Below are 144,179 nucleotides of genomic sequence, written 5' to 3' on the forward strand. Positions count from 1 at the left end.
GAGGCCACTCAGTGAGAAGCAAACCTGCAGTCCTAAATTGAAAGTAGTACAAATGAATTGTTGATTCATTTAAAAGAAAGTTTTTGGGGCCTTTATTGCTGAGAAGTGGGGAGATAATGGGTCAGTTGTTGTATCTCCTGTACTTGCATGAGTAGGCATCATGGGAAGGGAAAGAGGCCTTGGGGTGAATGAGCAGTGGACCAAGTGTCATAAAGGGAACAGTTCCTTCTGAACAGAGATGAGAGGAAGATGTGTTTCTGGTGGGATCATGCTGGAGGTGAAGGAAATAGCACGTGATAATATATTTAATGGGAAGGCTGCTGGGGTGGGGTGGAGGGTAAGAATGAGAAGAACCCCATCATGGTTCTTCAGTGGGAAGTGGATGGCAATGAAAAACTCAAGCTAGGATTTTTTAGCCCTGTCACAGTGATATCCACCACAGGAAATTCAGCAGCCGAGGCAAAATTCCACTGACTTTTGGTGGGACCGGATGATTCAGGTGGTGATTGGGATCAGAAATTCCCACCCTCTATTTCTCTTTCCACAGATGCTACCAGACCTGCTGAGTATTCCAATCATTTTCTGTTTTTTTTATCTCTTCCTTTGTCTATTTTTAGTTGTTACTTTAACAGGTTCAGTTTGTATAAATGGGAATAGCATTTTTTCAAGTTACATATATATTGGAACTTTTTTTCTGTTTTCAAAAAACAATTACGTTTGTTCCTGCTCTCCATCCATGTTGGAGTTGAAGTTTGTGGCTGAAAAGTGAAGTATATTTTCAGACAGTCAGTACCAGAAGTGTAACAATTCACACTTTCTGTAAAGTACTGGAGGCAAAGTTGTTCAAGCTATCTCACAAGCACCTCTGAGAACCCATTCGCACCCCAGAAAAGGTATTTGGCACTGATACACAAGGTTTAATATTGTTGCTTTATTTATATGATTTGTTGCTTTTAGGTTTTTTATTCTTTCCACTTAATTTACTGCAAGTTTGCTACGGCATTCCAGATGCTGCATAACAAAACCAGCTGTTTGTACAGCAAAAACGTTTCCATAAAATAATCTGGATAAAAATGAAATTTGAATTCCTAGTGGCCATCTTTTAAGCACAGTTTTAAATAATTCTTAAATTTGATCCCCGATGTTTAAAAAGCTGCTACACTATATTGTAACTACATCATTTTCGGTTACTTGATCTAAGAATTAATATTTCTTAATGATCTCAATTATTTTTGCCTCCAATTTTATATTAAAAGAGTTTAATTTCTATTTCGTCTTTAGATGGAGTTACTAGAAATTGTTAGTAGAAATTATTAGTAGAAATGCAGCAATAGCTTTGTGGTCCAGACTTTGCTGTTGCAAGACATAGCAGTGCTATTAGCTAGACTTACCCCTGCACATCTTCAGTTCAAAGTGATTTTTGCTGACAAAATTGCTTATACAAGCTGATATTAGAGCAGTGAGGGAAAAAGGGGAATCTTGGAATTCAAGTGAACAAGAAAAATAACAAGATGTCTCCTTACCCAGTGAGATTTAAGGATTAGAAAATAAACAGCAGAAGGATTGAAAAGAAGCTTGAATATCAAATCAGATACAGAAGGAGATAGGGGGGAAAATAAGATTGAATTGAGATGGAGAAAAGAGACCAGGGAAAAGTTAGGTGGGAAATTGCAATTTTATTTAAATATTTTAAAATTCAAAACCTGAAAAGATGAGACTCTGTACTTGGAATCACAGAATCCCTACAGTGCAGAAATAGGCCTTTCGGTCCATCGCACCAGCATCAACAACCATCCCACCCAGGCGCTATTCCCATAACCCCACGTATGTACCTTGCTAACCCCCCTGACATTAAGGAGCAATTGAGCATAGCCAATCAACCTAACCTACACACCTTTTGAACTGTTGGAAGAATCAGGAGCATCCGGAGGAAACCCACGCAGACAATGTGCAAACTCCACACAGTCAACCGAGGCTAGAATTGAACCCGGGCTGCTAAGGGCACTGTGAAGCAGCAATGCTAAACTGTGCCACCATGCCGCACTTGTAATAAATAATTTTCAGTACCAGAGAGGTTGATTTGCAAACAGGCTGTAAATATCTGAAGCAAGTCTAGTTCATATCCACCACGCACATACAGCAACCTTGTGACGTGTAATGCATGTCAAAATTGAGGCAGTGCAATTCCATTTACACAAAGCTAATGGTGGAGCACAACTCATTTAACTGCAGCTACTACTCATTTGAAATTGCTCTATCGTTTACTCAAAATAATATGTACGCTATTAGCCTCCTCTCTTGGATTTTGAAAGTAAATTCTATCAACATGACACATGCATAATTTTAGTGTTTCTCCACTAGGTTTACTCTTTTAACCCCAGATCTGAATTTGATGGGGGAAAAAAAACATCAGGAGATGCAGTGATCAGAAAATAATGGGATATTTCCCCATTTCAACCTCATCACAAAGTTTTCAAATCTATAATGGGCTAGGGGGCAGGGGGATTTGGGTGGTAGTGGGTGGGGACCATCAGCATTTAAAGCTGTGGTATTTATATATTCAATTCATAGTCATTCCCTGCAGGTTGTTTGTGATTATACTGTAACTTCTCCTGTTTACACATTCTGCAATATAGTATTAGTATTTGTGCTGCATTTCTCCTTTTCAAATTTGAGTTCGATTTTGAACATAACCTGCATGTAATCAAGTCATTAATTGCTTTCGGACTGTGCAAAGTGATATGATCAAACTGCATGGACCATGTTCATGCGCTGATGACCATTTTGCATTGAGACACAGTGGTGAATTCTAGTCCAGTATAAACTAAACTTTGGAAGCGTAGCACAAAACTAATTTTAAAAAGAGTAAAGAAAAAAAGAAAGCTACTGGAACCTGATTGCTCTATATATAGGAACAGGAGTAGGCTGTTGAGCCTGCTCCGCCATTTAATCAAATCTAACGCACACTTTCCTGCTGTATCTCTGTAACCCATTAATTCCCCGACTGAATTAAAACCTATCGATCTCAGCCTTAAATGTTCAGGGACTGAGCTTCTTTGGGGTAAAGAATTCCAAAGATTCACCATTCATTGAGAGAAAAAATTCTTCCTCAAATCTGTCTTAACTGAGCACCCCCTTATTATACGATCATACCCTCTAGTTCTACATTCTCCCACAAGTGAAAACATCCTCCCAACATTTACCCTGTCTGACTCCCATATATTTCAGTCATATTTCCCCTCATTCTTCTGAACTCCCAAGGTGAACAGACCCAACCTATTTAATCTTTCCTCGTATGGCAGTTCCTCCATACCCGAGATCATCCATGTAAACCTCCTCTGTACTGCCTCTAATGATGTATCTTTCCTTAAGGGGTTCAAAACTATACACAGTAAATATGGCCTCACTAATACCTTATACAGTCGGAACAATACCTCTACTTTTGTACTCTAGTCCTTTAAAATAAAAGCCAGCATTCTATTTGCCTTCCATGTAACCTCCTGCACTTATGTTTGCTTTCTGGGTTCCATGAACAAGGACCCCCAAGTCCATTTGTGTTACAGTTTTCTGCAGTCTCTCTCCAGTTAAATAATAATCTGCTTTCTCATTCTTTTTTCCAAAATAAACAATCTGATATTTCCCACATGGAATTCCATTTGCCATTTCTCTATCCACTCATTTAACCTGTCAATATATTTCTGTAAACTATTTACATAATCCTTACAACTTGCCTTCCCTCCTTCCTTTGTATCATCTGCAAACTTGGCCACAGTACACACTGTTCCATCCTCCAAATCATTGGTATATATTGGTCCCTGTGGCACTCCACTGGTTATTGACCTCCAACCTAAGAAAAACCTTTTCAGTACTCGTTGCTCCCTATTAGTTAGCCAAACCTTTATCCATGCCAGAATATTACCTCCAACACCATAAGTTCCTATCTTGTGTAGTAACCTTTTGTGTGGCTTATCAAGTGTCTTTTGATAATCCAAATATATAACATTAACTGGTTCTCCTCTATGTATTCTAGCTGATACTTCAAAGAACTCTAATAAATTTGTCAGACATAATTTCCCTTTCATGAAATCGTGCTGACTCTGATTTATCAGATTATGACTTTCCAAATGCACTGCTATTCTCTCAATAATCAATTGTATGTCTTTTCAATAACTGGCTGGTAGTTTCCTGCATTTTGCCCCCCCCCCCCCCTTTTTGAACATTAGCAGTTTTCCAATCCTTTGGCACAGTTTCAGAATCCAAAGATTTTTGGAAAATGACTACCAATGCATCCACAGTCTCTGTAGCACCTCCTTTAAGACCATAAGATATAGGAGCAGAATTAGGCCATACGGCTCATCGAGTCTGCTCCTCCATGCAATCATGGTTGATATTTTTCTCATCCCCATTCTCCTGCCTTTTCCCCATAGCCCCTGATCCCCTTTCAAGAACTTATCTATCTCTGTCTTAAAGACACTCAATGAACTGGCCTCCACAGCTTTCTGTGGCAAAGAATTCCACGGATTCCCCACTCGCTGGCTGAAGAAATTCCTCTTCATCACTGTTTTAAAGGATCGTCCCTTTAGCCTGAGGTTGTGCCCTCTGGTTCTAGCTTTTCCTACTACTGGAAACATCCTCTTCGCGTCCACTCTATCCAGGCCTCGCAATATCCTGTAAGTTTCAATAAGGTCCTCCCTCATCCATCTAAACTCCAATGAGTACAGACCCAGAGTCCTCAACTGTTCCTCATACGACAAGCTCTTCATTCCAGGGATCATTCTTGTGAACCTCTTTTGGACCCTTTCCAAGGCCAGCACATCCTTCCTTAGATATGGGGCCCAAAGCTGCTCGCAATACTCCAAATGGGACCTGACCAGAGCCTTATGCAGCCTAAGAAGTACTTCCCTGCTCTTGTATTCTAGCCCTCTCGACATGAATGCTAACATTGCGTTTGCCCCCCCCTAACTGCCAACTGAACCTACACGTTAACCTTAAGAGAATCTTGAACAACTCCCAAGTCCCTTGTGCTTCTGATTTCCTAAGCATTTCCCCATTTAAAAATAGTCTTTGCCTCCATTCCTCCTTCCAAAGTGCATAACCTCACACTTCTCCACATTGTATTCCATCTGCCACTTCTTTGGCCACTCTCCTAACCTATCCAAGTTCTTCTGCAGCCCCCCTGCTTCCTCAATACTACCTGTCCCTTTAAGATCCTAGGGTGCAAACCATCAGGTTCAGGGTACTTGTCAGCCCTTTACCCCTTAGTTTATCTGAAACTAATTCTCTGGTGTTGGGACTGTATTTAATTCTTCCCCTGTATTTTTTTTCTTACTATTTCTGGAATGCTTGCAATATCCTCTACAGTAAAGACTAATACAAAATATCTGTTTAACTCCTCTGCAATTTTCTTGTTCCCCATAATTACTTCCCTAGTTTCATTCTCTGAAGGGCCAATGCTTTCTTTAACTTCTCTCTTTTAACGTACTTGAAAACAGAGAACAAGAGCATTTTATGTTTCGTGCTAGCTTGCCCTCATAGATTATTTTCTTCTTCCTGATTTTTTTTTTTGTCCACCTTTGCTGCATTCTGAATCTATTCCACTTTTTTCTGGCCTACCACTACCGTTGTCATTTATATGCTTCTGCTTTCAACTCGATATTGTCCTTAACTTCTTTAACTATTCATGGTAGGTTCTTCTTCCCCTTGGAGTCTTTCATCGTCATTGGGGCATATTTTTGCTGGGAGCCATGAATTAGCTCCCTAAATGTCTGTCATTGCTAATTTATCATTTTACTTACTGATCTATATGACCAGTCCACTATTGCCAATTCCATCCTCTCACTTTCGTAATTCCCCTTCTTTAAGTTTAACACTGATAGTTCAGTCCCAATTTTTTCTCACTCGAGCTAAATGCTAAATTCTATCGTATTGTGATCACTACCTCCTAGGGGATCCTTAACCTTGATATCCGTGCTGAACAACTGTATCAATAACATTATCCGTTGTATTGTTGCATAATGAGGCTAATGCCAATAAATGTGCTTTCTACAGCAACAGCATTTGATCGAGTTGATTCGCCAGCGTGAGACAGAAGCAGCCTTGGAGTTTGCCCAGACTCAGCTTGCTGAGCAGGGTGAGGAAAGCCGAGAGTGTCTGACTGAGATGGAACGTACGCTGGCCCTACTAGCTTTTGATAATCCAGAAGAATCGCCGTTTGGGGATCTGCTGAATATGATGCAGAGGCAAAAGGTAACTTTTTAAATTCAGTATCAGCTCATTAATTATTGTTAATAGAAAGATATGTTGGCTATTTTGGGAACAATGCATCACAGGAAATGTTTGTTAAATATGCCAAGATGTTTAACTTCCTTCCTCCTCTACAATTAAAATGTGTAGTAAAACTTCTCATGAAATTATCACATTGCATGTTGGACATCTGCTGCTCTTGTCCTTCTTGGTGATAGATGTCACTCGTTTGCAAGATGCTTTTGAATGAGCTTTTGATAAGTTTCTGCAGTGCATCTTGTATTTAGTACACACTGCTATCACTGGGCATTGGTGGTGGACAGAGTGCATGTTGAAGGTGATGGATGGGGTGCCAATCTCAAGAGCTGTTATGTCTTGGATCATAATCACATAATTATGTGATTTTGCGTATTTTTTGTTGAAAAATGTATTTGGGTCAAAGTCTATTAATAAAATCCCAAACAGGCCTGAAGGCTGAATTTATCAAAAGAAATGAGTGTCATCTCGGGCAGGAAACCCAGTGTGATTCCCGCTGGCTTGGACGGTGCGATCCTGATTGTAATCTTCCTACACTTTGTCATTTTATTTTGCAGTGGGGTATGTTTTGCACCATCATTGAGAGGAGAGGGGTCTTAGGGCATCGGCAAGATGGCCTAAAGGTCTGGCTGGCATCATCGCTGCCTCACCTTAGTGATCCCACTGTGGGGTCGCCTATTGGTCGCAACTGCTGGTGGTGCCAGGGGCAGTGTCCCTGACCACTTAGGGGCTGCATGGTCTCCAGCATGGTCATCATGTCTGGTCTCAGTTTTAGAGAACAGTAGTGACTCCTGCTGGGGTTACATCATGCTGGTGGGTGGGAACATTTGATGTTTCCAGAAGATAGGGCATTAAACCAATTTTGAATATGTAAGTATATGTTAATCTGGCTCACACCCAGTGAAGGTGTGAACCAGATTATGTTGCTGGCCATGGACAGGAGAGATCTCAAACTGAGATCTCCCCGATGCAAATCCTGTTATGACCCTCTCACGCGAGTTTCCCATGTGTTGGACTGTGCCAGAAAATCACCCCCAAAATGTTTTAATTAATTTCGCACAGTGGTTGTAAGCATACAAATGGTGAATCACTTTTATTAAAAAGTGCAGTCATGTATATTAATTATAGAGTGTTTTTTGAATATTTTGACTGACTTCCAGGGCTAGATATTCACCAGTGAGGCAGAAAGCTCAAGTTGGGAAATATTTTGAATTGGCAGACCCATCTCTTTTAAAAGGATCCATGCCCACCATACTTCAGTTGTGGGGGCTGGGTTGCAGTTGTGCCCGCCGTCTCCCTAGATAGTTTGACACAGCCACAGAAGTAAGTGACTGCTGAGGCAGGCTGATTATTCTGTCTACTTTGGTTCTCTGGGACTTTACCCATGTTGTTTTAAAGGCTGTTGGGCCCTCTATCCCTTGCCACCTCCATGGCACTCCCTCGAATTCTGAATGCCCACTTATGCAGTATGTACTATAAAATCAATGAGCTATTTAATAACAATGACAAGTCTTGAAATACACTTTAAAGAGCACATTTCAGAAATCTGCTTTGGAAAAAAAAACTGCTGCTCTTAAAAGCCTATAAAAGCTAATTCATTAATATGTCATGGAGATTAGCCAAGCACTCATTGAGGCCGTTAGTGAACTGTATCAACAGAAACAGATGACTAGATGTCTTGTTCTACAGATGGCCTTATTATGAATGCTTGGCTGTGCTTATTTTTTCATGGGCTATGGGTGTCAATGCCAAGGCCAGCATTTGGCCCTAATTGCCCTTGAGAAGGTGATGGTGAGCCATCTTCTTGAACTGCAGCAGTCCATCTGGTTCAGCTATACCCATTGCTGCTGGGAAGCTAATTTCAGGATTTTGATCATGTGAAAGTGAAGGAATACTGATATAATTCTAAGCCAGTATGGTGTGTGGCTTGGAGCAACATTAGCAAATGTTGATCATGCATTTCCCTTGTCTTTCTAGGTGATAAATGTCACCAGTTTGCAAGATGCTGTTGAATGAGCCTTTGATAGTTCCTGCAGTGCATCTTGTATTTAGTACACACTGCTATCTCTGTGCATTGGTGGTGGATGGGCTGCCAATGACAAGAATTGCTATGTCTTGGTTGGTGTTGAGTCTCTTGGATATTTTTGAAGATGCACTCATCCAGGCAAGTGGAGGGTATTCCATCACATTCCTAACCTGTGCCACGGAGATGATGGACAGAATTCCCAGCCTCTGATCCGCTCTTGTAGCCACAGTATTTGTGTCACTGGTTCAGCTGAATTTCTGGTGGATGGTAAACCCCAGGATGTTGATTGTGGGGAATTCGGCAATGCTAATGCTGTTGAATGTCACTGAATGTTAAGGGAGACTCTTGTCAGAGATGGTCATTGCCTGACATGCAAGTGGCAAAATCCATTAGGACCACACATTAGCCCAGGTCTGAATGTTGTCCAGGTCTTGCTGCATAATGACATGAACTGTTTCATTATCTATGGAGTTGTGAATGGTGCTAAACATTCTGCAATCATCAGCGAGCATCCCCACTTGCAACCTTATGATGGGAGGAAGATCATTGATGGAGAAGCTGAAGATGTTTGGGCCTCGGACATTACCCCGATGAACTCTTGAAGCAAAGTCCTGGGACTGAGCTGATTGGCCTCCAATAACCAGAACCACCTTTCTTTGTGCTAAGTATAATTCCAACCAGTGGAGAGCTTTCCCAATGATTTAGTTTTGCCAAGGTACCTTGATGTCATTCAAAGACAAATGCTGCCTTGATGTTAAGTGCAATCACTCTCCCTTCCCCTCACTAGTTCAGCTCTTTTGTCCATATTTGAACCATGACGGGAGTGAGGTCAGGAGCTAACTGACCCTGACGGAACTCCGAGAGTGTCAGTGAGCAGGCTTTTGTTGTGCAAGTGCAGCTTGGTACCACTGTTAACCACTTTGCGCTTGCATCACTTTGCTCATGATCAAGGGTAGACTGGTGGCCCAGTAATTGACGGGGTTGGATTAGTCTTGCTTTTTATGGACAGGACATGCCTAGGCAATTTTCCGTGGTGTCAGTTGGATGTCAATATTATACCTATACTGGAACTGCTTGTTTTGGGTGTGGATAGTTCTGGAGCACAAATCATCAATACTACAGTCAGAATCTTGTCAGGCCCCATCGCCCATTTCTTGATACCAAATGGGGGAATATTGGCATCTGTGATAGAATTGAACAGTTTGGAATGAGGCCATTTGGCCTACTGAGTCTGAACCAACTCTCTGAAAGAACATCCCATCCAGACCCTCCCCTCTGCCCTATACCCGTAACACTGCACATTTACCTTGTCTATTCCACATAACCTACGCATCTTTGGACATTAAGAGGCAAGATGGCATGGCCCAATCCACTTAAGCTGCACATCTTCGGACTGTGGGAGGAAGCCAGAGCATCCGGATGAAACCCATGCAGACATGGGGAGAATGTGAAAATTCCACAAAGTCACCCAAGGCTGGAATCGAACTCAGGTCATTGGTGCTAGGTGCCACCCATGATGTTGCTGATGTCAGGAGGAAACCAAACTGGATCATCCACTCAGCACTTGTGGCTGAAGATGGTTTGCAAATGCTTCAATCTTGTCTTTTTACTGATGTACTGGGCTCCCTCATCATTGAAAATGGGGACATTTGTAGAGCTTCCTCCTTCTGTTAATTGCTTTATTATCTGAATGAGCTAAGCATTTTATGGGGATTTCCATTCCTGCCTTTAAAACATGCTAGTGAGAGTAGGAATGGGAAGATTAGGCAGATGAATGCGTGGCTTGAGAGCTGGGGCAGGGATTTAGATTTATGGATCATTGGGATCTCTTCTGGGGAAGGGGTGACCTGTTCAAACCTGGATTGGAGGGGGACTGACATCCTGGCGGGGAGATTTGCTGGAGACACTCGGGAGGGTTTAAACTAGTTTGGCAGGTGGGTGGGACCCAAAGCAGTAGGGACACAGAAGAGAAGGTTGAGGATAGCACAGAAGTTAAAGAAAGTACATTAAATAGTAACGGTAGTGTCATTAATCCTAGTACTAGATAGATTAGGCAAAAGCAAGACAGAGAGCAAGGGAAGTCCAGATTAAACTGCATTTATTTCAATGCAAGAGGCCTGACGGGCAAGTCAGATGAACTCAGGGCATGGATGGGTACATGGGACTGGGATATTATAGCTATTACTGGAACATGGCTAAGGGAGGGACAGGACTGACAGCTCAATGTTCCAGGGTACAGATGCTATAGGAAAGATAGAACAGGAGGTAAGAGAGGAGGGGGAAGTTGCACTTTTGATTAGGGAAAACATCACGGCAGTACTGAGAGGGGATATATCTGAGGGTTCGCCCACTGAGTCTATGGATAGAAGTGAGAAATAAGAAGGGGGAAATCACTTTGATAGGGTTGTACTATAGGCCCCCAATTGTCAGCGGGAAATTGAGCAGCAAATATGTGAGGAGATTACAGATAGCGCCAAGAAAAATAGGGTGATAATAGTAGGGGATTTTAACTTTCCCAACATTGACTGGGACAGCCAGGATATTAGAGGCTTGGATGGAGAGAAATTTGTTGAGTGTATTCAGGAGGAATTCCTCATTCAGTATGTGGATGGCTCGACTAGAGAGGATGCAAAACTTGACCTCCTTTTGGGGAAATAAGAAAGGGCAGGTGACAGAAGTGTTAGAGAGGGATCACTTTGGGGCCAGTGACCATAATTCCATTAGTTTTAAGATAGCTATGGAGAATGATAGGTCTGGCCTAAAAGTTAAAATTCTAAACTGGGGCAAGGCCAATGTTGATGGTATCAGGCAGGAACTTTCAACAGTTAATTGGGGGAGTCTGTGGCAAGGCAAAGGGATGTCTGGTAAGTGGGAGGCTTTCAAAAGTGTGTTAACCAGGGTTCAGGGAAAGCACGTTCCTCTTAAAGTGAAGGGCAAGGTTGGTGGAAGTAGGGAACTCTGGATGACTCGGGATATTGAGGCCCTGGTCAAGAAGAAGAAGGAGGCACATGACATGCATAGGCAGCTGGGATCGAGTGAATCCCTCGAAGAGTATAGAGGGTGTAGAAGTAGAGTTAAGAGAGAAATCAGGAGGGCAAAAAGGGGACACGAGATTTCTTTGGCAAAGAAGAATCCAAAGAGCTTCTATATATACATGAAGGGCAAAAGAGTAACTAGGGAGAGAGTAGGACCTCTTAAGGATCAACAAGAGATGGGTGAGATCTCTAATGAATATTTCTTATCAGTATTTACTGTTGAGAAAAGCATGAATATTAGGGAACTTGGGGAAATAATTAGTGATGTCTTGAGGAGTGTACATATAACAGAGAAGGAGGTGTGGCAGTCTTAAAACGCATCAAGGTAGATAAACCCCCGAGACCTGAGAAGCGTATCCCAGGACGTTGTGGGAGGCTAGGGAGGAAATTGCCGGTCCTCTAGCAGAGATACTTGAATCATCGGCCACAGGTGAGGTGCCTGAATATTGGAGGGTGGCAAATGTTGTGCCTTTGATTAAGAAGGACTGTGGGGAAAAGCCTGGGAACTATAGGCCAATGAGCCTCACATCTGTGGTGGCTAAGTCGTTAAAAGGTATTCTGAGAGACAGGATCTACAGGCATTTAGAGACGCAAGGACTGACTAGGGACAGTCAGCATGGCTTTGTGAGTGGAAAATCAAGTCTCTGAAATTTGAGTTTTTTGAAGGGGTGACCAGGAAGGTAGATGAGGGTAATGCAGTTGATTTTGTCTACGTGGACTTTAGCAAGGCTTTTGACAAGGTACCGCATGGTAGGTTGTTGTATAAAGTTAGATCTCATGGGACCCAGAGTGAGGTAGCCAAATGGGTACAAAATTGGCTTGATGACAGAAGACAGAGGCTGGTTGTAGAGGTTTGATTTTTAAACTGGAGGCCTATGATCAGTGGTGTGCCTCAGGAATCGGTGCTGGGTCCACTATTATTTGTCATTTATATTAATGGTTTGGTTGAGAATATAGGAGGCATGGTTAGTAAGTTTGCAGATCACACCGAGAATGGTGGCATAGTGGACAGTGAAGAAGGTTATCTCGGATTGCAACGGGATCTTGATCAATTGGGCCAGTGGGCTGACGAATGGCAGATGAAGTTTAATTTAGATAAATGAGGTAATGCATTTTGGTAGATCGAACTAGAGCAGGACTTACTCAGTTAATGGTAGGGCATTGGGGGAGAGTTATAGGACAAAGAGATCTAGGGGTACAGGTTCATGGCTCCTTGAAAGTGGAGTCACAAGTAGACAGAGTAGTGAAGAAGGCATTCAGCATGCTTGGTTTCATTGGTCAGAACATTGAATATAGAAGTTGTGATGTCGTGTTAAAGTTGTACAAGACATTGGTAAGGCCACACTTGGAACACTGTGTACAGTTCTGGTCACCCTATTATAGAAAGGATATTATTAAACTAGAAAGAGTGCAGAAAAGATGTACTAGGATGCTACCAGGACTTGATGGTTTGAGTTCTAAGGAGAGGCTGGATAGACTGTGACATTTTTTTCTCTGGAGTGTAGGAGGTTTAGGGGTGATCTTATAGAGGTCGCTAAAATAATGAGGAGCAAAGATCAGCTAGATAATCAATATCTTTTCCCAAAGGTAGGGGAATCTAAAACTAGAGGGCATAGGTTTAAGGGGAGAGATACAAAAGCATCCAGAGAGGCAACTTTTTCACACAGGGTGGTGAGTGTCTGGAACAAGCTGCCAGAGGTAGTAGTAGAGGGAGGTACAATTTTGTCTTTTAAAAAGTGTTTCGACAGTTACATGGGTAAGATGGCTATAGAGAGATATGGGCAATTGGGACTAGCCTAGTGGTTTAAAAAAAGGGAGCAGCATGGACAAGTTGGGCTGAAGGGCTTGTTTCCATGCTGTAAACCTCTATGACCTCAAAACATCTCTGTTTGACCATCTTTGCTAACTACTACCACTTGGTTTCAGTTTTTTCTCCATTAAGCATCATCAGATGTTTCTACTTTACCAATGCTGTGTAAATGCAAGTTGTTTTCATGGTTTCTGGTATTATTATTCAGTATAGATTGCAAATTTGCCTTATTACATCACTTACAATACTAATCATTGGAGGTCTTGTGGCACAACGGATAGCATCCCTGCCTCTAAGCCAGAAGCTTTGGGTTTGAATCCCACCCCAGCATTTAATGGCCAAGGAAGGTACATTCATAATGGAATCAAATGGGTGGAATGTCACCCTGCAAATCCTTCCAACACATGGCAATGGCAGGTAATAATAGTGGGAGAGATTCCTGGTCAACCATGTGATGGAAAGAAAGATGGAACCTCAACCATCATTATCCATAGTTCCAGGCTACAACATGCTTATAAAAGTGCATGTTGCCGCTGCAACCTGGATTCGGTGAACTGTAAAACACTGCCACCAAAATATTAATCGCCCAGTAATGAGTTCCAAAAGGGTATAAGATGCAAGCAGTCCTGGTGGAATGAAATTCAACTTTTATCAAAGAACATTTAATGCATCACCTACAAAATTGTATCCCTAGAAATGGCACGATGCAGGTTTTCACATTCTCACTTTCATTTTTGAGGGGAAAAAAGTCTTGTCCATTTTCTAAAATCCCCTTTTGTTCTCAACTACCAATCTGAAGCAAGTGGATTTAGTGTGCCAAAGAATGGAAAGGATATTATCTGCTTGGCGACTGAGTGCACATGGGCTCCACGGTGTAATAACTGATTACTTATATAATCCAGGGTCTCAATTTAGATATTTGGTGTGAAAGCTGATGCTTTTTCATTTTGCCAGTAAAAATGTGATCCCGAATAGAAGATTTCTGGAATCAACTGAGGTTTCTGTTCTTCATAGACATTGAATTTGAATGTCAAATTTAATTGACTACAATCTTATTTATTTTTTTCTTTCTGTCCAGGTTTGGAGTGAAGTGAATCAGGCAATTTTGGATTATGAGAATCGTGAATCAACACCTAAGCTAGCCAAACTGCTAAAACTTCTATTATGGGCGCAAAATGAGCTGGACCACAAGAAAGTTAAATATCCCAAGATGACAGACCTCAGTAAGGGAGCAATTGAGGAACCCAAGTAAAGGCTTTATGATGGGACTGAACAGGATTATGAAGCATCTTGCTGTACATTTGCTGGTTACAGAATATCAGGACTATAATAAGTTCACTAATAAATGACAGAACATGTGAATATGACTTTATGGTTCAGAATAATCACATTTAAGGCTGGGATGAAGTTCAAAGCATCACCAACACATTACATCGGAACGCCATCAAATGGCTGCTGAAGGGTCAAGGGATTGCAAGATTCACCCCAGTCCTAAATTCATTTTTATGGTAACTTATAACTTTACCAACTTTGCACGTTGGATTGAAAATACTGGGTATTTGGTATTTACGTTTGGCTGCTGTACAGAGTTTCTATTCATAGTTTCTTTGCTTCACATGCCAACGGTTCTTAAGTGTATGTTTATATATTTTCAAAACAACTTTATTAAATGCCTGCCTGTTCTCTACTAATATCCATCTTACATCTGGAACTAACCTCATACTTTATTTCTGATAGAATATCCTCAGCAACTTTATTGCTAATATGGTATCTTAATACAATTAAATTTATTTGGAGTCAGTTGTGATGTAATATGGATACTGAGAATGTAATTAGTGGAAGCCAACTATTCATTTTACATTTTTTTCAGTCGCATTTGAATTTTCCACTGTGCAGGAAGAACTTCACATGTTTGTTAATTCTCATTAAATAGCCTTGTAACCAAACTAAAATCCACAGGCTTGTAAGTCATAGTATTTAATCTCAAGGTTTTGTATATTTTGTGGCAATGACTCACTTAGATATGAGTTGTTTGTATATAATGCGATTCCTTGCAGAAAAAAGTAGTATAATGATTTCTCAATACAAAAGTGCTTTACACTTTGAAATTCATCTAATGTGCTTTTAAACACTTTTGTGTGTGCATAATGTGTGTTGAACTTATTGATATGTTTTGTTGAAAGAAATACTACGATGTTAATTTATCATTGCGTATATCAGCGAATACTTTGGGAGTATACAATGGAAAGCCATTGACAACAATTTTAATTAGTTTTATAGCTTAGGAACGCAGATTTTGTGTCAGGTACTTTTCAAACAAAATAGTTGACAGTCCTTATTTAATTTTCCAGAACTTTTTACTGTTAGTTTAGTAAAAGGAAAATTCCAGATGTGATCATCTGACTTGTAAATATTCCCTAGATTGACTTTAAAAATGTAACAGGTATAGATGGAATGAATGCTGGTCCTGAATGATGAGAACATTTGTACAGGAATAAATGTGAACTTTGATTTCTTTCCCCCCGCCCTCCCACCCCTCCCACCCCTCCCACCCCTCCCACCCCTCCCACCCCTCCCCGTTTTCAAGGTTCATCACAACAGATTTGATACTTGAGGTTTATACTAGGAGCAGCTTAGCTCAATGGTGAGAAAGCTCTTTTTCCTGGCGTTTACACATTGGTACACCCTGTTGTAAAAATTTTAGGATCCTATAAGGAAGTTGTTGAAATTGCTTTTGTGGAAAATCTTCCCCTGCTGAGCAATTTTAACACCTTCCTCTGCAAGCACACATTGTCTCCTTCAATCTAAAATTTGACCATTTACCTATCTCGGTCTTTGAAATGAATATTAAATGGATTAAAATTACCCTACTGCAGTAAGTACTTTGTTTACTACACTACCAAATGGTAAATACTGCTTACACAGCCCCACAAATGAATAGAAAAGCCCTTCAGCTCCATCATCCTTCTCCATCTTGTAAATGGTGCAACCATGTGCAAATTTCTTCTTTCTCTGTAGTCATGCTGTCTTGTATAAAAGACATAAAAGCCCTTTTAGTGAATTCAGCAAAAGTTATGCAATTTTTGTTTCTAGCTTTCTAAGGCAATTGAACAAGCTCCAGGAGACTACAGTTTTAGCCTTAAACTAATAAACAATCCACAGCTGGTGATGTCCTCTAATTGTAGATTAAAGCAACTAATTTACAGCTAAATATGCACCGCACCAAAAAATCGGTAAATGCTAAAATGCAATAAAGCTAAGCATGTGAAAGCCTATAAATAGGAAAATACCCTTTTATAAAGACTTATTCGGATGGAATAATAAAAAAATTCAAAACTTGGGTCCTAAACAACTCTTGTTTGAAGTGGTATTGTACAATGTAGTGTCTCGGCATTGTGTAGAATAGAAACTTGTGTGTCTAACTACAAATCAAAAATCTGGAGAATGCACTAGGCCAGAAGGACAATTACGATCTATCTTCTCAAACAGAAAAGGGTTTATCATTTATATCACTCAGTTCTTTGCCCAAAAAAAAATCAGCTTCTTCTTGAATTTGCTAAAACTTGTCTGCTGTCTTCCTGGGCAGCTTTTTCAAAAATTAATCAACTATGTCACGAGAAACATTACAACATGATTCAGAAATGCGATTTTAAATATTCTTTTCTTCCAACGTTTTAGTTCAGATCTTTATTCTTCTACTCGATCACTATGTTACTGTTTTCAAAATCCCTGCTTTCTCCATTCAACTATTTCATTTTATTTTTTTTAGCCCTGTTCCCAATTTTCATGGAGAAACAGGCTCTTCAGCCTTGAGTGAGGACTTTGTACTTTGCACAAGATATGAAAATAGAGATATGTTAAGTCCAGAACACTACTTCAAGACAATAGCTCATGGGGGCATATGCAAACACTGGTGAATGGACAATTTGTGATTGAAGTCAGAAGGAATTTCTTCATAAAGTGAATTATTTCCACTTTGATTCCTCTTCTAGCTAGAGAATGGAGGCAAAAATCTTTAGTCATTGGAAAGGAGGAGATGGTGAGGGCAGAAACGTGTATGTTCTTTTTAAATCTGGATTAAAGCTTTGTTCTCTGCCCCAAGTTGATTGGTAAATGGGGAGAAAGATACTGTTATGAAACCTTGTGCGTTGTGAACTATTTTTAACGTACAACTTGAACAATTGGAAACATGTCTTTAGCATTAACTGAAAAATATACTGTTTCTCCAAAAACAGGCATTTTGACTTTATTTTGGTGGTAAAAGTTTCCATTAATAAAGTTAATTATTAATAAATATATATTATAAAGTACACAATTTTCTTTCAGATTTCATAATTTGCCATTAAGATATAACAATTTACAAATAAAAATTTTGTTTATGTTTGACTGACCAGTTATCTTAAATAATACTTAAGTTCTTACATGTTCTAATGCATAGTTTTTCTGGCTTTTAGTAGAACCTAGATCCCTTGATTCCTATGGTTTATATCAGTGGTTTACACTTGCATATACAGAGTACGATTAAGACGTTTGCAGACAATACAAAAATTAGCTTTGTGGTTGTGAAGGAAAAGGCTGTAGACTGCAGGAAGATATCACTTGTCTGTTAAGGTGGGCTGAAAAGTGGTATATGGAATTCAGTCCAGAGATGTGAGGCCAAATAAGGCATAGAAATACAATAAATAGAAATTACTGAGAAGTGTAGAGGAACAGAAGGACCTTGGAGTACAGATCCTTGAAAGAAAGCCAGGTAGTTAAGAAGGCACATAGGATATGTTCCTTCAGCTGAATTTAAGAGCAGGAATGTTATACTAGAACCACGTAAGATGCCAGCTTGACCCCAGTTTTCTGAACGTTTATTTATTAGTGTCACAAGTAGGCTTACGTTAACACTGCAATGAAGTTACTGTGAAAATCCCCTAGTCGCCACACTCCAGCACCTGTTCCGGAGGGAGAATTTAGAATGGCCAATGCACCTAACCAGCACGTCATTTGGACTGTGGGAGGAAACGGAGCACCTGGAAGAAACCTATGGAGAACATGCAAACTCTGCGCACACCGTGACCCAAGCCAAGAATTGAACCCGGGTTCCTGACGCTGTGAGGCAGCAGTGCTACCTACTGTGACAACGTGCTGCTTGGTACTAGATTTGGTGTACTGTGTACAGTTGTGGTCACCACATTACAGGAAGGAAATCATTAAATTAGAGAGTGCATGGTGTAGCCAGGACTGCTGAGGAAAGATTTGATAGGTGAAGGTTGGTTTCTTGGGAATTGAGGGGTAATTTAATTGAGGTGTACAAAGTAATGAGGGACCGAGAGTGAATAGGAAGAACCTATTGCCCTTAGCAGAGATAATCTGTTGAAGAACGAGAGGGAAACTGAGAGAATTTTTCTCTAAGATTGTAGTGTAGGCTTAGAACTCACTGAAAAAGTGGTGGAAGAAGAAACCCTCAATGCATTTAAAAAGTACTTGGATATTCACTGAACTTTCCGCAACATATAATGCTATAGACCAAGAGCTGTATGAAGCTGAATAGCTTTCTTTTACCTGACACGAGCATAATGGGCTAAATGACTCCTGTCTGTGCTGTAATGATTAAAATAAGGCAAAGTGCAATGTTGTGATGTCCCTTCTGAAACAAACCCAATGGGAGCCATTATAAACCTTGCATTTAAAGAGTTTTCATACAAATTAATATTTGTTAATGGTCGTGTGGACCACTGAAGAATTGTGAGCAGCGGAGGGATTTTTAAATTCGTCATAGATTGTGGGCGTCACTGACTAGACCAGCATATATTGCCCATCTTTAGTTGTCTTTGAGAAGGTAGTGCTGGTGACCTGCCTTCCTGAACCGCTGCAGTCTCAGGTGTAGGTACACCCACGGTACTGTAAGGGAGGAAATTCAAGGATTTTGACCCAGCGACTGAAGGAGCTTGGTTTCCAAGTCAGGATGGTGAGTGACTTGGAGGGGAACTTCCAGGTATTTGCTGCTCTTGACCTAGATGGTAGTGATTGTGGAGTTAGAAGGTGCTGTCTAAGGAACCTTGGTGAATTCCTGCAGTGCACCTTGTAGATGGTGTACATATGGCTGCCACTGTTCATCAGTGGTGGAGGGAGTGAATGATTGTGGGAAGAGTGGCAATCAAGCAGGCTGCTTTGTTCTGGATGGTGTTGAGCTTCTTGAGTGTTGGAGCTGCACTCATCCAGGCAAGTGGAGAGTATTTCAATACACTCCCGAGTTGTGCCTTGTAGGTGGCTTGATGCTCACTCTCTGCTCATTGCTAGCTAATTTTAAATGGAAGTCCTTCAACAGACAATAGGCCCTTAATTTATATAATAGGCTGTATTTCACGATCAGTGCTGAAGCAATGAAATATGCAGCTGACCTCTCAGGCAGCTGCTCAGAAAGACCTAATAATCATTAAAGCAGATTTCCTCTTTTCTGATGTCAATTTGAATCTGATGCCAAGTCAAAGGGATTTCCAGCCATCCAGTAGCAGCGATGTCATCAAGCAGGGTAAGCATCCAGTTAAATTTAAGTATTAATACAGGAAGCAAAAACCACTGAACCTGTTCACTTAGATTTTACAGATAGCAAAATAAATGATTGGGAAATGCACATGATATTAAGATAGAAGTTAAAATATAAACTTAAAATATGTAGAGTTATTATTATGGAAAATTGCTCCTCCAGGGTCTGGGAGGCTGGTTAGCAAGCAGTAGTCATAAACTACAAAGCCATTCAAAAACCCAACTGGGGTCATCTCATTCAACAAGGCATAACTTTTTCAAGTGGGTGGCACAGTGGCAATGCTGCCTCACGGTGCTAGGGACCCGGGTTCGATCCGGCCTCGGGTGACTGTGGAGTTTGCACGTTCTCTCTGTGCCTGTGTGGGTTTCCTTCAGGTGCTCTGGTTTCATAAAATCATAGAATTCCTACAGTGCACAAGGAGGCCATTTGGCCCATCGAGTCTGCACCGATCACAATCCCACCCAGGCTCTATTCCCACATATTTACCCTGCTAACCCCTGACACGGGTCAGTTTAGCATAGCCAATCAATCTAACCCACACACTTTTGGACTGTGGGAGGAAACCCATGCAAGCATGGGGAGAATGTGCAAACTCCACACAGACAGTGATTCGAGGCTGGAATTGAACCCAGGTTCCTGGCGCTGTGATGCAGCAGTACTAGCCACTGTACAGTCCCATGTACAGGTTAAGTAGATTGGCCATGCCAAACTGCCCCTTAGATGTGTAGGTTAGATGGATTAGCCATGGCAAATGTGTGGGTTTATGGGGATAGGATCAGGGAGACGGCATGGATAAGATGCTCTGTCAGAGAGTTTGTGCAGGCTCAAAGGGCCGAATGACCTCCTTCACCTTACGGATTCCATGTGTTTTAACAGTGAGGTACAATAGTGGATGTGCTTATCAATCCAATGATTTCTAATTTTTCTAAATTTTATTTATTACTCACAAGTAGCTTATTGTGAAAATCCTCTCGTCACCACACTCCAGCGCCTGTTCGGGTACACTAAGGGAGAATTTAGCATGGTCAATTCACCTAACCTGCACATTGTTGGACTGTGGGAGGAAACTGGAGCACCCGGAGGAAACCCATGCAGACACGGGGAGAACGTGCAAACTCTACACAGTCACCCAAGGCTGGAATTGAACCCGGGTCCCTGGAGCTGTAGGGCAGTAATTGTTCGCATTCTTTGGTGACCTCAACAGCGCAACCTGCGGAGAAGTGTAGAAACATTGACACCAATTTCTGGATTTCTACATTTAACTGCACCAGAGAGTGCTGTCAATGTCAAAGAAGTAATGGCCATGAGTCTAAGCAGTTTCGCCATCGTTATCACTGCAAAACCTAGATCAATGTTTTTATGTCTCGTTTAAACATCTGCCTAACTCATTTAAACATGTGAGCCGCAAGAATTTTGCAATGGGACCATTGTTTTTGCAGATAAGACTCCGAGACAGTCCCACTGTTAATCCTCATGCTTTATGTCCATTTTACAGATGAAAATGGGTACAACATAAACTAATTTCTGTTCACAAATGTCACATTTTTATTTGCAACTGAAGAAACTAAAAGGGAGAATTCCCAGCCTTGTCTGGGAGACTGGAAAGTGTAAAGATTTTCCAATCTATTAAGTTCCTGTTCTAAAATGGAAACTCGTTGGAGGCTGTTTGCTTAACAATTAGATCTATTGGCCTTAACTCCATGTTAGCAGTAGAACAATAGCGAAATACTTTGTGAATTGCTTGATAGTCACTTGTATCAATAAAATAAAATGTGAATGGAGCAGACATGACAGATTTGATGCTATATACGTGAGCTTTGGAAGGAATCTCATTTCGTATGCTACAAATCCAAAATCTCTGTTACACTTTAAATAAAAGATTTTGTCCACTTGATTGTGTTGAGGAGCTATGGATTAACAAATAGTTCACAGGTGACTGCAAATATGTGTTTACTGTAGGTGGATTTACAAATTAATTCCTTTTATAAACCATAGTGACATAAGCAAGTAAACTTGTCATGGGACAAACCAGCTCCTTTCCTGGGATATAAGTTGAGAGCTTGCCTTTTCCATTGTATTATAGTGAAGAAAAAACAAAACAAAAATAAACCACTTTGCATTTTTTCCATTAAATATTTCTGCAGCAGTTCTCCCATGTTACAAAAGATTCATCTTAAACAAAATTTAAATTCAACTTATTCAAACTCCTGACAAACTTGAATAGTGATATTTCCAAACTTTCTACCTACATTAATTTTCTATTGCTAATCTCGTTGACTTATCTGTCAAACTTGTAATGAATTGAAATGCGACTATTATTTAAAAGGTTAAAAAAATCAAATGGCAACATTTCTAAGTACAAAGTTTCCATTGTAAAATTAAAAAGGATTCTTAACAAAATTTCCACAGAGAAAATTGAGTCCGTGGTTCACTTAATTTTGTTACCTTGACAAATAAAGCCTGGTTCCTTCCATTACTCCTGAATTTGCTTTTATTGGGGATCTTAACCATTGATTTTCCAGCAACGCACCAAAGCAGAGGCAATAAGCAGCAAGTCCCTGTACACATTAGTCAGTTTGGCCGGAAGAGTTGAGCACAGAATCATATTTGGGATCTAAGTTTTAGCTCTGAGCTGATTAATAGCCTAACCGAGAGAGAGGTTCTCAGCCTTTCGCCCAAGATCAAGCACAGGATCAGGTGCAATGCCTTGTCAGCTTGGATCTTGTATGTCTCTCTTGTCGGGACCATGAATTGAACACAATTTGAATTTTTTTTTGGAGCAAGCAAAGAGATGTCTTGCCTGCTCCACTCTGCACATTGGCTTTCTAACTTTAAGAATGGAGTAAATTTTAAAAGAAATCTTTAAAGGAAAATATTGTTTGATGTTAGACAGCAGGTTTAGCTGTATCACCAGATGGCGCTATAAAGCATCCCTATTTCTTATACACGACCAAGTAGAGCGATGCCACAAAGTGGAGAAGGGGAGCCTCCCCATCCTTGAGCACATAAATACCTTAATCTCTCTGCCTTGGTCAGGTAAGCAATGTTTTAAATATATATTTTTAATGTCTGGTAAAATTATCCTTCACCCTTTCTCTTCTTTTCTTATGGTCTTGGTCTTCTCCCAGCTGTGGTTGCAGTCCTGATGCTTTCAACCTATTTACAGCTACTAAAAACTGCAGTCCTCGTTCCTCAAGTGGCCCACAGCTTTATTTTGTCTGCAGTGTCAGTCTGCTGTCTTGTTCCATTCTTGACTTTAGTGAATCGTTTTCCTTGCAATCCAGTTTATGACTGTTGTTGATACAAACTGATTTTTGCTGCTGTAGTTCATTTATCTCCAAACCGATCCCAGCCTTGGGCTCCAAACTCTTGGATCCACCATTTCTGGTTTTCACTGGCAATGATTCATTGATGTTACTCATTGTCTACAGCACAGAAACAGGTTATTCAAATCAAATGGCGTGCAGTGTTTGTGCTCACCGCAAGCCTCCTCCCACCTTATTTCATACAGCCTTATCATAGGAACATTAGTAGGCCATTCAGCCCATCGAGCCTATCCCACCATTCAATAAAATCATGAATGATCAGACACTTCAATGCTTTTTACCCAAACTATCCCCATAACCTCTTACATTATTGATAATCCGAAATCTATCTCTACCTTAAATAAGCTCAATGACAACTTACACAGCCCTCTGAGATAGAGAATTCCAAAGATCCACAAACATGTATAAAGAAATTTCTCTTTGTCCTATGTGGCATCCTCTTATTTTGAAATTGTGCCCACTTTTACCAATTCCGCATCTAAAGGAAACATCTTACCTGCATCTAGTGAGCAAAAGCATAACATCCAGCCCAGGGTGGCACGGTGGCACAGTGGTTAGCACTGTTGCCTCACAGTGCCAGGGACCTGGGTTCGATTCCCAGCTTGGGTCAATATCTGTGTGGAATCTGCATGTTCTCCCCGTGTCTGCGTGGGTTTTCTCCGGGTGCTCCGGTTTCCTCCCACAGTCCAAAGATGTGTGGGTTCGGTTCTAAATTGCTCCTTAGTATCATGGGGACTAGCTAGGATAAATAGATAACATTATGGGGATAGGGTCTGGGTGGGATTGTGGTTGGTGCAGATTTGATGGGCCGAATGGACTCCTCCTGCACTGTCAGACTTTAAAGTATTTTGAAGGTTTTGATGAGATCACAATCTCATTCTTCAAAACTCTAGAGAATACAGGCACAGTTTGCTCAATCTCCCTCCATAAGACAGTCTCGCTATCCCTGGAACAAGTCTGGCAAACTTTCATTGCACTCTCTCCATGGCAATAATATCCTTTCTGAGGAGGGAATCAAAACTGCACACACTACTCCAGGTGCAGTCTAACCAAACTTCTGTACAGGAAGCAGAACCTCACTACGCCTGTACTCAAATCCTCTTGCGATAAAGGTTAACATTCCACTGGCCTTACTAATAGCTTGCTGCACATACATGCTAGCCTTATGTACAAAGGAACCTGGATGTCCTTACCCACCTACATTTGCTAATTTATATCATTTAGGAAATACTCTGCACATCTGTTCCTTCTACCAAAGTGGATTGCCTCACATTTTTCCACATATTCTATCTGTCATGTTCTTGCCCACTCACTAAGTCTGTCCAAATCTTCCTGCAGCCCACTTATATCTTGCTCACAACACACATTCCTGCCTGTATCATCCGCAAACCCTGGAAATATTACATTTGGTCTTCTCATCCAAATCATTGATATATATTGTGATCATAGAATCATACAGTGCAGAAGGAGACCATTTGGCCCATTGAGTCTGCACCGACCACAATCCTACCCAGACCCTATCCCAATGTATTTACCCTAGCTAGACCCCTGACACTAAGGGGAAATTTAGCATAGCCAATTGCCTCTTAAATACCGATCTTTATAGTACCCTACTAGCCACAGCCTGCCAGTGCGAGAATAACCTGTTTATTCTTACTGTCTGTTTTCTGCCTGTTAGCCAGTCCTTGATCCATGTCAATATATTGCCTCCTATCCCATGTGCTTTTATTTTGCCAATCAATCTCCTGTGGGGGACTTTATAAAAAGCCTTCTGAAAAATCCAAGTATACTATGTCCATTGACTCCCTCCCAAGTCTGTTACTAACAACCTCAAAAAACTTCAACCAATTGTCAAAACATGATTTCCCATTCGTAAATCCATGCTGGCTATGCCCAATCAGATCATGATTGTCCAAATGTCCATTTATCACATCTTTTGTAATAGACCAGTGACGGCCAACCTACTGCCCCAGGGCCAATACACGGTCTATCTGGGTTCTGAGCACGGCCTACAAGACATCTTGCTGACTGTTACCCATATGCAGGGTTACCACCTTCTCTGGTTTCTGTCTGTGTGATTTTTGTTTCTACCAGTATGACTGAAGTGATCCGCGCATCGGGCAAGGTCAAATACAATGAGGTGCGTGCTGATTGCGCACAACATTGACTGTGAGCCATGCGTTCCCTTTGCATGCAATAAAAGCTAAATTCTTTTTTGCCATTTTAAGTAGATGAGCATTCTATTAATATGAGTTATTAAGCATTTTCTATAACTCATTGTGAAATATTCGACATGTATTCAATCTCATTCATGAGACCGTAGTTAGTGAACGTACCAAATTTAAATCTTGTGGCCTTCTGCGGTAAAGAAGGATCACTCATGCGATCCACTCAACAGTTGAGATTTTCTATCACTGTAATCGGTTCCAGCATTTTCCCTACTACTGATGTAAGCCCAACAGGTCTGTAGTTCCCTGTTTTCTCTCTCCCTCCTTTCTTAAATTGTCGGGTGATGTTTGCAACCTTCCAATCTTCAGAAATGATTCCGGAATCTACAGAATTTTGGAAGATGATCACTAGTGCATCCACTATTTCTACAGCACTCTCTTTCAACACTCTGAGATGCATCATATCAGGTCCCAGGGACTTATAAACTTTCAGTCCCATTAATTTCTCCTATACAGCATTTCTTATTACCCCTTACATTCATGGTGTCCTAATTCTGATTTTGATTGTGGCCCACTCGTCTGGAGGGGTTTTCAGTCTTGCCCAGTTATTGCCCTTCACCTCCTGTCCCTCTAAGGTTCACCCACCTCTAGTCTCAAGCTCTGTTCTGATCTCATAGTTGATTGATGATCTTAAACATACCACAGTAATTTCATTGAATCATAGAATACTTACAGTGCAGAAGGAGGCTCATCAAATCTGCATCAACTCTCTGACAGAGCATTCTACCCAGGCTCACCTCCTGCCCTATCCCCTTAACCCCACATATTTATCTGACTAATGCACCTAACCTACACATCTTTCGACTGTGGGAGGAAACTAGAAACCCGGAGGAAATCCACGTAGACACGGGGAGAATGTACAAACTCCACATAGTCACCCAAGGCTGGAATCGAACCTGGGTCCCTGGCACTGTGAGGCAGCAATACTAACCACTGTGCCACTGCACTGTCCATTTAATAAAATTAATTTTAATAAACAAGGAAACAAAAATGGAAATCTTGAAGACATGGTAAGAAGGGAGTGGTAATGTCATTGGACTAGTAATCCAGAGGCCCAAGATAATGCTCAGAAAACACAGGTTCAAATCCTACCACATTAGCTGGTGGAATTTAAATTCAACTAATAAAATCTGAAATTAAAAGTGAGTCTCAGTAATACCACAAAACTATCATTGATTGTCATAAAAAACACATCTGGTTCGCTAATATCCTTTAGGGAAGAAAATCTGGCCTGTGTGTGACGCCAGAACCAGAGTAATGTGGTTGACTCTTAAGGGTCCTTCGAAATGGCTGAGCAGGGACAAATAGGGATGGGCATTTACAAATGTCCATGAAAGAATTTTTAAAAAGTAGAAGGGAGAAACCTAAGAAACATAAAATAGGTCAAGAGGAAATGACTTATCTCTTGAATCCACCATTTAAAAATCATTAACAAGTCTGTTAACCATTAATTTTGTACTCTTCCATGAAGTGAAATATCACAAAAAATGTGAATGAATGGGAGAGCAATGCAAGTAAATAAGGATCACAACATATAACAGCTCAGAAAAGGCTTTACTGAGAAATTATAAAGCTACTTTACGTTGTAGCTGTATGTCACCTCCATTGTTCTCCCATTTGACTGAGTAGCAATAAGAAGTCCATTCATTTCCAGGATGAGTACACTTGGTGAACTGGGCATCTTCCCACCCTACTTCACTTCACCCTTTCAAAATACTCTATTCCTCACTCTCTCATGTGCTTGTCTAGTTTCATCTTAAATGCACCTAGCAATTCACCTCAACCATTCCTTATAGTGGCAAGTTTACATTCTTACCATTCTTACTAAAACATTTCTCCCAAATTTCCTATTGGATTTGTTGGTGATTATTTTCTTTTAATGGCTCTTAATTTTTATCTTTCTAATAAGTGGATACATCTCTATATCTAGCTTATTCAACCTTTTTCAGATTTGTAATGGCCACAAGTCCATCTTCTCAATTCTAGATAAAGATTATCTGTCTCTTCAGCCTTTCCTGATAAGTACATGCTGATCTTTATGAATATTTTTGCACCTTCTTCACCGCCTCTATGTCTTTTAATAATATGAAACTCAGAAATGTGCATAGTACAACTAATTTGGTCTAGCCCAGCTTCCATGCAAGTTTAACATAATGGAGTCATAGAGATATACAGCACAGAAAAATGCCCTCTGGCCCACCGCATCTGTGCCAGTCAAAGACAAACCACCCAACTATTCTAATTCCATTTTCAAACACTTGGTTCATAGCCTTGTATGTCTTGACATTACAAGCACATATCTAAATACTTCTTAAGTGTTATGAGGGTCTCTGCCTCCACTACCTTTTCAGGCAGCGAGTTCCAGACTCCCACGACCCTTTGGATGAAAAAGCTTTCCTCACTTCCCCTCTTAACCGCCTGCCCTTACCTTAAATCTATGCCCCCTAGTCATTGATCCCTCCACCAAGGCGAAAAGTTTCTTCCTGTCTACTCTATCTATGCTCCTCATAATTTTATATATTTCAATCATGTGCTCCTTCGGTCTTCTCTGCTTCAAGGAAAACAATCCTAGTCTATCGAAGCTCTCTTCATAACTAACTCTCTTTATAACTAAATTCTCCAGCCCAGGCAACATCCTAGTAAATCTCCTCCACACCCTTTCCAGTACTATCACATTCCCCCTATAATGTGGATTCCAGAACTGCACACAATACTCTAGCTGTGGCCGAAGCAACATTTTATATAGTTCCAGCATAACTTCCCTGCCCTTAAACTCTATGGGTGGAATTTTACAACCTCATCGCGCTCATTTTATGGCAGGAAATGTCGTAAAATCAGGCGCGATGCAGCTAGCGGGAATGGCACCCGTTTTCGCGCTCATTCCAATTTTACAAAATAAAATTGGCACGATTGGTTCCCCGCCCAAAACAGGCAAAATCTCAATTTGCATTTTTTTTGCATTCATCACAATGTCATTAGCGAGCTTCACTCCCAATTGTCTCAGCTCACCTGCCTTAACTACCTTGTTCGCTGCAGCCAGAACAGTCAGGAAAACACTGCCTCTATAAAAGTCAGATTCAGGCACTGGATCAGTGAGGGTGAGTGAGGAGGTAGGTTCAAACTGCTCCGTGTTGCTCAGAGGGGGTTGTTTCATGGCAACCATGTTATGTTTTGGGTTGGGGGGGGGGCCTGCAAGTGTGTGGCTGGGGGTGGTGGGGGCTGTTGTTGCTCATGGGGTCCAACCTCGGACTCTCAGCACGGACCCAGCTCAGAGTGCTGGCCTCAGGTCTTAGTGCTGACGCTGGGTCCGAGTGCAGGTGGAGGATGGGCTGCAAACTCTCTGAAGTAGCAGTGCTGCAGCCTCAGGACTTGTCAAGCAACAGTGTCTGGGGCCACTGCTGCATGCGTTCTGGGTGTGTGTGAGTGGGTGGGGAGGGGGGGAATGGGGGGACAGTGTTGCCACTCTAGGATCTGTGGGGGGGTATGGGGAGTGTGTGTTGCTGGAGGTCTGTGGTGGGGGGGTATGGGGAGCGTGTGTTGCTGGGGGTCTGTGGTGGGGGGGGGTATGGGGCGTGTGTGTCGCTGGGGGTCTATGTAGGGGGGGATAAAGGAAATGTGTGTTGCTGGGGGTGTGTGGGGGGATAGGGAGTGTGTGTTATTGGGGGGGTCTATGGGGGAGTACGGGGAGTGTGTTTTGTGGGGGGTATGGGGAGTGTATGTTGCTGGGGATCTGTGTGGGGGGTATGGGGAGTGTGTGTGTCGCTGGGGATCTGTTTGAGGTGTATGGGGTGTGTGTGTTGCTGGGGGTCTGTGGGGGGGGGGATAAAGGGAGTGTGTGTTGCTGGGGGTCTGTGAGGGGTATGGGGAGTGTGTTGTTGGGGGGTCTGTGGGAGGGTATGGGGAGTGTGTGTTGTTGGGGGGTCTGTGGGGGGGGTATGGGGAGTGTGTGTTGTTGGGGGGTCTGTGGGGGGGTATGGGGAGTGTGTTGTTGGGGGGTCTGTGGGGAGGGTATGGGGAGTGTGTGTTGTTGGGTGGTCTGTGGGGTGGGTATGGGGAGTGTGTGTTGCTGGGGGTCTGTGGGGGGGGGGTATGGGGAGTCTGTGTTGCTGGGGGGATATGGTGAGCGTGTGTTTTTGGGGGGTCTGTGGGCGGGTATGGGGAGTGTGTGTTGCTGGGGGTCTGTGGGGCGGGTATGGGGAGTGTGTGTTGCTGGGGGTCTGTGGGGGGGATATGGTGAGCGTGTGTTGTTGGGGGGTCTGTGGGGGGGATATGGTGAGCGTGTGTTGTTGGGGGGTCTGTGGGCGGGTATGGGGAGTGTGTGTTGCTGGGGGTCTGTGGGGGGGATATGGTGAGCGTGTGTTGTTGGGGGGTCTGTGGGCGGGTATGGGGAGTGTGTGTTGCTGGGGGTCTGTGGGGGGGGGGGTATGGGGAGTGTGTGATGCTGCCCTGGGGGTGAGCAGAGTTCTTTAATCTCTCCATCTGTCTCTCCCCTTCCCCAAACTCCCCCCTCCCCGCCCTTCAGATTGACGAGATGGCTTTTGCAATGCAACCCATGGATGTTGCTGTTCGTTTGGTTGCTGCTGGAGCTGAGGAGGAGAAGCAGGAGGATGAATTACAGGCAGAGGAGGCCCAGGCCTTACCACTCGCAGGAGTAGAGGCTGCCAGAGACCCTCATAACAGGACCCGTTGATATTTTCTAAGTGTCCTGTTATCACATCCTTTCTAATAGATTCTAACACTTTCCCTACTCCTGATGTTAGGCTAACTGGTCAGTTAATCCCTGTTTTCTCGCTCTCTCCTTTTTTTTTTAAAGAGTGGAGTTACGTTTGCCACCCTCCAAATCTGCCGGGACTGTTCCAGAATCTAGAGAATTTCGGAAGATGACAACCAACGCATCTGTTTGCACATTCTTCCCGTGTCTGCGTGGGTTTCCTCCGGCTGCTCCAGTTTCCTCCCACACTCCAAAGATGTGCAGGTTAGGTGGATTGGCCATGCTAAATTGTCCCTTAGTGTCCCAAAATGTGTGGTTAGATGGATTAGCCATGTTAAATATGTGTGATTATGGGAATAGGGTTGGGGAAAGGGCCTGAGTAAGAAATTCTGCCAGAGAGTCGGTGTAGACTCGATGGGCAGAATGGCCTCCTTCTGCACTGTAGGGATTCTATGAAATTATTGATACAAACTTGCTATGCTGCAACTGCTAACTGCTCCTAGCTTCCTCAACTCGCGTATTCCAATGAACTCTGCTTTCCCCCAGTTTCTATAAGTTTTGGCATGTAACTAGAAATAATCAGATAAAAATAAAGACAGCGCAGTGAAGATTGGATTAGAATTATAAATGTGCAGCACATTTGCTCGTTCTTGGATGATTGACAGGGATGTATCTGTATAAATTGCTGCAACAATGATAGCAGTGTTTTCTTTTCGATAATTGTAATAGTTTTTTTTAAAGTTATGACATCGCTGCTAAGATTGTATCAATATTTGCAAGATTCCCGAGGGTGTGTCAATATTTGCGTGGGACATGAACCACCTCTTCCTGCAGGCGAGTTGGCGAAACACTAATTAGCAAAAAGCGTAGATTATATTCAAATATAACATCCGATGAACCGCATGTAAAGTTTCACTGTGCTGGCAGCAGCCTCTGTCAGCGAGCGGTGTTTTGGTTACTCGGTGACAAGGGGATTTGTCATCTCGGCGTTTGAATCACTCAGTTGGTAGCGAAGATAAAAGGAAGAGGTAATGCTGTAATACAATGAAGTTAGACCACCGTTGGAAGGGGGAACAAAAAGGAACATTCATTCAGTTTCGCAGTTCCGATGAAGAGTCCACATTGGACTGGAAATTAACTCGTGTTCTTCTCTCTCTCCCCCCCCGCCACAGACGCTATCAGACGGCCATCCCACCCCCACACAGCCAGCACTTTCTGTTTGTATTCATTTCTGGGGGTGGGGGAGAGTTGTTTAGTGTTAGAATGATGGAGCTGCAGGAGGTAACTGTGTAGCACTCTTCAGTGAGTTGGCTGCGATTTCTTGGGTACGCGGAAGTCCTGAAATTAACTTAGATGCACCCGGAAGTGCTGAAATGGATTTCGATGTGAAATGACACGTATACTAGCAGATCCGGATCGGAGGATGAGCGAGGGTGCTTTCAGATAGGTGGAGGAATGCTTTTAAATTGACTCATTTGTATTTTTTCTCTCGCCCAGGCAGAAGTGACGCTGATTGCTGGCTTGCTGCCTTGGGGAAACACTGTGATGCTTGTGTTGCTTCCGACTTTCAATAGATGGCTTTCGCTGTGCACGATGATGGCGTTAAGTACACCACCATGAGCTTCAAGCATTCAGACGCACTGCAACCGGCCTCAGCGACCACCACGGCTCACCCCACTGGGAAATTCTGGTCAAAGTAAGTAAGCAAGGCATTTATTACCAAGAGACTTTCTTAAGACTTCCGCAACTGAAAACTCGTCCATTATCCTGTCGGTAAATAACAACCTGTCCTGATGACCGGGTAGGTAGAGTCAAAATCACAGGATGTCTCTCCACTCTTCAAGGTAGGGGTAGGAGAGACAGACGAGTAAATTATAAGGTGATTTAGACGAACATCTGTTGTGGGGGAAGTTACTAAAAGTGTTATTGGGGCAGCACCTGGACAAATATGAACTGTTTGGAGAGAGCCTGCATGGACTGATAAAGGATAAGCCAAGTCCAACCAGCCTTGTTGAGTTTTCTTTTGTGAGTCACTCATGTGGTTGAAAAGGGAGTACCTGTATATTTAGGTCTCGAAGGCTTTTGATAAGGTTGCACAAAAAAGACTGATCAAAAACATTAATGAAGTTGCAGATTGAGGAACAACACCTCATCTTCCACTGAGGCGCTTTACAGCCCTCTGCACTCAACATTGAGTCCAACTTCAGAACATAACTCTGTCCTCCATTTTGATCTCTTTTGGCCAGGTGCCAGTCTGTATCTTGTTTCCATGATTTTGTTTTCAACTGTTCATCATCCTGCCATTAACACTCACTCTGGACAAATGCTTTGTCTCTTTACTGCGATCATTACCACTACCGTTGCTTTTTCATAGAATCATTGAATCCCTACAGTGCAGAAGGAGGCCATTCGGCCCATTGTGTCTCACTGACTCTCCGATTGAGCATCTTACCCAGACCCTATTCCCGTAACCCCACATATTTAACCCGCTAATCCCCCTAACGTACACATTTTAGGAAACTAGGGGACAATTTAACATGACCAATCCACCTAGCCTGCACATCTTTGGACTGTGGGAGGAAACCGAAGCACCCATGCAACACGTAGAAAATGTGCAAACTCTACACAGACAGTCACCCAACGCCAGAATTGAACCCGGGTCCCTCATCTTTCCTGCCCTCTAACCTATCCCAGATCCTCCCTTTGTTCTAACACCCCCTCCCCTTTTTCAATGGCACAAAACCCATCATATTTCTACCTCCCTTCAATTCTGAAGAAGAACCATTTGGACTCGAAATGTTGGCTAGAATTTTACCGACATGCCCGCCCTGATCGGGCAGGATTTTATGAGCCTCGTCCGAGCGAGGTCATAAAATCCTGGCTGTTAACTCTGTTTCCCTCTTCACACGTTACCAGAACTGCTGAGTTTTTATTCCAGAATTTTCTGTTTTCTTTGCCAAGCACACGCCCATTCTGCAAATGAATTTCAATAGAGTGAACTGATCTATTTTTATAGGAAGTATAAAGAAGCCACAAAAGCAGTAAATGTTGTGAAAACCCAGCAGGTTTGGCAGCAACTGTGGGGAGAGGAAATGAAATTAACGTTTGGTATCTGTATGACTTCTTCAGAGCTAAGGAGATAGATTATATACTGTATAAGAGAGGCTGGAACAGCTGGAATAGAATAGAAGGTCAGTGATTGATGGGAGCTTGAGAGATTGCAACAAAGATGTGCAGGTCATGAGAGAGGAAGTGTTAATAGTGTTAGGGCATGAGATCAGAAACCCTAAGGTATATTATGAAGTTAGACTGAACCCCAACTATTTACTATTTTGGCATTAATGTTAGGATATGATGTTTCACTCCAGGCATGTTTCTACTGACAAACAGGAAAGCTTTTATCAAAACAAACTTTATTCAACAACACAGTTAACTATAACAAATGAATCAGCTCAACATTTAACATTTGAACAATACTTAAACATGACAAGATACAATTCTTAACTGCTAATCTATCTATTAGTTCCAATTAAAGCAATATTCCTCTTATAGACTTAAACTCCCTCTTCAAAATCAGTTAGCAAAGAACACAAGCTTATGTGCTTGTAATTGTTAACAGCCCTAGAGCTTTCCCAACGGATCTGAAGAGAGCCAGTTAGCTCAGTTGGCTGGATGGCTGGTTTGTGATGCGGTGATCCCAACAGCGCAGTTTCAATTCCCATACCGGCTGAGGTTATTCACGAAGGCTCTGCCTTCTTAACCTTGCCCCTTGGCTGAGGTCCGGTTAAATCACCATCAGTTAGTGCTCTCTCTCTCTCTCAAAAGGACAGCCAATTGTCTGCCGACTTTCATTTTTTTAATGCACTATATAATCCAACACATTTTTCCCTCTCTTTAGCTCTGAAAAGTCAAACAGAATCTAAACATTAACTCTATTCTCTCTCCACAGACGCTGCCAGACCTGCTGAGTTTTGCCAGCATTTTCTGTTTTTGTTTCAGATCTCAGCATCTGTAGTGTTTTGCTTTTGTGAAAGATGTCACATACTCCTTGGCCCTGATTTTAATAACTGTAAACCCAGCCATTGCACAATGTTCCAATGAATCCAAAGAGAGTGGAGAAACAAAGGGATATATAAGTACAGATACATAAATCAGTGAAGGTAGTGAGGCCAGTCATTAAAAAAGAAAACTAAGCACTTGCATTCATTCCTCGAGCAGAAGGATTGCTAAGCAGGGAAGTTACATTAAGTAAAAAGAGAAAATGCTGGAAATACTCAGCAGAGCAGGCAGCATCTGTGGAGAGAAACAGACTTTAATCAACCTGAAACGTTGATCCTAATTCTCTTCACAGATTTTGCCTCACTGACTGCGTATTTCCAGCATTTTCTGTTCTTAGTTCAGATTTACAGCATCCGCAGTATTTTGCTTTTGTATTACAAGTTATGTTAAACTTGTATGGAAACGTGGTTAGATTACACTTGGAGTGCTGTGCATAGTGCTGGGCTCCATTTTTGATAAAAGAACACAGAGGCACTGAAGAAAGTGCAAAAAAGATCACAGGGAAGATAACAGAATTGAAATGATATACTTGACATCAAAGGCTGAACAGGCTGAGGCTCTTTCTCCAGAAAAGAGATGGCTAAGGAATAATCTGATAGCGATCTTTAAGATGATGAGGGTTACAATCGAGTAAATGTAGATAAACTTATTAAATTCCAACAGGATTAGACAGGGTAGTTTCAGAAAAAATGTTCCCGATGAGTGGGGCAATCCAGAACCAGCGGTCATAATCTTTTAGGACTGAGGTGAGGAGAAATTTCCTCACCCAGACGGTGGTGACTCGGTGGAATTCACTCCCACAGAATGTAGTTCAGGCCAAAATGTTGCATGATTTCAAGAAGAAATTAGATATAGCTCTTGAGTTAAAGAGATCAAGGAATATGTGGAGAAGGCGAGATCAGGATATTAAATTTGATGATCAAGATGATTGGTGGAGCAGGCTCGAAGGGCCAAATGGCCTACTCTTGCTTCTACTTCCTACGTTTCTATGTAAAATGTCCCTCTGTTTGGGGGAGTCCAAAACTATCATACTTAAGGTCAAGATAATCAATACAATAGGAATTTCAGGAGAAGCTACTTTACCCAAATAGTGATAAGAATGTGGAACTTGTTGCCATAAGGGTTGGTTGATATTATTGCATTTAAGCCAATGAAGAAGCTAGGAATAGAAGGGTATGTTGATGGGATCAGAGGAAGCTTGTGTGGAGCATAAACGAGGGCGTAGACCAGCTAAGATTAATGGTTTGTTTCTATATTGTGGACTCTAAGTAACTCGAGTAACATAAGTAGACTGTAGTACATGGATTTGATTGTGCAAATATAATACATTTTATTTTTCTGCGTGGCCTGTCTATTTACCTTTACATTAGCACTGCCTTTGTTCCAGACAGGAAGTGCACTCGCTGCACCAGTCACATCACTGCATTGTGAATAATGGGCAGAACCTCATTAACAAACAATTGACTGAAATCTACCCTTTCGATTGAGGAACTTAATTGTGTGTTATAAGTTACCATTCAAGTCCAAAGATGTGCAGATTAGGTTGATTGGCCATGTTAAAAATTGCCCCTTAGAGTCCTGAGATGCGTAGGTTAGAGGGATTAGTGGGTAAATATGTAGGGATATGGGGGTAGGGCCTGGGTGGGATTGTGATCGGTGCAGACTCGATGGGCCGAATGGCCTCTTTCTGTACTGTAGGGTTTCTTTGATTCTTTGAATAGTATATGTGGCAGTGCTGGGTTTATGGGAAAAGATGGTTATAAGCAGGATCAATAATACAACATGTTTGTTTCCCTTTAGCTGGGGATACTTCTGAGAAACAGGGGGGCCAGGAGCCACACCAAAGTAATTGGTGTCGACAAGCTATATTTTTTTCTCTTTCCAATTTTTCTTTTCATATAAGTCATACAGTCAGGTTTGTTAAAAGAAAAAGGGTAATATTAATCATCATAGAATCCCTACAGTGCAGAAGGAGGCCATTCGGCCCATCAAGCCTGCACCGGCCACAATCCTACCCAGGCCCTATTCCTACAACCCCACGTATTTACTCTGCTAATCCTCCTGACACTAAGGGGCAAATTTGCATGGCCAGTCAACCTAACCCGCACATTTTTGAACAGTGGGAGGAAGCTGGTGCACCCAGAGGAAACCCACGCAGACACGGAGAATGTGGAGAATTGAACCCAGGTCCCTGGCACTGTGAAGCAGCAGTGTTAACCACTGTGCCACCATGCCGCCCCAGTGTTTGGGAGTTCCATACTCCATTCCAGGACAATTCAGAATTGTCAATATACTAGCTTGTGGCAAAGGACAAGGAGCAGCTGGTCTATATACCACATTTGGTATTAAGACAGGGCTGCCTGCGTGAAGTTACTTGTGAGAAGGGGCGGGGGTGGGTTGACGGGAAGAAGCCTGGAGCAGCACTGCCTTTGACTTGTAGGGTTTGGAGGGAGCAGCTCACTAAGGAAAGTTTTAACTTGCCTTTAATTCATTGGATCCCTTTATCGCAAGTGAATTGGAGTACAGAAATAAAGAAGTCTTGTTACAATTGTGCAGGGCTTTGGCACGACCATACCATGTGTTCAATTTTAACAACACCAGGTTAAAGTCCAGCAGGTTTATTTGGTATCACAAGCTTTTGGGGCGTCGCTGCTTCATCAGGTGAGTGGAGGTTATCCCCCTCTCCACTCACATTGTCTGTACCTGTAAAGACTCGCATTCCAACCATTATCTTGCAATTGAGTCTGTGTCTATGTATGCTCTATTTGTGAACCCAACTCTCTGCTCACCTGATGAAGGAGCAGCACTCTGAAAGCTCATGATACCAAATAAACCTGTTGGACTTTAACCTGGTTTTGTGAGACTTCTTACTGTGCCCACCCCAGTCAATGCCGGCATCTCCACATGAAGGAAGGATATAATTTCATTGGAGGCAGTACAGCGAAGGTTCACTAGATTGGCCTCTGGGATGACAGGGTTGTCCTAGGATGAATGGCTAAATAAATTGGGTCCATATTTTCTGGTGTTTTATCTTTATTAGTCCATCTCGACTCTGCATAATTTTAAATACTTCTACCAAATCTCCACTCGGCCTTCTCTGTTCTAAGGAAGGCAATCTCAATTTCTCCAACATTTCCATGTAACTCTAATCCCTCAATCCCGGAAACATTCTAGTAAATTCCTCTTTGTCCTCTCAAGCTTTCACACTTTTCCTAAAGTGTGGTGCCCTGAACAATATTCACACTGGAACTGAACTGTTTTATACAGTTTTGCACAACTCCCTGGCTTTTGTAATTCATATAAAGCCAAAAGGGTCCCATGTGCTTTATTAACTGCTTTGTTAACCTGTCCTGCCACTTTACAGATTTGTGCATAAACACTCCCAAGTTTGTCTGATCTTGCAACCCCCTTAAAATCATTCCATTGAGTTGCTCTCCTTGTTCTAGCATCATCAATTACCTCACATTTTCCTACATTAAATTTCATTCACATTGAGTCCACCAGCCTTTGTACTCTTGAAGTCTAATACTATCTTCATCACTGTTTACTACATTGGAAACCTAAGAACATGCACTTCCAACTTTTGTGTCATTTGCTGATTTAGAGATTATGCCCGTGATCCCAATTCAATAATGTATATCTAAAATGGCAGTGGTCCTCACACTGAACTCACTGTATACCTGGGGTGGCATGGTGACATAATGGTTAGCACTGCTGCCTCACAATGCCAGGGACCTGGTTCCATTCCAGCCTTGTCTGTGTGGAGTTTGCACATTCTCTCCGTGCCTGCATGGGTTTCCTCTGGGTGCTCCGGTTTCCTCCTACAATCCAAAGGTGTGCTGGTTAGGTTGATTGGCCATGCTAAATTATCCTTTAGTGTCGGGTGGACTAGCAGGATAAATATGTGAGATTACGGGAATAGGATCTGGGTAGGATTGTTGTTGGTACAGGCTCGATGGTCGGAATGGCCGCCTTCTGCACTGTAGGGATTCTATACCTCCCTCCAGTGTGAAATATTCACCATGACTGTGTCTTGTACCCCCTTAACCAGTTCGTTGTAAAGAATTACCACATTTACTTATTCTAATTTGTTGACTTTTTTTGCTCAGAGGAATCTTCCCTCTACTTTTCCGATACAATGAGTAGTCACTCCCCACAGTGGCAGAAGTTTCTAAAAATGCCTGAAGATTGGGAAATTCGGGGCGATTCAGCATTTCACTAATAAAAACATCAATCGCTGGAAATAATCAGCAGGGTTAGCAGCATCTGCTTGCTCTGTTTTTCTGTCCACAGATGCTGCCAGACCTGCTAAGTATTTCCAGTTTTTAAAAATTTCAACTTTACAGCATCTGTCGCCCATGGGATTGGGAGTAGTGTATTGATATGGATAGAAAACTGGTTGATAGACAGTAAATAAAGAGTAGGAATAAACAGATCTTTTTCCAGAAGGCAAGCAGTGACTAGTGAGGTACTGCAAGGAGCGGTGCGAGGACCCCAGCTATTCACAATATATATTAATGATTTAGATGAGGGAACTAAATGCAATATCTCCAAATTTGCAAATTACACAAAGCTGGGTGGGAGGGTGAGCTGTGAGGAGGATGCAAAGATGCTTCAGTGTGATTTGGACAAGCTGAGTGAGTGGGCAGATGCATGGTAGATGTAGCGTATAGTCCATATCCTCCAGACCAGGCAACATGCTGGTAAATCTCTTCTGCACTCTTTTCAATGTATCAACATCCTTCTGGTAGTCTGGCGACCTGAATCGTACACAATACTCCAAATGCGGCCTAACCAAAGTCTCATACAGCTGCAACATGATTTTCCAATTCCAATACTCAACGCCCCGATCACTGAGGTCTCTTGACCACCTTATCCATCTGAGTTGCCACCTTCAGGGAACTGCACGCCTAGATCCCTCTGTATGCTAATATTTTGAAGGGATCTACCATTTACTGTGCACTTTCCTTCTGCAGTAGACCTCCCAAATCGCATCACCTTACATTTGTCTGGGTTAAATTCCACCTGCCATCTTTCGGCCCAGGTCTCCAGCTGATTTATATCCTGCTGTATCCTCTGATAATCCTCCTCATTATCTGCTACTCCCACAATTTTTGTATCATCTGCAAATTTACTAATCAGATATTTTCTTCCAAATCATTTATATATATATATATATTATATGAGGTCGCAGCACAGATTCTTGTGGAACACCACTTGTCACAGACCTCCAGTTAGTAAAGTATCCTTCCACTGCTACTCTCTGCTTTCTATGCCCAAGCCAGTTTTGTATCCATCTTACCAGCTCACCTGGGATCCCACATGACTTCACCTTCTGGATCAATCTGCCCTGAGGAACCTTATCGAAAGCTTTACTAAAGTCCATGTATACACCATCCACTGCCCTGCCCTGGTCAATTTTTCTTGTCACTTCCTCAAATAACTCAAATCAAGTTTGTGAGACACGACCTCCCCTTCACAAAACCATGCTGCCTATCACTAATAAGCCTATTCTCTTTCAGATGTTCAGCCATTTTTATAACTTCATAATTTACAATTGACCAAAGCTGTGGCCGCATAGACAGGGAGAATCTCAAAGCCAGCCTGGAGTACCAGCCCCAGACCTGCTGCTGAGAGGCCATCTCCAGGTAGCTGGTCTGTCTCTGACAACGCTGGAAAATTCTAGTCAGCTTCTGATCATAGAATCATAGAATCCTACAGTGCAGAATGAGGCCATTTGGCCCATTGAGTCTTCACCGACTTTCTGACAGAACATCTTACCCAGTCCTGCTCCCTGTAACCCCATGTATTTACCCTACTAATCACCCTAACTGACACATCTTGGGCCACTAAGGGGCAATTTAGCATGGCTGATAAACCTAACCTGCACTCTGTGGGGGGGGGGAAACCAGAGCACCCAGAGGAAACCCACGCAGACACGGGGAGAACGTGCAGACAATCCACCCGAGGCTGGAATTGAACCCGGCACTTTGAGGCGGCAGTGCTAACCACTGTGCCAATGTGCCGCCCGTACTTGACCAGAAACTTAATTGGTTTTCCATTAATTGCTGGTGGGTAGCCCTTCTGCCCCTGAAGAGGCCTTGATGAAAAATGAACAGGATGGGATGATGCTGGCTAAGCAGCACGCCAGTTGGCAGTAAACCAGCACGCCAGATAGCAGTGTGAATTTGCATAACCGTTTGCCTGCTCCTGTTCTTGTCCCTCATCATGGAGCTGAGAATTCATCCCCGAGAGTCTCATTTGTCAATAATTCTCATCACTTCCTGATAGCAGGTTTTTTTTGTTTAACATTAGTCCTATTTATATCCTGTTACATGATCTCTATTTCTCTAGAATACAAAACCAGGGAAGTTATCCTGCAGCTGCACAGAGCCCAGTTGACACCACATCTAGACTATTGTGTACACTTCTTGTCTCCTTTATGCAAAAAGATATAATTGCCATAGAAGCAGTTCAGAAAAGCTTCATTTGACTCACTCCTTGGTTGATGGTCTTATCTTATGGGTTGGGCCTTTATATATTGGTAATGAATGGGTGGTGATCTTTTTGAAACATATCAGATCCTGGATAGGGTGGATACCAGGAAGATGTTTCCCCTTGAAGAATCCCTACAGTGCAGAAGGAGGCCATTCGGCCCAACAGTCCCACCCAGGTCCTATCCCTGTAACCCCATGTATTTACCCCACTAATCCCTCTAACCTACGCATCCCAGGACACTAAGGGGCAATTCACTATGGCCGATCTGCACATCTTTGGACTGTGGAGGAAACCGGAGCACCCGGAGGAAGCCCACATAGACATGGGGAGAATGTGCAAACTCCACACAGACAATAACCCAAGCTGGGAATCGAACCCGGGTCCCTGGAGCTGTGAAGCAGCAGTGCTAACTACTGTGCCACCCTAGCGAAGGAGACTAAAAAATAGGTGATACACTTTAACAGTAAGAGGCTTCCCTTTTAGGAGGGTGATGAAGAAGGATTTTTTTTCTCTCATAGGATCGTTAGTCTGTAGAATCCTCTTACTCAGGGAACAGTGGAGGCTGAGTCATTGAATTTATTCAAGACCAAATTAAATAGATTTTAGATAGACAAGGGAGTCAAAGGTTATGGTGGCAGACAAGAAAGTGGAGTTGAGACCACAATCAGATCAGCCATGAAATGGCACAGCAGGCTTGAAGGGCTGAATGGTCTACTCATGCTCCTAAGTCCTATGTTTCTTCTGTGCCAGATTGTGAATTCACAGTGTGGGACAGTGCATTGGGACAATGTGTTGCACCACTTGTACTAACCCAAACTTAAATAAATACTCCAGGACTGGACTGTACAATGCGTTTATCACCCAAGATGTATGTTTTTAAAAGCTAACTAAAAATAACTTTGCAAATATTCCAAAATACTTCTGAACTCCAATGACACATTTCTTGTGGACTTCTATACATTTGGTTACATTTTCAACTTTCATTTTGGCCGGAGTTTTACCGCCCCGGCCCACCCCGGAATTGGAGTGGGCGGGGGGAGGACAATGGAAACGGGTGTTATTAGATGGGTGCGAACTGTATTGCCATCTCTTTTGATGGGTAAAGGAATAACTATTAGCCATGCTGAACAGACAAGAAGATAACTACTTTGAATCCTGTCCTGTGTCAAATGGTTATATGATTTCATTTGAACGGCATTTGAGTATTTTGGCAGGAAAAAGAAAATGGCTTTTGCTCTTGATTCCCATTCATGACTTGTTCAGAAATAACAAATGTGGGCATTATGTCAGGACAGAACTGGGCTTCACTCTGATTCATTTGAAGAATCTGCTGAAGCTCACTGAGGGCACCAGGCGGAAAGGGTGTTGAATAGCTCCAGTTCACTATGTATAAGGAGAGGGAAGAGAAAATGGGAGCAGTGTGACTGAGAGAAGAGAATGGAAAGTATTTCCTCTCTGAGATTCCTGCCTTTGATTCTAAACAAAGCTAGTTCTATTTGCAGTTATGGGCAATAAAACATTTACTTTGAAGTCTGTTAGTTGTTCATGTTCTTGGGAAAATGGTTCACGTCACAGCGTGCATTATAGCGCCTACGGGAATATGTTCATTGTGTCTCCAAAGTGGTGAAATAACTTCGTATTTCTTGATTCCAACAGGTCAGAAGCCAAGTCATGGATTGCCTTTTTGTTTTTAGGCACATTCCTCGTGTACTGTGTCAGAGTAACTCTGCCAATCTGTGTACCTACCATGGCAGAACAATTTGAATGGGACAAGAAGCAGTCTGGCATTGTACTTGGAAGCTTTTTTTGGGGATACTGCTTGACGCAAATCATAGGTGGCCACATCAGTGACAGGTGAGAGAGAAATCTTGTATTAGTCATGAAAACTTTATGTTTTGTTTTGATTTATTATGGGATAGAAAATATTGTTTCTTGCGCGCTACAGAGACAAAACATTCCACGCATAAAGTACATGGCGAAAAGGATTAAAGTTTATTTATTAGTCACAAGTAAGGCCTTACATTAACACTGCAATGAAGTTACTGTGAAATTCCCCTAGTTGCCACACTCCGGTGCCTGTTCAGGTCAATGCACCTAACTAGCACGTCTTTCAGAATGTGGGAGGAAACCGGAGCACCTGGAGGAAACCCTCGCAGACACGGGGAGAACTTGCAAACTCCACACAGACCGTGACCCAAGCCGGGAATCAAACCTGGGTCCCTGGCGCTATGAGGCAGCAGTGCTAACCACTGTGCCTGATATGGTGCAGAATATAGTGTTGCAGTTACAGGTAGGATGAAGAGAAAGATCAGCTTAATATATGATAGGACCATTCAAAAGTCTGATTTACAGCAGGGAAAAAGCTGTTCTTGAATCTGTTGGTACGTGTTTTCAGACTTTTGTATCTTTCTCCCCACGGAAGAAGGTGGAAGAGTGTATATCTGGGGTGCGTGGGGTCCTTGATTATGCTGGCTGCTTTCCCGATTTTGAATAGTTGCATACAATAACTCCTTTGTCTTTAAAAGAAACTATATCTGCATGTTACCTGTACCATAATCAAGTAAAAGATAAACAATTAAATCTGCTTCTAATCACTGCGTGCTTGGTCTTGAGCTATGGGGCAGATCTTGAATGGCTGACTAACCTTGGAACCCGTTGATCAATAAACTTTCTTTTGTAGCTGGAAACAGAATTACTTGGCCTGAACATGCAAGTGAATGTGTAAAAAGCAAGTCATAACTAATAAATAATCTTTACCCACATCACCACCGTAGAACCATAAAATACACCATCTTGTATCATGTGGTCTGTGTGTGAGACAGGCATACCGAGCTAAATATCTTTTATTTTGTCATGCTTCATAAGAACTTGGCATTTTTATTGATTCTTGGGGTGTCAGTGTCATTGGCCTGGCCACCATTTATTGCTCATTGCCAGTGACCCTTGAGCAGGTACTGGTCAACCACTTAAACCGCTGATGTCCATGTGGTTTAGCTGTTGGAAAGAGTCCCAGAATTTTGAGCCATGAGAGTTTGAAGGAACAGAGATTTAGTTCCAAGTCAGAATGATGTGTGACTTGGAGGGCAACTTGCAGGTGGTGGTGTTCCCATGCAGCTGCTGTCCTTGTCTTAGGTGATAGAGGTTGCAAATTTGGAAGATGCTGCCAAATGATGCTTGGGGAGTTGTTGCAATGCATGTTGCAGATGGTATACACTGTTGGCACTGTGTGCTAGTGTTGCATGGAATGCCAATCAAACAGGTTACTTTGTCTTGGAAGGTGTTGAGCTTCTTGAGTGTTGGTTGTTCTAGACAAGTGAAGAGTATTCTATCAGACTCCTGTCTTGAGCTTTGTAGATGTTGCCTCAATGTCAAGAGCAGTCACATACACACACCCTCGCCTCTGGATTTCAGTTTTTTAAAACACATTTAGAGCAAGGCTGCAATGTGTTCTGGAGTTGCGCAGTCCTGGTGAAACTCAAACTGAGCATTGGTGAGCAGGTTTCTACTGAGTAAGCACTGTGGACAAGACTTTCCATCATTTTGCTGATGATTGAGAGTAGACTGATGGACCAGTTTTGATTTGTCCTGTATTGTGTGGAAAGGAAATGCCTCATGAATGGATATCATCCTGAAACATTGGGCATAATTAAATGTGGGCGGTTGAAGGCCCAACATCTGCCGTGAAAGCTGGCAGCACCCCTGCTGAGCCAGTCTCCAGGGGCTCTGAGAGAATGAAGTCCCTAACTGGCAGTCCTGCTGCCTGAGCTCCTGGGTCTATGGAGGATATGTAATTACAGGGCCTCCCCAGTGGAGTAGGAAGTCCGATCTCTAGGATCTGTCACGCAGTCGGAGGCCAACAGCTCTCCATTACCAGCAGTACCCCCAGGAGCAGTGGCTGCTGCTGGTAATATTGGCTTTCACCGGGGCTCATTGTGGGATCACAGGGGAAAGATGAGTGATGGTGGGATGGGGGTTGCTGGGCTGCGGAAGTGGGGTGGATGGGGAGGGGGGAGGGATTTGGAGGAAAGGGCAGTGGAGAGGCTCTTGCTGGGCCCTCATTTCTTGATGCTGGGAGCAGTGCCAGGATATGTCCCTCTCCCCTTGGAGCTATACTTATCTGTGCGCCCCAGTGGGTGCCCTTCGCCTGGTTTGCTTTTTTAAAAAGCATATGTGAACCTCGGGGGGAGATCTCAATGTGGGGGGGACAATCCGGGAGGGAAGCACGCTAGTTATAACTAAATATATGGAAATGAATTCCCTGTCCTTCCTCGTTAGGAACCTCATCACGTCACTGGTGAGGGCTGGAGGCAATCAGAAAATAAGATTTTGCCGGCGAAAGATTCTTGTTCCTTGACTCGGGGAATTTTGTCCTCGCGTTGCCATTTGCGCCCAGGTCGAACACAGGCACAGAAACCCAGCAATTATCTTTTATTTTTAACCTCATGTGATGTATAAGTAGCACTATGGCTTTCCAGGTTTCTTTTTTCTCGATCAATGCTAGAATATGTTCCCTTTTTAGGTAGTTTGTAGAAATAACTTCATTTTTGAATAATTTATATTTTCTGGCTTGAACGATTTTCTCTTTTTTTTGGTTGGTCTTCGGTCTTTATTGTACATATCCATAGCAAAATATTATTTCCCGGATTGGCTGCATAAGCTTTTTAAGCAGATGCTCGGTTGTATTGGTTTAAAAGCTACAGGACTAAATTTTAAAATGTTCTGTTGAAGATGATCTTATCGAGGTTTATAAAATGGGGGGCATAGATCAGCTAGATAGTCAACCTCTTTTCACAAAGGTAGGGGAGTCTAAAATAGGTTTAAGGTGAGAGAGGAGAGATGCAAAAGGGTCCAGAGGGGCAATTGTTTTCACACACAGGGTGGTGTGTGTCTGGAACAAGCTGCCAGAGGTAGTAGTAGAGGTGGGTACTATATTGCCATTTAAAAAGCATTTAGACAGTTACATGAGTAAGATGGGTATAGAGGGAGATGGGCCAAATGCGAGAAATTGGGATGAGCTTCGTGGTTTAAAAAAAGGACGGCATGGACAAGTTGGGCCGAAGGGCCTGTTTCCATGCTGTAAACCTCTATGACTAAATAGCAGATAGTGTTTCAGATAGTTTTTCCAGATGACTTGGCTGCCGAGGTTCTGGAGGGGGCTGGAGTGGTGATAGTGGGGGATGTGGGGGTTGGTGGTGGCATAGAAAGACTTGTAGAATTGAGTGCAAATTCCACAGGAGTAAAAAGGCCCTTATTCTTGTCAGAGAGGGCTATGAACATACCCTTGTATTTACCACTTTAAGATTTTCTCTTGATTTCAAATTGTGACTTAGGCTTCATTTTTAAAAATGGTTTGCTTACCCTGAACATCTGAAATTTTGGCTGGAATCTTACCACTGTTCACGCCGGTGGGATTTTTCCCATCCTGCCACAGTGAACGGAGATTTAGCTGGGCGCCAAATTCTCCAGCCTCATTGCAGCGGGAGCATGAACAGCTGGTAAGATTGCACCCATTGTCTTTTTGAAGGAGCTTGCAGTACTCATTACTGTCATTCTTTTGTGTAGTTTGTTTATGACTCAATAACGTCTATAACATCTGTGGCTTTTCCAAACTTCAATCAAGGCAATGAAGTTTAAATCTGTGACTTTTGATTTTCACCTTCACTGCTTGAATGGTAACTGAGCAACCCGGCTTGTACGCTCTTAATAGATCCCACCTGATTTTCATTCCATTACACACCATCCATTTTATTGAAATCCATCTGCCTTGGCAGGTTACAACCCAGGTGGTGAAGATGAAAATCTGCCCCAATGAACCCTTTCAATATTGATGTAGTTCTACTGCGTTTGCACCACTGGTGCAACTGCTGGAGTCAATTTGGGGAGAATGGGGAGAAGACTTCAAAACCTTTCATAGAATTATAGAATCCTTACAATGTAGAAGGAGGCCATTCGGCCCAATGAGCCTGCACCAACAACAATCCCACCCAGGCCCTATTCTCGTATCCCCACGTATTTACCCTGTTAATCCCCCTGACACTAAGAGACAATTTACCAATGAACCTAGCACACACACCTTTGGAGTATTGGACGAAACCCACGCAGACATGGGGAGAATGTGCAAACTCCACGCAGACAGTGACCGAGTATAGAATTGAGCCTGGGTCCCTGGCACTGAGTCAACAGTGCCAAAACCCGTGCCACCATGCTGCCTACTTTTTTATCTTGCACCAAGGAATGAACCATTATAATACTGCATTCTTTACAGCAGGCCACCTTAAGGTTTAGGACTACTATATATTTGTTTTTAGAGTTCTGAAATGTTAACCTGCCTTTACTCTTTATGGATGCTGTCAAATCTGCCATACTTACACCTTTTTAAATTTGGATTCAAGGCATTTTCCCTGTATTTGTAAAAGGAACAACCTGTAGTTGTACAATGCCTTTTAATATTTCAGGGTACCATAGTAGTGTATTGACATTGTATGGGTTGCAATTTGTAGTTTTGCTTTCTCATTGAAAATGCTATATTTTTCACTGAAGATTCATTGACTAACTAACCTTTTTTTGTACACAGATTGGGTGGCGATAAGATACTTCTACTTTCAGCTACTTCATGGGGATCAGTGATCACCCTTACTCCACTTGTCGTACACTGGAGCTCTACACCAATCGTTTTCTTAACTTTATCCAGATTCCTGATGGGCCTGTTACAGGGTAAGTAGCAACAATTGGGGAGGAGGGGGTGGGGGGGGGGGGGGGGGGGGGGGGTGAATTTCTCTGAAATGTATTTAACCATTTGAGTGGATGAATGCTGGGATTTTCCTCTAACCCTTATATCTGCTAATTTTCCGCCCAGCTAGACTTGGTGAATTGTAAGCTAGGAATTTTCAAAAAATGAAGTTTACCACAAATTCAAAATCTTAGTGGGCCTTGGTCAGTTGCTGCCTTTTTCATGATGACACTCCCAAAATTAATTTGTTTTCCCCACAAGACCGCAAAAAAGATAGATTTATAACAATTTGGGACATTGGAGTAGTGACAGCATTCATGACTGCCTTAAACCCTTTGAGTAGGAAGGAATTGCATCACTAGGATGAGCTATGTCTCAATGAGTTGGGGGCAAGATCCAAATGGAATTAATAAATATAACTGCTGGATGGTTATAATGCATTCAAGATATGTAAAAGGTATGAGAGCAAAATGCAGAGTACAAACGTCAGAGGCATAATAATGATGCATGCTATGGACCTGAGAGAGAGCTGCCCACAAAGTTCTGGTGGTCTCTGTGGTGTGGATATTACCTCTCCTGATATTTAATTTGACCCAGGCATGAACTATAGGGGATCCCTAGATTTCAGCAACTGTGATGTCATTGCTGGCAAATCAACCAATCACATTGAAGAACTCTCACAGACAGCCAAACAGGAAGTATAATATACTGATTACCCTTCACTTCTAAATCACTTACAGAAGCAAAATACAGATTGCGGCATGGGAATAAGGCAGAAGCAGAAATATCCTCAACTTGTTTTTTTTTTAAAAAAACTATTGAAACCAATAGAATTATCATAATGGAGAAATTTGACATTCACAGACATAAAATATTCTTATAATAAAAGCAAAATACTGCGGATGCTGGAATCTGAAACAAAAAAACAGAAAATGCTGGAAAACCTCAACCGCTTTGACAGCATCTGTGGAGAGAGAATAGAACCAACGTTTCGAGTCTAAATGACCGTCAGAGCTCTGCCGAAGGGTCATCCAGACTCGAAACGATGGCTCTATTCTCTCTCCACAGATGCTGTCAGACCTGCTGAGGTTTTCCAGCGTTTTCTGTTTTTGTTATAGAAGTATTCTTCTCAGGTCAGAGAGGCTGTTCTGTAATTATGACTTGGTACATGGTTTAAAAACCCAGTTACAGCTCATTCAATAGGAGTAACTTTATTTTGCTTTTTTACTATAGATCAGAGCATAAGTGCAAGTTCACATCATTTTAAGTGATTTCTAAAGGTTTCCATCTGCACGAAATTCAACAGCATCCCTGGTGGAGCAGCAGGGAATCACTGACAACAACTTATAGATTTCTGTGTTCAACTGTGCACGGGCATATGTCAGAAGTTGCTGTCTATTTCACAGTTGTAATAACGCTGAGTGCTGATGGTTTCACCATCATTCAAAAACTGCTAAGTGGGGAGAAAAGGGTATAGAATGTAATAAAAATCAGTGCAGAAAAGGGTATAGAATGTAATAAAAATCCTGAAAGTGTGGTGCAGGAATAACAAAAAATACAAACATTTTTATTATTCTTTCATGGGAATTTGACGTTGCTGGCTGGGCCAGCAATTATTGTCCATCCCTAATCGTGTTTGAGAAGGTCCATGTGGTGTAGGTACACGCACAATACTGTTGTGAAAGGAGTTCCAGGATTATGACCCAGCTGAAGTGGCAGAATGGCCATACAGTTCCAAGTCAGGATGGTGTGTGACTTGTAGGGGAACTTGAAGATGGTGGTGTTCCCATGAACCTACTGCTGTTATTATTCTACTAGGTTGTAGAAGTCCGAGGTTTGGAAGGTGCAGTCGAAGGAGCCTTGGTGGGTTCATGCAGTGCATGTTGCAGATTGCAATACCGCTGCCACTGTGCGTCACTGGTGGAGAAAGTGAATGTTTAAGCTGGTGGATGGGGTGCCAGTAGCATGACCTGCTTTGCCCTGGATGGTATTGAGTTTTGTTGGAGCTGCATTCATCCAGGCCAGAGGAGAGTATTCCATCGTGCTCCTGACTTGTGTCTTGTAGAAGGTGAACAGGCTTTCGGGAGTCAGGAGGTGAGTTACTTGCCACAAAATTCCCAGCTTTTGACCTGCTTTTATAGTCACAGTATATATGGCTAGTACAGTTAAGTTTCTGGTCAATGGTAGCCTCCAGGATGTTTAAAGTAATGATAATGCCATTGATGTCAAAGGAAGATGATTGGATTCTCTCTTTTGAACGTGGTCATTGTCTGGCACTGTGTGGTGTGAATGTAACTACCCACTTATTAGTCCAAGCCTGAATATTGTCTATATAAGCAAAAAAATAATAATTAGAAGGAAGTAGATATGATTAGAACAACAGGGCATGATTCTTTGGCCTTCCAGCCACGTATTTCCCACCGGTGGGTGGTGGCATGTTGTTTGCTAACGGCGGGATTCTCTGGTCCCGCTGCTGTCAATGGGAATTCCCACTGACGTTACCCCATGTCGGTGGGAAACCCATGGGGTGCACTGCCAACAGGACCAGAGAATCCCACTGGCATGAATGGCGGGAGAATTCCCGCCCAGATGCCTGAAATCCCCAGTCAAACCATCCTGCTGCCTTTTGAACTGTGGTAAACTTTTTGCTTCAGTTACCCGCAATAGATTCTTGATTGTGCATTGTTAGCATAAATGTTTTGGTGATCATTTTAATTTCTCTTGATGGTCTGGCTTAGTAGATCTTTAATCTCTTCAATACACAGGGTTTTTCCTTCCACTATTCTAACTGAATGTTCGTCCAGATGTTGATTCCCCTTTGTATGAAGATGAATTTCCTAATATCGGTCCTAAAATGAGCTTTTGCTTGTTTATTACTATGTCACCTATTTCTGTTCCCCTCAGTTTACTTTAAGGTAATGTAGCAGGCTAACCTTTTTCAAAATCCTTTACATCTACAAAATCACCTTTTAGTTATCTCCTACCCAAGCTGAAAATCCAAAATATTTCCAGTCTTTCATTACAGCTCAGGTACCTTACATTGGAGATTAATATTGTGGCTCTTCTCTACACTGCCCCCAATACTTGAATGTCCTTATTATTTCTTGACCAACAGAATGGGATATAGTATTCAAGAATTTGTCTGACCAGAGCTTGGTATTGTTCATTTACTACTTCCTCAGACTCGTTTTGACTTTATAATTTAACATCTTATTAGCTTTTTGTTAGCTGTTTTGTTGGTGGTTCAGTACATTTAACACTGGCTTCTTTCAACATTGTGAATATCATTCATTAAGTTTGCCTGTTGTCTATTTTCCTGCCTATGTGCAGCATTTTAAGCACTCACATTGATAAATAGCTGTATCGATTCCACAAATGTATGGATAATTTTTGAGTAATCAATGCGAATTAAATGTTGCTCCATAAGTCTCTTTAAAAATATATATCCTGCATCCTGTTTATCTGCTAAATTTAAAATCCTTTTGTCTGGGCTCTGCCCAAAGCTTTACATACATTAACTCAGAGCTTGTCCCAAACTTCACTTACTGCTAGAATGATCAATTATCAACAAAAATCATCCATTTATAGTCAGCACTAACATTATCTATGTTGCATGTTTTAATCAACTTACCCTAGTTATATAGTGATTCATTATAAAAAAATGTTCTCTGACTGAGCAGTGTATAAAAATGACTTTAGTTTAGCCCATTGAAAATGGAGGCCACAATGCTGGCAGAAGAAAAAATAATAATTTGCTGGAATTTTACCACCTCGCCCGCCCGAGTCTCGTAAGATCCCGCCCGAGGCCAACGGAGAATGTCGTTCTGCGAGCCTCGCCCGCCCCGATTCTGGGGTGGGCGAGGCGATAAAATTCCAGCCATTGTATCCACCAAATAATGGAGCGCTTTGAATTGAAAATCTGTGTTTTCAACATTATATTTTTAAACTGGGGTTAGCGGTCTTTCAGAAATCCCAAGGGGATTCAAGATATCTTTAACACAATGAGATTTTTTCCCAGTCATCGTATGCAGTATTTAAAAATGTTTTCAGGCATGAAAATTATATTTTCCTTTGGATAGCTGATTCTATCTTTCAGAGTGAGAACAGCATCCTTTGTAGTGTGTTAAATATTAGCTGGGGTATCATGTGTCAGAAGGGGCTGTACGGTGTCACAAGTGGTTAGCACTGCTGGCTCACAGTGTCAGGGACCTGGCTTCAATTCTGGCCTTGGGTGACCGTGTGGAGTTTGTACATTCTCCCCGTGTCTGCGTGGTTTTCTTTGAGTGCTCTGGTTTCTTTTGGTTAGGTGCTAAGACATGTAGATTAGATGGATTAGCCTTGGTAAATGTGTGGGGTTAATGGCGGTGGGGGACAGGGTAAGATAGCCCGTCAGACAGTCAGTGCAGACTCAATGGGCTGAATGGCCTCCTTCTGCACTGTGGGGATTTATGATTCTACCTAGGAGTTTTTCAGTATTGTGAAGGGTAACACAGAAGAGATTGGAAACCACAGTAACTGATGAATGAAATACAGAATGTTGGTTGCTTGAAATTTGGGTTTAATTATGGTTATGGTGGAAATTGCATAATGAAATAAATCATAAATATGTAAGCCAGCACATGGAAACTGTAGAATGACTGCTTGAAATTGAAAATTGTACCAACCAATACTATTTACAATATGCAATATTGTCTTGACATCTTTCACTGTAAAGTTTATTGAGGATAGTGTTTTGCATTGATAAAACTTGGACTGCCTCGATGACTCAGATATGGATGGTGGTATTTATTTTGGCTGAATATCAAATAATACATTAATACATAGAACACAGCACAGAAACAAGTCATTTGGTCAAACCAGTTTGAGCTTGCGCTCCACTTGATCCTCCTCCTGTTGTTCCTTGTCTGCTTTTATCAGCATAACCCTCTATTACCTTATGATTACCTAGCCTCCTCTCCTTAATCACATTAATATTATCAACGTCAACAATTCCCCGTGTTGGTGAGTTCCAAATTCTCCTCACTCTTTGGAGAATTATTTTTCTTCTGAATTTACTGTTTGATAACTTGATGACCGTCTTATAGTTTGGCCTTTTCCGACAAATTGAAATTATGGGCGTGATCTTACTGGCCATTCACACCACTGCAGCGAAGTTGGAGAATTTGGTGCCCAGCCAAATCTCCATTCACAGCAGTGGGATGGGAAAATCCTGCCGGCGTGAACAGCCGTAACATTCTATCTGAACCTTCCATAATTCAGACCTATCGCCCATCAGCCTTTTATTTTCAAGAGACAGAGACCCAGTTCATTCATCCTCACCTTGTAGGTAGAGCCACAATTCTGGTTCCATCCTTGTAAATCTTTCCTCACACCCTTTCCAGCACTTTTCTTTACATGAGATGGCAACTAGAATTTAGTGGCACGGTAGCACAGTGGTTAGCACTGCTGCCTCACAGCGCCAGGGATCCGGGTTTGATTCCCGGCTTGGGTCACTGTCTGTGTGGAGTTTGCACATTCTCCCCCTGTCTGCGTGGGTTTCCTCCGGGTGCTCCGGTTTCCTCCCACATTCTGAAAGACGTGCTGGTTAGGTGCATTGACCCGAACAGGTGCTAGACTGTGGTGACTCGGGGAATTTCACAGTAACTTCATTGCAGTGTTAATGTAAGCCTTACTTATGACTAATAAATAAACTACTTTAAATTATACATAATACTCAGAAGCACAGTCTAACCAAGCTTCGAAATACATTTAGCGTGATTTCTTCACTCTTTAATTTTATCCCTCAAGAAATATGTCCTAGTTCCTCACATGTGCATCACTACTTTTAGTGACTTGTTTAACATTTTGACCTGTTGTATAACTTTGAGTAAACAAACTAATATAATGGGCGGTTTTGTAATGAGGTTAACATTGAGGCTAACAGCGCTCACCACTGTTATGGACTAAACCACACAGCGACTTCTCCCATCTACACGTGCAAATCCAGAAGATAGTTCTAGAGAAACTGCACTCTTCATCACGGTGCACTACTTAGAATCATAGAATGATAGAATCCCTACAGTGCAGAAGGAGGCCATTCAGCCCATCGAGTCTACACCGACCACAATCCCACCCTGGCCCTATCCCCATAACCCGATGTATTCACCCTACCTAGACCCCCTGACACCCTAAGGGGTAATTTAGCATGGCCAATCAACCTAACCCGCATATCTTTGGACAGTGGGAGGAAACCAGAGCACCTGGAGGAAACCCACGCAGACACGGGGAGAATGTGCAAGCTCCACACAGACAGTGACCTGAGGCTAGAATTGAACTCGGGTCCCTGGCGCTGTGAGGCAGCAGTGCTGACCACTGTGCCACCGTGCCGCCCAACTTGCCAATAGATTCAGCACCAAATTGAATGCAATTGAGAAACTTGGGTTATTTGTCAATTAGTTCCCCACTAAAGATGGCAGATCAATTCAGGGATGCTCTGTTCATGAGCAAGGTGTGTTTCTAAACTGCGGAATAAGTCATACTACTGCTAACCTTCCTTAGTGGCCTTAAACTAGTTTTACATGTACGCTGTCTGATTCGCTCAGGAGATGATTAGTGTAGGAGAATTTTAATAAAATGAAATTTGTTTTTTTTTTGCTTTTCGTGCCTCTTTTATCTCATCTGTATTTTTTAGTTGTTATTATGCTTTCTGCACATGATGTTTCCTGCCTTATACTACTTGGTTTAGACTCCAGAGGCTGAATTTTAGTTCCAGGTCCCCTTCCCAAGACTGGGCTGAGCTCTGGTTGAGAAACAGAAGTGGCCCTGGCGGGACCTTAGAAGAGACTTTCAAGGAGGCAGCCAATTAAGGGAAAACCACCAGGAGAACCATTAATCAGATTGAGGGTTGGGTTTACAGATGGGAGGATAGCCAGCAGCCACACTGGGAGAAGTGGGTGCTGCTTCTGTAGGTGGGAGACCACATGGGCTGGAAGCATTCTCTGAAGACTAGTACAAAATATATTTGTGGCCACAGCTGCCAGATCATCATAGTGGACAGAGAAACCCTCCAAAGGATGGCGTGCAGCTACGACAATGGCCCTTACAGCCCTGCAGATCCACTTGGAGCTGCTTTGCAGGCTGTGGCTCTGCCATCCAACATAGCCTGTTGCCAGAAGGCTGCCACCATTCCACCCATGGGCACCGGCCACATCGGAAGGAAAGATCCAGGTGGTGTGTGCCTTCAATTGGCTATCAGTCATTTGCAGGCAGATAGCCATCATCCACAGACGCCATGTCCCTGAATATAGGCGTGCGTGTTTGTTTGTGAGGTGGGACCATCCTGGCAGACCAACACGCCAGCCGAGGCGAGAAATTGCCGACATGTCTGCCTCAGCCCTGTGTCTCAGTGGGATCCTTCAGTTTTAACAACCTCAACTTGTTTACAGATGTCCAGTAGAGGATGTCACACTGGATGACACATCAGATTATTGCCTCAATGGGAAACTGATGAAATCTTTGCGGGCAGCTGACAGCATGCTGAGCAGAGAACACTGTGCAATGTCATGTTTCAAAATCTGTGCAAATCATGTCGAAGGAGCCTTGGTTTGTTACAAGATTAATTTTCAGCTATAGGCCTGAAATCCAGATCCTCAGTTTTAAAACAACAATCATTTATGGGATATGGGTGTCACTGGCTAGGCCAAGATTTATTGCCCATTTCTAATTGCCCTTGAAAGGTGGTGCCGAGCTGCTGCCTTCAACTGCTGCAGACCAAGTGGCATAGGTACACCTTTTGTGCTGTTAGGGAGGGAATTCTAGGATTTTGACCCAGCGACAGTGAAGGAACGGTGAAATATTTCCAAGTCAGGATGGCGAATGACTTGGAGGGGAACTCTGCTGCTCTTGTCCTTAAAGATGGCAGTGGGTTTGGAAGGTACTGCCTAAGGAGCCTTGATGAGTTCCTGCAGTGCATCTTGCTGCCATTGTGCACCTGTTGTGGAGGGAGTGAATGATTGTGGAAAGTTTGCCAATAAAGTGGGCTGCTTTGTACTGGATAGTGTTGAACTTAGAATGTTGTTGGAGTTGCACTCTTCCAGAGAAGAGGAGAGTATTCCATCACACTCCTGACTTGTGTCTTGGAGGTGCTGTACAGGCTTTGGGTTGTCTGGAGGTGAGTTACTTGTCATAGGATTCTTAGCCTCTGACCTACTCTTGTAACCACAGTATTTATATGGATAGTCCAGTCCAGTTTCTGGTCAATCGTGATCCCCAGGATGTTGATGGCGATGGGGAATTCAGTAATGTTGATGCCATTGAATGTTACTGGAGAGATAGTTGGATTCTCTCTTGTTGGTGATGGCTTTGCCTGGCATTTGTGTGGTGCGAATGTTACCTGTTACATGTCAGCCCAGCCCAAGCCTGTATACTATTTGCATTTGGATATGGACTGCTTCAGTATCCAAGGAGTCGTGAATTGTGCTGAATATTTGTGCAATCGTCAGCGAACATCCCCACTTCTGACCTTACAATGGAAGGAAGTATACTGAGTATAAGGCTAATTTTAATCTGTAACAACACACTGCATGATGCATTCATCTTCTGAGCTAATGGAGAAATGCCATTGTACATATTTATTTACTGTTTTCTGAAAACAAAATCACTGTTTGTCTTTTTGAGATGCATTAGATTTTGTTCCACCCAAGTCCAGCTCATAAAATTAGATTGTGTCGAAATGCTGGCAGTGACTTTGAGTACAGTGTTTGTTCTGCTGCTGTACAGTTAACTGCACAAACATAAGTTTGTTGCAAAAGTAGCAAACCTCAGGTCATGGCGTAGGGCCAAACAACACAATGAATACTTCTCGCTGGAAGGGAATGTTAGGTCACAAATTGACCTAGAGTGTAATTGTTCTATCCTCACACATTTGTTCCCAGCATGGAAACCTTGTAGACAGGAGCAGAGTCTTTGTGTGTGTGTGGTGTACCTCACCATGACATTGAGAGTTTAAGAACTGTAAAAATGTTCTACATAATTCAATTCTGAGAGCATCTTTTCAGTTTTTCAATTTAAAATGATAATTGTCATTGAACTAAATAATAATTGCAAGGGCTAATGTTATGTGTTTTTTTGGGGAAATTTAGGTGTTTTTTTTCCATCCTTGACAAGCCTATTGTCCAATAAAGTGCGGGAAAGTGATCGTGCGTTTACCTCCAGTGCTGTGTGCTCGGGCTCCCAGGTTGGGTAAGTCATAGCTTTCGGGTTATTTGCAAGAAGGCAAGTTCCTAGGTTGCGGTAGAACTTCTCTCTGTGTCTGACGCTGAACCAGACTTCACAAGCTTGGTGTTACTGTTGACCCCACATCCACACCTTCACCAAGACCGAATATCTCCACCTTTGAGTCCACACCTGCCTCAACTCATCTGCCACAGAAACATTCATCCATGCCTCTGTTATCTCCAGACTTGGACTATTCCAAAATCCTCCTGAACAGTCTCCCACATTCTACCATCTGGAATCTTGATGTCATTCAAAATTCTGCTACCCATTTCTTAACTCTCATTGTCTCTGTGCTCCCTGACCTACATTGGTTCCCAAATGAACAGCACCTTGTTTTCTTTAAGAAATCTTTATTTTTTTTGAAATAAGATCTCTTATTTGCTTTGTCCTTCCCTTTACCTTGCCCTCCCAATCTCTATAATCTCCTCTGGCTCTACAACTTCATAAGGTAATCTGTGCTTTTCCAGTTCTGGAACACCCCTGATTTTAACCACTTCACCATTGGGTAGCTATGTCTTCAGCCACCAAGTCCCTAAGCCCTGGAAATACCCACACTAAATTTCTCTTTATTAAGATGTGGTTTAAACTTCCTTGTTTCAGCAAGTTTGGTGTCAAGAGAAGTCTGATGATAATGTTTTATTAGGTTAAAAGCATTTTATAAATGGAGATTGTAGTTTTTTTTCCAAAGTCCCCTTTGAGAAAAGGGACTTTGAAAAAGGGGGCATAGTTCAGCTAGATAGTCAATATCTTTTCCCAAAGGTAGGGGAGTCTAAAACTAGAGTCTAAAACATAAGTTTAAGGTGAGAGGGGAGAGGTACAGAAGTGTCCAGAGGGGCAATTGTTTCACACAGAGGGTGGTGAGTGTCTGGAACAAGCTGCCAGAGGTGGTAGTAGACGCGGGTACAATTTTGTCCTTTAAAAAGCATTTAGACAGTTACATGAATAAGATGGGTTTAGAGGCATATGGGCCAAATGCGGGCAATTGGGACTAGCTTGGGGGTTTAAAAAAAAAAGGTGGCATGGATAAGTTGGGCCGAAGGGCCTGTTTCCATGCTGTAAACCGCTATGACTATGACATCATATTACAGTGAACTGTATCAAAGTGGGTACTGTATTGAAATTGCTGATCCTCTATTGGAAATTATTTCTGAATATAACAACCAATTTTAGTAATTATTTTAAAGATATCACTGAACATAAATTACGGTAGTTAACGATTCCTTTCATGGGATGTAGTGTGATCAGTCCTGGGCCAAAGGGCATATTGAATTTTTATAGTGGATGATCACTTGCCATTGAGTGGGAATGAATTGTGATCCTTTTTGTTTCTATAGAACATTAATAATCGGGGCTGTTGGTTCAGTGTTATTGGACTGGTACGGCTGGGAGAGCGTGTTCTATTTCTCTGGCCTCCCTTCCATTCTGTGGGCCTATTGTATGTGGAAATACTTCCTGAAAGGAGAAGGTAAATATGCATTGTTATTTGGTTAGAACTCCTGTCTATTCTTTTTGTCAGTGAGATTTGCTATTCCTCTGTGCAGTTATGTTCGCATGGTTATGACATTCATAACAATTTATGTCATATAGACCAGATTATATCTTTGGAAAGTTTGGGCAACAGTCTAGTGAATTCAAAGGACAATAAAGTCGTATGGAGAAAATTGTTTAGAAGTGCTCCTGTCTGGTAAGTGACTGTAGCATTCTTTCTAGATGGTTAAATACACTTTTTGTATAGCTCCTTTAACAACCTGAAGGATAAATACTTGCTAGGACACTGGGAGATAACTCCCCTGCTCTTCATCAAATAGTACTTGTGACCTTTTATTTTGTCGTGAAAAGACAGATGAAGCATTTGACGAAATTAAGCTTCTCATCTGCAAGCCAGCACTTCTGGCAGTGAAGCAATCCCTCACTACTGCACTTTGAAATTTCAGTCTGGATTATGTGCTCAAGGCTTGCAGTGGGGCTTGAGCTCATGACTTTTGAGCCAGTCATATTCTTAGGACTAAGAATATGTCCTAAGAATATGACTTGCTGCCGCAGATGATTTATTGTGACTTAGAAACTTGGTATTTTCAGTGGCTTGTGGGACTTTTGTGGTGTTTTGGCAGCAAATTGCACGCATACAGAAAGTATAGAAATTTGTGGTCACGTCACTCTGTGACGAGATACCTACCCTGAGTCAAAGTGCTCAGAATGTGAAGGGATGCACTGTCTGCAGGTGAGTATTAATGCATTATTTTTAATAACCTAATTGTCATGCATCAAAATCCTAACTTGACATGTGGTGGAACAAATATAAAGCAATCTCATTCATTCCGTAATTGGTATTTAAGAAAATAACATTATTCTGATTAACTTTGCATTTTGGGGGCATGTTGTGTTTAGTGAAAGCTCGGAATTTGTATTGTTAATGCTTCCAATTTAGGTCTTCCTAATTTGCATAGGAACCATATTGATGCAAATCCATTGGGATTTGGATCCTTTTGATTCATAGTCCACAGGATTTTACTTTTTTCTCTTACAATTTAAAACTACAAGAAAATATATTCGGAAAGGTAGGAGCGAGTGATGAGGGCTGATCAGTTAATGTTGATAATCTATTAGGTCCAAATGGTAAAACAGTCCCTTTGCAAGATGTTACTACGACCCCTTTTAATGCTTGCTTTGGGATCTTTTTAAACTTAAAAATATGCTATATAAAAATGTAAATTTTGTTGATTTTGATAAAGCTAAAGTATTGATTATCTGTCAATTTGTCACTATTAATTTTTAAAAACACAAATATTTTATTGTAGAATTTGGCACATACTCGAGCTATCATGACACTGAAATAATGCTGCAACTGTTCATATTTCTAGAGATCAGTGAGCAAAGGCATAACATCCAGCCCAGGCTGGCACAGTGATTAACACTGCTGCCTCACAGTGCCAGGGACCCGGGTTCGATTCCCGGTTTGGGTTACTGTCTGTGCGGAGTCTGCATGTTCGCCCCGTGTCTGCATGTGTTTCCTCCGGGTGTTCCGGTTTCCTCCCACAGTCCAAAAGACGTGCAGGTTCAGTGCATTGGCCATGCTAAATTCTCCCTCAGTGTACACGGACAGGCACTGGAGTGTGGCGACAGTAAGTTCATTGCAGTGTTAATGTAAGCCTACTTTGTGACAATAATAAATAAACTTTAAACCTTATCAAAACATCATGGATGTGAAAGATAATCTTCAATGACTCAGGATTGAATTTGACACCTAAAATATTGAACAGGGTTTCATTTTTATTTTTGTCTATAAGAAAAGAAATGGGTGTAGCTTTTTGCACAGAAAACATTTTTCTTTGTAAAAGTGAGATTTGGAACATCGCTGATCCACGCTACACTAAGGGTGGGATTTTCCTGCCGTACTCACCCCAAGACCGGAAAATCCCATCCAAGGTCAACGGACCTTTCCATTGTCCGCCGCTGCCCGCTATGATTCCCATGGTGGGCGGGACTGGAAAATTCCGCCTTATGTTACCTAGACAAGATTTCCCTTTTCCAGAGCTGGTTTTGGATTGGAGTTTCCAGACTCTAGATAGTTGTATTCAAATGCAACCACTGCAGATGCCTAACAATTAATTTGAATTGCTTTGCAAATGGGTGATTGGTATTCGGAATTTACAAGTGTTGCCCGGGCATGGCACAGCTGTCGGACTTTGATTGGACATTGTGTTTAAAACATTGGATAGTAAAACAATGAAAGGACCTCGTTTTACACATAGTTGATTCTCCACACAGTAAGAATATCCAAATACATGTTAACTTCATTTAAATTGACTAACTATATTGGTCAAGGGCCTTTTGGCTAAGATCAAGTGTAGTTATGCGGATACTGCACTTGGTCGAGGTCATTGGGTTGCATTTAAGCTTCATTTTCATGTGAAGCAATTTTTAAAAGCGGCATCTCGGCCTTTTGGCTAAGTTGCAAATGAGATCAAGCCTTGGAGGAGGAAGACCTGCGCTTCCTCCAATCAGCTTGGATCATGTAGATCAGGCCCAAGACACGAGTTGCATACCCTGTCTTGTCAGCTTGGATCGGAAATGTCTCAACTTGTTGAGACTCTGAATTGGACTTGATTTGATTGAATTGGAAAAGTATATATTTTTTTTAAAAATTGGTCAAAGATAAAAGGTGTCAGCGAAGGAGGAATACATACCCGATTTCAGTTTGGTCTGTTAAACGCATCCAAACCAGATGGTGACATTTGAAACAAGACACAGATATTTTCCTTGTTAGTAGGTTTACTCATAAGATGCAGCATTATAAATTTCTGCCTCCTGACTACTACCCCAGTGTTCCAGATGACTCTCTGGTTATACCCTTTTTCATTAAACAAATAATCAATAAATATAAACAAAAATGAGAGGAGGTGACAGCCCCTGGTGGGGCATTGTAACTAAAACAACATCTGAAAGCAAACTTAACTAACTAACCCAAAATATAATTCCTAGGGGGTGATGATGCAACCCCCACGGCGTCCATGGGTCATGGAAGGCCTGAAGTGTGCCAATGGACACCATGTGCTCTCTGACTCTCTTTATATGAGTCCATTCCTTAACCAACCAATGTCATCATCTGCATATCCTTAACAACATAATCAACTAACCATGAACAGATTCTCCTTTTTAAAAAAAACCCAACATATTTAATGCCCAAAACAATCCAAGAAAAAGATTGATTTTCCAAACTCATCATAACACAAGATGTTTCTCTTCCAGGACATCCAATAATTTGTTGGAGCAAGCATTACTCTTTGGAGCATAATTTAATAATTGGTGACTTGCATTGACCCATTTTATTTTAGAATTCTCTTTTCTTTCTAACATTTCCTTTATACCAGCAAGGTCAATCCTCAACATTTTCTCAGTGACACTCTTTATTGAATGAACTCTATACGAAAGAGGATGATTATCTGCAAAGCATTCTATGGGCAAAATTTTCTCAATGTCCCTTGCATAGTATTTCTTTCAGAATGTTAGACAAATACAATCCCATATCTATTTCCTCTTTCAGCAGCAGTGTTTCCGCAGCTAGGGTACTTTTAACTACCCTTTTTATTTTCTTGGCTCCCCAGACCAAGTGACAACACTTTCCATTTCTTCTCACCAAGAATTTGATAAACCCAATCTGACTCAAATACACAACTAGAAAATTGGCATGGGAAGAATCACTAAAAAGGACGAACCTCATGGGTGCAATTTTCCCGTCCAGCCTGCCATGGGAATTGTAGTGGGTGGGGATGGGAATATGCAAAGGCCCGAAGTCAACGGATGGGAGTTTCTGGTTTTGGGGTGGGTGCGGCCAGAAAATCTCACCCTTTATCTCTTGTCCACCATCTTGAATATTCCCTGCTCTCCTTACAATGGTTGTTTTCCTCCATTCAATGAACCCTTCTGGTATGTAAGTTATCCTATATTATCGGCAGTTGTCCCTTGGGTAAAATAGCCCAATGTAGAGTTATCACTTTATCTATCATCATCCGCCCCCTTATCTACCATATTTTGTTCCTCATAACAATCAAACGGACAAGTACGTGAGGTGCAGGGGCCTCTTCACCTTCTACTAATTGCAAATCTGCAAGTTTATAATCAGTACTGATTGACCAAGGTGAATGTACCCAAGTAAATTGACTATGATATTGGAGAATTATTGTCTTCCCGTCACATCCTGTTATTGACCAGACCTTTTCACTACTTTTGACTCTCTTTTTTAGTATGTTAAATCCCCAGGATTAAAGTTTACTTTTGACCCAGACCTTTTCACTACTTTTGACTCTCTTTTTTTAGTATGTTAAATCCCCAGGATTAAAGTTTACTTTTGATGCCACAACCAGTGAATCCTCTTTTCCAATCCAAAGGAAGTTAATCAACTGAGCATCATCTTTTGTGCTGGCACCCTCTTCCACATATCCACTATATGTGGGGAGGATGCTTTTTTTCCCCCAATCAATGGTCTCAATTGAGGCTTGTTCATATTATTCCTGTATTCTGATTCTCTGCTTACAGCCCATATTAAGCAGTCTGATTACATCCAGACTCCAATACTGAAGCATCTGGATCATGTATTTTCTTGTCTCCATCCACCTCACACCTCCTCCAATTCCAGTTAAAGCAAGTTCTGTTAAATTTAAACTAAAGTCTCCAACATTTGGGGTGTGATCTTACTGTCCATTCACGCCACGCTCCCGCTGCAGCGAAGACAGAGATTTTGGCGACAAGTCAAATCTCCATTCACTGCCAGGGGATGGGAAAATCCTGCCTGTGTAAAAGAATTTTTTTGAATGACATCTGCCTTTCTCAGTGTCAGTTCCCCTCACACTTTTGGTCATTTTCCATCACAACTACATTTATGTTGTATTATTAATTGTATGAAATTCTTGTAATAATGTTTGCTTTTTTAACAGGGCTGTCATTGTAGCTCATGTTTGCATCAGCGGTACTTTTTTCTGCCTTTTGTCATGGATGCCAACCTTCTTCCATGATTCGTTTCCTGAATCCAAGGTGTGTTGTCTCGAGCCTGTGAATAATATCTAGTTCTTTATAAGATATAATAATGAATTAAATGAACTATATTTTGCCAAAAAACCCTTCATAACATTGTGTTTTATATGTGGCAAGATAGTATTTCTCACTAAAACAAGATCTTCAAGAATATGTCTCCAAGCGGTACGCAGGGATGGCCTAGTGGTATTATCGTTAGACTATTAATCCAGAAACTCAGCTAATTTTCTGGGAACCCGAGTTCAAATCCCGCCACAGCAGATGGTGGAATTTGAATTCAATAAAATAAACCTGGAATTAAGAATCTACTGAAATCGTTGGTGATTGTCGGAAAAACCTATCCAGCTCACTAATGTCCTTCAGGGAAGGAAACCTGCCGTCCTTACCTGGTCTGGCCTACTTGTGACCCCAGAGCCATAACAATGTGGTTGACTCTCAACTGCCCGCGGGCAACTAGAGATGGACAATAAATGCTGGCGAGCCAGCGACGCCCATGTCCCACGAATGAATAAAAAAATTCAATTTGTTGGCTGTCATTGCAAGAGGATTTGAGTACAGAAACAGGTCCCTCAACGTGGTCTTTAAACTTTGATGCTCTGATGCTCCCTGCGATCCTGGAAGATACACAATCGATTTAAATTGCTTTACTTCTAAGCTATCCGCAATTTCCCTGAATAACTTTAACATAAAATTGGATCCTTGATCACATGCCATCCCAAGGATTAGTCTGGTGTACCTTCACTGCACTCCATCTCCAGCAAGTATATCCTTTCTGAGATAAAGAGACCAAAACTGCACACAACATTCCAGCTGTGATCTCATCAAGACCCTGTACAGCTGCAGTAAGACATCCCTGTTTCTGTACTCAAATCCTCTTGCAATGACAGCCAACATACCACTTGCCTTCTGCCTTACTGTACCTGCATGCTTCTTTTTCAGTGGCTAGTGGACAAGGACACCCAGGCCCCTTTGTATGTCAGCATTTCCTAATTCATCACCACTTACATAATACTCTGCCATTTTGTGTTTCTCTATCGGAAGTGGATGACTTCACATTTATCCAGTTATATTGCATCAGCCTTATAATTGCCCGCTCACTCCATTTGTCTAAATCACTTTGAAGCCTCTTAACATCCTCCTCAACATTCACATTCCCACCTAGTTTCATGTTGTCGACAAACATGGAAATATTTAATTAGGTTCCCTCATCCAAGTAATTGATGTATATTGTGAGGGACCCCATTACTCACTGCCTGCCACTTCAAAAAAGACCTGTTTGTTCCTATTCTCTGTTTCCTATCTGCTAATCAATTCTCAATCCACGTGAACATATTATGCCCAATCCCACGTGCTTTAATTTTGCACACTAACCGCTGATGTGGGACTTTATCAAAAACTTGCTGAAAAATCAAGTACACCACATCCACCGGTTCACCCTTATCTATTCTGCTAGTTCCATCCTCAAAAAGCTCCAATAGGTTTGTCAAATATGATTTCCATAAATCCATGCTGACTTTGTCTAATCCCATTGATAATTTCTAAATCTCCTGTCATCACATCCTTTAGAATGGACTCCAGCATTATTCCTATTATTGATGTTAGGCCAACCAGTCTGTAATTTCATGTTTTCTCCCTCCCTCCTTTTTAAATAGTGGGGTTACACCACTCTCCAAGCTGCCAGGACTGTTCCAGAATCTACAGAATTTTGGAAGATGACTAACAACATTTCCACTCTTCCCATGGCCACCTCCTTTAGTACCCTGGGATGAAGATTATCAGACCCTGAGGATTTATTAGTTTTCAGTCCCATTAATTTCTCCAGCATGATATTTTTTAGTGATATTAATTCTCTTCAATTCCTCCTTCTCCTTGGGCCCTTGGTTCTTTAGCATTTTTGGGAAGTTGTTTGTGTCTTCCTCTGTGGAGACAGAACCAAAACAGGTATTTAATTGTTCTGCCATTTCCTTGTTCTCAATTATAACTTCTCCCATTTTGGACTGTGAGGGACCTACATTTGTTTTCAGTAATCTTTTTCTTTTTATATACTTATACAGTCTGCTTTTATGTTACTTGCAAACTCTCAATTTTTCTGCTCTTAATCAGTCTCATGTCCTCCTTTGCTGAATTCTGAACTGCTCCCAATCCTCAGGTTTGCTGCTTTTTCTCGCAACTTTATATGCCTCCTCTTTGGATCTAATACTAACCTTAATTCCTTTGTTAGCCATGCTTGGGCGACTTTTCTTGTGTTTTTAACGCCAGAAAGGAATGTACAAGTATTGTCATGCATACATTCATTTCTTAAATATTAACCATTATCTATCCACCGGGGGTGGCATGGTGGCACAGTGGTTAGCACTGCTGCCTCACAGCGCCAGGGACCCGGGTTCAATTCCAACCTTGGGTGACTGTGCTGAGTTTGCACGTTTCTCCCTGTGTCTGCGTGGGTTTCCTCCGGGTGCTCTGGTTTCCTCCCACTGTTCGAAAGATGTGCTGGTTAGGTGCATTGGCCATGCTAAATTCTCCCTCAGTGTACCCGAACAGGTGCCAGAGTGTGACGACTAGGGGATTCTCACAGTAACTTCATTGCAGCATTAATGTAAGCCTACTTGTGACACTGATAAATAAACTTCATGCCTTTCAATGAAGTTCCCCAATCTATCTTAGCCAAGCCAAGCTTCATTGCTTCGTAGTTTCCTTTGTTTAGATTTTTGTTTAGGTTTTGTCTGATTTTCACTGATTTTCCTCTTGCTAGGCGTAGTCTGCAGCATTTGAAGTTGTTTACCTACTCAGGTTGGTGCGATTTCTTGGAGAATAATACATTTTTGCTTCATTTTGATTGTCAGATTCCAAGAAGCTGCATTCGCTTGGCATAGTCCCTGATAAATTATTACTTGATGGTATATAATTTTGGAAAATGACAGCAGAGTACTCAAACCTTATGAGCTTTGTGCAAATGCAACAATGGAGCTGAAATTTTAAAATGCATTTGTACAGTTCATAATCTCTTCCTGGCACCAGACTCTAACTTTCCTATTTGACACAGCCAACATGGAGCCTTAAGTACAGAAATTGCATGATTTTGTGAACATTAATTGCAGTGCACACCTAATTTGCTGCATACTCTACCATCAGGCCATGCATTTTATCAACTGCTCAAAATCGGAGATTTATTCACCTTGGTGCAGTGGAGTTTGGTGTCTATTTGCCAGAATCTACATTGAGAATATTGTTATCATATCTGTCGGGGTTGCTCTTTGATTCTGAAATGTGCATTAACTTTATATAATCTCTCTTGCGCTTCCTTTGTGATTGGAAAAGAGAATGCATTAGTATAAACAGGTGAGCAGTTGACAATATGGGAGTTGTTGATTATAATTATAGATAGTCATGGACAATCAGATGCTGAGATTGAATAAGTGATTTCTGAGTTGAATTCGATGACGCACACTCTGATCGAGAACTGACTGTGTTCTACCTTTATCTTTCAGGGTTGGGTTTTCAATGCAGTTCCCTGGGCTGTTGCAGTCCCATTCGCATTATTTGGTGGCACTCTGGCTGATCATCTGATCAACCTTGGTGAGATACTAATTCAACCTGACTCGATACTGTATGAATCAGTCAAAAGAAATGGATCGCAAAATAATCTTCCATTGAAAATAATAGAAGATCCATATCTGCAAGTTGAGTTTTCGTGGAATAACAGAATTGTGGAATTTATTGTCGCCCTCACCCCCTGCTAACCTTAATATATCAATATAAGTTGAGTTGAGCTCTACTTATATGAACGGATTCAAATCAATAACTTTCTCATTATGTATAGCTAATTTATGTATAGCATTGGCATAGGGGCGGCACGGTGGTACAGTGGTTAGCACTGCTGCCTCACAGCGCCAGGGACCCGGTTTCGATTCCCAGCTTGGGTCATTGTCCATGCGGAGTCTGCATGTTCTCCCCGTGTCTGCGCGGGTTTCCTCCAGGTGCTCCGGTTTCCTCCCACAGTCTGAAAGACGTGCTGGCTAGGTGCATTAGCCATGCTAAATTCTCCTTCCAAACAGGCGCCGGAGTGTGGCGACTAGGGGATTTTGACAGTAACTTCATTGCAGTATTAATGTGATACTACTTGTGATACTAATAAATAACCTTTAAAAAGAAACATAAACCTATGACTGCATGCTGCTCCTGCATCCACCCTTTTCAAAAAATTAATGATGTCTTTTATGAACCAACTGGCTTTTCTAACAGGGAGCACTGCTACTCATGTGCCCCAGACCTTAACCCTTCTTCACCCTGATCTCCATCCATATTTGGCCCTTTCAGACACAGCTTAATTACCTCATCAGACAATGCACAGTACCATGGATATCACCTGATAACATTTGTTCAGGAGTGGTGCGGTCAGTAACAGAACCACTTGCAATTATCTACTCCTTAAACCATCCAAACCACTTGGCAAAGGGGGACATTGGACACACAACAAGGATTACCAAGTACATTTCTACTGTGACGGTTTTGACGTTTCCCTTTCCATTTTCCAAAAAGAGTAGTTATGAACTGTAAACATTTTTAATTATTCCGAAACAATTGAAGTTTGAAGAACAGATATATTTTTATTATTGTGATAAGCAACTTGGATCTATTTCCAATTTTGCTTGAAAAGATAATCAATTATGATGTATTTAAATCTGTTATGGATTCTTTAATTTGATTCATCTGTAATTTGTTCAAACCAGTGTGGTAAGATTTTGATGTCATAAATGCTTTGAGTTATTAACAAGTCACTGAGCTAAAAGGGGAAAAATACCTGTCAATGTTCGAAAACTGATATGAAAGTCAAAAAACATGCTAAGATTGTATTGAATTCAGTCGAAGCAAACACTTGACAAAACATTACTCATGGGTGAAAAATGCATACAATTATTTGCCAATAATGCAACGTTTTGTATTTTATGATATTTGCACTACTTTTTTGCCCTGTATTTTTTGTATTTACCATATTTGCCCTGTATTTTCTAGGGTTTGACACCGCCAAGGTACGCAAGTTAATGCAGGTATGATGACTAATAAAAAATGTTGATTTAAACATTTTGAAAATAGTTCAGCTACGCAAGAGAATAGAAATAAAACAGTTTCTGGCGTTTTGTTTTAAAACAGGTGATTGCCATGGGATTATCGAGTATCTTTATCGAATTACTGAATTACTCAGGCAGCTATTACCAAGCCTTAATATTTATGTCAGCTAGTATAGGACTCCAGACCTTTAGTCACAGGTAAGCTAAGATTGCTTGTGTTAAATTTGCAGGCCAATTGTTAGGTTCTATAATATATAATACAAAAATATTTTAACATGTTAGCTTTGGCTCAGAAGTTGTGCTGTCACCTCTGAATAAGTGGGTTGTAGGTTCAAACTCCACCCGCGGGTACTCCCTCAGTATCCCACTGGCAGAGATGCTATCTTTCGGATAAGACACTAAACTGAGGCTCCATCTCAAGTGGACATCAAAAATCTGATTGCATTATTAAGCAGACTTTTCACTATGTCCTGTTTGATAACAGCTAAAACAGATGATTTGGTCATTTATCTCAGTGTTCTTTGTGGAACTCTGCTATATGCAAACTGGCTGCCACGTTGCCCAACCACAGCTTTTCAAAAAGATATTTAATTGCATGTAAAATACTTGGGTATGAAAATCTTTATTTTCCTGTATATGAATAATGAACATTGACTGGGATTTTCCAATCTCATTTGCCTCACCGCCGCTGCCAGTGAGAACAGAGAATTTAGCGTTCGGCCAAAACTCCATTCACTGCAGCGGGACTGGAGAATCCATGTCTTGGAGAGGTTGGGGATTTCTGGCCATTACCTTTGTTGCTTGGTGCAAACTTCATAACCTTCCCGCTCATTTGGCTAAATCAGACCTTTATGTAATCGTAACACGATTTTTTGGCTCGGCACTGATTGACTATCCAATATTTCTTCATTCCACTGCTAACATCACCCACCAGCATTTTTGCCTCAGTCCATTGGTCACTTCTTCATTCTTTTGTCTCCTCCAGACTTGATTATTCCAGTGCTCTCCCGGGCAACTCTCATGATGCACCCACCCTTCATAAAGTTGACATTGCCAAACACTGGGAGCTGAAGGGTGGGGAGGGTGGGGGGGGGGGGGGGGGGTGCGCACGGTGGTGGGATGGTGCCGACAGTGCCAAACTTCAGGGTCCAAGGGCTGGGTGGGGGCGGAGCTGGGGGTTGTAAATAGCGGCCAGACTGAGCATTAGTTCTGAAAGACTGGCTTTTAAGAAAAATTGGAACCATCAGCTTGAGCGTTCCAATTGTTTTTTTTAAAGCCGGTCTTTCAGGTCAGTTGCACTGAGATAGGAACTGCAACTGCTGCTTCTGACTGCAGGAAGCTTCGTGGTCAGATTTTAAAAATTGTTTCTTAAAAAACCTGCCAGAAACCCAAAAAGCTTTCTGAAAGTTAGAACGATATTCAACTAAAAACACTCAGCTGACAGCAACTGTGAATATGAGGAATGGGGAGGGTTGTGGGGTGAGGGAAGGGAGTCGGAAGCGATGGGTGGGTAGAGTAAGGAAGTGGGTGGGTGATGAGGGGTGTGGTGGGGTGGGTGGAGTATTGGGGGTTAAGATTGTGTTGGGGGTAGGGGTGGGAGGGTCACTTTTAAGATTTAGTACCACAATATTGAATACTTTATACTTCTCAAAATTCCATTTTGAATTTGAACCCGCATGTAAATAGCAGTCTAAAAATTTATTGTGCTCTAAAATAGACACAATTCTGAAGACATGCTGTGTTGATATACCACAGAATCTGGTTCTCATCAAAATAAACATAAGAAAATAAAAACCGGGATTGACACAAAGCAAGATGTTGACTCGCTTTCCCCTGTTTTATTACTCTTGCAAAGTCTGGGAATGAAATTGCTATTTGTCACTAGGAAATTATTGAAGAAAAGTTTTACAAATCTCTACTCCATCCTAGGTTCATCCCAATTAATCTGTAAATTCACAGTGTACAACACAATTTGTATGAAAGTTTATACACCGTGTATCATTCTTCGAAAAATTAAGAACAGCAACACAATTTGTATGAAAGTTTATACACCGTGTATCATTCTTCGAAAAATTAAGAACAGCAACTTAATTTACATTTTTCCTGAACTGCTGGTAGATGTCTGATTGACAAATTGTGGAGATAATATCATTAGTGTAATAGGAGCACATGCCATTTATGATATATTGTGGGTTGGCACCAGAGAAGTCAGGAGGTTGCATTAGCTACAGTTTTGTGAATGTAGTGATTTTTTTTGTCGCCATTTTCCTGACACCAGTTGGTTGCTCTGTGATTAATTATCTTTAGAGAATCAGCATCAGCCCTCCAATTTTACCATTGTTACAGTCACTCATGGGGAAGGTAGTGGTGGTGTACTGGTATTGTCACTGGACAAGTGATCTAGAGACCCACAGTAATGTTCTGGGGACCCGGGTTTAAGTACCACCATGGCAGATGGTGGAATTAGAATTGAATTTTAAAAAATGGAATTAAAAGCCTAATGATGACAATGAAACCATTGTCGATTGTTCCAGTTAATGGCCTTCAGGGAAGGAAGTCTGCCACCCTTACCTGGTCTGGTCACCTGCTGCGATTCTTGATCAACAACAATGTGGTTGACTCTTAAATGCCCTGAAATAAGCAGCCGCTCAGTTGAGTGAAGATGTAACAGGTTCAAGATGCATGTATTTAGAATGAATAATCTATTTAGAGGGATTGCAAGATTGTTGGAGGTACTGTTTTTCAGCAGATATGCCAGGATTCCATCTGCCCTTTCACTTGACATAAAAGGTCTCCTGGCACCATGCAAGGAAGTACTAAACTGGTATCCTATCCAATGTTTAATTCTAATCCATCAAATTAGATAATCTGGTGATTTATTTCATTGCTGTTTTTGTGCAAAATGTGATTTCCTTAAAAAATAACATTTCAGCGATCGTTCATTGTCTGTGAAGTGCTTTACATGTCTGGAGGACATGAACAATGCTATGTGAGCGCAAGTCTTTCCCATAAGAATCACAGAACAGAAACCCTGCAGTGCAGGAGAGGCCATTCGGCCCATCAAGTCTGCACCGACTCTCCGAAAGAGCACCCCACCTCGGCTAAGTCCCCTTCTCTAACCCTGTAATCCCACACACTGCCAGTCCACCGAACCTGCACATTTTAGCCTCTAAGGGGCAATTAAGCATGGCCAATCTGCACATCTTTGAACAGTGGGAGGAAACCGGAGCACCCGGAGGAAACCCACACAGACGCAGGGAGAACGTGCAGACTCTGCACAGACAGTGACCCAAGACTGGAATCAAACCCAGGTCCCTGGCGCTGTGAGGCAGCAGTGCTAACCACTGTGCCACTCTCATGTCACGTCTGCCTAAGATGGATAGGGATGATTCCATGACACTAATTTCTCCTCAGACAACACCAGTGAGAACAGTTTATCTGGTCATTTATTTCATAGATACATAAAAGATAGGAGCAGGAGGAGGCCATTCGGCCCTTCGAGCCTGCTCCGCCATTCATCACGATCTTGGCTGATTGTCCATCTCAATAGCCTAATCCTGCTTTCTCCCCATAACCTTTGACCCCATTCGCCTCAAGTGCTATATCGAGCTGCCTCTTGAATACATTTCATTTGTTTTTTGTGAGATCTTGCTGTGTCCATGGGCCGCCACATTTCAACAACAGTTGTACTTGAAATAATCCATTAGTTGTTTTAGAGTGCCTGAAAATGTGATAGATATATACCAATGCTAGCTCATTATTTTTGTACAGATGGTGGCAATTTGTATTCACAAATGATTTAAAATAAAGTTGAGTTCCAACTTTAATATTGAGTTTCTGAAAACATAATTAAGAGCTTTTGGCTGAAGGCTTGCGAGCTGTATTATTTGACCCAAGTTTAAACCAGATCAATATATTGTGCAAAAATTGAAGTTGAAGAATTTAATTGTTCCTCCTTTATTTTACCAGTGGGGTATCCGTTAATGTTCAAGATTTAGCACCCTCATGTGCTGGCGCACTATTTGGTAAGTAGCAGTTATAAATGAGTCTTGTCTAGGTGTAAAAGTCGTATACATTCTGCCATGTTAACAAATTTATATCAGAGGTGGTAAATAGTAAAGGGAGTTATGTATATCCTTCAACATTGGCGATGCCATCTATAGTTAGAGCCAATTGTCTAAACTCTCAATTAATATACTTCAGCCGCTTCACTTTCCTTCAATCAGTAACTCAGAAGTTGGGACATTTGTTGATGGTTGCACAAAGTTCAGAACCATTTGGAACTCCTCAGATACTAGAGTTGTCTGTGTTCATCTGTAGCAAGACCTGGACACCATTTGCCCTTGGGCTGATAAGTGGCAAGTAACATTCGCGCCACACAAGTGTCCGGCAATGACCATCTCTTACAAGAGGGAATCTAACCATCTCCCCTTGACATTCAATGGTATGACCATTACTGAATCCCCAGTATACCAGGGTTACCACTGACCAGAAACTGAAGTGGACCAGCCATATAAATACTGTGGCTACATGAGCGGGTCAGAAGCTGGGAGTACTGTGGTGAATAACTCACCTCCTGACTTGCCAAAACCTTTCCACCATCAACAAGGCTCAAATCAGGAGTGTGATGGAATACTCTCCACTTGCCTGGATGAGTGTAGCTCCAGCATAACTGAAGAAACTCAACACCATCCAGGTAAAGCAGCCTGCTTGATTGACACCCAATCCACTGTGTTAAACATTCACTCCCTCCACTACTGATGCACAGTGGCAGCAGTGTGTACCATTGACATGGTGCACTGCAGCAGCTCACGAAGGTTGGATTTGTCCTGCTCCTTGTATGAAGGACATAACTGGGCAATTTTCCAGATTGCCCTAGATGCCAGTATTGTTGCTGTACAGGAACAGATTGGCTGGAGCTGCAGTTAGTCCCTAGGCAAAAGTCTTCACTACTATTGCTGATATATTGTCAGGGCCCATAGCTTTTGCAGTGTCTGAAAAGAGAAAATGTGCAGGGCTATGGAGAAAAAGCAGCAGAATAGCATCGTATGAATTTCTGGGAGAACAGACCCATTTGAATTTCTCCCTCAGAGAGCGAGTACTGACACATTGGAACAACCTGTTCCTGTCCTCTTGAAGTCTATTACTATCAAATCCACAAATACTCCTAAGTTTTGATATTTATAGATTTTGAAATTATGCCCTGTACACCCCAGTCTAAGTCACTAATTCACATCAAGAAAACCATGGTCCTAACACTGATCCATTGTACATTGACGACATTGGAACACTGTTCAAATCTAAGTAATGAATCAGACATTAGAATGACTGCCTGTGACTAGATTGGATTTTTTTCATTGTTAATAGCAAATGTGCAATCTATCAAACATTAATTTATTTCTGCTAATATTTAAAAGCTACAATTCAACAAAGATTCCTATACTCAGATTAGTTTGCAGTGATGCAGTGAACATGTGTTTTGTAAGATAATTCTGGTTTTAAGATTTTTCTATCTGTACCAATTGCCTTTGGCCTAGTTTACTGCCCAAAGTCTGTTCTAAGATATCCATTGATGGGCTCCACACCCCAAACTTTGCGCTGGAAGTGTGAAGCCCATCCTCATTTATAATCAGCCCCCTTAACTCTGTATCACTTTCCATGGATGCTGTAAATTGGTTAATTACTTTTGTGATCTAAATTAGTCGCAGTATAGTGTTATGACCAAATTAACAGGGACAGGTTGAGTCATCTCTTTGTCCCACTTCTGAGTTGGTTATAACAGAGTTTGAATTTAAATTGGAGGTGACATTGCCAATTTGGTATATATACAACTGTGCATAGCTCAGTGCAAGAAATAAGCCAGCCACTTTCCTTAAGTTAACAAGTAAAACGATAATCTTCTTGCTAAATCTCACTCAGACTAAATGCAGGAATTATTAACAAAAGGTTTAAAATGACCAGCTACCCACTAATGCAATAACAACATCCACACAATCCTCCCTCAGGCATGAAAAAAAGAACTCAGCAGGGTATCAGCAGTTAAAACGTGCCCAAGTAACAAATATAATCAGAAAACAATGATTCCACATTGTCCATAGGCTTGTTTACTGATGGGTCCGTTTCCACAATGAGCAGGCAGGTCCCCAGTCATGGCTGGTCGATTCAGAATTCTCCTTTAATACCTCTAAGTTTGCAGCAATGAGATCTTCTGGTTGTTTTTTTTTCAAATCACAAACAGCTCAGCTTTGATGAGGGAGACTTCCGAAGAAAGAGATGGGGTAAGGCTGTTGCTCCTGTGACAGTCTCTCTGAGTATATAAAATCTGCTATCTTTTCACCCGAGAGCTGGATCTCATGATGTCTCTCTAAGAGCTCCACAGATTCTGTGTCTCCTTAAAAAGCAGCCTATGTCCTTCATAAATGTAACAGAGTAGCAGAGTAAGTCAGTGCCCTTTGCAAATGTAAAGTGTTCTTTTCAAAAAGCTGAATATATTTGTATGTCCAGCCGATGACATAAATTAATATTTTATGTAACACCTTTTCATAACAATAGTATCATTATTTAATCATGCTCCTCGAAGAGTAAATTTAATATAAGTGAGTCTTTTAACTTGTATATTTTATTCATTCATCATAGGTGTTATGAACACTGGTGGAGCTTTAGCCGGTTAGTATATTTTTTAACTTTTACATTTTGGTTACACTGAGCTGTGTATATTTGGATTAAACTCAATGGGCTATAATTTCCTGACTCCCCAGCATTGGATTTGGGGGTACCTCAAAAATGTGCTGGGGAATCCCTCTCGGAAGGTGAGGGTTTACCCAACAATCATCCAGAAGCGCTAACTTTCCCTGGCCAATTGCACTGCACTTGGAACCGTCCGACAAAGTGATTTAAATCACTAACTTCGGATGGTTCTGCCAGTGATACACTAATAATTACTTGAAAAGAGTTAGAAGAAATAAGAACACTTCTAACTACAGCGTAACTATTTTAAATAGCCAGACCGAGCCCCGCATGGGATTCTGCCAGAAGCCCTAGGGACTGCCCCATACCCAATTAAGCATCCCACTCCCCACAGCATTCCCTAACCCCCCCTCCCCCACGACCTAATCCAGCCCCCAACTGACCCATCCCCTCCGACCCTCATCCCATTCACTTACCTTAGACACTTTCCTTCTCTCTGGCTGTTATTTTCAATGGGACATTTAAACTCCCCTTAACGGCAGCTAGTGCCATTAAAAATGGGGATATCCTCATTCACTGCTTCTTTTACACTTCGATGTCGAACCCAGGGACCTGCTGTGCTGCCTGGATTGCATCTGACTCAGGAAGGTCGGGCGACACGGATACTTAAGAATTTGAGTGCAAGTAAATTGGTATGGAGTGGCAACCTGCCACTGATTACCACTCTGAGGAAGCTATAGCCATTAAGTATCTTTTAAACTCAAAAGTATAGGCTCTAATATGTTAAGACAACCGCTGATACACCTATCTCTACAGCTTTGGAATTTGAACTTTTAAGCATACAGATGTCTCCTCGCATTCTGTCTGTCTACAAGAATGACACAGAATATGTATAGCACTGAATCAGACTTGACAATCCAACTGGTCTGTGCCAGTGTTTATACTCCACAAGCTTCCTCCCATTCCTAATTACCTCTTCCACCCTGCTACTAGCTCCTTCTGTTCCCTTCTCTCTCTCGTGAGCATCTGGCCCACTGTTAAGTGTGTCATTGCAATCTGCTTCAGGCATTCCATGTGGCAGCATGTCCCACATTCCTCAATGTTTTCTGTGTAAAGAAATGCCTCCTAAATCCTTCAGTTGCTCTTTTAGTAGCTTTAATATTTATGAAACCTTGTTCTGTATTCGCCCACTAGTGAAGATAGTTTCTCCACATTCACACTATTGAATCCCTTGATATTTTCAAAGACCTTCCCCAGAGAATAAAGTGCCAGCTTATATTGGATCTTATGTTGAATAATCTGCAGTCATGTAGTTTTTGAGAACTGCAGAAAGTGTGTCTGTGTGTGTCTGTGTGTGTGTCTGTGTACCACGGCCATCCTTATAAGCTACTGTGAATGTGTGATGCTGTAATGCCCCGACACTCAGAGGTTGTGTCATGCTCCTTATTTTCTGCCCTATAGTACATTGTGCCAAATGCTTGAAAGACAGCTGGCTGCGCTGCTGTGTGGATAGCAAAAAAGAAAGTCTATTATGAGATTTTTCTGGCATGATATACACATAGAAGCATAGGGAAAAAAAGTAGGCCATTCGGCCCATTGAGTCTGCTCTGCCATTCAATGTGATCATGGCTGATCCTCTATCTCGACACCTTACTCTGGCCCTCTCCCCTTACCTCTTGGTGCCTTTGGTGTCTATAAATCTATCTGTTTCTTTCTTAAATATAATCAGTGACTTGCCCTCCACAGCCTTATGTGATCAAGAATGCCACAGTTTACCATCCTCTGAATGAAGAGGTTTCTCCTTATCTCTAAATAGCCTACCCCATACCCTGAGACTGTGACCCCTTGTTCCAGACACTCCACCCCCTTACCCCAGCAAGAGAAAACATCATCCCTGCAATCAGTTTGCCCAGCCCAGTCAGAATTTTATACATTTCACTGAGATTCCCTCTCATTATTCTAAACTGCAGTGAATACAGGCCCGGTTGACTCAATCTCTCCTGAAATGATAATCCTCCCATCCCACAAATCAGTCTGGTGAATGTTTGTTGCATTCCCTCCATGGCAAGAATATCCTTTCATAGATGAGGAGACCAAAACTGCACACAATACTGGGCAAGTGAGGTCTCACAAGACCCTGTATAGCTGCAGTAAAAGATGCTTGCTGCTGTACTCAGGTCCTCTTGAAATGAAGAATAACATACTATTTGCCTTCATACTTACTTGCTGTACCTGCTTGTTTGCTTCTAATGACTGGTGTACAAGGATATCCAGGTCTCTTTGTACATCAGTATCTATCGCCATTTAAATAATACTCTGCCATTCTGTTTTTCATACTGAAGTGGATATCCATATATCCGCATTATACATTGTCTGCCATGTATTTGCCCAGTCACAACTTGTCTAAGTTACCTTGAAGCCTCTTTGGGGCGGCACGGTGGCACATTGGTTAGCAGTGCTGCCTCGCAGCGCCAAAGACCCGGATTCGATTGCCGGCATGGGTCATTGTCTGTGCGGAGTCTGCACATTCTCCCTGTGTCTGCGTGGCTTTCCTCTGGGTGTTCCGGTTTCCTCCCACAGTCTGAAAGACTTGCTGGTGATGTGCATTGCCCGTGCTAAATTCTCCCTCGGTGTACCCGAACAGGTGCTGGAGTGTGGCATCTAGGAGATTTTCACAGTGACTTCATTGCAATGTAAGCCTACTTGTGACACTAATAAATAAACTTAAACTTACTTCCTCGTCACCACCCACATTCCCTAGTTTTATGTCATTAGCAAACTTGGAAATATTACATTTGATTCCTTCATCCAAATTGTTGACATATATTGTGAATAGCTGGGGCCCAAGTTTTGATCGCTGTGGTAGCCCACTCGTCACTGCCTTCCACTCAAAAAAAACTATTTATTCTCACTCTGTTTCCTGTCTGCTTACGAGTTCTCAATCCATGCCAGTTTGCTCTCAAGTGGGACTACATTAAAAGCTTTCTGAAAATCCAAATACACCATATCCACTGCTTCACCCTTATCTATTCTGCTAATTACATCTCAAAAAACTCCAGTAGGTTTGTTAAACATGATTTTTCTTTCATCAATCCGTTGAAATTTTCTAAGCGTCCTGTTATCACATCCCTTATAATGGACTCTAGCATTTTCCCTACTACTGATGTTAGGCTAATCAGTCTGAAATTTCATGTTTTCTCACTCCCTACTCTTTTACATAGTGGCAAATACATTTGCCATCCTCCAATTTGCCAGGACTGTTCCAGAATCGACAGAATTTTAGAAGCTGCAACCAACACATCCAATATTTCCATTAGGCCCTGGGGATTTATCAGATTTCAGTCCCATTAATTTCTCCAACCTTTTTTTTAGTAATATTAACTCCCTTGGATCCTTGGTTCTTAAGCATTTCTGGGAAGTTATTTGTGTCTTCTTCTGTGAAGACAGAAATAAAATAGTTGTTTAATTGCTCTGCCATTTCCTTGTTCCCGATTATAAATTCTCCCATTTTGGACTGTAAGGGGCCTAAATTTGTCTTCTCTTTTCTTTCTTTTTATCGTCATAAAGAAGCTTTTACAGTCTGCTTTTATGTTACTTGCAAGTTTGCCCTCATACTCAATTTTTCTGCTCTTAATCAAGCTCTTTGTCCTCCTTTGCTGAATTCTGAACTGCTCCCAATCCTCAGGCTCGCTACTTTATCTAGTAACTTGATATGACTCCTCCTTTGATGTAACGCTAACGTTAATTTCTTTTGTTAGCCATGGCTGGGCAATTTTTCTCGCTTTTTGCACCACACTCTCAGGCAGTGCATTATTCCAGATTCTAAACATTCCTTGCAAGAAAAAGTTCTTCCTCATATCACCATGACTTCTTTTGCCAAATACTTTAGAACAGTACCCTCTGGTTCTCGATCCTTCCACCTATGGGAACAGTTTCTCCTTATCCACTTTGTCCAGACTCCTTATGATTGTGAGTGCCTCTATCAAATCTCATTTTAACACTACCTTCTCTAAGGAAAAGAGTCCCAACTTCTCCAATCTCTCTAGGTAATTGAGGTTCCTCAGCCTCAAACTATTTTTGCGAAATCATCCTGCGCTCACTCTTAGTGTCTTCACATTCTTCCTAAGCTGTGGTGGTCAGCACTAGACTTGATACTCCAATCTGGACTGAACCAGTATTTTATACAAGGTTAACACAACTTTATCACTTTCACTATCCTCTAAAGTCTTGAAGAATGGGAGATGATCTCCTCGAAGATTACAAAATTCTTGCATGGCTTGGCAGGGCAGATGCAGGAAGGAGGTTTCCCCTGGCTGCAGGGTTTTAGAACCAAGGGACACAGTCTTAGAATAAGAGGAAGGCCATTTAGGACTGAGATGAGGAGGAATTTCTTCACTCACAAGGTGGTGAATCTTTGGAGTTCTCTACCCAGAGGGCCGGTCATTGAGTATATTCAAGATAGGAATGAATAGATTTCTAGATATTAAAGATATCAAGGGATATATAGTGCAGCAAAATATTGGTGAGGAAGATGATCAGCCATAATCCACTTGAATGTATCCTCTGTTCCTATGTTTCTATACTTTTATATTCTTAAAGTTTATGATGCTGTATGCTTTATTAATCACTCTCTCAACTTGTCCTGCCACCTTTAGTAATATATGTGCATAAACATCTAAGTCCCTCTGCTCCTGCAGCCCATTTGGATTGTACCTTTTATGTTATATTGCCTTTCTGCATTCTTTCCATCAAAATGGATCACCTCATACTTCTTTGCATTAAATTTCATCTGCCGCTTGTCTGCCCATTCTACTAACTTGTCTATATCCTTTTGAAGTTCTGTACTATCCAATACACATTTCACAACAGCTCCAAATTTTGTATCGTCTGCAAATTTTGAATCTGTGCCCTGTACACCAAGGTCTTGGTCATTAATATATCAGGAAGAGAAGGGGTCCCTGGGGACACTGACTCCTGGGGAACTCCACTATAAATCTTCCTCCATTCTGAGGAAGGAATCTCTTTTTAGAATCGATTTGCACTGGACTGTAGTTGTACTGCGCCTGATTTAGAACTACCAGCTGGAGATGGACTCAGCCCTCCTGACTCCACTACATGTGGGAGTCAGATCACCGACTGATCTTCCACATTTTGATACCAATCTTGTGTTCTTAGAACCATAGAACCCCTACAGTGCAGAAAGAGGCCATTCGGCCCATCGAGTCTGCACCGACCACAATCCCACCCAGGCCCTATCCCCATATCCCTACATATTTACCTGCTAATCCCTCTAACCCTCATATTTTACCCACTAATCCCTCTAATCTACGCATCCCGGGACACTAAAGGGCAATTTAACTTGGCCAGTCAACTTAACCCGCACATCTTTTGGACTGTGGGAGGAAACCGGAGCACCCGGAGGAAACCCACGCAGACACGAGGAGAATGTGCAAACTCCGCACAGACAGTGACCCAAGCCAGGAATCGAACCCAGGTCCCTGGAGCTGTGAAGCAGCAGTGCTAACCACTGTGCTACCGTGCCACCCGTGTTGATACATGTGAAAATCATATCCTATAAAAAATCGCAGAAGTAACAATTGTGTAGATTGCCAGAGGTTTGCATTGAGTTTTGCGCCTATGCATGCTTCCTCTATTCCACAATCACCAACATTGTTAATCTTATTTTCTCTTTGTTCCAGGTGTTATTTTAGTGTACTTTGCAGGTTACCTCATAGAAACCTCAGGATCCTGGCCATCAGTTTTCAACCTGATCAGCATAGTCAATGTAATGGGCCTTTCTATCTTTGTCATTTTTGGCCAGGCAACGCGGGTAGACATTTAAGTAATTATTTCATACTAAATTAAATTCTAAAGTTACTGAACATAAAGGGGGAAAGAGGGAGATATACTTTTTAACTGTATAGGTTCCGAACAGTGTTTTTTCTGGGATCAAGGAACTTTTAAGCTTATTATTGTACTTTCGTTGATGAACAAGTTGCTGCTGAAGTCCTGTTTTGAACAAAAGCAGTACTTAAATATACACAAATTGTCTATGCTATTTTTAGTGACTTTATTTGTTGGAGAGATACTATTTTTACATGAATAGAATATTTATCAGAATGTAAAAATATAAACTTGTGACAAAATAAAATGAATTCTATTTGTGACTTCTCAGAAGATGAGATCCAGATCACGTATTCTTAAAAGATAGAGAAGCAAGGTTAAATTCAGGAAAAAATGTAGCTGGCCTACGCTTTGATCTTTTCATTGTATCAGCTGACTGCATGCTCATAGAAGCACACGGAACCCTTGTTTCCAGGTAGCATATTCTAATATTAGTAACCCATATTAGATTAACAGCAGTCTTCATGTCTAAGTTTTTCAGTTTACACGTATCCATTTTAACATTCCAATTCTTCTCATAATAACTACATGCTCTTTAGTTCATTGCAAGAATCTTCTTATATGGCACTTTTTTTTAATCCTAGTTGAGTATTTCCACAATTAGGTCAAATTTAAATGTCTTGGGCCTAGTTCTCTCGTGGATTATTTTTCAAGACCTCCATATTGTTATGCATTTAAATGTTGGGCATTGTTGATTACAGTATGTGAATTGCCTTTTATCAGTTCTCCTTGATAGAATGACTGGCTTAAACGTGGCTGCATTCGGGTATCCTGAATCTTATGGTGTTTGCATGTAGTATTTTCTGACTGTCAGTCTGTCAACTCAGTGAGGTACAATTTATTTACAGGTTCATGTGTTACATGTATGCTGGGTCATAGTGCGAATGGAATGTTTGGCATTTGTTTTTCACGATTGAAATGTGAAATGTTTAAAACTTATTTTGGCATGTTTCCGTCTCTCTCCTTGTACAATGGGAACAGCAAATCCACCCTTGGCGAGCTTGAAATTAAATTAAATTATAATATTTGATTACCGCATAAGATAAGAATGATTAGTTTAAATCTGCAGTGTTTGTATTCATTAATGCCTATATATCCAGAATCAAATGTTTTATGTTTAAATGTTATATATAATTACATAATTACTCAACTTTAGGTTGCATTGCAATTATAAGATGCTTAAAAAATAAATGGTTAGTTTCTAAATCATTAACTCCGCAGGATAAAAAAAATTATCTTTGGGCTGAGTTGAAAATACATTTATTTTGTAAAATATTGATGGCAATAAAGTTTGAATATCAACATTTTATCTTTGTGTTGCTGGATGTACAGTCTGTCCAATGACCTGTTAATTCAGATTTCCAAAGGTTCGAAATTTATAATTGATTCTTAATGCTTCATTCAGAAGAACATAAGTTCATAAGATAAAGGAACAGAATTAGGCCATTCGGCCCATTGAGTCTGCTCCGCCTTTCGATTATGGCTGATATGCTCCTCATCCCCATTTTCCTGCCTTCTCCCCATAACCCTTCAACCCAACACCTGGTTTATGATTTGAAAGTGTGCTCAACAATTTAATCAGTTCACCGACTGAACTTCCAAGTTCTTGAAGCATCTTGAAGAAACCCACCGAAATCGGAGTGCTCGGCCAGTCTTTTTATAACGACCACAAATTGAGCAATGGACTCTCCTTCCAGCTGTATCCTTTTATATCAAAACAAAAACGTTCCGCTATCATTATTGGCTTGGGTACAAAATGGTTCCCTAACACCTCTCACAGTTCCCGAAAGGCTTTCTCTGCTGGCTTTTCTGGCTGCACCAAACTCCTTAGCGAAGCGAACATCTCATTCCTTATGGTGCTCAAAGAAACAGCTACAACCAGGTCTTCACCACTTTCTGTGCCTTTAGATGAAAACGTTTGGTATACAAGGTCCAACTTCCTGTTTCCTCATTGAACGGTCCCCTCGCTCCGCATTGATTGGCCATTTTCTCTTCCCGTCAGCGGGAGTTTTTCCCACCATTAGTGTTTCAGTAGCCACTCGCAGCCCGACTGCCCGCTCTTCATGCCAATCGCTCACTCACCGACTGTGCTAGTAATACTCTCACTACTCTTCCCGTTGACTGTAGCCCGAGTCCCCTCACGACCGCTTCCCACCCAGTAGAGTACTCCCCCCTTTTTATTCTAGCTGTCAGCTGTAGCTCGAGTCCCCTCACGGCCACTGCCTTCAGCCCGTTTCCCGGCCAGTATCTTTTTTTTTTGAGATGTCAAATGCAGCCTGAGTCCCCTCGCGACTGCTTCCCCTCAGCACTTGGTCCGTTCCTTGTGAGCCCAATCCACTACCTCGTCAATTTGCACCGTTTTCGAACTCGGGGCGACGCTTAATTTACTGTCCTTTCTTCCAAAAATTGGTGCTAACACACAGTCTGCGGGCCTTGACTCAACTCGTCGCCAGTTATTATGTTTGAGGTCTAATTATGGGCTCTAAAGAGACCACGAGGTAGGTAGGTGTAAATCAATCAGGAACAGTTTATTCATCGTCTCAACAGATGCATGGTCAGTACAAGACTGACTCTAGCAAGCTCCACCCAGGGTGGAGCTTGTTCTCTCTTCCCGTTCATTCTCAACTACATACATAACAATCTCTCAGTATAAAATATTGCTAAGGAATGCGTGAAGAGAATCCACTCATTTTACCTCCTAGAAAGTTTGCAAAGGAGGTAAATTCTGTCTGCCTTGCCTGGGCTGAATATAGGCCCCTCGAAGGGGCAGATTTGACACAATCCCATTTTCCTGATCTCGCATTCACTTTTTTGATTGCTGTAATTATTTCTTAGCTTCAATCACTTACTACTGCTTATCACCGTCCGACTAGACTTAATAATAGTCTTTCCCTTGTGTTTCTGCAACTTGAAACTCTGATGCAAATCTAATCATCATGTGCCGAATCGCAATGCTTGAATATCCTTTTCAGAGCAGGCAAACCCACCGGAAACAAATTCATGAGACATATGTTCTTACACCATTGTGTTCTATTGCTTAACCTATTAAAATAAAGATGTGCTCTATACAGTGCTGGCATATACAATGGATTTTCACTTCAATGCCTATGTTTTTGTTATCTGTCAAAATCTTTGGTGTCTTTTGCCATGAATGGAGGAAGCAAAATGTTTTAGCATTAATGGAGCATTGTACAGCGCGTAAACACTTATTTTCTTTTATCCCCTCAAAAACCTTTTATATTTTTGAAAAGAATCCCCTTATGTTTGCCTGTTCCAGTTAAAAGGCCATTTCTTTTAGCCTTTCTTCTGAACTATGACCATTGATTCCTGTAAATATACTAGTGAATCTGTGCTATACCTCTTCCAACATCCTGCCTAGAATGGGATGCATTCAAATCACTAACCATGGATAATTAATGTCATGTATGAATTCAACGTCACTTCTTTGCATTTATATTCAATAGCTCATGTCAATTTAGCTTTTTTTTGTACAAATGCTCTTGCTTCTCTATTCATTCACTCTGAATTTAGCTATCTCCTTTTATTAACTTTTCCCACAAATAAATAACTTTGCGATTTTCTGTCCCATGGATTTGCACACACAAATTGGGTAACTAATCTATCAGTTGGTCAATGTTCTCTCTTACTGTTTGTAGTGTTTGCTCATATGATAACAGACTAGAGACATGTTGGTGCTGCTGAGAGTCTGAGGATGGTTTTAGTCTGGAGGAATTTCTGATCATTCAAGTTTTAATGTCATACATGGACTTGGATAGTCCAACTTGGGATCATTATGGAATGCAAATAGGTGAAACTGAGTGTTGTTCTATACATGTTGGAACTTTAACTCACATAATGGCCACGATTCTCCCAAAAAAGTTCTAAATGCTGAATTCGCGGGCAAAATGGTGTAAATAACGATTGTTTCTTTCAGTGGGAGTTCACACGAGAATTTCTCACATTCTGTGCAATCGTGAATATAATTAAAAGCTTGGGGAACGCCAGTAGCTGGAGGCTTGATTGCTGGCCAGCCCAGGACCTCTGCGGTGCTGCCCCCCCCAAAAGCCCCCCACAGCCCGATCGTGGTGCCCTGTCCATTCTTGGCATTCCCGACTTCCCCCATCCCCCCTCCCCCCACCCCCCCACATCCCGGAGCGCGGCGATCTCCAGTCCCCCTCAGCAGTGACAATCGCCCCGCAGCCCCTCCCTACCCCTCCCACCAGCCCGCCCCAATCACTGGCCTCCCTCCAGCCGTGACCAATCCCCATGCAGAGTGGCAGTGGGACTGCCCACCCCCACGATCGCCCCCAAGCCCCGCTCCACCCCCTTGGCATTGCCCCAAGTCCAGTGGGCAGTGCCAAAGTGCCCCCAGGCATGGGCACTGCCAGGAGGGACAGGCTGCAACTGCCAAGGTTCCTATGACCGGGGGCACCATCCTCGGCCGCCCGACCCTCTGGGGGGCCCAGATTGCCTCCCTCCCTTCACTCCAGCAGGGTCGTCCTGCAAGTTCCCCGAAAATGGAGCTAGTCTGAGCCCCACTGGAGTGAAATACTCCTAACGGGGTGGGAGATGCGAGCGGGCCCGGAGAATTCAGTCCCGGTCCCGCTAATCACATTAAAAAGAGATGTAAAATATATTAAAATGACTTACTTGGTGTTCCTGCCGGTATCTAGCATGGTTCCGACGGTGCCGGAGATCCGGCGCTGGGAAATGCGCGTGCATCGGGAACGCATGCGTGAACCGCACAAATTGGCCGACACGCAATTCTCCCGGCCCACTGCGCTTAAAAAAAAAAGTGGTGGGATGGAAGAATCGCCTCCAATATTGCTGAGTGGTGTGATAGTGTTAATAATCATACAATTTTGAAAATCACGTAAGCTGCTATGAGAAAATAAAAGATCTTTAATAAAAGTCTTCACAGATCAGCACCAAAGCCTTCAGTCTGAGAGAATTCATTAAATCAGACATCTGTAACTGGAAGAAGGGAGTGATAACCACAGACACTAACACAAACTGGGACATCACTGATAACTTGTAACAGATTGGGTCAGTTAACATGATTAAGTCTTCATGCTGATTGAATATTATAATTAAGCAAGTGTGAGGTGATTGTGATTGGTTGTAATATCTGTACCTTATGAATGATGTAACCTTAATCAATAACTGTGAGTGGATAGAGATAACTCCTATACGCTGATTGGTATATGCTCATTTTAAGGGGAAGTGATGGCCCAATGCTAGACTATTAATCCAGAAACTCGGATAATGTTCTCGGGACCCAGGTTTGAATTCCATCACGGCAGATAGTAGAATTTGAATTGAATTAAATATCTGGAATTAAGAATCTACTGATGACCATGTAACCATTGTTGATTGTCAGAAAAATACATCTGGTCCTTGAGGGAAGGAAATCTGCCATTCTTACCAGATCCATAGCAATGTGTTTGACTCTCAAATGCTGGCCAGCCAGTGACATCCATGGGCCATGAATGAATTTTAAGAAAATTACTTGTAATCGAATTTGAAACTATAACTGCTTGTTTATTCCTGGATTCTGGGCTCATTAGTTACCGGCACTGATCTGTGACTTTCCAGGGACCTCGCTAGATTGCTTGATTAAAAGAGCTGTTTCAGAGAACTCCGTGACTTGATCTGGTTGCTTGAAGAGTAAAGTTGTGATCAATTAAAAGGCTGACATCAAAGCCTACAACACGCATTACATTGATGAAGAGAGGACCAAAAAAGATCAGGTTGCTACAGTAGACATAACCACAAAAGACATGAAGCGAAACTAATTGTATTGGTTTAATTGTGAGAAGTATGAATATATTAGGAGACAGGAGTTCCATGAAAGTGATTAGCAGATGCGTTATTTGATGGGATCAAATGTCACAGTCACCTGGGATTTTATCTTTGGTTTTTGTATATACACTCTTGGATGTCTCTTCCCTCGAGCTGAATTCATAGAATTCAGCCCATTGAGTTTGCACTGACACTCTGACAGAGTCTTACGCAGGCCCTCTACCCCGCCATATCCCCTCTAACCCCATACATTTCCCATGGCTAATTCATCTTTAGACTGTAGGGGGAAACCCATGCAGGGATGGGGAGAACGTGCAAACGTCACACAGACAGTGATCCCGGAATCAAACCTGGGTCCCTGGTGCTGTGAGGCAGCGGTGCTAATCACTGTTCTACCATGCCGCCCCATTTTGTTAATTTCTTTTAGTTACTCTAGTCACTTTCTTTCATGTTTTTTTACCTCCCCCAAAATGTATACTTTGCATTTCTCTGCACTTTGCAGCTGAAATACAGAATCAGAAGATTCCCTCCTATGATTTAACTAGCTCAAATCACTAAATCAGTTTTGATGACTAGAGGGAAGCATGTTTGCCCTCTAACTTAATAATGTCACACATTAACAAAGTGCACTACACATGGAATCTAGATCATTTCACTGTCAGAGAACAACTAGTCTAACCAGAAGGAATCTACTTTGACTGCTTCACGTCTAATCAATTCATCACACTGAACTGCTCCCCTAGCCATATTCAGCTCAAGATATCTTGTAGAGGAAATGTCAATTCTTTCAATGGGTTTCACGGATATTATTTTAATTATTTTCTAGCTTTCTATTCTCTGTTCATTACAGTTTCAAGCTAGTATTTGTATTTATATCCAGACACAGACAATGGGCTTTGAATCAGCCACAAATTAAATTAAGCAAAATGTACATGTTCATTTTCATACAATATTGGGCAAGGAATAATTTAGAACAAGCAAAGGAAGTAAACAATAGAAACCATAGAAATGATGCAGCACAGAAGAGGGCCATTCAGTCCATCTTGTTCATGCCAATCCAAAAACACCCATGTGCCCTTTCTAATCCCATCTTCCTGCACACGACCCATAGCCCAGCAACATACAGCACTTAAGGTGTAGATCTAGGTACTTTTTAAACAAGATAATAGTCTCTGTCTCCACCACCAACTCAGGAACCAAATTCCAGACACCCACCACCTTCTGCATGAAAAGGTTTCTCCTCATGTTCCCTCAAATCTTTCTGCCACTTAGCTTGAATCTATGACCCCTGATTTTTGAACTCTCTGCCAAGGGAAACAGGTTCCTCTTCTCTACCCTCTCTCTATCCCTTAGTCATGCCACCCCTTAGTCTTCTCTGTTCCAAGGAAAACAACACCAAACTCTCCAAACCCTCCTCATAGCTACAATTCTCCAACCCTGGCAGCATTCTTGTAAATCTTCTCTGCACTCTTGCCAGAGCAATTGCATCCTTCCTGTAATGTGACCAGAACTGCAGGCAGTACTCCAGCTGTGGCCTGTGTCGTATACAGTTTCGTCATTAATTTTAAATCCAAATATATATTTGAAACTACTTAACTTATTGAGCGATAAATAACTAAATTGATAGTTTGGAATGGGTTAAAAATGTGATTGAATAATGGAATGTGCTCTACCTTTAGTGAGTAGGTCAGCATGTCTCTTAAACAACAAGTCATTAAGAATTAGGTTCAGTATCACACATATCCCAAGTATGACCATGGGTTTCTATATAATGTATTTAGTTTATGCAATATATTGGATGGTGAATATACATTATTAAAAGTTAGGTTAGGGCCTCTTCTTGGAGTCACAAATTCCACAATCATGATCACCATGCGACCACACATATTAAATTTGTTTTCCTTGTTTGAACAATTTCGCACATTGCAACTATATTGGAACCTAGCAGGTCTATTTTCATCAGGCAAATCTGATGTGCAATCGCCATCATTTTAAAGGTGTCTCACTTTGACCTCCAATTTTCAGGTGGTAGGATCCCAATTGGTACTGGGACACATATGAGTGCTCGTCCCAGCTGTTCCCAAACCATGGCAGAGTAGTTTCCAGGGTTGTATTTTTGTGGGACCAGGAGTATTCTTCCCGGCTGCAGAAAACTGCTGTGGGTTACTGTGTATAAAGGGGATGCACACCCCCTGAGCACTCATTCCACCCCACCTCCTTTTCACAGACCTATCTGCTGCTCAGCAAAGCCTCCAAGATATGAGGCCAGCCCAGAGCCAGTGCTTTGCAAAGAAAGATCATTTGGGGACGTTCAGGACTTTACATTAGCTTTGGGTTGAAGCTCTGCCGCTCAGAAATGAAAATCTCTCGCAATATGTTCTCTGTTTTGATCCTGAATGGTGTTTGGTGATATCAAAGTTCTGATTCATTGATATGTAATCCCTTAATCTTCGTGTCTTTAACTGTGCGAGGTCGGAAATACATAGGGATTCACTGATGTCAGATTTTTTAATCCAGTAGTTTTGTAGGAAGTCTGCTGGTAACTTTGTTAACCACAGAGTGCCCATTATAGAAACTCCCTGAATTCCTTTCCATTTGAAATCAAGTGCAGCTGCGAGGTAATGAAATAAAAGCAGTAACTGTAAATAGTTAAGGAACTCGTAACTCAGGCCGTGCATACTGAACTGTGTAAACAGCATCCATCAATGTAGTGCTGTTTTATTCAGTATTTAAAGAAAAATAGTACACATTGATTCAGGTGCCTTCAAATTCTGTACAAACTTGCTGCAGGATCTCAATTCTTGTGAAGTTTCTGCTGGTGCCTGGTTTGTGGCGTGGTTCCACTGGATTCGGATGGGAGGGCCAGATGAAGCTATTGTCATGAGGTGTGGGTTTTATAATGTCTGCCCTGTGAACATTCCTCTTCAAATACATTTTCACAGGAACACCATTTGGTTATTTAGAATATGATGCAATTTTCATGCGATATAGAAAGTTAATCATAGAAACCCTACAGTACAGAAAGAGGCCATTCGGCCCATCGAGTCTGCACCGACCACAATCCCACCCAGGCCCTACCCCCATATCCCACCCACTAATCCCTCTAATCTACGCATCCCAGGACACTAAGGGGCAATTTTAGCATAGCCAATCAACCTAACCCACACATCTTTGGACTGTGGGAGGAAACCCACGCAGACACGAGGAGAATATGCAAACTCCACACAAACAGTGACCCGAGCCGGGAATCGAACCCAGGTCCCTGGAGCTGTGAAGCAGCAGTGCTAACCACTGTGCTACCATGCGAGAGGTGAGGGGCAAAGCCCAGTTGTTCATCAGTTCATTGTTGTTCATAGTTGTTCATTGAAATTACATTGTGCTTAATTTGAAAACAAATGATTCTTAAATTCTGCTATTTTGTCGCAGAGGTTGGCGACTAAGATTATTTTCATGTGGTTGGGTTCAAACGGCTGCAAAACATTCCAATCCAACACATTTGTTTTGCCATGAACAATGGAAAATTAATCACTAGTCCTGTAAAAACAAAACCACGTATGATCCTCGTGCATTAAACATCATGGGGCCAATTCAGTGACTCACTCCAATAGGCACAATTGTTTAAATTATTTTTTACAACGAGGGTGTCACTGGTAAGGCCAACATTTGTTACCCAATCTGAATTACCCTTGGACTGAGTAGCTTGCTAGGCCATTTCGGAAGGCATTTTAGAGTCAAGCATATTGTTTGCATGTTCGTCCCGTTTCTGTGTGGATTTCTTCCGGGTGCTCCGGTTTCCTCCCAGAGTCCGAAAGACATGCGTGTTAGGTTGATTGGCCATGCCAAATTGTCCCTTAGTGACAGGGGACTTGCAGGGTAAATACATGGGGTTACAGGATAGGGCCTGGGTGGAATTGTGGTCGGTGCAGACTCGATGGGCTAAATGGCCTCCTTCTGCACTGTAGGGATTCTATAATTCTATGATTACTGAGGTCTGGAGTCACATGTAGGCCAGACCAGAAAAACACAGCAGATTTCCTTCCCTAAAGGACATCAGTGAACCAGATTTGTTTTTACGACAATGGTTTCATGGACATCATTAGACTTTTAATTCCAGATTTTTATTGAATTCAAATTTCACCATTGGCTTTCATGGGATTTGAACCAGGGTCCCCAGAGCATCACCCTGGATCATTGCATTACTAGTCCAGTGACAATAGTACTACACCGCTGCCTTCTCTGGCAACAAGAGGAAACCCTCACAAACATGGGGAGAATGTGCAAACTCCATCCACACAGGCAGTTGCTCGAGGCCGGAAGTGAACCTGGGTCCCAGGCGCTGTGAGGCAGCGGTGCTAACCACTGTGGCACCCTGCCTCCAGAAGGATGCTGTGAATTAGAGTCAAATCAAGGACTGAGAGAAATAAGAGAAAAGAAAGACTGGACTGAGGAGAAAGTTATATTCTATGGACAACAATGAGAGCTAACAGTTCAAATTGTTCCCATGTGGCCCAGGGAAGATTGATTGGCATTGCATTAACAACTGTCACATCAATAAATGAATTATTTGCTATTAATTCTGAGTCCTAACCTTCTGCAGTTCTTGTGATGGGTCATTGCTATGCAAAGTTCTTAAAAATAATGGTTGCACGCCTGACAAGATGACTAATCCTGTTTAGGTGGAAATCAGGTGCACCCCCGACGCACAGTCGGTGAAGGAGGTGGTAGATACCATTAAGCTAGAGAAGATGAGGTGCACACTAATGGGTCCACTGCTCGGTTCTATAAGACCCGGCAACCATTTATAGCGCATGTTGGGACGCCATAGTTGGAGCCGGGTGAGTAGATACCTGATGACCCCAGGACCCCGGGTGCTCCCACAGAACTCCCCCTACCCCCCTCGATTGGTGGACGTGCCCTGGCCCTTTACCTGAGTACACCCGCCCACCCTGCCGAGGTGTGGGGACCAACATGAGAACCTTTCTCTTTTCCTGCTCACTCTCTTACTTCTCTCTCTTTCGCTGTCTCTCTTTCTTTTCTCCGCTCACTAATTTATAGCTTGGGCTGTTTGGGCACTCAGTTGGTTCTCCAGCGGCATTCCTCTGCCTTTTTGTTTTTATATTATTACCGATGCAATTAGACGGGACTTGTGCGGGGTGGGTGCTGGGAATACCAGGGGCTTGTCCCCTAGCCACGGGGAGCCCTGTGCCCAGTCGCATTGGAATGTACACATGAACACTGTGTGGGTCTGTATCTGTGTTTGTTTGCTATGTAAAATATAAGAAAATTTTCAATAAACATATTTAAAAAATAATGGTGTCGTTTGTGTGAAACAAGTGGTGAGCAATGTAAATCGACCAGGAGACTCTGGCGACTTGCTCTGGTCAATGGCAGCCCCCAGGATGTTGATAGAAGAGTAATTCAGTAATATTATTGGCTATCATGGGGAGATGCTTAGATTCTCTATTGTTGGAGATGTTCATTGCACTTGTGTGTCATGAGTGTTACTTGCCACTTATCACCCCCAGTCTGAATATTATCCAGGTCTTGCCACATATGGACTTGACCACTTCAGTATCTGAGGAGTCGCAAATGGTGCTGAACGTTTTCCAATCATCGCCAAACATCTCCACTTCTGAGCTTATGATGGATGGAAGATCATTGATGAAGCAGCTGAAGATGGTTGGGCCTAGCACGCTACCCTGAGGGACTCCCGCAGTGATATCCTGGAATGGAGATGATTGATCTCCAACAACCACAGTGATCTTCCTTTGTGTTAGATACAACTCCAACCAGTGGATTTTGAGCCCCCCCCCCCCCCCCCCGTCCCTCCAATTCCCATTGACTTCAGTTTTGCTAGGGCTCCTTGATGCCACACTCATTCCAATGCTGCCTTGATGTCAAGGGCAGTCATTCTCATCTCGTCTCTTGAGTTCAGCTCATTTTTTCATGTTTGGAACAAGGATATGATGAGGTCAGGAGCTGAGCAGCTCTGGTTGCACCCAGACTCAGCATCTGTGAACAGGTTATTGCTGAGTAAGGGGTGCTTGATAGCACTCTCAATGACACCTTCCATCACCTTTCTAATGATTGAAAGTTGACTGATGGGGTGGTAATCGGCCGCGTTGTATTTGTCCTTCTCTTTGTGGACAAGACATATATGGGTGATTTTCCTCATTGCCGTGTAGATGTACTGGAAGTTTGGCTAGGATTGTGGCAGCTCATGGAGCATATGTCTTCAGTAATATTGTTGTCAGGGCCCATAGCTTCCAGCTGTTCCAGGAGGAACAGGGATCTGGGATGGATTATTCACTTGGCACTTCTGGCTGAAGATGGTTACGAATGTTTCAACCTTGTGTTTTGCCCTGATGTACTGGGCTCCCCCCATCATTGAGGATGGGGATATTTGTGGAGCCTCCTCCTCCAGTGAGTTGTTTGGTAGTCCACCACCATTCACAACCAGATGTGGTAGGACTGAAAAACTTTGATCTGATCTGTTGGTGTAGGATCCTTAACCAAGTTGAAACCTCAATTTTAGGAACCAATCAATGTTGAGTACACCCAAAGCAAGTCCCTCCCAACTCTATTTCACTGTGCTGCCACCTCTGCTGGTGGGATAGAGCATCCCCAGGGATGGCGATGGTGGTGCCTGGACCATTGTATGTAAAGTATGATTCCATGAATATGACTGTTAGGCTGCCGCTTGACCAGTCTGTGGGACATCTCTTCCTATCTTGGTACAAGCCCCCAGATGTTAGTAAGGAGGACATTGTAGACTTGACATGGCTGGTGCATTGTTGATATTCTTGGTTATGAGGTGGATGCTGGGTACTCTGTCTTGTTTCATCCCTTGTTGACTTTTGTGTAGGCATTTTGATACAATGTGAATGGCTTGCTCGGCCATTTCACAAGGAAGTTAAGAGTCGACCACATTCCTGTGGGTCTGGAGTAACAAGCCAGGTAAGAACGGCAGATTAACTGGCATTCGTAAACAAGATGGGTTTTTAAGGCAATTGACAATGGTCATCATTACTGAGACTAGCTTTATGCTCCAGATCTATTAATTGAATTTAAATTCCACCAGCTACCATGGTGGGATTTGAACCATGTTCCCAGGCCTGAGCCTTTGGATTACTCATCCCCGTGACATTATCACTATGCCATGTTGCAAAGCAAATTCTAAATTGTCTGCAGATAGTTTGTAGATATATACCTGCAAGTTACTAAAAGCTTTAACAGCAAAACTTCTCTCTTCACTATTTTAATGGGGATGCTGATTTATTTGATTATAAAGGCTGCCTGAGAGGAATTTATTCAATTACTATGTATAGCTTGTGCCACTAGAGGGCACCTCTTTCCTTGAGAACCCAAATTCAGGAATGACATGACAACACAAAAATGCTTTTATTCACAAGATCACAAGATAATTATGGATGAGAGGCCCATTTGCATTCATCCATTCAGGGAGCCCCTAATGCAACATCAGTGTAAGCATATTTCTTAAATGATTCCAGGGTTTTCCCTCCACTACTCAATCTTGAACTGTATTCCATGCTGGAGGAGCATGGCCCTTTAAAAGGAGAGGGAGAGGGGCCATTTCCCAAGGGCCAAATGATTGGTGAGGACCCCATGGATCGTCATGGCGGGAAGCTGAGCCAATCGGAAGGAGGGTGCATACCACGGGTTGAGGAGGAACTCACAGTTGGAGTCAGGGAGTTGAGTAGAGCAGTCACATTGTAACTTAGTCTGAACTTTACTTGGCAATAAAGCCTTTGTTGATTCAAGTCACATCGAGTCACCCGCGATCTATTACACATGCAGCTCACTATTTGGCCTGGACTTTAACTGATCCATGGGGTGTGGGGTGAGGGTTTGGGGGTAGGGGCGTGAGGGGGGGTGGGGGATGGGGGTATTGTTGGTGAGCCACCAGCAACCCAGAAGCTGGAATTCCACTGCACGTGATGGAGTTTTAACTCTACTCGGGGGGCATATGATGTCACCGAATGGCTGCCCAGCCTGATGGACAGACATGACATCCAGTCGGATCGGAACAGGGTGGTGGACGCCACGAGATGAGGTCGGTTGGTGCCCCGGGGTGATGGGGGAAGGAGAGGAGCTGTTAATCCCAGGATCCGGATGGGGGGAGAGGCGAGCCATATTTGGAGGCTTTGCAAGATGTTTGGAGATCTGGGGTGTGTTGTGCTAGGCAGTCATGCAAGATAAAAAGGCCTTTGTGGGGAGGGCAATCTGAGGCCGGGAAAGTGGGATGGGAGGTCTTGGAGGAGAACAATGTCCTCTTAGGGATAGCCTGGGTTAAGGGGCTACCCAATCCTCAACATGCATGCTGGATCTAGCAGGTAGGTGAAAATGCGCTCATCTCGATTTGGTCGGCATCACCTATCCCTGGAGCTTGTTGACCATCTAAAATTGCTCAACTTTTGGTTAACATTTCCCTCTGAGGGAGCTATGAACTCACACTGTATAGAATCCCTACATTGCAGAAGGAAGCCATTCGGCCCATCAAGTCTGCACTGATTCTTACCCCATGTATTTACTCTACTAATCCCCCTAACCTACACACTAAGGGGCAACTTAGCATGGCCAATCAACCTAATCTGCATATTTTTGGACTATGGGAGAAAACCGGAGCACCCGGAGGAAACCCACGCAGACACGGGGAAAATGTACAAACTCCACACAGACAGTCCGGCAAGGCCAGAATTGAACTCAGGTCCCTGGCGCTGTGGAGGCAACAGTGCTAACCACTGTTCCACCGGGCCGTTTATAAAATATATCGACATATCCTCATGGCTATTTCTAAAATAGCGAAAACTGGACAAAGACCATTAAAAGTTTCTGAATCTACGTCTGTCTGTGGCCACCACCACTCTTTCCGCCCCCTCCCCCCCGCTCCCCCCCCCCCCCCTCCCCCCGCAACGAAATAAACTACCTGACAGCATTGGAGAAACTCACCCATTGTTCCCTCTGGGGAGCCACTAACAACCCCTTTGGGTTGCACAGGCCAAATTCAAAGAGATCTATACAAAGGCCACTTGCATTTCATAACTCGGGCTGGCCAACAGCAGTCTGCTCAGCTGCTAAGGCAACGTGCCTTGCAACCTTCCTTTCAATTCTTAATGGTTGAAACTTTTAACAATCTCGGGGACCCAGGTGAAGGATACAGAATTCTGGTCAAAGACAATGTGGAGAGTAGGAGTCGTGTGACATGAACCTCTGGCCTGTGGAACCAGTAATATTGCCTTGTTGAACTGAATAGTTCAGTCTGCTGTGTACCAGTTAACTGGCAGCCAAATAGAAAGAGACCTCTGCTCAGAATGAACACCCGGTAGCCCCATCTACACTGTTTCTGCTAAAGTTTCTGTACCATCATCTACAAGACTGATTCATCTCTGCATGCCAATCTCATCATGTGAAGTAAACACCACGGAAAAAGTGAATTATGCAGCTTCACATTTCAGCCCACTAACCTCCGGGAGGGAATTCCTCATTGGACATTGATTCTGGACTCTGGAATCCACGTGAAACAATTTATTTCTCTTTGGTTGCTGCGCTGTGAACCACGTTTTGAGTGTGTGCAAATAAACTAACACTTTGAGGTCATCCTATCTCAAATTTGCTGTGGAGTTATTGATAAAAAGTTGGACCGCACCAAAACTGAGGGGTTGGGACTATGCCACTGCATATAAAGAAGGAAGCAATCAAAACACTTTTCTATTTATGGATGGGCAGCGAGAGGAGAAAATAATGCGTTTAAATTAACTACCCTCCTGTCATAGCATTCCCTTCCTGCCGGTCACATTCCCCCTTTAAGAATTTCTTGTTTCATACTTAGCTTTTACTAGTTTGAACTTGGGTCCTTCAGTTTTAATCTGATTAATTTTAATTTTTTTCTCTATATTTAACAATCGCCCACAATTTTATGACATAACTTCAGGCACCTCTTTTCCCAAGCTGAAAATCACAAGTCTCTCCAATCTTTCCTTATTACTCAAACCACTGACACTAATTATCAGCCTCATGGCATTTCTCTACACTGCCTCCAGTCCGTGAATGCCTCTATATTTCTTGCGACCAAACTGGTGCATAGTACTCAAGGCGTGATGTGACCAGAGCATTGTCCAGGCTGATCACTGCATCCTTTGATTTATTTCCTATTGGCTTGGCTATGTAGATCAACATTTCATAGGCTTTGTCAGTTGCTGTTCTTATTAGACCATAAGACATAGGAGCAGAATTAGGCCACTCGGCCCATCCAGTCTGCTCCGCCATTCAATCATGGCTGATATTTTTCTCATCCCCATTCCTTTTCCCCATAACCCCTGATCCCCTTATTAATCAAGAACCTATTTATCTCTGCCTTAAATACACTCAATGACCTGGCCTCCACAGCCTTCTGCAGCAAACAGTTCTACAGATTCACCACTCCCTGGCTGAAGAAATTCCTCCTCATCTCTGTTTTAAAGGATCGTCCCTTTAGTCTGAGGTTGTGCCCTCTGGTTCTAGTGGACATATTTAGCTTCATGTGTACAAGGATTCCTCGGTCTCTTACTAATGTCCCTTATTAATTTCAACATCATTGTTGGAATACACATGTTGTCCTTTTTTGAAATTCTTTTGTATTGCATTTAAACTTGTTTGCTTTGAATTGTATCTGCCATTATCTCTGGTCAACAAATTTTATAATTTTTGTATCTCCCCTTTTAGACCATGTCAGCAAATTTGAAAACTTTGCATTCATTTTTTTTGAAAGCAGGCTATTTTTGTAAATTAGAAACAGTAGTCGTCCCCATGCCAAACTCTCAAGCACTCCACTTAGTTTTGGAGGACAAAACATGAGCCTGTACGCTATTTTGTAGATCTCACTGATATATCTATCCAATCAGCTGGGACATCCTTTGGAAAATACTGTCTCAACTGGGGTGTCCTCCTAAGTGCCTCATTCTTCAACAACTACACAAAGGCCAGAAAGGTCAGGGGTCAAGCAAAATTAAATCTCTCAAGTGATTCCCTATCCCCATAGAATCCCGACAGTGCAGGAGAAGACCAAAAGACCCATCGAGCCTGCATCAATTCAGCATCTTACCCTGGCCCACTCCCTTGCCCTATCCCCATTACCCTGTGCATTTTACCATAGCTAATCCGGTAACCTATGCATGGTGGGATGTCTAAGGGGCAATTTAGCATGGCCAATCCACCTAACCCTGCACATCATTGGACTGTGGGAAGAAACCGGAGCATCTGGAGGAAACCCATGCAGACACGGGGAGAATGTGTAGACTCCACACAGACAGTCATCCAAGGTTGGAATTGAACTTGGGTCCCTGAAGCTCAGGCAGCAGTGCTAACCATTGTGCCACCATACTGCCAGTCTCCAATGGTGCTATGACAGGATGTGCTCTGGCACTGAACATTTTCTCTATTTCTTCAGTGTGATGCTTCAAGAGACAAAGACTGGCTCGACAGAGGGAATATGCATCCAGTTCCAAAGAGATGGAAGTCCACTCTACCTGCAACCACGACTGGGTCATATCAAACCAACAAAAGAGCTTATGATGGGACTTATATTTTCTGCAACTGTAATCTTCTGGTACACACAGTGGAGGCAATGCAGTTCATTGTAAACTTTTTCTCTGAGGCTGCAAATGGCTTTGGCCTTTCTATTTACTTAAAGAAAACTGAAGTCCCGTCCCAACCACAGCCTCAAGAAAATTATAATCCACTGCAGATCAGCAGTGATAGCAGCAACCTCACTGGAGAACAATTTACCTGCTACAGTTTAGGATCTCAAATGATGCCACTGTCAACTAAGATATAGATAACTGAATGTCCAGCTCCAATAGCTCCTTTAACCATCTCTTGAAGTGTGTGTGGAGAAACCATTCACTAAACATCTCTAGTGAAACTCCGGAATATAGAGCGATTGTCATCACCACACTCTTATATGGGTCAGGATTATGGGTTCTGTAAGAAAGTGAATGCAACTGCTGAAGGACTTCCATCAAAGCTGTCTTTGATTCATCATGAACATCACATGGCAAGAATATAGCACAGACAATTAAGTCTTCAATAGAGCCAAGTTTAACTAGAAGCCTTTACCTTGCAGGACCCCAAGAGAATGGGGTTGGAAAGCTATCAAAATGGTGTAGGAAGGCATTGGGTGAACTGCTCTGTCATTTTACCAGTAGTGGGAAAGGTAGCAGGCAGCCCGCCCACCAAGAGCCCAACCACCTAACTGGCCAATTAGCAATCTCTTCCCGCCTTGACTAACATTTTGTCGGAGGGAAGCCCTCTGCTACTGGCAGCCTCCCAGTGGGCTCCGGCTAAAAGGTCCCTCCTGTTTGGGCAGTCTGACCCACAAAGGACCCAAACTACAACCCACCCCACCATGGTCATCCTGGGGGCATTGACGCCACCCAGCCCTGAGAGTGACCATCCGCCCTGCCCACCAGCATCTGCCTGCTTGGCTCTAACACTGCCAGGCCCGACTTAGCCGATTGTGACTGCACACATCCATTGATGCGCTCTTGAGGCTGGTGACAGCTACTAAATGGGCTGCTGTCAGTAAAATGTGGCCCTGAGTCCCTTTGCTTCCTACTTTCAGATCCTTCTCTCTCTGAAAAGTCCTGATTCGTGTCAGAGAAATTTAGTACAGTTCAACATAAGAGCAAATTACTGCGGATACTGGAATCCGAAACAAAAACAGAAAATGCTGGAAAATCTCAGCAGGTCGAACAACATCTGCGGAGAGAGCTAACTTTTCAAGTTTGGATGACCTGCTCTGATGAAGAGTCATCCAAATGCAAGACGTTGGACAGGATTTTACGACCTCGCTCGGGCGAGGCTCGTAAAATCCTGCCCGAGGCCAATGGAGAATTCCATTCTGCAAGCCTCGCACACCCCGGAAGCAGTAAAATTCTGACGGTTAACTCTATTCTCTCTCCACAGATGCTGTCAGACCTGCTGAAATTTTCCAGCGTTTTCTGTTTTTGTTGAATAGTTACTTTGAGTCACCACTTCCTCAAATATCAAATGGCATATTGACTGCTGTTTGCTGTTATTTTACAGATGGTCCTCAAGTATTGCCCATACATTGACCTTCAAGTATTTGGAGCTAGATTATTGATTGTCAACATAAAATACTTAGCATTCTGATGAAAGTAGTGAAACATTGCGATGCAAATTTCAGCTAAAGCAGAATGCTTTGGAAAGATTTTTATCAGTTAAAATTCAAATCATATTTGATCATAGAATCTTTACAGTACAAAAGGAGGCCATTTGGCCGATCAAAACTGCACCGAATACAATCCCAGCCAGGCCCTATACCCGTAACCCCACGTATTTACCCTACTAAATCCCCTGGCAATTTAGCATGGGCAATCCATTTAACCCGCGCATCTTTGGAGTGTGGAAGGAAATCAGAGCACCTGGAGGAAACCCACGCAGATACGGGGAGAATGTGCAAACTCCACACAGATAGTGACCCAAGGCCAGAATTGAACCCGGGTCCCTGGTGCTGTGAGGCAGTTCACCACTGTGCCATCGTGCCGCCCATTTGAGGTACAATATATTTAGTTTTATTATTCCGGGAATTATTTAAATATAGTTTCTTTCATACACATTTTCAGATTTTTAAGCCTTCACAATATGTTGTTCCATAACGACCAATCTTATTTAAACACCTGGATTTTGATTATTATTAACCCAAAATACTATTTACAGTATCATTCTGACTAACTCAGTTGCAAACTGTAGCAAAAGAAAGTTGAATGGAAAATGCTTGTTTTCCAAGCAAAATTATACTTCTCTGGCTGCCATTGTAGCAAAAGTAATAGAACTTTATACTGAATATTTTCTTGATGGTAATGAGATGAAATGAAGGGAAATTAAGCTTAAAGCAGTGGAATTTATTGCATAAGAGGATTTAGTGTTCCCGACAGGTCCTGCAGGAGAACCTGGGGGAGAATTGCTTTAGTGGGGGAGGCCCAAGAGAATTAAGTGCCTATCAGACTCTGAAGTGACTAATACCGAACTTTCCCTAAGGATGTTGATTTGATTTGATTTGATTTATTTTTGCCACATGTATTAACATACAGTGAAAAGTATTGTTTCTTGCGTGCTACACAGACAAAACATACCGTTCATAGAGAAGGAAACGAGAGAGTGCAGAATGCAGTGTTACAGTCATAACTAAGGTATAGAGAACGATCAACTTAATGCAAGGTAAGTCCATTCAAAAGTCTGACAGCAGCAGGGAAGAAGCTGTTCTTGAGTCGGTTGGTACGTGACCTCAGACTTTTGTATCTTTTTCCCGAAGGAAGAAGGTTGAAGAGAGAATGTCCGGGGTGCGTGGGGTCCTTAATTATGCTGGCTGCTTTGCTGAGGGAGCAGGAAGTGTAGACAGAGTCAATGGATGGGAGGCTGGTTTTCGTGATGGACTGGGCTGCATTCACAACCTTTTGTAGTTCCTTGCGGTCTTGGGCAGAGCCGGAGCCATACCAAGCTGTGATACAACCAGAAAGAATGCTTTCTATGATGCATCTGTAAAAGTTGGTGAGAGTCGTAGCTGACATGCCAAATTAGGAGCCCAATAGTGGCCAGCCAGCCAGAGGCCGGCAGTTCTTTCTTACCCATCAACACCAGAGGGAGTGGAGGCAGCTGCCAAAGGCTTGGGACTGACGAGGGGCCCCAGCCACAGAGGAATGGTGGTGACATGCAGATCACTGGGGAAGGATGTCAGATGCAAGGAGAGAAGGGTGGCCTTCAGCAGGCATCACGCTCCCTGACCCCAGGTCCCTTGACCCAGCACTGAATGCCTTTGGAAAAGAAACCCCTTTGGGAGGCTACGGGCAAATGCAATTGGGTTTGCTGGACAGCCTTCAGGAGGCACGTGGAACTCCCATGCGAGTTCAGTAGAATTCCCGAGCCATCACTAAATCCCCGTGGGCTCAGGGATAATTTACGTGGCTGGTTAATGGGCCTAATTAGCTGATTTAATAGGAGTCAGTTTACTGCTGCTAATTCCCCCATTATGAAGGCCTACCTGCTACCTCGCCCACTCCGGTGGGCTCCATTAAATCCAGCCTTTAGAATGTTCACAGCATAAAAGGAGGCCATTCAGCCTGCCCACCCTGTGTTGGCCCTCTATAAGATCAATTTAGCTTGCCTCTGGCCTTTCCTTATAGCTCTGCAATTTTTCAAGTGCTTATACAATTTCTTCTTGAAAACCATCGTTGCATCTACCTCTCCCACACTCTCAGGCAATGCGTTCCAGATCCTCGCTACTTAGTGCATAGAAACATTTTTCCTCATGTTGCTTCTTTTGTCAATCACCTTAAATCAGTTTGCTCTGGTTCTCCACTCTTTCTCTGAGGGAAACTGTTTCTCTCTGTCCACGCTGTCTAAACCCCTCATGATCTTGAAAACCACAATCAAATTTTATCTAAAGAAGAACAACTGTAGCTTCTCCAACCCATTCCCCTTTATTTAAAGAGGATTAGTTGGGTATGTGGAATGTCTACAATTTTCACTCATTCTTCCCTCATTACCCTTGAATGTATCCCATCTGGTCCTGGTGACCTATCAAGTACAACCACCCTTTCTAATACTTTCTCTTAATCAATTATTAGTCAATCCAGTATCTACTTTCCATAGTGTCTGATGGCTGCTGATCATTCAGGCAAACTCAGTTGCCTTAGGTTTGAGTATCTTGTTCCTTAGAAAAGACATGTGAAAATTACTCATTTAATCCCTCAGCCATTACCTCTGACTCCATGCATAGATTCCCTTTTTTGGTGTGACCCCTCCTCTTACCGGTTTGCTATTTATATTCCTGCAGAAGACTTTAGTGCTCCTTTTATGTTAGCTGCCAGTCTCTTCTCATAGTCTCACTTTGCTTCTCTGAGTTCTTTTCTCCCTTCCTCTTTTAACTTTCTATATTCAGCCTGGTTCAATCTGACATCTGCCCTGTGGCACCTTTTTCTGCTTCATCTTGTCCACGATCTCATTCATGATCCAGGGAGCTCTGGCTTTTATTGCCCTGCATCACCCTCTGTACCACCATCATCCCCTCTTTTAAAAGAGAGCCCTTTGTTCTCTTACAGTTCTGCCTGCCAATCTTTGATGCCAGCTTACGTGGCATGTATCTATTCTCACCCAGCTGAAATTGATAACCCCATCACAGCTTGGCATGACTTGGCATAGGTCGTGAATGAAATCCAGTCCATCACGCAAACCAGCCTCACATTCATTGATTCTGTCTACACTTCCCACTGCCATGGAAAAGCAGCTAGCCTAATTAAGGACCCCACGCACTCAGGATATACTGTCTTCCACATTCTTCTATTGGGAAAAAGATACAAAAGTCTGAGGTCACATACCAACCAACTCAAGAACAGCTTCTTCCCTGCTGTCACCAGACTTTTGAATGGACTTACCTTCTATTAAGTTGATCTTTCTCTCCATCCTAGCTATGATTGTAACATTACATTCTGTACCCTCTCGTTTCCTTCTCTATGAACAGTATACTTTGTCTGTATAGCGCGCAAGAAACAATACTTTTCACTGTATACTAATACATGAGACAATAAGAAATCAAATCAAATCAAATCAAAAATTAAATCAAAAATCAAATATTGTTACTCCTTTTCCATTGCTACCTAAACGTTATGATAAAATACCATCATAAATAGCATCAAAGATTGTCAATTCTCCAACCTCTTTTAATTTTACATGGTAAACTAATTTCTGTTTATACAAATCTGAATCTGAATAAATCTGAATGTTTATCTAAAATATTTGCTCCAAAATTACACCATTAAATGGAAGTACAGCATTGCTTAATGTATTGATTTGTGATCTGTTCTAGTGGAGACGTGAGCTTGTTTAAAATGGCACAGTGAGAAATTTCAGATGAATGTATTAAATGATTCTCCTTCTTGGTGAGGCAGGCAAGGCTGTATTTATTGTCTATTACTGGTTGCTCACGGTGTTGGTCCAAGCTTCTCCTTGAACTTCTCACGTGCGGATACCATTGTCACAGTGGTGTTAAATGGGGAATTTCAAGATTTTAATCCCGTTGGGATGAAGGAAAAAGGTTCATCGCAGGATACCTGAGAAAACACGGAGATGAGTTGTCCCCTCACAATTATTTATTCTTTCATGGGCTATGTGCGTCACTGGCAAGGCCAGCATTCATTGCCACATTGCTATTGCCCTGCAATTGAGTGGCTTGCTAGGCCATTTAGGTGTCAACCACAATGTTGTGGGTCTGGACTTACAAGGAGGCTAGAGCAGTTAAGGATGGCAGATTTTCTTCCCTGAAGGGCAATAATGAACCTAATGGATTTTGACAACAATCAGTGATAGCTGAAACTAGCTTCCTATTCCAGATTTATTAACTGAATACAATTTCTACTAGCTGCTGTTTCAACCCCCAGAGCATGAGCCTCGGTCTCTGCATTACCAGCCCAGTAACATGCCCATTGTGTTCCATTTTCCTTCTCGGTTTCATACATCAGCTGGGCTGCAAATTAAACTGACTACTCACCCGAAAGTAGGCCTCTGCCACATCCCGTTTACCAATAGATTTAGCCCTGCCCAACAAACCATGCCAATGCCTACTGCAAGTATTGGAATGTGGATCATCACCAATTCTCCCAGACCAGTAAAGACAACAGTTTCAATGATGGGTTCATTAACTTTCAGCACAGCACATTAATGTATCAATCTCCTCTTTGTCCTAACTGTTCCACCCTCTATTAAAACCATAGAGAAGATGTGAATTGACTCTTAGGCCGGAATGTTACCACCGTTCATGCTGGTGGGATTTTCCCAACCCGCTGCAATGAATGGAGATTTGGCTGGGCGCCATATTCTCCGACCTCGCTGCAGCGGGAGTGTGGCATGAATGGCCGGTAAGATCGCGTTGGGGTACGCCCCAAATCCGAGGCTTCCTGGGGAGCCAGGAAGTTATGGGCCATTCTAGTTTAAATTAAAAATCAGAAAATGACAACCACAAAGAATAATTCTTTATATTAACATTCCAAAGTTTTCTTTAGCAGTCCCAAGGAATACGCCATCCTGGATACTTGAAATGTGGCATTGAGCGATGAATTTTGCCACCAGCATGCCAATACTGCCATGGCGATGAATTCTGGGTTGGGAACCCAGAAGAGAGTGCGATGGGCCATCAGGCACAAGTGTTTTTGTGAAGAAGCTTAAAAACTTTAAAAATAATTAAAATGTAAATAATTACTTTAGCTAACCTATTAAAGGATGAGCAGAAGGCCAAACTCCTTCAAGCTCACGTGGGTGGATACTTCTAAGAGAATAACTAAATTGAGTTGACTCCAAAATGAAAACTATGGCCATTCGGCAACTGAAAGCAATGAGGATTTTACAATTGGCAAAGAAGTTGCTTACTTGGAGAAGATGAATGACAATCATCCATTCTTGTAGCCTTCCACCAGACATGGAGTAATTTTATTTTTCATGAAATATTTTTCATTCATCATGCAGGTTTCAGATTTGATAACTGAGTCATTAAAAATGCAAATATGCCCAAAATGGCCTTACTCCTGCCTCAACACCAGAGGGCACTGGTGGGCATGATCCTGGTGTCTGTACATGAATTATAACCCATCGATTTTCAGACCCGAATTCGTCTTTTCAGAAATAGCCACAACACCCCATGAGACAATATCATGAAAGAAATTTCTTCAGCTGTTGTTGATATCAGCTTTTATCCGATAGTATGGGATAAAAGAGACAATTTTTAATATATCAGAAAGTATTTGTATTTTGAAGCACTGTCAACTATGCTTAGTTTCATTGCTTGCAGCTTAATCTGTTGCTATAAAGACTTTATAATTGTTTAACTGTGTGTAATTTCATATTTTGCACATATCATCTATTTAGAATATTTAAATAATTGTTTTAAACTTGCTTTAAGTCCCTGGGCAACTTTCAAATGTAGAACATTGCTACAAAAATGCAATCATTTTAAACAGGTATAAATGTGCGTGAGATATACCAACAAAACTGCATCTCTTCAATACTTTTGATGGATGTAAAATATACAAAAGAGCGGTAATCTAACAATATTTGTGCTTTGAATTTGCCTCTGAATTTAAGATGGGCATAGTTTGTTTTTCGAAGATCTATTCTTGATCAAACCTGGAATGACGCATTTACATTTCAGAGTTTCTCAGGCTCAGGCTGAAATTAGCATTATTTTTTCCAGCCTTAATCTGCACACTTTCTCAATTGAATGGCTTTAAAGAATGAGAGCTGCACTGTCACCAAACGTATTGTTTTAGATCCTTCCAGCGAGAGATGAAATAAGCTTCTTATCCCGTAGTGAACACTGAGTGTTTAAGTGCCCCTGACACTTTCTGACCTCTGTGTTACAGTGTGCCTATTGAGACTTCAGGACAAACAAATACACCTGGCACCATAACCAATCTGATTTTGTTTCTTTCTGGTGGCCTCTTCCAAAAAAAAAAATACTTTGCCCTTTCTCTTAACAATAAATCTGCTGAATGGTGCGCCGCTGAAGTTACTTCGTCTCTTACACTAAAGCAAGTCATAACTGTAAATAAAATTTTAAGAAAGAGGCATGAAAATACAATATTCTGAATAAGGAAGAGCTGATTAATTCTCGTTCTAGAGGTTCAATAATGAGGAATTTAGGCGGTGGCAGCTATTGCCTGTGAGGAGCTGGGCATGTTGTGAAAATTGTGCTGGAAAGCCAACAAAGGTTAAAAATTTGAAGTGGATGAGAAGATAGATAATTTTTGAGTTGACATTTTTTGCTACTGAAGTGGTTACTGTCTGAAGTGGGAAGTATTTACATTTATTCAGCAATGTACATTTTACAACCCAATATACTTGGATAACCTTCACAGAAGCTTGTGCTAAGATCCCTTCAGCTTTTGAAAAGGCACTAAGGCCATTAGGCTTAATTTCTTCCTTAATGCAGTTTTCATGACAATAAGAATAAATGGTATGATTTTAAAATGGTCAAAACTGTGTTTTGACCTCATTTACAAAGCTTGATTATGCAAATGGTACTGATGTGCAAAGTTGCTTGTTGAAAAAATTACAACAGAACTAACTGAACAAAACAAACATTTTCTTCATAATATTGTCTTTTTTTGTGCTACGTTTTATTTATTCACCTACTACCACAATGGTTAATGAATCAGGTAATGCCAGCGAGTGCTGATCTAACAGGGCACTCTCGATTTTTTCCAACAGAGAACTCTAATGGTTTCTACGTTTCCTGCACAGAGATAAAGACCCATAATGTGTGCATGCATTTGCCATCTGGCTCTGTACTTGTAAGCCTTATGGAGATGCAGGCTGTACAATCTGTAAGCGGTCAGGAGCCAGCGGGCTCTCCCCAGAGGACACTGCATATAGTCAAGGTGACAGATGGCATGAACGTTGCTCTGGCCTTATAGACAAGATCAATATCACCTTCAGCAAACATAAATTTGATTGCCGGACAGAAATTCTTAAAAAGACGTAGCGTCCATCAAATGTTAATAAAGCCTTTTGCATAGACCTCCCTCACTTCAGTGACTGAGCCTGTTCCAACTACCTTGCATTTCATATGAATTTGCAAAAGTAATGTCACAGGGCTTGCCAAAATGTTTAATGCATAGTCTTACTGAGACATATTGGCAACAAGGCCTCCTTAATGTGTAACATGCTGGCAGGCGTATGAGCAGTCAGGACACAGAGCCTGCAGATATTGAAGGAAGAACACATATTCGCTTACTGCTATTTGGAGGAGCGGCAGTTTGCAAACTGAGGAATGATTGGCTAAACAAGACTTTGTGTTTAAATCACTTTCGAGATACTCAGAAAATGCAAATAGTGCTTCCCTTTGTTGAATCCATAGCATCATCTTATAGCACAGGAGGAGGCCATTTGGCCCATCATGCCTGTGCTAGTTCTTTGAAAGAAGTCCCAGCTTTTACTCCATAGTCCTGCAAGTCCATGTCCAGTTTCTCGTTAAAAGTTCTTATGATATCTGGACGCACTTGCCAGAGAATCCAGTTTCTCCCAGCTTTACTTAATAGAGGTATTCAAATGAGTTGACTTTCTCTTTTAGGTCTCCCTTCAATTGACCTGTTTGAAATAGACCAATCCCAACTTCTGCAATCTCTCCTCAAACCTCTTGTATCAGTCTAGTAATCCTCTGCCAGGGTTTTGAGATTCTTCCCAAAGTTTGATACTCAGAATTGTACACAGTATTCCACATGAGGCCCAATCTGAGATTTATAAAGGTTGAGCATGACTTTCTTATTTTTGTGTTCAATGCTCCTACTTACAAAGCCAAGTACCTCACATGTTTTCTTAACCACCTTTATTCTCTTATCCTGCCATCTGCAAAGATTTGTGAATGTGCGTTAGGTCCCTCTGTTCTTGTGTCCACCCAAAAGAGTAGCATTTAGATTTGACTGCCTACATATTTCTCTCCACTCTGAAAAAATATTCATTCAGATGATCCCTTAGCCAGTTTCTTATCCAAGTTACCACCATCCCTTTAATACCATGTTCTAAGTAAGTCTGTTATAAGGTACTTCATGAAATGCCTTTTGAAAGTCCAAATATACATTTACTGCATCACCTACATCCATCCTCACTGTTTCTTTATCCATTCATCTCTCTGCATGCCATGACAATATAGTACAGGCAGATCCAATTTGAAAAGCAAGATCGTTTTTCTCAACACTTGCTAAATATAGAATTAACATTTGAGCACTGCAGAGTTATTTTGGTCTTTGCTGAAGTTTGACAAATTTCTTCCGAAGTGTGATCAAATGAAGATGAAATAAAATTCATTCTTTCCCTTTTCCAATTGGAAGATGTAAAGTGTTTTCTATATAAACTGAGACTCAGTACCTAGTTAACTGTTCTCCACCCAACAGTTGCTATTCTATGGGCTGGACTTTACACTCCTCAGTGGAAGTGAAGGGGGAGGTGGGTGGGATGTTGAAGGAGGAGGGTGGGGAAGTGGAGGGGAGGTTGGGGGTAGGGAGGGAATATAGAGTGATGAGAGGGAATGGAGGGGGGTGGGTGCAGCTGGACAAGTAAACTCCAGTGGGTGACTTGCCCACTTCCTATCTGCCCTCCCTTCCCTCACTATTGGCGTGATAGCACTGGTGGCCTGCCCAGCAGTGGCCCAATTGAGACATTCAAGTGAACAATTAAATGGAAATTAAGGGCCTCACTCCACTACTGCTGGGACTTAATTGGTGTCGGGAGAGGCCCATGCCAACATCCATGCCAGCAAGTTTTCCTGTGCGGGTTAGTGGTGGACAAAATATCTATCTAGTCATCCACAGCTGAGGAGTCCTGTTGCCCCCTATCAGCCTGGTGTGAGAGTTCATCACATTGCAAAGCCACATTGTGCAGTGCATAGCATACCTCAATTGTTCAGGAAACTCTGTGTGGTGCATGTTGCAGATGCCTGCCCAACTGGTCAAGGCAGCGGAAACACATTTTCAATATGTCAGTGATGCATGGGTGGAGGTGTGGGCTGCATAGTAACACAATTCTGTTGTGCTGAGGTGATATGTCACTAGTGTCAGGTCCAGAAGGGATTGCCCTTGTCACCTGAGGATCTAATCGTCAATCTGGCTTTGAAAAAATCTGGAAGCTGCGGGTTGCGCATGATATGAATCATGTGAGTTCCTTGGGAAACGAGCACAGACCAGTGTGATCCTTTGTCTGTGCTTGCAGTTCAATTGGATGTTTGGGGAGTGGAATTCCTTGCAGTTCACATTTGCCATTGGCTGTTCCGAAGGAGCTCTCATGGCAACAGCAGCGCAATGAATTACCCCTTGTACTCTTGGGAAACGAGCGATGGCCACAAAGCCCAGTTACCTGGCTGCCATCATTGATGGTGAACCTGATGATCTCATTGGCACAAGAGAAGAGGACAATGCCACACATGGAGCCCTGGAAGCTGCCATTGGTGAGACATTGAAGCAGCTCAGACACTTTGAGGGCCTCACAGGCATGGCTTTGTCATCAAATCCACGTGGCTGCAGTTTTGCTGCAGGGATGCAAGAAATTTTGGTGATTGCTTCCTGGGACAGCCTCGGGATAGGGATTCCACCAAGTGAACTGTGAAAAATGGAGACCCACCACTCCCGACCCAGCAATCCCCCCCAACCCACCACCTCTTGTGTCGTCCCACCATTGCCTGACCCACTATCCCCCGACCCCCCCACCCCCAACCCCCACCCCAACCCCCACGCCTGACCACCACCCCCGACCCAGCAATACTCCCAACCCACAACCCCCCGACTCGTCCCACCATTGCCTGACCACCACCCCCGACCCCCCACCCCCTGACCCCCTACCCCAACCCCCACCCCGACCACCACTCCCGACCCACCCCCTGGCCCGCCATCCCCTGACTCATCCCACCATTGCCTGACCCACCACCCCCCGACTCCCCACCCCCTGACCCACCCCCACCCCAACCTGCACCCCGACCACCACCCCAGCCCACCCTCGACCCACCACCCCCGACCCCCCACCCCCTGACTCCCCCACCCCAACACAGCAACCCCCCCAACTCACCGTCCCCTGACCCGTCCCACCATTGCCTGACCCACCATCCCCCGACCACCACCCCCCTGACCCATCACCACCCCCAATTCACACCCTGACCGACAACCCTCCAACCCCCCCCCACCACCAGCACTCCACCCTCTGACCCTGAACCCCCCACCCTCTGACCCACCACCCCCGACTCATCCCGTCCTCGCCTGATCCATCCCCCCGCCCACCACTCTTGATGAATGTGTCCCGGACTCATTTGTAATATTTAAATTCTACTTAACATAAATATTACATTCATGTTCTCCCTGTGTCTGCGTGGGTTTCCTTCGGGTGCTCCGGTTTCCTCCCACATTCCAAATATGTGTGGGTTAGGTTGATTGGCATGCTAAATTGCCCCTTAATGTCGGATATCTGGTACCGATAAGAAGGTGAGAAATCGGGTACGATCTTACCGGATCACCCCGCCCATCGACCGATGGGGCGAGATGGTAAAATCACCTCCTTCATAGAATCCCTACAGTGCAGAATTGACTTGTCTTTGCAGAATATTACGCATCAGATGACAAGACAAAGTACCAGACACTGAAGTTCTCTCTCGAGCAAGTCTACCATCAGTCCACACACTGCTGATGAGAGCACAGACCCGGAGGGCAGATCATGTCATCCGTATGCCGGGCGAGCGCATACCCAAGCAGCTCCTTTTTGGGGAACTCTCTGCTGGAAGACGCTCGCATGGAGGGCAGAAGAAACGTTACAAAGACACACTCAAGGCCTCCCTGAAGTCGCTTGACATAGACACGACCACCTGTGAAACGCTGGCACAAAACCGCCCTACCTGGCGCTGCCTCATCCACAAGGGCTGTCAAGCTTATGAAGCAAGGTGCAATGCTGAAGCACAACTTAAGCGCGAACTACGCAAGTCCAGAGCCACCAGCGCAACAACTACAGCGCCTACTCAAGTTTGCCCAATATGTGCCAGGACATTCCGTGCCCGAATTGGCCTGATCAGTCATCTTCGGACACACCGCATCCAGCATCATAATGACTAATGGTGTCGAGGTCCTCATCGACGACGATGGACGAACAACAACAGTGCAGAAGGAGGCCATTCAGCCCATCGAGTTTGCACCGACAACAGTCCCACCCAGCCCTATCTCCGTAACCCCACATATACTCTCTACTAGTTCCCCTGACACTAAGGGGCAATTTAGCATGGCCAATCAACCTAATCTGCACATATTTGGACTAAGGAAGGAAACCGGAGCACCCAGAGGAAACCCACGTAGACACGGTGAGAATGTGCGGACTCCATACAGGGAGTGACCCAAGCCAAGAATCGAACCCAGGTCCCTGGCTCTGTGAAGCAGCAGTGCTAACCACTGTGCCACCCTAAGCCGCCCTTAGAATCTTTTTGGGAAAATTCCACCTGTGGTTCTAACTGCTGCATATTTTCCAGTATTTTCTGATTTTATTATTTCCACTGCTCATGACTTTTCTTTTTCATTCTCCACTGAAAGACATGCTGGTTAGGTGCATTGACCCAAACAGGTGCCAGACTGTGGCGACTAGGGGAATTTCACAGTAACTTCATTGCAGTGTTAATGTAGGCCTTACTTGCGACTAATAAATAAACTTTACTTTTTATTTTCACTTTCTGCAGCTTGGCCCATGACCTGATTTCACCGTCTATGCGTTGAGTTCAACATTGACCTTTAGCCCAACATGATGCTGTCACACATTTATGATATTATATGTAATGCATGGATTTAAAACAGCTGTAAGATTAAAAGCCTCTTTTACGTATCACATTCATAGTTAAAGGGAAGACAAGAACATATATGACAAAACATTTTCATTCACTATTCCAATAATGAACCAAATGGTCAAACCTAGGACAAATGCAAGGCTTAGATTTTGTAACTGCTGTTAATTTAGAATACAGCTATCAACATGGCAATCATTTATTCTCAAAGAGAATTACTGACAACAGAGGCCATTCTGTGCAGCCAACTCACCGATCCATTAAAAATGACAATTCTCCCAAGGGATACATATTGTACTGTGAGTGCTGTTGATTGCAGAAGATAGATCTTGTCATTCTCGAAAAGTTAACAGTCCTCTCCTAGCGATATGCCGGGTTTATAGGGAAGGTGAGGAGCTTATTCAAACAATCTGCCAGTTGTTTGCTTGTGCAAGGGTGACCAGCTGACTAGCTGATTTTTCATATGGCAACCACTAAAGTCTCAGAGGGGCCAGTGTCATTGTAACTGATAGTGACAATGTGGTACCTCTGGTTACTTGACGCTGAAGTGGGCTCCCAGTCCGAGGTAGGTAAGTGGTGTGATGGTACTGTGCTATTTTGCTACATTTTATGTTTACGGTGGGGCTGCTTTAAGAGGCAGTCTTTTTCCACAGAGTCAGTTTGTCTGGGAAAACATGTAGCTCAAATGCTGAGAGCAGGATAATAACTGATTTTAGTGAAGGAATGTGTTACTTTGTAGAGTTAATGGACCTTTTGTTTAGTTAGGTTCTCTTGGGATTTTATATTAGGTATATAGAATCATGTGTTTGATGGGAGGAGCTAAACTTTCAGGAAAAAGGTTTCATTTTCATTTTTAACCAAGAGCAGTTGCTGCCTGAAATTGGTGGAAGAAAGAAGTTTCCCTCTCTCTCTTTCCAGAAAGCTCCAAGACTTTTTACCTAAGTCACAAGCAAGTATGCCTCTGTTTTGCTAATTAATTTTAAAGAGGAGTTTAAGTCTATAAGAGAAATATTGCTTGATTGGAAATAATAGTGATATATTAGCAGTTAAGAATTGTATCTTGCAATGTTTAAGTACTGTTCAATTGTTAAACATTAAGCTAATTCATTTATTATATTTAAACTGTGTTGCTCAATAAAGTTTGTTTTGGTAAAAACGCTCTAGTTTGTAGTAGAATTGCGCCTGAAGTTAAACATCCTATCCTCATATTAATGCCAAAATAGAAAAATTGTTGGGGTCTAGTCTGGCTTCATAATATATCTTGGGGTTTGTGATCTGGTACCTTAACAATGGTATACTGGCCTCACAAAGCAAGCACATCTTTCTTAAGCTTTGCTGAATAGACAGGTTGAAATCTGATTGATTTTTTATATGTATATAGAACAGGGCATCCAAAGCCTCTGAATGAACCTAATAAATCTATCCTCCACAAACTTACTCATCATCCTCCTCTTCTTCTGCAGCTCACCAGAAATTGTATTTCTCTGAAAGAAGCACCATTTTTCCCATTGTGAAGGACTGAAAGGGTAAAATAATGATGATCGATGGCACCAAGAGCAATGTTAAAACTATTAGCAAAGGTGAGATGGGCAAGAGCGCAAAAAATAAGTATTCAGCAGTAACATAGGAAGTAGATCACTTCAGTAAAAGGTTTCATGCTGTGTGTTGCAGCCAGTCATTTAGTCACTGTTATGATGTTCAGGGGCAAGGTTTACTGTGAGAATCCTGTACCAGGCTAGGTGTCTGTTTTTAAAAATTGCCAGGAACGTGCACATCAGGAGACCCAGAAGGAAGATAGAGAACTGCAGTAGCATCTGAAGACTGAAAAGTCATGATAAAGGAAGATCACTATTTGAAGGATCTGCTGGAATCAATCCATAGAATCCCTACAGTGAAGAAGGAAGCCATTTAACCCATTGGGCGGAATTTTACCATCCTGCCCGCCCCGAGAATGGACACGGACCATGCAAGGATCCGTTGACCTTGGGTGGGATTTTCCAACCTTAAGGTGAGTGTGGCGGAAAATCCTGCCCATTTTGTCTGCACCGACCTTCCAAAAGCGCACTCCACCTAGGCCCAGTCCCCCACCCTATCCCCATAACCTTGTGCAAATATCATGACCAATCCACCTAACCTGCACATCTTTGGATTGTGGGAAGAAACCGGAGCACCTGGATGAAACCCACACAGACACAGAGAGAACATACAAACATCACAGTGACCCAAGACCAGAATTGAACCCGGGTCCCTGGCACTGTGAGACAGCAGTGCGAACCACTGTGCCACCGTGACGCCCAGAAGGTTCAGAAGATTCACAGGTGTGTTGGAGATAATGTTGGCAGAATTAAAAGCAAGCAGTCAAAGATTCTTTGATACCAAGGGAGGTATAGCCCAGAAGAAGGGCATGCACTGAATGTAATGTTGTTGTAGGCATACAATAAAACATACCCAGGGAAATTGCAAAGAAATTATAAACTTAGTGATTACAGTAGCTAAGAAATAATGAAGAATAAAATTGACCTATTTTATTTAAGAATTAATGGACAAACATTTGGTAGAGTTGACAGCTTGTTCTGTGTTTTACATTTAGAATAAAATTTTACAAATGATGAAAATACACAATAAACCAATTAATATCTCTAAAAGAGAAATCAGTTTGCGTATAGTTCATTAAAACTATTTTTTTCCCTAAAGTTCTCCACCCAAAGCATTAATCCTGATAATTGCCAGTATTAACATTTTTATTTACAGATGGACCTGCTGTATATTTCCAACATTTGGAACTTGATATTTAGTTCTCTTGTGACTGGATTGTAAACTTAATAGTGCAGCGAAAGAAAAATAAATCAATCATAGGTGGGGTGTGTAATTAGCAGAGAATATCACTGTGCAAAGAATATTCCATCCTCAAGATTTCTCTCTGTCTACTCCTCCAGTCTTTGGAACTTCAACAAACTTACCTTTTATCTGCAGGGATTAATACCGCTCTCCATATTATGGCAGTCTGACATTTTTGGGAGAAAGAACATGCTGTTTGATGCCAGCGTTTGATCCTATCGGGAAGAATGTCTATGAGCAATTATAGAGTTAACAGTCTCTCATTTTCCAAGTTCCTTTTTAGATTTGTAATTTGCTTCAAAAACTGGGGCAGGTATTCCTTCCTCAGCTGTGTCCCCAACAAATTTCAACTTCAAGGGGGAACAGGTGGAAACTAGAGTACCGCAGAGTTCAAGCATTATTCACTGGTCCTCTGATGAGTCAATCTCTCTCACCCTCAGTCTGCGGCAGAATTTTTAAGGAGCCTTCAGAGCCAGAATTTTCAGGGATAACTTCATAACTTCAAGGCAAATTTTCATAGAATCATAGAATCCCTACGCTGCAGAAGGAGGATATTTGGCCATTTATCCCATTGAGTCTGCAACAGCTCTCTAACAGAATATCTTACCAGGCCCTTTCCCCCATCCTATCCCCGTACTCCCACATATTTACCATGGCTAATCCATCTAATTTACACATCTTGGGACACAAAGGGTCACTTTTACTATGGCCAATCCACCTAACCTGAACATTTTTGGACTGTGGGAAGAAACTGGAGCACCTAGTACAAACCCACGGAAATCCACGCAGACACGGGAAGAATGTGCAGACGCTACACAGGCAGTCACCCAAGACCGGAATTGAACCCAGGTTCCTGACACTGTGAGGCAGCAGTGCTAACCATGTGCCACTGTTTTGAACTTTAAGAGGCAATTAGATGGGGCAGGAACACAAGACCATGATAGACCATTCAACCCCTCAATTCTGTTTTGCCATTCAATAGATTATGGCTGCTTTGTTCCTCAGCTCCATTTATCCTCCTTTAGTTCCAAATCTCAAAACCATGACCGAACAAAAATCTATGAAAAAGAATAATGAAAGTTGCAACTGACCCAGCAACATTGCCTTTGTGAGACACAAATTTCAGATTCCCACTGCCCCCTGTGTGGAAAATTGCTTCCTGATTTTACTGGGTTAGCTCTAATTCCGGTACTAGGCTCCTCATCAGAGATACAATTTCTCTGTGTCTATCCTATTGAATCCCTCACTCAGTAACATTCTCGACTCAAGTAAATACAAATCAAGTAATGTATCCCATTAAACTTTGGTATCATCCAACTGAGTCTGCATTGCATTCCCCAATGCTCAATATTTCTTTCCTGAGGTTCAGTGGGCCAAACTGAATGCAGTGATTCAAATGGGATCTGATCAAGGCTCTGCAAAACTCAAACAACGCATCCTCAGTTTTGTATTCCAACCCTTTTGAGATTTAGACCACTCCTTTGTTTAGTTTTTTGTACCTGTGCACTAGCTTTTAATGATTCATTTGTATACACAAATACCCAATTCCTCAGATCAGCTACAACTTCAATCTCTCACTATTAAGAAAATATTCCAGTTCATTTTTCTTGAATCCAAAGTGGGTAACCTCATACTGCCCCACATTAAACTCCAACTGGCCCAGTTTTGTTTAATGTTGTCTACTTCTATGCCCCTTTCTAACCTACAGCTTCCAGCTACACAACTTATTGTGCATCCTAGTTCAGTGCTATTTAAGAACTAGGATACCTGTACCCAACTGTGTATTTCTTTTTCTAAGATCTTAAAGTTGAAAAAAGGTCATGGACAGTTGTATATTCTTAGGTCCCTCCATTTTCTCCATTAGCATTTTTTATACTTATATCAAATCTGTTAAGTTCTAGAATCATAGAATAGAATCATAGAATCCCTACAGTGCTGAGGGAGGCCATTCGGCCCATCCAGCCTGCACCAAAAACAATCCCACCCAGGCCCTATCCCCATAACCGCATGTATTTACGCTGATAATTCCCCTGACACGAAGGGTCAAATTTAGCATGGCCAATCAACCTAACCTGACTTCCTGACATGTCTTTACATTCCCCTTTGCTGTGATATTTTGTCCTCTTCCTTTGGTGTGAAAACAGGTACAAAGTTCTCATTTAACAAACTGGCCATTCCCATAATTGACTTGCCTACAGCTGTCTTTTTTGGACCCACATTCTCCTAGAACATAAGAACATAAGAAATAGGAGCAGGAGTAGGCCATCTAGCCCCTCGAGCCTGCCCCGCCATTCAATAAGATCATGGCTGATCTGAAGTGGATCAGTTCCACTTACCCGCCTGATCCCTATAACCCCTAATTCCCTTACCGATCAGGAATCCATCTATCCATGATTTAAACATATTCAATGAGGTAGCCTCCACCACTTCAGTGGGCAGAGAATTCCAGAGATTCACCACCCTCTGAGAGAAGAAGTTCCTCCTCAACTCTGTCCTAAACTGACCCCCCTTTATTTTGAGGCTGTGCCCTCTAGTCCTAGTTTCCTTTCTAAGTGGAAAGAATCTCTCCACCTCTACCCTATCCAGCCCCTTCATTATCTTATAGGTCTCTATAAGATCCCCCCTCAGCCTTCTAAATTCCAACGAATACAAACCCAATCTGCTCAGTCTCTCCTCATAATCAACACCCCTCATCTCTGGTATCAACCTGGTGAACCTTCTCTGCACTCCCTCCAAGGCCAATATATCCTTCCGCAAATAAGGGGACCAATACTGCACACAGTATTCCAGCTGCGGCCTCACCAATGCCCTGTACAGATGCAGCAAGACATCTCTGCTTTTATATTCTATCCCCCTTGCAATATAGGCCAACATCCCATTTGCCTTCTTGATCACCTGTTGCACCTGCAGACTGGGTTTTTGCGTCTCATGCACAAGGACCCCCACGTCCCTCTGCACAGCAGCATATTGTAATTTCTTTCCATTTAGATAAATAAACAACTCTCTTTCTCATAATGGGCAAGAGTCTATTTGCCCACAAAATTGTTGAAAGTCTAAGTTGATAAGGGGGCAGTGAGACAAGACATCTGGGACCTGAGTGAACAGGACAACCAACAGAGTATCTCCTTACCCAGTGAGACTTAATCTTAGGAAAATAATCAGTGGAAAGACTGAGAAGGAGGGTGAATTAAAGGGAGTGAGTCCAATGTCAACTCAGGTGCAGAAGGCGAATTAAAGAGAGGAAAATAAAGGCTGTATTGAGAAAGAGAAAAGAAGACAGAAAGAAAATATAAGATTAAAATGTAAAGTTAAAAGCTTGACATTTTGAAAACGAACTATAAAAATTCAAAACCTGAAGGAAGTAGACTTCATACTTATAATAGTTAATTCTCAATGCCAGCGAGGTTGATTTGTTGTTATTAACTTTCTGCGGCATGTTTAATGGATAATTAATGGAAAATACAGGAAGTCTTTACTAAAAGGAAGGTTGGTGAGGCAAGGCAAAGGAAAACATGCTATTTTCGCAAAGCATCTCAGACAGCAGTTTTTAGATAATCACAATTAACCACACAACAATTTAATTTGCTGTACCATATACCCACAAATTGCAGCAAACTATATTGACAATAAATAATGGCCCAAAATATTTATTTTAAAGACATTTACAGATATCTTTAACATCCCTTGCAAATTTCTTCACATTCCTTTTTTGGATTGTTACAGACAGAGGAGATTGATACACTGAAACGCCCAATTCCCTTTCCCTACTCCCTATAACCAATATCGTTTAATTTTGATAAGGCTGACGTCTGTTCCCAAACCTCTTTTAACGTGTAGTCAACTTAAAAGTCATCTATGGCAGACTTGCATGGATTTATACAAGGAATATTATTTATTAACACATATACCAGAAAATCTGCGCTACATGAATCACACAACATACAATCAGAAAGATACAGTTAAAGAAGGTAGTGCACTTCTACAAGTACCAAAATCAAACAGAATATTTAACAGCTCACGTGTCTTCGAAAGTCCAGTGAAGAAGGGAACTTCTCCCATTCTGGAATTGTAGTTCAGTTCAGTTCAGATGCCTGGGGTCAAATCTGGATTAATTGCAGGCTTCCTTTGTAAAACTGTTCAGAAGGTCTGGTAGACAGGCCCTGGTAGCTGTTGCAACCAAAGATTCAATTCCTTTCAGACAGAGTTGTTTGAACCATGTTGGAGGAGGCATTCAAGAGACCTTAAGCCTCACAGGTCTTGATAAGGCAAGATGGCACAGTCTATCATTGCAGCCGTGATGTGGTTGCTGGTGTACTGCAGAATGCTTGGTCTCTCTGTGTTTTATTGATAAAAAGGTTTTGAAATCAGAAGGTAGTTTTGATCAAATGACAAATGGCCATTGATACACAATAGAAGGCAGATCGATCTTTCGCAGTGAAGGAGGAGTTTCAGTCAAATGGTCAAAAGCTAAGGAGGCCCCTGCCCATTGTAATCCGTTTCAGAAAAATTGCTCGGCAGATGAAGTTGCAAAAGTCAAGTGACCTTGCAGCAGACATCTGACATCTCTCACCTTGGTCAATTTTAAAGGTTTTGTAAAAAAAAAGAGTGATATCTTCATGTCTGCATTGGCATGACAGTATCATGATTTTCTTTATATCCTGTTCTGATTGTTATTACTCTTCCAGTATGTTGGATTTTCATTTTCTTTCCATTTCTGTAAGCCTTTAAACTGCAGACTGCCTCTTTACCGGTTTGGTGACGATTGTGCTTAACTGCACAAGTGGAGCCTTTGCTTTTCGGAGTATCTACTGGTTTTGGATCAAAGTAATTGATTCCTTAAGTATTTCCCATTGTTTGTATATTTACCAAATCACAGTTCAGCCCAATTTATTACGAAGAGTTCATTTCATACATTTTTCCTTTTCAAATCTAACTCAATCGTATTACAAATTGTTTCCTTCCTATCACACTAGATGCCAAACTGGAAACATCCTCCATACCCCAGATTAATTGAAGAGACAATAGATTCTTTATACTGGAAAGAGAAGAGGGTCATTTCTCCGAGTGCTTTTGCCTTACCCCCATTTACTTTGCTAATTAGAACAAATGTTGACAGGTATCTGATTACATCTAGTACAATCCCATTTTGTCATAAGAAGTAAAGTTATCATTTTGTCACATAAACTTAAATGTAATGAAATCAAGAATGCCAAACTGCAGCATTTTAACTCTGTCCATTTCAGTTGTGAATATGAAAATTATTAGTCAGAATGCCAAACTGAAATTTTAACCAGTGAAATCTCTCAGCAGAAGCGAGGCTAATTACTAACAGTGCAAGGACAATAGCAAGTATTTTGCTTCAATAAATGTCCTTCATTAGTTTTGTGTCTTTCTGATGTGCTAATATGCATGTTAATTGAAGTTACAGCATCCCTTTTGGCCACTATCACGCCTGTACTTCATTATGGAGGAAATTTATTTAAAACCAGTCTGATTAATGAGATGTCTATATTATGTATATCCATATGGAAGATTAACAAGAGCAACAGAGGAAAAGCTTTCAAACACTTATTTTGTCATTCAATTTTTTTTGTCCCTATTTTCCGTTGGTGCTATTATTACTGATGAATGCAGCAATACTCAAAGAACAAAAATAACTTTGGTATTGGATGAAATTTACATTCCTCTGATACTCATTTTATTGGGCTTTATTTGCCATTAAGCACGCAGAGGAAATGTGGCCTTTTAATGACTGGTAAGGGATTATGTAATTTGTGTCATAAATTGAAATTTTTCTTTTCTTACTTATGGATGGACACCAGTTGGCAATCAAGGCTAATACTGTATATGGAAAGACTGTAAAATTACTCAAATCACACCCACCAGTTTTGATTTTATCTTGTGAGTCTTTATAACCACCATTTACATTCCCTTTGTCCTTTTGTCTGTGGCACACCCCCACCCCCAACCCCATCCCGCCCTTACAGTATAAATCTTGTCTTATTTTTCTTTTCTTTAGCGCTGATGAATCTTTAGCTCCAGATTCAAACGTTGGCTCTATTCTCTCTCCACAGTTGCTGTAAGACCCATTGAGATTTTCCAGCATTTTGATTCTTCCCATGACTTCCATTATCTCAGACCAAGACATTAAGACAGCAAATGTAATCAACATTGAGGAAATGACATAGAAATGACACTTGGAAGTATCTGGCTTTGCAGTAACCAGTGTATCTAAAATCTTCCAGAGTTTACACGGAATCGTTTCACAAAGCTAATTCTTTAAATAGGTGGCATTAAACTACCTGCCTGAGAGATGCAATCGCACTCAACCTAATCCAGCCGAAAAGTCCAATCAAGCTGCTTGTAACAGGCTGATGCGAACTTCTAACTCCGTTATCTAGATCCACACTAAGGTTCAGGGAGTTGCACTGTCTGCTGTGATAGGTTATCACTCTGACTTTACCCTGAAGCACATCAGCTGTGGTTTTTTAACAGATGCAGATTTGCCACTGCACGAACAAACCTTATTTCCCTTCGATTCCCTACTCACAATGACTATTTGATTGGGTATTTGGTCATTATGGGCTTGCATGCACATTTGCCAGCAGCCCATTACCTTTCAATGCCATGTTGAATAATTTAAGGTCTATGTTAGCTCAGTGAAAGGTACCACTTGCCAGTCAGAATATTGCCAACAGTGACTTTGAATGATTTAAAACCCCATCGTATTGAAAAGAGCTTAGTTTATTGCTATCATGAAAAATGAAATTCGCCAATTAAAAGAGATTTTCTTTTACCCGAAAGTATCAAAATATTTTCTCCATGGTGAACAGGTTAGATAACCTCAGGGGAAGACATCAGGTACTGCATCTCTAACTAATTTTGGAACTTTACCATTATGAATTTTTACTATAGCTAAAACCATTTTGGTTACTGGTCTTTCTCGACACCCTATCTGTAACTGCAACACTATGGGCGAGATTTTCCAGCCTTGTTCGTCCCGAAATTGTAAAATCCCATCCAAGGTCAATAGGCCTTCCCATTGTCCGCCCCTCACCTGCTCCGATTCCCGTGGCAGGCAGGGCGGTAAAATTCCAGTGTATATTTTGCACCCTCTCCTCCCCTGTGTAATCTATGAACAGTATGTTTTGCCTGTATCGCACGCAAGAACCAATACTTTTCACTGTATCCCAATACATGTGACAATAATAAATCAAATCGGATTTAAATTAAAATTGAATTAGATTAAATTATGAACTCTTCGAAGCACAATGGATAGCATAGGGTTAATTAAAAGCTCACAGGTTCCTTTTTATTAAATGTTTTAAATTTTAACTTCTCTCCTCGGGCACCCAGAGAGCAGGTTCTCTTCCACCTCTGACCCTACTGACATCTTCCCCCACTTCAACAATTCTGATTAAGCATGTGACTGTAATTTCCTCAACGTTGGAGCTGTTCTAGTAAATCTCTTTGGTATCCTCTCTTCCGGTCAGGCCCTCTGGACTCAACGTCCAGTTCAACAATTTCTGTGGACTGCTCTAGAGTTGGCAATGATTCTACTGCTGCCGCTTACAACTTGTGTTTCGTTTCTTGTCCATTTACCACCCTTATTTGCTTTTCACCATCATCCCTTTGTTACCAAAATCACTCCTGCCTTCCACCATATTAATGACCTTCCCTCTATCATTTACTCCCTTCCCTGCTTCCTTGCCTCTGTGCTTGCTTAAGATCTATTACATCAGCAGTATTTCCAGTTCTGACAAAAGGTCACAGATGAAAAGTTAACTCCGTCTCTCTCTCTCTCTACAGATGCGGCCTGACCTGCTGGGCACTTCCATTTTTTTATATTTCAGTATCAGATTCACTTAACTGCTTCTAGGCTTAAATGTGACAATTCACTTACGGTCACTGTAACTGAAACACTTAACATCAAATCTAATTCACATATTTGCCACTGGACCCAACTGCAAATGAAATATGTTTCATCCACAAACCAAAGACAATGCATGAACGAATTATCTGTATTATTGAAGTACTATCCTGGGAAACCCTGAACACACAGATAAAGCAAATCCTCAAAGGACGCACTTAAATCTAGCATTAACATGTATCTATTTTTCACAGTCATTACTTGGAGTACTATATCAATCAGATTACATTATCTATTTAAATTGTAGTACAAACTACTCAAAAGTGCCTATTGTATTGCATATTTTACATCAGACCATCTATCATACCATATAATACATATTTTATATAAATATATATATAGTCCATTTTATCCATTTAAATGCAATTCAAGAGTTTATATTGAAAATACATTTTCAAAGCTAGCACTTGTTGTACATTCTAGTGAATATCAAGCAGGGTTTATTTTCCGACACTCCCCATACATTAAATGTATGAATAGTATTGGAAACTGATACAATATGACATTCCATTTTTTTGGAAGGCAATAATTATGCAAACACAAAATTCATGGATATGAGAGAAAATAGTGATTCCAGCAATGTCAGAAGGAAGAAATCATCTGAAACGTATGTTGTATATTCAGTCATTGTAGCATTTCCTAAGCAAAGGAAGTCAACTCTCCCATTATCCATTGGTGTGGAGATGCCGGTGTTGGACTGGGGTGGGCACAGTAAGAAGTCTCACAACATCAGGTTAAAGTCCAACAGGTTTATTTGGTATCACAAGCTTTCGGAGCACTGCTCCTTCATCAGGTGAGTGGAGAGTGACTCTCCACTCACCTGATGGAGGAGCAGTGCTCCGAAAGCTCGTGATACCAAATAAACCTGTTGGACTTTAACCTGGTGTTGTAAGACTCCTTACATTATCCATCGGAGAGGTGGAACCCAAATTAAACATTTTATTTACATGATGCTATTGGCCTCTTTCTAGTCAGAGAGATTAGTAACCAGGTTTACTTTCAAGAATTGGGGTTTGATTGACAGAATTGTTTCTGGTAAGTCTTAAGGATGAGGATCAACTTTTCATTTAGAATACAAACATCTTGCGAATTTAATTTGTATATATATTTGATGGTTACTCATGCTAAGTTTAAGAGACAAATCCTAATTTCACTTAGTGCCGGTCATTATCAAAATAATTCCCCCCCCCAACCCCTCACCTCCGTTACTGGTGCAATGTCTGATCTACTGCAGCAACAGACCAACAGTGGAACTGTCTTACTCCCCTGTTATCTCTACCATTGAGTAGGACACAAGCACAATATGATCGGAACAGCAGTGGCTCCAAGTCACTTGCCATCACTGCTTGAATATTATTTCATTATTTTTGTTGATGCTGCTTCAGACACACTGCCAATAACATTGTGGAAGGATCAACACCACAAGAGTTGTGGCAGTTCAATGGTGAGGCCCTGCACCCATCTCACTGCCTTCTCATAGAGAGTCATAGAGTCATACAGTGCAGAAAAGGCCCTTCGGCCCATCAAGTCTGCACCAACAGTAACTACCACTAAAGGCGCACTAATCCCACTTTCCTGCACTTGTCTCATAGCCCTGAAGGTTATGATATTTCAAGAGCTCATCCGAATATTTTTTAAAGGTTGTAAGATTTCTGACCTCCACTACCTACCCAGGCAGTGCATTCCCACCACCCTCTGAGCGAATTTTCTTTTTCTCAAATCCCCTCTGAATCTCCCGCCCTTACCCTAAAACTATGCCCCCTTGAGATTGACCCCTCAGCCCAGGGGAACAGCTACTTCCTACTGCTTATACCCCTCATAATTTTATACACCTCAATCCATTCTCTCCCTCAGCCTTCTCTACTCTAGAGAAAACAATCCAAGCCTATCTAGTCTCTCCTTATAGCTCAAATGCTCCATCCCAGGCAACATCCTGGTGAACCTCTTCTGTGGCCCCTCAGCAAAAGTAAGAATGACATTACATCCCCATCACTCAATTCTGAGCACAAATATCACAAAAAAAACCTCTCAGCCTGCCTTGCTCCAATTGAATAGTGTATCTGTTGCCATTACAAAGAGACTATATAAGACAGTCAGCCACTAAAGGTTAATATTCTGGAAATTTGTAACTACTACAAATTTATAATGTGTCATTGCCTCTGTTCACTTATCCATTACTGTTTAATAAATCTGCGCAGCAATTTATAGCCTAGACTGCAGTCTAATGAAATGTTTATTCTACAATTTTCAGCAGTTAAACAAGATCACGTGAGAGTACATAACAGAACCAATGAGGCAAAGTGCAGTAATGAAGGTTTTCTGTCTCTTCACCGGGTTGCATATCATTTACTGAGGTATTGGACAAATAAGAATGCATGCTGAGCCACAGGGAAACAGGTTACTCCAAAGCGACGGCCAGAGATGCTAAAGCTTTGCAAAATTATTTGGAGTTTAATACTCAAAAGCATAGCAGTAAGCTATGTTAGAAAATAGTAAAAGAAAATGCATTCAAAAGGTTTCTCTGCTTAAATGTGTTGCTCAAAGCTTATGGTATTTGCTACCAAATAAACCTGTTGGACTTTAACCTGGTGTTGTGAGACTTCTAAATGTGTTGCTACCAGAATGCAGAAACATTAACCATTTTTCCTTTTTACGATGATGTTTTTATCTGTTGTGCACATCCAATGTTTGCTGTTCATATTTTACTTTCTGTTCTTGTAATTTCTTGTAGAATTACATCGTAGGCCATTTGCATATGAACATTTAACACTGTTTGAAATTCTGCTTGATGCTGTTTTAGAAGAGGCATAAGCTTTTGTTACAAATGTGAAGTTTTAGAAAATTCTTATGGTTTGGGACTGTGGGCAGGATTTTTCGGCCGCGCTCGTCCGAAAACTTGAAAATCCCGCCCAAGGTCAATGGACCTTTGCATGGTCTGCCACCCTCTCTTCCCCCACTGCTCTCCCCCCCACCCCCCTCTCCCCCTGCCCCACTCCCCCCCACCCCCACCTGCTATGATTCCCATGGTGGGCGAGATGGGAAAATTCCCCCTGTGTCTTTAATTTAGAGTAAGATGGAAGAATGAAGGGGATCATGTGACTTAGAACCATAGAACCATGGAAAATTACAGCTCAGAAACAGGCCTTTTGGCCCTTCTTGTCTGTGCCGAACCATTTTTTGCCTAGTCCCACTGACCTGCACTTGGACCATATCCCTCCACACCCCTCTCGTCCATGAACCCGTCCAAGTTTTTCTTAAATGTTAAAAGTGACCCCACATTTACCACTTTATCCGGCAGCTCATTCCACACTCCCACCACTCTCTGCATGAAGAAGCCCCCCCTAATATTCCCTTTAAACTTTTCTCCTTTCACCCTTAGCCCATGCCCTCTGGTTTTTTTCTCCCCCAGCCTCAGCGGAAAAAGCCTGCTTGCATTCACTCTATCTATACCCATCAAAATCTTATACACCTCTATCAAATCTCCCCTCAATCTTCTACGCTCCAGGGAATAAAGTCCCAGCCTATTCAATCTCTCTCTGTAACTCAGCTTCTCAAGTCCCGGCAACATCCTTGTGAACCTTCTCTGCACTCTTTCAACCTTATTTACATCCTTCCTGTAACTAGGTGACCAAAACTGTACACAATACTCCAGATTCGGCCTCACTAATGCCTTATATAACCTAACCATAACACTCCAACTTTTATACTCGATACTCCGATTTATAAAGGCCAATGTACCAAAGGCACTCTTTATGACCCTATCCACCTGTGACGTCACTTTTAGGGAATTCTGTACCTGTATTCCCAGATCCCTCTGTTCAACTGCACTCTTCAGAGTCCTACCATTTACCCTGTACGTTCTACTTTGGTTTGTCTTTCCAAAGTGCAATATCTCACACTTGTCTGCGTTAAATTCCATTTGCCATTTTTCAGCCCATTTTTCTAGTTGGTCCAAATCCCTCTGCAAGCTTTGAAAACCTTCCTCACTGTCCACGACACCTCCAATCTTTGTATCATCAGCAAACTTGCTGATCCAATTGACCACATTATCATCCAGATCATTGATATAGATGACAAACAACAATGGACCCAACACCGATCCCTGCGGCACACCACTAGTCACAGGCCTCCACTCAGAGAAGCAATTCTCCACAACCACTCTCTGGCTCCTTCCATTGAGCCAGTGTCTAATCCAATTTACTACCTCCCCATGTATACCTAGTGACTGAACCTTCCTAACTAACCTCCCATGAGGGACCTTGTCAAAGGCCTTGCTGAAATCCAGGTAGACAACATCCACCGCCTCGAAAAACTCTAATAGATTGGTCAAACATGACCTACCACGCACAAAGCCATGTTGACTCTCCCTAATAAGTCCCTGTCTATCCAAATATTTGTAGATCCTATCCCTTATCACACCTTCCAATAACTTGCCCACCACCGACGTCAAACTTACTGGCCTATAATTTCCTGGATTTCTTTTGGAACCTTTTTTAAACAATGGAACAACATGAGCCACCCTCCAATCATCCGGCACCTCCCCCGTGAATACTGACATTTTAAATATGTCTGCCAGGGCCCCTGCAAGTTCAACACTAGCTTCCCTCAAGGTCCGTGGAAATACCCTGTCCGGTCCTGGAGATTTATCCACTCTGATTTGCCTGAAGACAGCGAGCACCTCCTCCCCTTTAATCTGTAAAGGTTCCATGACCTCCCTACCAGTTTGCCCTATTTCCGTAGACTCCATGCCCGTTTCCTCAGTAAATACGGATGCAAAAAAACCATTTAGTATCTCCCCCATCTCTTTTGGTTCCATACCACAGTCTACCACTCTGGTCTTCAAGAGGACCAATTTTATCCCTCACTATCCTTTTGCTCCTAACATACCTATAGAAGCTCTTTGGATTTTCCTTCACTCTGTCTGCCAAAGCAACCTCATGTCTTCTTTTAGCCCTCCTGATTTCCCTCTTAAGTAGCTTCTTGCACTTTTTATACTCCTCGAGCATCTGATCTGTTCCTTGTTGCCTGTACATTTCATACAACTCTCTCTTCCTCTTAATCAGTGTTACAATCTCCCTCGAGAACCAAGGTTCCTTATTCCGATTTACTTTGCCTTTAATCCTGACAGGAACATACAAACTCTGCACTCTCAAAATTTCTCCTTTGAAAGCCTCCCACTTTCCATTTACATCCTTACCAGAGAACAGCCTGTGCCAATCCACACTTCCCAGATCCCTTCTCATTTCATCAACTTGCTCGGCATTTGCTGAGAACAGTCTCGGTTGTTAAAGTTTGGGGGAGCAGGTAGAGTGGGGGGAGGTGGGGGAGTGGGGGGACTTTACAGGGAAGAGGTGCAAGATATTCACACCTGTAAACAATGGCCAGAGTGGCTGTGCTGATGGTGGATACACTGTTAGTCTGCAAGTCCAGGGAGGTGTTACGAATGTCAGGTTTTATGAATGCTTAAACTTTAATCTGTCTATTTAATTTCAAGATAGAATGGAGTGGGAGTGGGGTGCGGTCTATATAATATTTAATGAGCATTTCTACCTTGTTACGAAGCCCACCTGCTTCATGCTGTTATGGAGATAGACTTTGAGTGGGAAGGCAACAGGAAGCCATTGTTGGATTAGGTTGCATTATTTTCCTAAATATCACTGAAGGTTGCAGATAAGGTCAGTATGCAAGAATCTGAGAGAGAGAGAGAGAGAAAGAGAGAGAGCAGAGAGCAAAGAGATAGAGGCAGCAATTCTTTATTCTTCACCAAGCATAACATGGGTGGGAGCTCGTGCTCAGGTTGAAGATGCCAATCTCATGAGGGTTTAAACAAAGCTAGAAGAGTTGGGTAGAGGGAGGGATGTCCAGGCGACTATGCACTATGAAAGTCAGTTCAGGGATTAAATGTTATATGGCTGGAATAGGAAAAAGAAGTTAATAATCACTTTGCACTGGTTCCTGGAGAACCAAGTGCCTGCCTAAGGTTCAATGCAAAGTATAACCATTGAGGGAGATTTTTGGTAATTCTAAGTGTTAAATGGGGGATCTTTTTGTCTGTTTAGAGTGTAATTTGCCTGTTTAGTTAACGTTGCTTTTAGTTTGTGTCTTGCAGTAAATGTTTTAAAACCTGAAATCTTGTTGTGTGATCCTTTCAGGCATTCAAATTTAGTTTGAAAACTTATCGGACACCGTAGGGATAGTAATATTTTGAAATAAATTGGTTAATACATTCACAAAAACGTTGGAGAGAGAAAATTCAGATAAATGTTTAAGTGTCCACTGGTTTAAGTCCACTGGTTTGCTGGCTCATATTTTGTACTTTGTTCTGAACTATTACATTTTAATTCAAGCAGCACGGTGGCACAGTTGTTAAAACTGCTGCCTCGCAGTGCCAGGGACCCAGGTTCAATTCCTGGGCTGGGTCACTGTCTGTGTGGAATTTACATATTCTCCTCGTGTCTGTGTGAGTTTCCTCCGGGTGCTCTGGTTTCCTTCCACAGTCCAAAGATGTGCATTTTGGTGGATTGGTCATGCTAAATTGACCCTTAGTGTCAGGGGGACTAGCTAGGGCAAATGCGTGGGGTTATGGGGATAGGGCCTGGGTGGGATTGTGGTCGGTGCAGACTCGATGGGCTGAATGGCCTCCTTCTGCACTGTAGGATTCTATGATTCTAAGCAATTTGCTACGGTGATTAATTGATTACAGTTGTAACATTTTATTGTGTAATGTTTCACAATATCAGTAATAGCAATACATCACTTTTACTGGAGATAAATGATCCATGCTGTTCCACAGAAATCAGAAAAATAATGGACACCAAGCTGAAGAGGAAGGTAGGAAAAGTGGCTGAGATCTTAATCAGAGAGGCAGGTTTTAAGAGAACCTGGAAGGTGAAGGGCTGGGAATGGTTGAGTCTGGGTGTGACAAACAAATGGAGGAGGGTTCAGCAGCAAATGGACTGAGGGAGGAGCGGAGACTGGCAAAGTTTTGGAATTGGAAATAGGCAGTATTTCTGATGGAAAAAACATGAGATCAGAAGCTTTATTTGGGTTGAATGAGATGCTGAGTTAGTGAATAATCTAGTTCATCCTTCTGTGGTACCATGTTTTGATCGATCGTTGCGGTTCATGTTGTTAAAGACCTCAGGCCTGCAATCACTAATTTTTCCAATTTCATATTTTTGCATTTTATTTCTGCTCTGCTTGATTTTAAGAGGTTAAATTTTTAAAAGCTATTTTGCACACCCTAATTTAAGTGTGATTGTGCTTTAGTTAATTTCAGGTAATTAATCAATTATGTAATCAATGGTAGTCAGTAGTGATAACATTGAGTGGAGCTTTTCCATTTTTCGGCAGAGTGGCACTGTGGAAAATGGTGCAGAGGCCACCAGCGCCAAATGTTGCTTCCTCCACCATATCGTTCAGCTGATAGCAGGAAAAAAATGAAGGGGTGGGTCCCGCAATGTAACACTTGCGGGGTGGACTCCAGGATGTCCTGATGGAAAACATTAAAAATAGAATCCCCTCCGAACACCAAACCGCCAAACAGCCCCACGACACCCACCGAACATGCCCCCTGATCATCTCCCGCCCGAGCACATCCCCTCACAAAACACACCCCCATGCAATCCAGCCCCCCCTGGAATACCCCTCCCCCCTGGCACTGCCCCTTGTTACTGCCTGCACAATGTGGCAGGAGTTGAAAAACTATTTACCCACTAAAGTTAAAGTTAAAATTTATTTATTAGTCACAAGTAAGGCTTACATTAACACTGCAATGAAGTTACTGTGAAATTCCCCTAGTCTCCACACTCCGGCACCTGTTCGGACCAATGCACCTAACCAGCACATCTTTCAGACTGTGGGAGGAAACCAGAGCAACCGGAGGAATCCCACGCAGACACGGGGAGAATGTGCAGACTCCACACAGACAGTGACCCAAGCTGGGAATCGAACCTGGCTCCCTGGTGCTGTGAGGCAGCAGTGCCAACCACTGTGCCACCGTGCCGCACTGACGCATGGGATGCAGGTGAAGCCCCAATCTAAATTGTCCCCTCCCCGCTCCAAACATCCACACCACTAGTGAGTTATCACATTGGTCTGGAGCACATGCGTACCAACGTGGCATAGGCACGTAGGGACTCAACTGGAAGAAGGACTGGGGTAGCTTGCAAAGGATAGAAGATGAAGGCCCCATTTGACCCTGGAACACCACATGCAGTAGAGCGTGAATGGGGCATCGCCCACATAGACCTTCACTCTGTAGCAGCTTTCTGCACATAAGACAAGTAATCAATCAATTATGTAATATTAATTATAAATATTAATTACTTGACACACTGCAGAGGATCGTCTGCATGAGCTACTGTTGGAATGGGTAGAATTAGATGGGGAACAGTGGAGTGAAGAGATAGACAACTGTAGCAACCTAGGGGTTGGTGGGAGAGTTTGGAGTGGTCGGGGAAAAAGAAAGATGCTGTGTGTATTGTGGAATGGGGAAAGGGCCAGGATAAAGTGCAGGTTGTGGGATGGAAATATGAATGGACATGGGGTGGTCTGCAGGTGTGAATGGGCATGGGTTTGGGGGGGGGGGGGGTGGGAAAGAGGGGAAAGGGGTTCAGAGGGAGGAGTCCATGGGTCCATGTGGTGTAGGTGCACCCAGAGTGCTCCTTGGGAAGGTGAGGGGATGGACTTAAACCTGCAAGGGAAGGAGGGTGATGGGAGGTGGAGTAGATTGACTTTAGGGAGTTCAAAGGTCAAACTGGAGGGTTAATGGTTATGTGGAAGGGTGTTGGTCCAAGGGAAGTTGGAAGGTATTGGACCCCACCTGAAAGTCACACCCACCATGGGCACGAGCAACTGTCCAGAGCCTCGAGGTGGCAATCTCGAGATGCTGGATGGGAGTTGGATCAGCGGGGTGGGCAGAGCAGCAGGTCAGCTCAGCTGGACAACCTAAGCATGTAGAACTGACAATGCAAAGTGGTTTCAATAGATGAGTGAGTGAGGGGCAACGGTTTGGTGTGCACATGGCTTGCAAGAGTCCTGGCAAATCCCTTTGCCTTCCCGAGCATGCATGATTCCAGAGGATATAGACCCAGCCTGTGATGTCTTTCTGAACATTGGGAAAGGGGGCATACAGACTTAATGACTATAAATCACAATTAAACAACATCAGAGCTCATTAAAGTACAAGTGTAGTCTGCTTACAAAAGTGTAAGTACGTTAACAATCAGAGTGCACCTGTGCAACCACACGCAAAACCATAACTTCTTAATCTTCTGTTTCCTACCATTTCTTCCCAGTGCTGCCCTGACATCTGCAGCAAGGGTGGAGGCAGCCTGCTGACCCGTTGGCCCGATTCCCATTGATGACTTGGAGACCTGAGGCCTGGAGGGCCTGGTTTACTCTGGCTGTGCTGCTGAGGGGTTGCTGCACCCTCTGTGGTCACAGAGAATGAAGCTGAAAGGGTCACAGGCAAGAGGGAATTCTGAAAGGCCGGACACCATGGGAAAGTTCTGAGTGAAGGTCCCCACAGCATCCAAAAGCTGCTTCTCCCTCTGGATGCCTGAGGTCCATTGCCTGACTCCTTGAGGGGAAGGGGCACCTGGAGGGAGGTTGAGGTGTCCTGCCCCCTCCTTTTGCGTAGCCGCAAAAGGACATCACCCATGACTACATCGATTGAAAGCGGGTTTGCATACATCTCCGGCAGAATCTGGACATTCTGCTGGACCAGGTCCTCCATGATGTCCACCACCCTCCCATGGAGATCGCCATGTGTGCACAGGTTAGAACCACTCCATCAGAGAGCAGGCAGGCAGACTCCTGCACCTCACTCGTCACTCTGTTGAGGGCCTCCACTACCTTTGCCTAATGTATGCTTATTTATTTATTAGTGTCACAATTCGGCTTACATTAACACTGCAATAAAGTTACTTTGAAGATCTCCGAGTCGCCATACTCTGGCGCCTGTTCGGGTACACTGAGGGAGAATTTAGCATGGTCAATGCACCTAACCAGCACGTCTTTCAAACTATGGGAGCACCCTGAAGAAACCCGTGCAGACACGGGGAGAACGTGCAAACTCCACACAGACAGTGACCCGAGCCAGGAATCGAAGCCGGGGTCCCTGGTGCTGCGAGGCAGCAGTGCTAACTAACCACTGTGCCACCCTTAAGTCAACCACATTGTTGTGGTGCTGGAGTCACATGTTATCCCAACTCTCACAGCATCTCCAACATCACCTCTATGACTCTATGACTCTATCTTGGCAGGGCCAATCCCAGAGGCTCGATAGCCGACTGGGACATTGCAGGTGTCTCTTCCCCTGCAGTCCTCTGAGTGCCAATGGGCTTGGCTGATGCTGCCTCCTCCTACGGTGAACACTGTGAATTGTGTGATTTGTAAAAATTCCCACTGTACTCCGGGGTGGGAAACACTCCCAATTTCATCAATGCCATGGGATTTAGGCAAATCCGGCCAAACTTTTTAAACAATGATGTGGAATTTCAATTGTAGTATTTGTTGTCGTCTTCTTTGGGAACACATTTCTTCCGATTGTTGTGGGGGCGAAATCATGAGCAAATTTATGGATCTCTTGGAATCCGATAAGAAAACCACCCACATTTTATTTACATTGCTGCTATAATTAATGAATGGAAGAAATCTTGTCATGTGCCTACATTATAATTAAGAGCCTTGTAAGATTTGTCAATCTAAAAGTTCTTTTGAAATAAAAATCTTAGCATTTCTTTAAAAGGAATTAACTTGACTCAATTATTTGGCTTTAAATACTGTCTTTTCCTGTTCACCAACATCCTGTGGTCTGCTGTCACTTCTGGAACTTGCTGCCGGAGATGAATATGCTTAAACACAAAGGGACATTTTCAAAAGTCACATTGTCCATCTTGTCATTAATGCAATAATAATACTGGACATCAAATATATCCACCATTCAGAGGTACAGGGATGCAATGGTGAGTGAAGAGAGATTTGAAATCAACTCCCCAAGGGAATGTACTCAACCACAAGGATAATGAATATTCTACCTGGAATTTTCAAAATTCTCATGCTAACCAATTTAGCATCACCAATCCATTTACCCTGTACATCTTTTGACTGTCCAAGGAAACGAGGGCACCTAGAGGAAACCCATGCAGATATGGGGAAAATGTGCAGACTCCACACAGTCACCTGAGGCTGGAATCGAACCTGGTTCCCTGGCACTGTGAGACAGCAGTGCTAACCACTGTGCCACTGTGCCTCCAAGTTAAGAGGTGTGATGGGCATAATGGAACCATCTCAAAATTAAAAGAACACATTTTCTTTATCTCCATCAGAGGAGTTGGTCACTCCGCTCTCCTACAAGCAGTCTGCTGGGAACCATTTGAAATTATAGGGATCCTAGGAAATCAGCTATGGTGTGAGCAGCAATTGTACCCCATGTGGAGAATCATAGAATCCCTACAGTGCAGAAAGACACCTCCAGCCCATTGGGTCTGCCATGACTCTCCAGAAGAGCATCCCATCCAGGCCCTCTTCTCCACCCTATCCCCATAACCCTGCATATTTCCCATGCCTAATCCTCTAACCTACACATCTTTGGGCAATAAGGGGCAATTAGTTAGCATGACCAATCCACTTAACCTGTATGTCTTTGGACTGTAGGAGGAAACCAGAGCACCTGGAGGAAACCCACGCAGACACGGAGAGAACGTGCAGACTCCACACAGTCACCTGAGGCTGGAATAAACCTGGTTCCCTGGCACTGTGAGACAGCAATGCTAACCACTGTGCCACCATGCCTCCAAGTTAGGTCGTGATGGGCTTAATGGAAACATCTTGCCAAAGTTTATTTTTTTAACTACAAATCTTCCTTTTTGCTGGTGTCTTTCCACCTCCCCCCATTATAGTTGGCAGTGCTCTTGACTATGCCCATTCCATTTCTCACACCTTTACACTCACACCTTCCCCTCCCTCTCACAATCACGATGTAGTTCGCTAGTCCTTCCTTAACAACCATCAGCGTCTGCATTGAGCAATTCATCCTCCACCATTTCTGATACCTCCAGCGTGATGCCACTGCCAAACTCCCCGTTTCCTTTCACCATTCTGAAAGGACCATTCCCTCTGTAATACCCCGGTCCTCTCCCCGATTACTCTCAATCTTTTCACGGCACATTTCATGTAAGCATTGGGGATGCAACATCTGCCCTGTTACCTCCTCCCTTCTTACCATTTAAGGCCACAAACACTTTTTACAGATGAACTAGCAATTTACTTTGTAGATCTTTCAATTTAGTTTACTGTCTTCACTGCTCACAATGTGATCTGAACTACACTGGGGAGACCAAACACAGACTGGGTGACCACAAGCATAACCCTGAGCTTCCTGTCATTTGTTATTTTAACTCTTCACTTTGCTTCCACTTTGACTTCTCTGTCTCCTGCATTGTTCCTTTAAGGCTAGTGTAATTTCGAGGAATATCGCCTCAATTAGGAATTTTACAGCCTTCTGAACTCTGGGTGGCACAGTGGCACAGTGGTTAGCACTGTTGCTTTACAGCTCCAGGGACCTGGATTCAATTCCTGGTCTTCGGTGACTGTCTATGTGGAGTTTGCATGTTCTCCCCATGTCTGCTTGGGTTTCCTCTGGATGCTCCAGTTTCCTCCCACAGTCCAAAGATGTGTGGGTGAGGTCAGTTGGCCATGCTAAATTGCCCCTTAGCGTTCTGGGATGTGTAGGTCAGAGGGATTAGTAGGGTAAGTATGTGGGGTTACAGAGGTAAGGCCTAGGTGGAATTTTTGTCTTTGCAGACTCGATGGGCCGAATGGCCTCCTTTTGCACTGTAGGGTTTCTATAAGTTCAACTGTTTCAGATTGTATATTTTCTTCATTCATTCATTCATGGGATGTGCACGTTGTTGGCCAGCATTTATTACCCATCCCAAATTGCCCTTGAACTGAGTGGCTTACTGAGACCGTTTCAGAGGGCAGTTAAGGGTCAACCACATTACTGTGGACCTGGAGTCACATGTAGACCAGACCAAGTAAGGACGGCAGATTTCCTTACCTAAAGGACATTAGTTAACCAGATTTTTGTTATGACAATGGTTTCATCGTCATCGTTAGACCTTTAATTCTAGATTTTTTTGCATCATCTGCCCCCATTTCTATTTCCTTTATGCTTGCTGGCTTGTCTTTGTTCTCTCTTTTTCCTCAGTTGTTTTTCCCGCAGTGGGTGTGGCGAGCCATCCAAATCTCCATTGATTTTGGCAAGACTTTGTATTTCTACCAGTAGGATGGGGCTGAAACCACCCCCTTCCCCGCCCACCCCCTGCCCCCCCCATTAAGTTTGTCACTTTCTCCAGAGATGCTGCCAATCCTGCTGAGTTTTCCCAGCACTTTCCACATTTATTGGCAGTATTCAGTTTTTATATAGAACGTATTCCCCTCGTTCGCAGTTAATCTGAATGTGCACTTGCATATTAGGATGCAGTTTCTCGACCCACTGCCTTCGTCTGCACCGAATGCAGCAGAGATGCCAGAGTGGAGCTCCTGAGCCACACTTGATATTTATCACAGAGTTGACCATCTTGACACAAACCATCATCTCACGAGATGGAAGGCTGTCAAAACGATTACTACAGTGGCTGTATTTTACATTGCCCATCACATCCAGAAGCTTTGTTAATGACAGCTCAGTGGTGAGCCAGAGGAATGGTTTGCTGACTGAGTTCTTGCCCCTACATCTGCTGGTGGTTACACCGGGTGAGAATCAAAATTGATCTAGGAAGTTTCAGTGTTCGCATTTTGTGGTGATTTGATGTCTTTTAACAATAACAAACTCACAATTACAGTTATATGCTTGAGAATAGCATCCTCCACTGATTAACTTGAGGGAATCATCCCAAGCTTGCGCAGTGCATGTTAGTAAAGTTTTTATTTATTAGTCACAAGTAAGCCTTACATTAACACTGCAATGAAGTTACTGTGAAATCCCCCTAGTCGCCACAGTCCAGCGCCTCTTTGGGTCAATGCACCTAACCAGCACATCTTTCAGAATGTGGGAGGAAACCGGAGCACCCAGAGGAAACCCATGCAGACACGGGGAGAACGTGCAAACTCCACACAGAATGTGAACCAAGCTGGAATCGAACCCGGGTCCGTAGTGTTGTGAGATAGCAGCGCTATCCACTGTGCCGCTGTGCTCCCTCAGCTTTGGTGGTGGCCCCAGCAGTGGTGTGCCATCACCACACTCCAATGCCTGTTCGGGTACACTGAGGGAGTATTTAGCATAGCCAACGCACTTAATCAGCGCGTCTTTTGGAGCAGCACCCAGAGGAAACTCATGCGGCCATGGAGAGAATGTGCAAACTCTGCACAGTCACTCAAGCCAGGAATTGAACCTGGGTCCCTGGCGCTGTAAGCAGGGGCGTGTGCTTTTGTTGCTGAATGCTGGGAATTGTAGGCATGGGTCCTTGCTGAGAGGTGTACCTGCCTCATGAGTTGGCTCTGATGGTAAACTGAAAGCTGTAAGCCTGAAGCTTTTCAGAAAGTCTCTGACATTTTGTGAAGATACCAATAGAAATGCCCAAAAATAAAAAGGCAATCCGAGTGTTAGGTTTAATCACATTCTTGTGAAATGTTAATTATTTAATGGGATTATTATATTCAAACCATTCTTGGCAGTTCATATTTAAATCCCTGAGAGAAAATGATGATGTCTGAAAGTTTACTTCAAAAATATTTAAGCAATCTGATGAATTTGCCTTCTTTATTTTATAGAGTGGCTTGATTTATAGTTTCTTGATTGGTTGCCACTTGCTAATTCATATTGTCCCTACCTGTTAACTAGTAAATTGTGGCCAATTATGCGATTTCAGCCATTCAGTGGAAGATGTGCCATAGGTATGTCAAGTGTAGGTATGTCAAGTGTGTGTGTGTGTGTGTGTGTGTGTGTGGCATAAAGTATAAGTGTGCTTAAGAAATTATGCATATACTTGCTGTCAAGTTTCTGTGTTCAATAGAAATGAAGATAAAGGACTAGCAGGTTTAAGTTTAATGTTTATTTTATTAGTGTCACAAGTAGGTTTACATTAACACTGGAATGAAGTTACTGTGAAAATCCCCTAGCCACCACACTCTGGCGCCTGTTCGGGTACACTGAAGGAGAATTTAGCATGGCCAGTGCACCTAACCAGCACATCTTTTGGAGCAGCACCCAGAGGAAACTCATGCGGCCACGGAGAGAATGTGCAAACTCTGCACAGACAGTGACCCAAGCTAGGAATTGAACCTGGCGCTGTGAGGCAACAGTGTTAATCACTGTGCCACCGTGCCGCTCAATTAAACCGTTCACTGGGAGATCATAACAGCTCTTACATGTGTCTGCCCATGCTGGGGGAGAACTCTCGTGCTACTGACAGGTCACTTCCTGTGTACATGACAACATACATGTACATACGACCACCCAGTCTACACTTGCCTTGATGCGTATGTTGGATTATGGATATTGCCGTTTGCAGTAAACCCAATAACATGTTTGTTTACAAAGGCAGGATTGTTGTCTGATGAAATGCACAATTCTTGGGTTCAGGAGAAGTATGTCTCTGTAAGGCCAATGATGCCATTTATCCTGAGTATACAAAGACTGTGGCCATTCAGAATTTAATGATAGGATTGGAATTTGCTTAGCATTTTCAGGTTGCCATTGAGATGCTCACTGAATTTAAACGTTGTTTTTCATCTGTAGCAGAGTCTGATGTCTGTTTCTGATGTTTGTACGTACTGACAAACTGAGGTGGGTTTTCACTGTGTGAAGTGCTTCAGTCAGATCTAAACCTTCATTCATATTGAGAAAGAAGCAGAAGGCTAAATAATATAGGATAAGAAGAGCTTGTCACCAGGGTTTGTGATATTCCATTGAGGTATGTTTAATCATGTCATTGTTCTCCTGCTGCGTTCAGTGTGTGTATAATGCATGAAAGCTTGACAATGTGATTGGAAACACTTTAATTTTGGAAATAGGAACACATCATCTGCTTTACCGAAACTTCACATATGGCTTTGTCAGAGCGTAAAAAGCCACACATGCCTTGTATAGTTGGACAGTTCCCCAAGGAGAGACCACACCTGCTCTGCAGGGATTTAACACAGATTACCCAAAAGAGAACTGTTTGGGTCTTGAACGGAGATAATAATTTCTACTCACTTTAAAAAGGAGAAAAGAGACTTAAAACCTTTATCACGTTAGAAGTTAAATGAGAACACGTGTGTAGCATTGTATATGCTTGGTGTCAGGCTGTTAATAACTGATTAAGGAAGGAAACAGGATCTCCTCTTTATCTTAAATGGGAATAGAATGTATGTTATAATAGAAATCTTACAAAAAACGAATGGGCAAAACAAGCAAGAACTTTATTTGCCAGTCTTTACGTTATTGAGCATCATAAATTGAGAGGCCAAACAGTCTACTCCTAATTTGTATGTTCATAAATAAACATAAATAATCATTGGAAAGATTAAGCACAAAATTCAATATGGTAATGTACATGTTTGAAAATCTGTTCTCTTTAAAATTCACGAAGACAGACAACTAACTCTTGAAATAATGAAATTAACAGGTAGAAAATATTGGTCTAATGATACTGATAATTGATTAGTAATCATAGAATCCCTCCAGTGCAGAAGGAGGCCATTCGGTCTATCGAGTCTACACCAACAACAATCCCACCCAGGCCCTATCCCCGTAACCCCCCACATTTACCCCGTTAATCCCTCTAACCTACACATCCCGGGACATTAAGGGGCAATTTAGCATGGCAAATCAACCTAACCTGCACATCTTTGGAGTGTGGGGGGAAACCCGAGCACTTGGAGGAAACCCACGCAGACGCGGGAAGAATGTGCAAACTCCACACAGACAGTGACCCAAGCCGGGAATAAAACTCAGGTCCCTAGAGCTGCGAGGCAGCAGTGCTAACCACTGTGCCACCATGCCACCCCAAATCCAAAGACTTAAACTGATACTCTGGGGACATGGATTCAAATCCCACCATGGTAGCAGTAGAATTTAAATTCAGTTAATGAATCTGGAATAAAAACTATGTAAGCATGGCAACCCTGCAATCATGGATTGTTATAATAGATCCATCTAGTTTATTAAAGTCCTTTAGGGAAGAAATCTGTTGTCCTTACATGGCCTTGTCTAAGTGTGACTCCAGACCACAGCAATGTGGTTGACTCTTACCTGCCCTCTGAAATAGCCTAGCTATCAAACCACTACAGAAAAGTCAAGAACACATAAATCTGGACAGTCCACCTGGCATCGATCCAGGAACCAGATGCACACTGCGCTGTCGGTACTGCAAAGTCCTGTTCACTAACATCTGGGGCGTTGAGATAGCTGTCCCACAGACTAGTCAAGCAACAGTCCGATACAGTCACACCCACTGAATTATACCTTACAATGTCCCAGGCTTCACCACCTTGCTGAGATGGCAGCACAGTGATATAGAGTCTGGAACGAGTGGTTGTGAGAGTCTTCAGCATGTGGTGGGCTGGTCCCAGTTAAGTCATGATAAAAGGAAGATGACTGCAAATGGAGCAACAGGCCAGAGAACAGGTTACCAGGTACATGTGGTCCTTGGGGACCTTAGTCCAGAAGGTCAAGAGGAGGAGAGAAGCCATGTTTGAACAAGAAACCAGAAGGCCCTCAAGGCATACCCTACAATGGCAATAGGAGCAGGTAGCTAGGTTGATGTATTTTCAGTCTGCCCCCGAGAACCTGGCAGCAATGCCAGAAAACATTTCAAAGATCTCACATATCTTAAAGGCAAGCGCCTGCATCTTTAAATTACACCCCAGCATTCCATAAATCTCTCACACTTCTCAATGTACCACAGCTCTGTGACTCAGCCATCAACATTCAGAATTCATGCCCAAAATTCAAATGCTCCACCTAACTGTCACACACTTATCAATACTGTCAGCTTCCATAGCTTCTACCACAGCTTCAACATACATCCAGCTATTCAACTGTGGCAGGCACGTCACCCATGCACATTGTGGCATGATCACTGAGATTTACACAGAACTTCAAGCCCATCTTTTCCAGCACGGAAGTCGACGAGAATACTTGCAGACCCAATTGTTCTGTTCCCCTCTTGTGGCACGGACAGCAGCCACTCAATGACTCCATGCTGTAGTGAAAGGTCTGCCTGATGTCATGAGATTGATGCTTGTTGCAGTGCGAGCCCAGATTGTTGTTGTGAAAGTTCAGACTGCTGCCAGCTGAGCTGCGGATACCAATGTTCAAAGGGGCATGCAGGCTCTTGCAGCGCAGTCCTGCAATCTGTTCCAGCAGACTCCTCGGATCGCTGAAGTCTCACTTTGGTGGGAGGGCAGTGGCCATTGCTTCATGGTGCATGACCAACTGCCCTCTCAGGATATTGGCATTTGTGATGCCACCACTGTCACTCCTCTATAGTGTCCTTGCTTGTTGCCTTTCAGCCAGATTGTCCATGCCAAGGTGGTTCAGTCCCGTAAGGCTGGAGCTGCTCCAGAGTATCCTGTGAAGCCATCGATAGTCTCCTCCATTGAAAGTCAACTGCCTTCCACCAGCCATGCTGCAGCTACTGGGTAACAGTCTGTAGGAGTCATAGCAAAGGCACCTGTAAGATACACACAAAGAGAATAGATCAATTATTTGTGTACAATTGATAGTGTAGTTTAATAAATTTACTATGGGTTTTTTCTTTTGGGATGGCTTATATTTCAGGATGTTGGCCAAGGGGCCACTGTGACTGTTGCTAGCAGTGTTTGAAAGGTGAGCAATGGTGGAGGTGCAAAGATTTGGGGGATATTTCAGGGAAAACAGAGTCTGAATAAGCATTTGTCTGGACCAAAAGGGTCTCTGATGCCTCCTCCCTTCCTCCTCTTCCTCCTTGATGCCGTCTCTTTGCCTGGTGGCCTCATGATAGTGAGGTTGTGGAAGCACACAGCAGCTTCATTACAAGTTTGGAGACACATTCTAATGAATGTTGGGTGCTCCTCTGAGTGTTCCAGCAGAAGGAGTCACTCTTTTAGAACACTGATGTTTTGCTCCATCATGTACCAGCAGAAGAAACTCTTCAGTTATAGGCAATAAAAATGAAACAAAGATTACTCCAACTTACAAATCAAAGAAAAAGGTTTAATAAAGAAACTTCATTACTCCAACACTTGAGGCCTCACCCTGCGCCATACCAAGCTCCCCACAATTCCCAACAGATTCTTATTTATACTGCGTCAGCTGGTCAGCTGACAACCACATCATTTTGTCATTGGTTACATAGTTTACTGGGTCAGCTGACCCTTACAGCTTGTTACCATTGGTCACACTACAACAGATCCAATGTTATCATTGGTTACGTTCTAACACTGTGCCCTTCACAATTTGGCTATGCAAAAAGGTGAGCTATTGCCAGAGGATGAAGTTGAGGAGAGATCTTCGGAAGATGAAGATCTGGAAGTCCAAGAAGCGCAGAGGATGCTGCTGAGGATGCCGATGAGTGTGATGATGCCATGAAGGAAGGAAGATATGGGAGACATACCCGTGACTCTTTAATTACTGACAGGTTCCAGGAAGAGTAGGGTTAAATGAGGACATCTCTCTTAGACCTTAATACCATTCCCTATGATCTCAGGGGATGTCCAGCCACTCACAGTGAGAGTTCACACTTGCATATTTTAGCCTCATGAATCTGCTTTGGTCTGCGGTGCCCTGTGAATGTGTTCATTTGGGAACTGAGAGCCCACTGAGGAACAGGAGCGATTTGAGAGAAGACTTGAATGTTTAGCTGCCACCTAATGATGCAAACACAGCTTTGACTGAGACGAGGACCTGCCTCGGAATCTCATCCTCCCTTGCACGTCTTGTCTTCAGCCACCACCACTGAGTAGGCACAAATGCCACTAGAATATCAATACTCACTCAATAGTGTTTCTCAATGAAGTAGACTGAGCAACGCATACATCACGCACTTCAAATAAAGATTTAAACACATCTTCCTGACACCACGTAAGAGTGCAGAGACTAGTTCAGCTGAGGTCGGCATGACATGAATGTTAATGTCAGAGTGGGACACTATCACTGGGAGGATGGTTAAACCATAACATAAGAGGATTCCAATGTACAAATTCACAATGCCTTCAGTTAAGCAAAACATTCACATAACCATCAAATGTATTCACAAAATGTGCAATTTCTTTACAATGATAGCACGCTGGTGATCCTAAACTGACATCAACATTTCTCCTAACCCTACCTCTATGCCTGGGTGCAGCCCCAACATCCGCAGCAGAGGTGGAGGCAGCCCACTGACTGCCAAGTCCTGAGGTTTGTGATGACCTTGATGGATGTCCTTTGGTGGCCCGATGCACGGCCAATCCATCTAACCTGTTACTGTTACTCCAAATCAATGGGTTTTGACAATTTTGATCAAACTTCACTTCTAAGAAAGAATAGAAAGTGAGTGAGAGCACAGGATTTCATGAGGGAAACAAGTGACATGGAGGAAATATTATCATCCAATCAAATGGTGTTACATCACTGAATCCCCCACTGACAACATCCTTGGGGTTACTATTGACCAGAAACTCAACTGGACTCACCACATTAACACAGGGGCTCCAAGAGCAGGTCAGAGGCTCAGAATACTGTGGCGAGTAACTCACCTCCTGATTCCCCAAAGCCTATCCACCATCTACAAGGCACAAGCCAGGAGTGTGATGAAATACTTCCCACTTGCCTAGATGGGTGCAGCTCCAACAACACTCAAGAAGTTTGACACCATCCAGGACAAAGCAGCCCGCTTGATTGGCACCACATCTACACCACTCCCTCCACCACCGGCACTCAGTAGCAGCAGTGTGTACTATCTACAAGATGCACTGCAGCAATTCACCAAAGATCCTTAGGCAGCACCTTCCAAACCCACGGCCACTTCCATCTAGAAGGACGAGGGCAGCAGATACATGGGAACGCCACCACCTGCAAGTTCCCTTCCAAGCCACTCACCATTCTGACTTGGAAATATATCGGTGTTCCTTCACAGTGGCTGGGTCAAAATCCTGGAATTCCCTCCCTAACGGCAATGTGGGTCAACCCACAGCACGTGGACTGCAGCGATTCAAGAAGGCAACTCATCACCACCTTCTCAAGGGTAACTAGGGTGGGGGCAATAAATGCTGGCCAGCCAGCAACACCCAGGCCTCACGAATGAATAAAAAAAAATCAAATGCAATCCGCAGTTCTCTCTTGGTGTCATTGAGATGCAGAAGTGATTTAAAATTTCAGCCACTCGAGTAATGCAGTAATGCTGGATTTGATGCTGAAATAAGCTGTAGAGATCCTGTGGTATATTAATCATTGCAGTATTGTTCAAAAATAAACCTGATACTTTGGTTTATACTCTTATTCTGATTTTATGCTGTTTCAGCTTAGCCGTCTGACATTCAGCGCTATTAAGGGCTTTTTGGCTGATCTCCAAAACAATTAGTAAGTGGACTTAGAGGAGGAGAAGAAA

General features: G+C 42.5%; 2 protein-coding genes across 5 annotated transcripts in view; both read left to right on the plus strand.

Annotated features, from left to right (window-relative positions):
* Positions 1-16,002, plus strand: part of LOC144508541 (glucose-induced degradation protein 8 homolog) — a 37,383-nt gene extending 21,381 nt beyond the window's left edge. The window contains exons 4-5 of the mRNA XM_078236564.1: positions 6,049-6,246; positions 14,229-16,002. Of these exons, the coding sequence (XP_078092690.1) occupies positions 6,049-6,246; positions 14,229-14,402 (372 nt within the window). The 3' untranslated portion in view covers positions 14,403-16,002. The remainder of the gene's footprint in view (positions 1-6,048; positions 6,247-14,228) is intronic.
* Positions 16,003-22,635: 6,633 nt separating this feature from the next.
* slc17a9b (solute carrier family 17 member 9b) lies at positions 22,636-81,257 on the plus strand. Of its 4 annotated transcripts, none has more exons than XM_078236566.1 (14): positions 22,636-22,721; positions 31,525-31,646; positions 42,164-42,361; positions 47,082-47,221; positions 56,357-56,456; positions 57,827-57,957; positions 58,080-58,176; positions 62,927-63,023; positions 66,512-66,599; positions 68,037-68,071; positions 68,175-68,290; positions 72,062-72,117; positions 74,729-74,758; positions 80,479-81,257. In XM_078236566.1, the coding sequence occupies exons 2-14, from the start codon at positions 31,525-31,527 to the stop codon at positions 80,619-80,621; spliced, it is 1,353 nt and encodes a 450-aa protein (XP_078092692.1). In that variant the 5' UTR covers positions 22,636-22,721; the 3' UTR covers positions 80,622-81,257. The 4 variants fall into 4 exon arrangements, with proteins under 4 accessions (XP_078092692.1, XP_078092693.1, XP_078092691.1 ...); XM_078236567.1 differs by lacking the exon at positions 22,636-22,721 and adding an exon at positions 28,288-28,349; XM_078236565.1 differs by lacking the exon at positions 22,636-22,721 and adding an exon at positions 30,885-30,978 and having other exon boundaries at positions 31,448-31,646.
* Positions 81,258-144,179: the final 62,922 nt, after the last annotated feature.

Source organism: Mustelus asterias, chromosome 20, assembly GCF_964213995.1.
Source record: "Mustelus asterias chromosome 20, sMusAst1.hap1.1, whole genome shotgun sequence".
Lineage (NCBI taxonomy): Eukaryota > Metazoa > Chordata > Chondrichthyes > Carcharhiniformes > Triakidae > Mustelus > Mustelus asterias.

Excerpts from the sequence above, each read along its gene's own strand:
- slc17a9b (XM_078236566.1), top strand. The coding sequence starts at position 31,525 with ATGGCTTTCGCTGTGCACGATGATGGCGTTAAGTACACCACCATGAGC. Across the intron at positions 58,177-62,926 it reads TTTAGAAGTGCTCCTGTCTG|GGCTGTCATTGTAGCTCATG; the intron begins GTAAGTGACTGT and ends CTTTTTTAACAG. Across the intron at positions 72,118-74,728 it reads ATGTGCTGGCGCACTATTTG|GTGTTATGAACACTGGTGGA; the intron begins GTAAGTAGCAGT and ends CATTCATCATAG.